Source organism: Macadamia integrifolia, chromosome 7, assembly GCF_013358625.1.
Source record: "Macadamia integrifolia cultivar HAES 741 chromosome 7, SCU_Mint_v3, whole genome shotgun sequence".
In the NCBI taxonomy this organism is placed as follows: domain Eukaryota; kingdom Viridiplantae; phylum Streptophyta; class Magnoliopsida; order Proteales; family Proteaceae; genus Macadamia; species Macadamia integrifolia.
Window position 1 is genome coordinate 11,116,374 of NC_056563.1, and position 144,179 is coordinate 11,260,552.

The 144,179-nt window shown below is 39.1% G+C and overlaps 5 protein-coding genes and 1 pseudogene across 7 annotated transcripts in view; 3 read left to right on the top strand and 3 right to left on the bottom strand.

Moving 5' to 3' along the window:
• Positions 1–2,045, top strand: part of LOC122083953 (pentatricopeptide repeat-containing protein At3g63370, chloroplastic-like) — a 2,974-nt gene extending 929 nt beyond the window's left edge. The window contains exon 1 of the mRNA XM_042651910.1: positions 1–2,045. This exon is cut by the window's left edge and continues 929 nt beyond it. Coding sequence (XP_042507844.1) covers positions 1–1,528 — 1,528 coding nt within the window. The 3' untranslated portion in view covers positions 1,529–2,045.
• A 3,515-nt stretch (positions 2,046–5,560) lies between these two features.
• On the bottom strand, positions 5,561–11,579 carry LOC122085232 (G-type lectin S-receptor-like serine/threonine-protein kinase At4g03230). Of its 2 annotated transcripts, XM_042653719.1 has the most exons (8): positions 11,272–11,577; positions 9,069–10,423; positions 7,783–7,881; positions 7,095–7,273; positions 6,771–6,981; positions 6,383–6,620; positions 6,074–6,224; positions 5,561–5,971 (listed from the first exon to the last, which is right to left on the bottom strand). In XM_042653719.1, exons 2-8 carry the CDS (start codon positions 10,309–10,311, stop codon positions 5,663–5,665), a joined length of 2,430 nt encoding a protein of 809 aa, XP_042509653.1. In that variant the 5' UTR covers positions 10,312–10,423; positions 11,272–11,577; the 3' UTR covers positions 5,561–5,662. The 2 variants fall into 2 exon arrangements, with proteins under 2 accessions (XP_042509653.1, XP_042509654.1); XM_042653720.1 differs by lacking the exon at positions 7,783–7,881 and having other exon boundaries at positions 11,272–11,579.
• A 13,166-nt stretch (positions 11,580–24,745) lies between these two features.
• On the bottom strand, positions 24,746–25,337 carry LOC122083622 (annotated as a pseudogene).
• An 830-nt stretch (positions 25,338–26,167) lies between these two features.
• On the top strand, positions 26,168–105,411 carry LOC122084194 (protein furry homolog-like). The gene is given in 19 exon segments (XM_042652277.1): positions 26,168–26,393; positions 27,304–27,438; positions 48,435–48,553; positions 49,559–49,604; positions 67,447–67,519; positions 67,601–67,658; positions 71,076–71,171; positions 71,375–71,492; positions 71,560–71,826; positions 73,761–73,862; positions 74,052–74,238; positions 74,241–74,408; positions 74,500–74,613; positions 83,338–83,972; positions 84,143–84,333; positions 98,520–98,742; positions 100,363–100,482; positions 101,123–101,896; positions 102,223–105,411. Coding segments are annotated over 18 exon segments (6,444 nt in total). The 5' UTR covers positions 26,168–26,393; positions 27,304–27,342; the 3' UTR covers positions 105,280–105,411.
• A 9,200-nt stretch (positions 105,412–114,611) lies between these two features.
• LOC122083582 (F-box/LRR-repeat protein At3g48880-like) lies at positions 114,612–115,921 on the top strand. The gene is made up of 2 exons (XM_042651445.1): positions 114,612–115,027; positions 115,244–115,921. The coding sequence occupies exons 1-2, from the start codon at positions 114,642–114,644 to the stop codon at positions 115,734–115,736; spliced, it is 879 nt and encodes a 292-aa protein (XP_042507379.1). The 5' UTR covers positions 114,612–114,641; the 3' UTR covers positions 115,737–115,921.
• Positions 115,922–126,622: 10,701 nt separating this feature from the next.
• Positions 126,623–128,674, bottom strand: LOC122083928 (F-box/LRR-repeat protein At3g48880-like). Of its 2 annotated transcripts, XR_006141759.1 has the most exons (3): positions 128,223–128,674; positions 126,834–127,393; positions 126,623–126,753 (listed from the first exon to the last, which is right to left on the bottom strand). XR_006141759.1 is itself a non-coding variant. In XM_042651870.1 (2 exons), exons 1-2 carry the CDS (start codon positions 128,573–128,575, stop codon positions 126,892–126,894), a joined length of 855 nt encoding a protein of 284 aa, XP_042507804.1. In that variant the 5' UTR covers positions 128,576–128,673; the 3' UTR covers positions 126,623–126,891. The 2 variants fall into 2 exon arrangements, 1 of the variants encoding a protein (XP_042507804.1); XM_042651870.1 differs by having other exon boundaries at positions 126,623–127,393; positions 128,223–128,673.
• Between the last annotated feature and the right edge of the window lie 15,505 nt (positions 128,675–144,179).

Sequence of the window (144,179 nt, forward strand, 5' to 3'; positions counted from 1 at the left end):
CATTGATATGTACTTTAAAACTGGTGGAGAGAACTCTGCTTTGAAACTTTTTGATAAGATGGGAGTGAAAGATATCATATCTTGGAATACTGTATTTACTGGCTTATTTCTAGATGAGAATGCTGGAGAAGTTGCAAGCTTGTTCGCTAGAATGCTATCATCTGGTTTGAAACCAAACCATGTTACTTTCTCAATTGTGTTTAGGCTATGCGGGGCTGTCTTTAATGTTGTGCTTGGACTTCAGTTCTATTGTGTTGCTTATCATCTTGGGTTCTATAACAAAGCCCTCGTTGTAAACTCCCTAATCAATATGTTCTTCACATGTGGGGAATTAGGAAGAGCACATTCTCTGTTTGAGAGCACCCACACCAAAGATATTACCACTTGTAATGAAATGATCAATGGGTATAACTCAAATTGCTGTACACAAGAAGCACTAGATATGTTCTGTAAGTTTTGGGAGCTGGGATATAAAGCAAATGAGTTTACCTTTTCCAGCATCTTAGGGGCTTTTTCTAGAACTGAACATCAAGAAATAGTCAGACAAATCCATAGTGCTATAATCAAGTCTGGTTATGGTTTTCATGAATTTGTGTGTTGCTCGTTAATTAATGCTTATTCAAGAATTCAACTGTTGGAGGATTCAGTTATGGCTTTTAATGGAATCAAGAGATTAGACTTGGCATCTTGGGGGACTATGATTTCTGCATTTGTGCTGAGAGGCCATAGCTATGAAGCTCTAGTACTTCTCAACTGCCTGAGAGAAACTGGGAAGAAACCTGATGAGTTTATTCTGGGTAGTGTTTTAAACAGTTGTTCCAGTATGGGTGCTTATCACCAAACCAAATGCATTCATGTGCTTGTAATAAAAACAGGGTTTGAGAAGCATGTGTATGTTGCAAGTGCAGTTATAGATGCTTTTGCAAAATGTGGAGATATTGAAAGCTCAATATTGGCTTTCAATCAGGCATCCAGATATGATGATTTGGTCCTCCTAAATACGATGATCATGGCTTATGCACATCATGGACTAGTAGCTGAAGCATTTGAAATCTTTGAGAATATGAAGTCAGCTAATCTAAAACCTACCCATCCAACTTTTGTGGCGGTTATTTCAGCTTGCAGTCATCTGGGTCTTGTTGAGGAAGGTTGTAGGTCATTTGATTCGATTAGTTCAGATCATGGGATGGACCCTTCTGCAGAGAATTTTTGCTGCCTAGTTGATTTGTTTTCACGAAATGGATTACTTGGAGAGGCTAAACGTGTCATTGAAGAAATGCCCTTTGCTCCTTGGCCTGCTATATGGAGATCCCTACTAAGTGGTTGTAGGATTCATGGAAACAGAGAATTGGGAGAGTGGGCTGCTCAGCAGTTGATTCAATTGGCTCCTGAAAATGATGCAGGTTATGTACTGCTGTCAAAGGTCTATTCTGAAGAGGGTACTTGGGGAGATGCCTCAAATGTAATGAGGAGAATGGAAGAAAGAGTATCTCGAAAACATCCAGGTTATAGTTGGATAGAAATATAAGAAATAGTTGTTGCATTCCTAACCCCTATCAAGAGAGGAACTAGTTTTCACCAAAATAAGATGCATCAGAGCAGTTTCAACCATTGAGGCTTCTAATTTTTCGGGTTTCTTTGCTGCACACCAATATCACCTACATAAAGTCAAGGCAACGATGTACATGTGACAGCTTTTTGTGCTCTAGTATTCTTTTATTCCTTTTGTAGTATAACCCCTTCCTGGTTTGGAACATGGAGTGTCATCAGAAGTGTAGTGATTCATTTTTGTCAAAGGTTATTTTGGAGGTAAACAAGAGATTCCTTGTGAGATTTATATTGTAAATATGTCATTACAATGAGGATAGCATGTATCATTTGTTCTCTAGTTGTGAAGTATCATGGATGAAAGGCAAAAATTATTTGATCAATTCTGCGGCTGAAATGATCAAAAATATACTTAAAAGACTGAATTTACTATTCGCATGACAATGATGCTTATGTTTACACGTGGGTTTTTATTTCAATGGCATAGATTTAATGATCACGTTGAAAAAGCAGCCGGATGGATTCTTTCTCCCACATAGGCCATAGGCATAGGAATATTTTCGCATTTTAATTATAGGTCATTGAAACTTCCATATCAGGTCAGACTCTAATTCTTATGATTTTTTTTTTTTTTTTGCTTTTTACCAAATATAAAAAAAATTGTCTTAACATGAACTGGTCGCATGACCTCCATGCCAGCACCTAGGTCAATGGGGAACATTTATGGCCTTATGGGTATTCACCCGGGGGTAGAGGCATCATCTTACAGCAACCTGTGAGAGGGCACAAGGATAGTGTTCTTTTCTCCTATTGAAAGATATTGTGGTCAGAGGCCTGAAAGAACCACTGAAAAAATGTCACCAAACCAGGATTCTTTGTAGTAGGGCAGCATCAATCCAAAAACAGTGTAACTGAAATGTTAAAGGTCATCAGGTTGATGAAAGCCAGACCATTTGCGCTAGAATAGCTACACTGACAAGATAAATGAATCCCACATGGTCCGGGAAAAGAATTGATAGATGTAGGGGGCAAGAGCTTGGGCAGTTTAATTAGCTGTAGAGAGGCGTTCAGCCACATAAGGTGGATAATATATATGATAATTAAGAAAAAACACAGAAACCCAAGGATTTACGCGATGGGATCGGTGGGTATTGGTCGGTTTTGCCCTTTTTTTTTTTTTTTTTTTTAATTACTAATATTTTACTATTTTACCCCTGAAACAATACGGATAACCGCTCCGGATTGGTCAGGAATCGGGTATCAATCTCAGCCGATACTGATCCGATACGGCCGATACAAGACCGATACTTGAAACCATGCAGAAACCTGTAGGACTGTCTTTTAACAATCTGAAAGTGCATACAATTGAAATACCAAACACCAGATCGAACAATCATCCAAGTTCCATTTGGATAAAAATGAAATTTTCATACTTAAAAAAAGAAATATTGTAATCATTCACCCCATTTGACTACATCATTAACTTCAAATCATTCAATATTTAGTTATTAAATTTCACTTTACTTCGCATCCAAAATTTTTTACTATAATAAGTAAAATAAAAATTATATGTAAAATGTGTCATTACTAAATATATTTAAAAAATGAGGCAATTTATACCATCACATGGGATCACATAGAGTAAAGGTTTCTTTTTTCCTAAAGTATCTCTTGCAACCAAAAATAACCTCAATAATTAAACTTCGATGACTAGAGGAATATTTTTTAAGTACCCCAGATGTGGTCATATTTTTTCCGTCATGCATTAGTCTTCTTCTATTTTTACCCCCTTACCTCCTTCCTTAGGCTCCATTTGGTTGTAAGGGAAATTAAAGGCTATGTATGATTGCAAGGAAAACTTAAAGGAAAGCTAAGAAGGGAAAGGAAGGGAAGGGAAATTTTCAAACTTAAAAATGAAGTTTTGTAATTATTACACCATGTGATTGCATAAACTACTTAGATTTCTTATCATATTTAGTAATGATACATTTTATATGTAGGTTTTATGTTACATTTTATAGCAAAGGGTTTTGGATGCAAAATAAAGTAAAATTTAATAATCAAATATAGCATGATTTGGAGTTAGTGATATAGTCATATGGGGTAATGATTATAATAATTCCTTTTTTTAAGTTTAAAATTTCACTTACCTTCCCTTTAATTCCTCCTCCAACCAATTGAAACCAAAGGGAAAGGAAATGAATTTGTCAAACCTAAAAGGGAAGTTTTATAATCACTACACGACATGGTTATATTACATAACCAACTCCAAATCAATCCATATTTGACTATAAATTTCACTTTACTCTGCATCCAAATCCTTTGGGTTTGAAAAGCAAAATAAAAAATTGGGAAAAAAAAAATGTTGCCAGTCCACCCTGCACCAAGACATAGGAACAAGCCAAATTATCCCCCCCCACCCGCTATAAAATAAAAACTTTTATCCATATTGATGCCCCTGCACACATCCTCATTGACCCCTATGCTAATGTAGGGATCACACAACTAGACAACAATCTCATACCCATGAAAATCACACCTAAAAAGCATCATTATTAAATATGATAAGAAACTCAAGTAGTTCTCACAATCATGTTAAGTAATGAATACAAAACTATCATTTTTTAGGTTTGAAAATTTTCACTTGCAACCTGTCCATGATTTTTATCATCCTTTAGGATTAACCTCACTTCAGCAGCTATATTCCCATGACCAGTTTAGCACATTTGATCACACTAGTCTGAAGCCCACTCAATTTTTCCATAAATGACTTTAGTAGCCTAATTCTTCTATTTTCATTTTGATATACATGTAGGCACTATTCGACTATGTTACACAAAATTCTTTCTAATTCAGACTTGATGAGAAATGATCCCTAAAAAACAGTCAGGAATGAAACTTAGATTACAATAACTAGCTTTCTATATTCAATTTGTCTTTGTGACGACCATACAAACACGAAATGGCAGGAACTCGGTATGGTATGAAAATGCATAATGAAATTTAATATCATTATAACTTGACCATATGTAGCAAACTATATACATTATACATGTAGGATGATATTCCAATGTGTGATCTGAACTTGTATATCATGTACAGCATTGATACCATGGATCACAAACCATAGTTTTTAAGGTGTCGCCTTACCAGCGCCTTGGCGCTGATGCGGCCTAGAGATAGTAAGGCAGTGCTCCGCCTTGCGTGAAGTGGCACCTTATGGGTTTTTTTTTTTTCTAACACATTTTAAAATTACTTGATGAAGATTTCAAATATAGATTTTTTATTGATAGGTGTATGATTTTGTTAACACTTGAGATGTATGGGATTAGCTTTACTCCACAAAAAATAACCAAAATAAACAAAACAAAAACACGATTCACAAACAGGGTTTGGATTTTATCAAGGGTTTTAAGACAGGGTTTTGAGAAGGAATCAAGGAACAAAGAAGAACCACTGATCTAGACGACCATTTTGTTCCGACAGCGGTGAGTTTGCTCTGATAGCTGTGAGCTTCATTCTTCTTTGACAGGAGTCGAAATATAATGGATGACCTTAGGGCTTAGGCACTCATTTTAGCATCATAGAGGTAAGTACAATAAATACTTATATTTTTTATGTTTTCTTTTCTTTATATTTATAATTTTGTTTCATAATTATGTATTTATATTATATGTTAATATGTTATGATGATTGATGATTGATGATTGAATATTGACGATTGATGATTGATGAAGATAAACTTAGTTTATTCACTTTATTGATTTGTTTTCTTGATGAATATCTTACATTGGTATGAATATGAACCTTTAATATTTATTTTAACATATGAGTAATAAGATTCAACTAGGATTTGAGTCAAATATATTGGTTTTATAAAAAAATTACACATGAACGTTTTAGTCAATAAGACGACGCTTTATGCCCGTCTTATCGCTAAGGCGCTTCGAAAGACCCTCAAACGCCTCCGTTGCCTTACCGCCTTAAAAATTATGTTACAAGCACCCCCAAGTATAAAATTCAATAGCTAGGTTGAACGGTTCTTGGTTCAGGAAACCCAAACAAAGTTCGATCTGCTCTTACAAAATCTCAAGCATTTGCATGAGGCACACCCTTATCGACCTTCTACTAAAGAAACCGTTACCTCATTCATGGAGCAACTTGTTGGTCCACAAGAAGATGATTCTATGCTGGAAAGACTTCTCCTAATGAAGCTGGCCGGTCGTTTCGGACTTGGAAGAGTTGCAATATCACTAGCTAGCATCAGAAGAACTGAAGCCACGGTGGGTCGATCTATGGCATCTTCCTGTACACATAAGAGGCCAACTTGGATGCATTTCAACACCTCAGAGGAATTGCATGCTTCTCTTGATGATGGATCCATTAAGTCCAGTCCACTGCCTTCTTTCCACAATCTCCATGCCTGGACACATTTGAATCTATGGTTACAAATGAAGACAATATGAAAAATCAAACTTTTTGGAAGGATGAGAATTTATTTATTATTAATTTTTTTTTTACTTACATGACCTGGAAGGCTCAAAAAGTGTTCAGAGTCATAAAAGCTACCATTCTTTTTCCCACTAATGATCTCAAGTACTATAATACCAAAGCTGTAGACATCAGATTTCACCGAGAAGAGTCCATCTAATGCATATTCTGGAGACATATAACCACTGCATGCCATTCTTAACAAAATTAGACCAAGTATTTCAAATATGTAGTTTCTGGAAAGTGTGCTCATTTATATATTGAAAATTTTGACTCTTACATTTAAGGGGATAGAGGCAGGTAGGCTTAATACACCATAGTTAGATTTAGATGAGAAACTTACTATGTACCAACTACCCTTCTTGTATTTGCTTGAGTCTGATCTCCGCCGAAAATCCTTGCCATACCAAAATCCGATATTTTGGGGTTCATCTCTTCATCCAGTAGAATGTTGCTAGTTTTCAAATCCCTGTGAATGATCCTCAATCTAGAGTCCTGGTGTAGATAGAGAAGCCCTCTGGCAATGCCCAAGATGACGTTAAAGCGCTTTTCCCAATTCAGTAAAGAGCTTCTAGTTTGATCTGTCATTGATAGCATGTGAGTGCTAAGAGTTAATCATCACTGCAATCAAGTACAGAAATTCTGATCTGGAATATTTGGATCTTGATAATTTATTATATGAATCATGAATTCTATGTTGGAGAGTAGAATCTCAGGTCATAGGAGCAAACCAAAGAGAAAGGAGTCCAAGCTCTTGTTAGGCATGTATTCATAGATTAGCATCTTGTCATCTCCATGAACACAGTAACCTAAAAGCTTAACAAGATTCCTGTGTTGTAACTTGGCAATTAGCATAACCTCATTCTTGAATTCTTCTAATCCTTGTTGAGAAGCCTTATCTAACCTCTTCACTGCTATTCCTTGCCCTCCAGGCAAATTACCCTGGAAAAGAGATCATTATCATCGTTACATTTTTTTTATCTTTTCAATTGTAGAATTAATATCCAACTACAAAATCAAGGGTTTTAGATTTTTCAAGTCAGGGAAAACCATACCTTGTATACAGGCCCATAGCCTCCTTGTCCCAGCTTATTTGATTCTGTGAAGTTACTAGTTGCAAATTCTAAGAATTCAAAACTCAAAAGTGGTATGTCAATGACTTCACTTTCATCTTCTTTAAAATTAGCTGCATCCAATATTAGTTTTGTAGCAGAGAAACTAGCCCCTAATGAACCTGAACAATGGAAAAGGATGGAAGCTTTAATATACATCCAACTAAAATGCAACATCATGAGCCAGAGTGCACAAAAAAGAGAGGGGTGGGGGGGAGGAATTCCGATGCACTATCTAAAAATGCGTCTATTGTACACTACAATGCATCTGGTTCCACATTTCTGCTTCATCTAGGAGATATCTTGGGCCAAAAATCAGCACCACGAGTTATTATAAACCGTTTGATCTAGTTTATCAAGAGATCTAGAGGCATTTTATTTTTAAGCCATCCAAAGGAATGTCATCAAAAAAGTTTACAAATAAATGGAAGCTGCTTGATTTCCAACCATATTGACTTCTTGACCTGTAGGATTCTTAGATGGAATCCATCAAGTGTTGGGCCCAAAACCTCCTAGCTGGTTTTGTGTCCTGTCTTGTGCTCATGGACAGTCGTCTAGGGATATATACTCAGGCTCAAAAAATTCCTTTTAGAAAATTGATTTATTTTTATTGACCAAAGATCTGTTTCACCTTTTCTCTCAATTATCCACATCCTTGAGATGCCCAAGACAAAAATTCCTGTGACAAAGACCACGATAGCTATGACAGGAAACCATCGCCTCTCATGCCCTGCACATGGAAACAGAAGGACACATTCAGGTATCATAATATTGAAGTTGGGTGGCAACAATTTTTTCTGCATTCCTAGGCACAACGAATTGATCCACTGTGCACCAAAATTTTGGATTTACCATACATTATACAAGTGATGCAGGGTTTAAAGGCCTACCACTGAACAGTCCTCCTTTGAGATTCCAAAGACCAGAAACCAACTCCAAATGAATGAATTTGGACAATGCTTGCTATTGGTTTACTGAAATGCAAGTATAAATGTTTCCATCTGGCACAAGTCAATTATTTTTGTCACTAGTTAACTTTCAGATGTAATAGATGTACTAGATGTTGATTTGCTTTCATTGACAGCCTCCCATATCAATTATATGCACTCTTTCTAAGAAAACTTTGGTTCCAATAACTAGAGACTCTAGGTTTATTTTATATAATTTTGATGTGTTTCTCAATTTACCACAAAGATTACATCTTTTGTATGTATCACCAACGCTTTTTGTATTCTCTTCACAAGTCCACTTCCCATAAGAGAAATAAAGAAAAAGGTATCTATTTAATCTAGAATTTAACTCACAAAAGTTTCCAACATGTATTACTTGGCAACAAATAAAGAATTATAATCAACTAAATTAAATATTGAAAAAAAAAAGTATGAATATTAAACTTAAAAGAGATGATTGTGAAAAGAAACCACCCAAAACATAAAAATAAAAAATAAAGCACAAGAGGTCTGGGTAGAGGGTTCAGCCAGGATTCCAGTGGATTAGCTACACAACTCTGTTAATTACAAAGTGTTAAATTTCAGCTTGTGAAGTAAGATTCTTAGCTGGATAACTTCTTATTGATCCCCAGCAACAAGAGGGAAAAAATGTAGTTCTCCTTAGAAGTTTTTGATTTTGTTTTTTTCTCAACATTACCTTTCAGATATAAATAAAAATATGACAACTAGCCCACAACTAACCTCAAGAACCTCCATTTTGGCCTTCTTTTCCCTCATTGTTTTGTAAGACCCGAAATGGAATTTGATCCAAAGGAATGTATAAATAGTTAATTGGCTAGGAAGGTAGTATACTTCATTTATACTTCTATTGCTCGCGTTGGTTCAGGAGGTGATCCAATATGGTCTGATAACATTTGAATTAGAGGAACAACAATAATATCAGTTCTGGAAGAAAAAAATAACTTACGGGATTTAGATACTGCGACACGTACATACAGATCTTCATTCATGCTGTTGTCATCTCGAATATTAAGCAAATCACCAGACCAAAGGAAACAAGAGAAGTTACCAGCACCCACATCAACGTAGGCATAAGCACTACAATGGCAACTATTTAGGCATTCAGCTTTACAGTCCTCTGCACTTGCAGATCCTAACCACAATGTAGATCTTGTCACGTTTACATTTGGCACAGACTGGAAGCTATCCTGTGATCCACATTGCAAGGCCGTTATTCTCTGGCATCCTGTTGAACGATCACCCAAATCCCAGTCCTGGATTGATGTGGGCAAGAACCCTGGTAAGCACTTACAGTCTGGCATTTTGTAGAAGTTGCATATACTGTAAGCCCCACATGCAGCATAAACATTGCACAGTTGATTTGGTTGGGACCAAATTTTGATCCACTGCTGACTTGTATTCAACCACGTGAACAACTGCAGTTGGCCTGATGTGCCCATCACAAGCCTTGACATTGTCTGAAAAGAAGAAAATTCCAAGTAAACTGCTTCCTCTGTTTTGACCATGTACGGATAAGAGTTCTTATCATCAGGGATATTGACCAACATAAGTGGGTGGCCAGTGGTTTTAGGCCATATGAATAGCTGATTCATTGCTTTTGTGTCAACTCCAAATGTGAAATGTCCGAAGGCTGGGTCTTCCATATTTTTCCAAGAACTGAGAAGCCAACTATCTCCTGTGCTTAGATTCACTCCAATCTTCATGCCAGGCAAAAAAGTATTGGATGGATGATCAAAACTCTGCCACAGTGGATTGTTAGGGTCTCCTTCTGTTACGATAAAGTTACCAGAATCAAGAAGCCTTGCAGTTAAATTTCGCGACACCATGGACGAGTTTGTTGACCAGAGAGTGGTCTGTCTTTGGTCTGAAATCACAAGACTGCCATCATTTCTAAGAGTAAAAACTCCAGTCGAGTCTGCAAGTGGGTTTTGCCTATTGGCAACCCATATGACCGTTTGCTGTGGAAGGAGATTGTACCAGATTCCGACGTAGCGATTCTTGGAAGTACCTAGACTGAAGAATCCAAGAACAAACTTCTCTCCTGAGGAAGTAAGTTTATCTCCATCTCTGATTGATTGGTTTGGAATCATGGTGTCTGAGGCTGAGTGACACAGCTTCCAAAAGCAGAAGAAGAATGGAAGAAGCATAAAATAGGACAAAGAGCCCATTCCTTGATGTTTCTTGTTCATCCCAAAGCTTCAACTACAACATCTGTAGTTCATCTCCATATACAAATAGCCTTTTTGATCATCAAATATGTGAAATAATAAGTAAGCTTCTACAAGCCTCTTTGTAAGCCCACTGGATTGACAACAGATTACCAAGAAATCAAATAAATCATTTAGAACTAGGAAAATCTAAGGATCACAAGTCAAAAGTGACTGAACAGTGAGGAATGCAACCACATATATCACGCATCAAACTGTGAAGGCCCCACCATTTAAGTTCTTACATAATAAATATCTGAGTGGAAGAAAAAGTTATGAGTGAAAGAAAAATCACACCTTTTTATTATGGTATTATGGTAGGTAAGATGGGATTTTGAATTTGGTCTGCAACCATGAGTGTACATTCCAGAAAGAACAGAAAAATTACCAAGATTTCAAAGTGGGAATCAATAATGAAAGATATGCCTTTGAACTTCGGGGAAATACTCCCTTTGATGGTTAGAAACCTTTGTATTTCCAAAACAGAGTATTTGTTTTCTGTAATATTAAAATCAGCTCTGGTAGTATTATATCATCAACTTTCCAGTGATCAAGGGCCTAACCATTTCCCACTAATTTAAATACTATATCCAAATCTAATGATATTAATCTCAGTTGATAATGACGCAATTGATGATGTAACTGAGTTAATAGTTATTCCTTCCTTTTTCCAGGCTCAAATTGACAGGAAACTAACAAAATTCAAGATATCCAGCTAACAGTTTTGGTTTTCCACCATCAAAAGAGATTCTAAATTAGGTAAAACCTTCAAATGCAACAGAGTGTGACGAACAGTTTGAGAAAGAAGTGTATCAATTTTTATTGGTATTGAAACTCCTACAATTTGACTCAATTAAACTATATCAGAGCATAAATAAAAGAACCAAAAAAAATGCCACAGTCCAGGGCTATTAGTAGCAGAGACGAGAAGGAGAGGCTTACCAAAGGGCCAAAGGGCTAGTCGATTCATTGGGCACAGTATCAGCTTGGGCACTGAGGAAATAGCTCTTCTTTGCCGAGCTCACTCGTATAAATCAACCCTCCATTCTCAAGGGTCTTCTGTAATGTCACAAGCATGAGAGAGAGAGAGAGAGAGAGAGATAAAAACAGGAAATTACCAAGAAGAGTAATGAAGCAGTGTATTAATTACAGATTGTAGTAAATAGTGCTTCTTTGCCTGGCTCAAACTCAAAGGGGCATCTGTGGTGTCTAGGCATTCTTAGAATAGAGGCAGAACTTTACCAAGAGGTGGAGTAATGGACCAGTGTGTTTATTACAGAATATGAATCTGTGGTAGTCAGGCAATTAAGGGCAGACATTAAACTCCTAGGCCAATGGGAGCGCTAGTGGGTAGGGCAATCTTTCATGCGGACATGTGTTTCGGCTTAGGGGTGTGATGGGTGGCAATTTTTGTCCCACTTAATTAGGAGAGACAGCCTGGTCAGCACCAATATGTGGTCCGGTAGGAGCACTAGCTCTACCAAAAAAATATATATATTTCATAATGGGTAGGGTGAATTTTCTTTTACTGAAAAGGTTGGGCAATCATTTCACACACCCCCCTCAAAAATTGTCTTAGGTACATGCCAACGCAATGCAGCTTTTTGGGCTTCCTTTTTTTCTTAATTAATATCACTTATAAAAAGAGGATCTTTCTATTTGTGTCAATGTGCCTGTGTGAAATATAATGTTTCAATATTTATCATATGCCAATACATGGTTTAGCCCACATGATAAAGGTGCTCACATGCATTTCAATGATTAATTTTAATCCAAAGTAAAAAATAAATAAACAAGGAATGTTATTTGAACTATGATTTAAAATTTTAGTAATATTACCAAAATACCATATCAAAAGAAGATAAATTCATAGAGAGAAAGAACCCTACAACCTAGTGTAAGGAACACCAAGGTGCAAATTCTGCAATCGTGGCTTCCCTAAGATTTCTTATAATTTGGATATGCTATTTTAAGCTGAATCTATTAAGAATAGGGTTACATTATTTATGGTTCATTCACATTAACATCTAGTTTGAAAAAAGGATATGAAGAATCCAATACATAGGAAGAATGTATATAATGAAATTTTATCTACATTTTTTAGAAACATTTGAATCAAGTAGCTATTCAAAGGGTATTCAAAAATGTTAATGGTATCCAATTACATTTTCAATTCACTTTGTTTTTTACTTCAAAAAGGATTTTTTTTTTTCATTCTGCAATGTTAAATGTCAGTATTTTATATTTTTATTTTCTGTGTTAATGAGAAGGCACAATGGGAGTATTTTCAATAAACGAGGCAGATGGTAATGTGGTCTTTTTACAGCTACTTAGCTACTTGTGTCTAGGTGTAGGTGTAGATTACACAAGAGATTCCTCAGTTTATACTAAAATTGTATCAATTTGATGCTTGCCTAATCCTTCGTCACATGAACTAGCCTATAAGACAAATGATGAAACGATATACTCCATTAAAGAGAGCGACGAAAACGAATAAGCTTCTTCGTATATGTCATCTTCCTTGTCGAACAAAAAATTCTCAATCAAATCTCTCTCATTGTAGTTGGTAGGTAAGGTCGTGTGATAGTTTTTGTGGTCAACAGTCATTGAATAATGTTTGAACTTTAAAATGAGATTCTAAGACAAAACGTCCAAATCATGGTTGGCCACGTCATTCTTCCATATGGCTCAATTTTGAAAAATCAAACATCAATCATCTTTCGAACTGTATTGTTACTTTGCAGAGCGAATGAGAAATGGGAATGTGAAAATGGTGGATTTTTTTTTTTTTTATTTAGAAAACGTGTTTTTAAGTATGTGGCTAAGGGTTCACCAACACATCCTCTCTCTTTCTCTCTCTTTCCTTTTTAAGTGGCAGCGAGTGTGCGCCGACACATTCTCTTTGTCTTTCTTCCTTGCCTCACTGTACTTAAGTAGGCTCCCCATCCCCACCATTTTTTTTTTTAGGTAGTCCGTAAACTTTCTTCATCATTAGGCATTTTTTTTTGTCGAATTTTGTAGAAACTCAACCCTAAAATAATGTAGAAGACAATGAAAAAATAAAAACAAACACCACACATAAGTTTATGAGGTTTGATAAGATTACTTACGTCCTCGGTGAGATAAGATCTTATTTCACTATCAATGGAGAATAGGGTTACAGCGCTCGTTTTCACACCTCTCAATATTTCTTGCATTACAAAAAAAAAAACTCTCGCTACAAATATATAGTGAAAAAACCCTAATCTAAAAAGTATGTAACTACCCTCAAATAAAAAATTCGAGTAGGGGTTGCGCCCCCTACACCCCCGCTATGCAAGGGGGCCTCCTGCCCCCTTGCAACCCCCACAGCCCGCAAACCGGCTAGTGTGATCGTCTTCCTGCCTGTCGAGGCACTGCACCAGTACTCATGGATTAAATTGTGACAAAATACAAGATATCGTACACCAGCAGATTCATCATTACGCATTAAGGAGGAGGAGTAAGTCTTATAAATCTTGAAAAGATATTTAGTTTATATTAAGCTTCTACAGCTTACGCTTAATGGGTGGCTTATGAGACAAAGACCACAAGAGACGGTGATTAATCCAAACTTATGCTTCTAGTTGTTAGAAGTTGTGATATAATATTTGATGATTCTTTGTAATATTTTTCATTTGTTATAAAGTTGTTTGTTGTTTACTTCCTTACAAGATATTATAGAAATGTGGGGATGAAAGTCATAGTTGTTTGCCCGGTCGGATAAACTGGAGTTAGGAGTGGAGAGAACTCAGTCTAGTCTGCTCAGCCATTTCAACAGCTAGCCTTCCTTTCTAAGTAGCAAGCTAAGTAAGCTACTGCGTACCTTTGGTAACAAGCAAGTAAACTCTCGCTCGCTAACACTTCGCAAGTAAACTACCTTACTTAACCCTAAAACGATGCAGAAGATAATGGAAAAACAAGAACAAACAATGCACACCGATTTACGAGGTTCGACAAGGTTTCCTACGTCCTTGGTGAGATAAGATCCTGCTTCACTATCAATAGAGAATAGGGTTACAACACTCATCCCTCACTCCTCTAAGTATTTCTTGCATTCAGAGAAAGAAACCCTCGCTATGAATATATAGCAAAAAACCCTAATCTGGAAAGTACAAAACTACCCTCAAATAAAAAATTCAAGCGGGGGACTGCACCCACCTACACCCCCACTATACAGGGGGGCCTCCTGCCCCCTTGCAAACCCCACAGCCCGCTAATTGGCTAGCGGGACCATCATCCTGCCTGTCGAGGTTCTGCACCAGTACTCCCTGTATTCAACTATGACGGAATACAAGACATCGTACACTAACAATCTCCACCTTAGCTTGAATTCTATCGAGCCTCCTGTAAAGATAACCTGTAGGCGTCTTCATCCCCGTACCTCATTAGAGGTACAAACCCACACTTATTTGGTGCGTCCCTCATCTTCAACAATGAATAATATTAATCAAGTCCAAATAGGACTCGAACTTCTCTATAGTAACTGGCTAAACATATCTGCAGGATTAATATTTATATGAATTTTTCCCAAGTGAATACTGCCTTTTGACACGAGCTCCTTAATCTTGTGGAATCTCACATTAATATGTTTTGTCCTTGCATGAAACACCTGATTCTTTACAAGATGTTTGGCACTATGACTGTCACAATGTAACATTGTACCTCTTTGCTCCAACCCCAACTCACGAACCAATCCAGCCAACCAGACTCCTTCCTTGGCAGCCTCAACTGTCGTCATGTACTCTGCCTCTGTAGTGAACAATGCAACTGTAGACTAAAGTATCGCCCTCCATAATATAGGTCCATCAGCCAAAGTAAATACATACCCTATAGTAGACATTCTCTTGTCTAATCATCGACATAGTCACAATCAACATAACCCGCCAATTCTGTGGAACTTCTCTTACCACTGAACATAACATTTATATCTTTAGTCTTGCTCAAATATTTAAAAATCCACTTAATTACATTTCAATGCTCCTTCCCTGGATTACTCATGTATCTGCTAATAACACTGACTGCATGAGAAAAATCCGCCCTGCTACAAACCATAGCATGCATGAGACTCCCAACTACGCTAGTATAGGGGACCCGAGACATCTACTCCACCTCCTCATGTGTTGTAGGGCATTCTCTTTCAGATAACTTGAAATGGCTAGCTAACGGAGTACTAACCGGCTTAGTTTTTTCCATGTTGAAATGCTCTAACACATTTTCAATATACCTCTTCTGAGTTACCCAAAGTTTACCTGCCTTTCTATCTCTAAGGATTTCTATGCCAAGGACCTTCTTAGCAGCACCAAGATCCTTCATTTCAAATTCAACACTCAACAAAGACTTCAAAAATATTATATTATGTTTATTTTTTTATAATAATAAGCATATCATCAACATAAAGCATCAACAAAATAATGAAATTATCACTTGACACTTTATAATAAACACAACTATCATACTTACTTCTTGTGTAGCCAATCTTCATCATATGGTAATCAAAACACTTATACCACTGCCTAGGAGATTGCTTAAGACTATAAAGCGACCTCTTAAGTAAATAAACGTGATCTTTCTTTCCCTGCACCTTGAAACCTTTAAGCTGCTCCATGTAAATCTGTTCCTCCAAGTCACCATGAAGAAATGCAGTCTTCACATCAAGTTGTTCAAGCTCCAAGTCATACATAGCCACCAAAACAAGTAATACCCAGATTGAAGTGTGTTTCATTATTGGAGAGAATATTTCATTGTAGTCTATTCCCTCTTTCTGTGCATAGCCCTTGGCTACAAGTTTGACCTCATACATTTCACGCTCCTTCTCAGTTGCTGCCTCTTTCTTATGAAAGACCCATTTACACCCAATGATTTTTCTTCCCTTGGGTTTTTCCATAATCTCTCAAGTCTTGTTCTTCTGCAAAGACTCCATTTTCTCCATCATAGCTGCCATCCATTTATCATGCTATGCATCACTCAAAGTATCATAGTTGGAAGATGGATCACATGTACCTATAGTGAGGGCATAGGCAACCATGTCCTCAAACCCATATCTCACAGGTGCTTTGTGAGTACACTTCCCTTTATCCTTTGTCACAGTATAGAGAACTTCAACTGTTTCTTGTTATCCTAGTAAGTCTCTGGATGACTCATTCTCTCTTACTGTTTCTGACTCACCTAACTCCACCTGCACAGTAGAACATTCTTTATTTTCATCAACTGCTTGTGAACTGCAATTTAACTTCACCATATGGGACTCATCAAACACAATGTCCTTGCTAACCATAACTTTTTGTGAACTTGGATCCCATAACTTGAATCCCTTTACGCCTTTCTTAAAACCAAGAAAGATACAATGCTTAGACTTTGAGTCTAACTTGGAACGCTGCTGACTCTCTACATGCGCATAGGTTGGACAACCAAATATTTTTAGAATTGAATAATCTATTAGTTTTCCTGTTCATACCTCTTCAAAAATTTTACAATCAATTACCTTTGATGGAGACCTGTTGATGAGGAAACATGTCTTTTTCACTGCTTCTGCCCAAAATCTCTTGGTCGACCCTGCATTCAGCCTCATACTTTGAGCTCTTTATAGAAGTGTCATGTACATTCTTTCAGTTACACCATTTTACTATGATATCTTCGGAACCGCGAAGTGACAAATAATCCCTTCAGCTTTGTACAATCTAGAAACAGCTTGTACGTGTACTCCCCTCCATTATCTATTCTAAAGTACTTAATTTTCTTTCCTATCTTCCTTTCTACCTCAACCTTTCATTCCTTAAATTTAGTGAACACCTCACTTTTATGCTTCATGAAGTAGATCCAGACTTTCCTTGAATAATCATTAACAAAGGTCACGAAGTATTCTGCCTCACCTTAGATTTTGTTATTGAAAGACCTCATACATCGCTGTGTACATAATCAAGCACCCCTTTACTCTTATGTTTTTTAGTTTTGAAACTAACCTTGCACTGTTTTCCGAACACATAATACTTGCAGAAGTTCAGTTTACAGGTTTTCACTCCCTTCAGTAGTTTCCTTTTATGAAGCTCCATAAATCCCCTTTCTCCCATATCTTCTATCCATATATACCACAGATAAGTATCATTTGTATCAGATCCTGCATTTATAGTCACAAATGCTCCACATGTAACTGTGCTCCCTATGAGTCTGTATAGGTTACCCGTTAGCTATCCCTCCATGACAACCATAACACCCTTAATAACTTTGAGAATTGTACCTTCTGCTATGTACTTGCAGCCATTTGAGTTAAGTTCCCAGATACTAAGTTTTTCTTTAATTTTAGTACATGTCTCACATCTGCTAAAGTTCTTACTATCCCATTAAACATCTCCCAATGGTCTTGCACACAACATCATTCCCTATTAGGACAGACCCACCATTATATGGTTGTTATGTATCAAACCAATCCTTATGTAGACACATGTGATATAAACATACAAAATCTAAAATCCAAGAATCAGAAGGTTGATTATTACCTGATGATATAGAGAGTATATCTCCATCATCTCCATCTGAACTGTCAGCCACGTTAGCTTCCTCAGATGCTTTATCTATACCTTTATTCTTCAGGTCCACCTTCCTCTTTAAGTACTCTCTCTTCAGATGACCTTCCTTCTTACAATAGTAACAAGAGACCTTTGTCTTTACCCCTTTAATTTCGATCGACTATTCCCAGATCCCTTTTGATTTGATCTTCCTTTTTTCTGCTCAATATTACCTTCGAAAAGACCTTCTCCTTGAGATTTTGTACTACTGGCCTTCTTTCTTGTATCATTGGACATGAGGTCAGCCGTGACCTCATCTATCTCAAGATTATCCTTCCCGTAAAAGAGAGTCGTTACTAGGTGATCATACAATTCTGGGAGCGACGATAGCAATAGTAGTGTTTTATCTTCATCCTCGATCTTAACCTCCAGGATTATAAGTTTACTTACAATCTAATTGAATGTATTAAGATGTTCTAATAGATCTGAACCTTCCTCCATTTGTAGAGAATATAATTGTTTCTTTACGAATAACTTGTTCGTTAAGGACTTCGTCATGTAGATACTTTCAAGTTTCACCCATAATTGCGATGCAGATTCGATACCAATAATATATTATAGGGCATCATCATAAAGATTTAATTGAATAGCTTACCATCTTTTTCTCCTTCTCTTCCTAATCTTCATCAGTAATTTTTACAGGTTTCTTTGATTTTCCTAATAACGTTTTCGCTAAACCCTGTTGTATCAGAAGATCCTTTATCCTTTGATGCCAAAGAGTAAAATTATTCTTCCCATTGAACTACTCGATATCATACTTGACATTCGATCACTTCCCTACCATCGTGATAGTAAACCCTATGAAATGAAAACTTAGAGCTCTGATACTAATTTGTAGAAATGCAACCCTAAAATGATGCAGAAGATAATGAAAAAGTAAGAACAAGCAATGCACACAGATTTACGAAGTTCGACAGGGTTGCCTACATCCTTTGTGATATGAGGCTACGCTTCACTATCAATGGAGAATAGAGTTACAATGCTTGTCCCTCACACCTCTCAGTATTGCTTGCATTCAAAGAAAGAAACCCTTGCTATAAATATATAGCGAAAAACCCTAATCTAGAAAGTACAAAACTGCCCTCAAATAAAAAAATTCGAGCGGGGGTTACGCCCCCTACACACCCACTATGTAGGGGGCCTCCTGCCCCCTTGCAACGCCCATGGCCTGCTAACCGATTAGTCAGACTGTCATCCTACCTGTCGAGGCACTGCACCAGTACTCTTTGGATTAAACTATAACGGAATACAAAACATCGTACACCAACAATCAGAGCCATAAACTGCCATAATATCTTTGTGTATAGAGAATCCAAACCACCTCTACTCCACTCCCACATTAACCCAACTATATTCTTTCACTGTGACACTCAAAAACCCACCCTCCTATAACATCAGCACCACCACATCCACCATAGTTGCCGCCACCATCAACACTAAGACCAGCACCTACACTAACTCCTCTGATAAAGCAACCTCCAACTTCAAGTCCACCTCCAACACCAGCCCCTGGCCCCTGGCCCCATCTATAACCCAATCCTACTGCAACTCATCTACAACCAAGCCTTGTAGCTTGTTGCACCCCAACCCGTGACCCCATCTGTAAGCCCATCCCGCTGCACCCCAACCCCCTCTCCACTACACTAACTAGCTCCCTTGACCCCAGCCTCTCTCCCTACTCTCCCTTGCCTCACCACTCGACAACATCTCTCCCTCACCCTCATCTCTACCATCCTTGTTCTCCATACCTCAGTCAACCTCCATGATTACCCTTCTCTTCTCTACTATACCCTACCCCCATTTTTTCCCTTCTTTGCTACTTACCCTTTAAACTCACCCCATCCATGTTGTCCCTCACATACCCCACTTCTTTGAAATAGCCCATGTGCCCTCCTTGCAAACCAACACTAAAACATGGTAATTTTGTCCGCTGGAACCCCTCTCTCCTCATATCCTTCCCGCCTCGCAAGAATATGTAACTCCTTTTCCTGTAATCCCTACTCCACATCCCGCACATATCAAACCCCCCCATATGCATGAATCCCCCGTTTGAAATCCAACACTTTTCTTTGTTGTAGCCCTCAAACCCGCACTCGCCTACAATCTCACCTGTAATCAGTAATTTTCTTGCAATCTCTTGTTATTTCCCAATTTGTTTTCCTACTTCTCGACCCTTCTTGTTCCTCTTGGTTCGATCTGTTAATGATTATTCAAGGTTTGCATGGTTATATTTATTGTGCTCTCGTTCTGAATGCTTATCTATTTATGAAAAAAAAAATCACCATGGTTAAGACTCAGTTTTCAAGAACAATAAAAGTCTTTCGTTTTGACTCAAGGTGGAATACATTTCAAATGCCTTTCAGAATTTACTTCAAAATCATGGCACTTTACCTCAACTTTCATGTCCTAATGCCCCTCAGTAAATTGGTGTTGTCGAGTGCAAACATAGACAAATTATTGAAATCACTTGGGCATTACTATTAATCTTTGTTGTTCCTAAACAATTTTGGGGAGATGTTGCTCTCACATCTATTTACATTATTAACAGAACTCCCTCTTCTATCTCTAAAGGTCTATGTCCTTTTGAACGATTATTTGGAGTTAGTCCTGATTACTCTGTCCTGGTTACTCAGACCTTCGTATCTTTGGCTGCACTTGTTTTGTCCTCCTTCCAAAAATGAATGCGATAAACCTTCTCCTCGTTCTACTTCTTATGTTTTTCAAGGTGACAGTATTAAACAAAAATGATATGGATGTTGGATCCAATTGCCTGCATGTTGAGAATTTCTCGTAATCTTGTTTTTGGGGAAGGCAACCCATTCTATACTCTTCCCTCACATCGCTCAGATGACTCACTATCCTTTGATCAACTACTTGATTTCTTTCCCGATCAATGCCCCTCCTTCTGATCCAACTCTTAATGCCACTACACACAAGTCTTTTAAAGTTCAGTCCAATATTCAACAAGAGCCCGCCTCCACTGAAATTCTCTCAATAATGGATCACAACATAAGATAATTCTGCACCTACATCTACTAAAGTCTCCTCCCGTTGTTATCCTATATGGACAAGAGAACAGTTAGTTCAGCTTTATTCCTTTTATTCCTTTTATTCCTATTTCCCTGCTCTCTTTGCACTCCATAAACCTAGATCTTTTTGGGAAGCATTTTCTAATCCTTTGTGGTAGCGAACTATGTCTGAAGAACTAGATGCCTTGCAAAAACAACATACATAGGACTAGCCTCCTAGTAAAATTGCCATTGACAGCAAGTGGGTGTATAAGATCAAAACCAAATGGAACCGTTGAACAGTACAAGGCTAGATTAGTTGTGAAAGACTACCATTAAGCATATGGCATTAATTATGAAGAAACATTTGCTCTTGTTGCCCGTATGACCATTGTCCATCTACTAGTTGTAGCCACCTCTGTCCATAATCAATTGCTTTATCAAATGGATACGAAGAATTCCTTTCACAATAGAGATCTTAAAGAAGTGGTGTACATAAAACCTCCTCCTAGTTATTCTCCTTCACCACAAACAGTATGTCACCTTCACCGTGCTAAACAAGTACCTTGAGCATGGTTTGAAAAGTTCAACTTCATCATTCTCAATCTTGGGTTTTTCTTGAGTTCTAATGATTTTGCGCTTTTCACTCGAAATATGAGTCATGTCATTGTACTATTACTTATATATGTTGATGACATGATTATCATTGATGATACTAAGGGCATTTAGATACCAAGAGATTTTCTTCATCAATAATTTGAGATGAACGGTCTTGGTCATTTGAGATACTTCTTGGGTATTGAGGTCACATCGACATCTATAGGTTATGTTCTCTCTGAAGCTAAATATGCTTCTGATGTCCTTTCAAAAGTTTTTATTTCTAATAACAAGACATTTCAGTCTCTATTGGAACTCAATGTCAAGCTTCGCTCAAGTAATGGAGAGCCTCTTATTGATCATGAATGTTATCGCCAGTTGGTAGCGAGTCTTATCTATCTCATAGTCACTTGGCCTAATATCACTTATGTTGTTCATATAGTTAGCCAATTCATACATTCTGTTGCTATGCACTGCATCCTTTAATATATAAAAGCACATTATTTCAATGGCCACTTTTTCTCGCTTCATCATGTGAACTTCAATTTTATTCTTATGTTGACTGGTAGAAGATGTTATTGATTGTTGTTCTATTACAGGATTTTGTATATTTTTAGGTGGTTCTTTTATCTCTTGGCACAACAAAATCCAATTTGTTGTTTCTTGTTCTAGTACTAAAAAGTATTGTGCCTTTACCAATACTACATCTGAGATAATGGTGGCTCCTGTAATCTATGGGTGGTTTTGTATCGTCACCTACTCCACTTTCTTGTGATAACATAAGTTCCATTCAAATCAGCCATAACAAAGTGTTTCATGAAAGAATAAAACATATAGAGATTGATTACCATTTTGTTTGCCACCATTTTTTTAAGGGATACTTCTTTTGCCAAAGTTTCTTCTGAATATCAGTTGATAATTCTTCTTACAAAGGCTCACACATCTGTACGTCTATGGTTTCTCATATCCCAACTTCAAATGATTTGTCATCGACCATCTTGAGTTTGAGGGGTGTGTGAACTGTAGTCATTATCCTCTCAACTCAGCCATGTGACAATTAAGTTAGCCATGTGGCAATTGAGTCAGCCATATGAATTGTAGTCATTATCCTATTGACTTAGCCTTCCTTGTATATGTTTTTGTATAGTCAGGCTTCCATGTCTAGAGTATTCCCTTCCCTTATATAGGGTATTCCTTCTTGTATATATATATATATCGCTCTACATAGTGAATAAAATTACATAGGATCACAGAAAATCCAATTTACTTTCAAATCCAACCTTTGAAATCTTGCTCTAAGTCCAACCATTTGGATTATGATCATTTTAATTTGTAGCTCTCTAAATGATGATTAATTTCTCCTAAGGAATCTGGTAAATTTTTTTTCATTTGCTGATGTTACACTTTGGGGCATTTGATTCCAGTAGACTATTTAGGAGAAAACTACAACGTGTGGTGCATAGCTAGGGATTGGGATTGGGATTGGAATGTCCATATCAAATGAGACAGATCTTAGTTGACTCATTGACGCATCTTCGAAACTTGGTTGAAACAAGTATAGGGACAGCTGGTTTTTCATAAATTTAGACCGATTTGTTTGGTAAATCGGCAAAGTTAACCTAGGTTTGTGTGGGGATCGACATTGGTGTTTTGATACTTGAGTTTGAGCCCCTTGTATGGAGAAGCTATAACGACATTGGTTATTTGATTCACAACCCTAGAAAAACTTGGATTTGGATCCTCCCCATAAGTATGCTGTGGGAGGGTTGGCACTAAGGGTGTCAATCGGTCTGGAACCAGGTATTCGGTCCGGTTTTGGTTTCGATTCCAAGGACTATTAGTGTGATCCATAATCGGACCAAGTCCTGTCTTGGTTCTAAAAATTGATACTCATACCCTTTCTGTCCGGTTATGGTTCCTATTTGGGAACAAACAATAAACAAGGGCAAAGGTCCCTAGCTCAATGGCCCATTGAGATTTGTCTCAAATGTCCAATTATCTGCAATGTGGCAAATTGGATGAGTCCCAACATTATATCTATCCATAGATAAACAACAATAATTTCCAAGTTCAATTTCAAGAAAAACACACATATACATCAAAGATAAAAAAGCTCATGCAAAAAGCTGCAACGCTATTGGAGATTGAAAATCAAACAAGTACAACATTGTAGAAGATGGAAGCCCACCTGCAATAATGTTGTTGAGAGGAATCGACCGATTGGCCTTTGAAAAATTGTGAGAAAAAGGAAGAAGGGACGCTTTCAGTCACCGTAACTTTGTCAAAGACAAAGAGTCGTTGCTATGCTAATCGTGAGAAGAGGAAGAACATAATACTTCAAACGTGAAGAGTTACAGTTAAGTAGATTATTTAACTCATGGCTCATGGTCCCAAGGCAACCAAAAAAAAAAAGAATTTTACAATTAGACTATAATTGTAACTCTATAAGACAATTTATCATTTAGGTGATAATTATGTTGGGTTTCCATATAAGTTGCGTCAAGTTTTTAGTTAAAGAGGAAAAAGTGACATTAAGTTATTCGGTCCGATTTCGGTTAGATCCGCCAGTTCTTGGCATAAATCCAAATCCGGATATAACCAAATTATAAATACTTATTTCAGATCCAGGATTTAACCATATTATAATGGATTGGAGTCGGTTCAGGGTATTTGGTCCGAAACTGGATTCGGTTTTCGTTTTCGATTATAGTTCCAATTTGACACCCTTAGTTGGCATCCCGTTCAGGGTCTATGCCTGAATTTCAAGCCTGGGCCTAGTGTGTGGGTCAGCCATTAATTGGCATAATGTAGTGAGAGGGAAATCCCTACGGCGCATACACTGGGATACAGATCCTTTGTAGCGCACCCCTGTGCTACACGATCTATAGCACGGGTTGTAATGGCGACACGTGGATGATTTCAAACCAACAATAAAGATCTCTGGGGAGGAGCAGGGTTTTTGTACATGCGTTGCATTAGGTGGATTTGAAAAAACAGCTCACTAAGTACAAGAGAGGAGAATCACCAGCTATTTGCGATTCTCTGGCCTATTTTCTTTCTGCAATTCCACATTTCTTAGACGATCTCTTGGTGGGTGTTCATTTGGTCCTTTGATAAACCTAATTGGATTGGGAAATGAGAGGTTTATGAGCTGGAATCCTGCATAAAATTATTGATTTCTTTTAGCTTCAATGGCTGAACAATAATTTGTAAGTCATTCTCAAAAAATTAGACTACATGTGTCAGCAATGGCTTCTTCAGAAAGTGAGTTTTCAAGTTTGCAATCACAAGGTCGGCCTTGTCTTTATTAGTTTCCCAAGTATTACTCCCAACATCACCACATTCTCAAGCTTAAACAATTCTTTGGGCACCTCACACTCCTTCTCGAACACATCCAGCCCAGCCCCTCCCAATCTCCCTTCAACCAAAGCAGCCACAAGCTCTGCTTCATCGATTTGCGGCCCTCGCCCAATGTTCATTATATACCTCTTTGAACCCACTGCGTCAATCACTTCCTTCTTCACAATGTATCGCATCTCACTCGTCAAAGCACACACATTGCAATTAACAGCCATATCCACAACACTTAAACAGTGCTAGTAATTTATCGCATCCGAGATCGATTTCTCAGATCGCAGGACCCAAAGGCTTCTGCTTTCCTCGCAATCACAGAACCGATCCTTCCCAGCCCCAAAACCCCGACTCTTTTGCCACTGAACTTGGTGTTTAGCTTCATATCTTCTTTGGTTGCCCACTATCCACTCCTCACGTAACAATCATGCTCGTAGATCATCCTAAATATCGCTAGGATCAAAGCCATGGCCGACGACGCAGTCGGTGTGCACGTCAGGGTGTTAGTAACCCACTCCCCTGCAACGCATGTATAAAAACCTAGGGGTGTCAACCGATCGGGCCGGTTCGGTTTCGGTTGGGCTTAATCGGGCTTGAAGACTTTCAAAGGCTACACCGTGTCCGCCCATTTAACTAATCGGGCTCAGTTATTGAGGGCATGATATGCTTTATATTCGGTCGGTCGGCCTCGGGCTATAATCGGGCCACCTTAATCGGGTTTTAGTCGGGCCTTAACCGGGCTACGGACATATTTAATGTTAAACGGGATTTGACCGATTTTTAAACGGACCCTCTTTAAAATGTCCTCTTATATTCCGGCCCACTCATGCAAGCCCAAAAAAATGATAATTAATCAATAAATGATACAAAATATAACCATTATTTAAAATGTGAACATGTTTTTACTTTTTAATTTGGGGGGTAAAATAGGTATTCTACAATCATTAAAGGGTCGGGCTAGGCCAGTGCATAATAGGTCGGTCTCGGTCGGGTGTTAAAAGGTCGGTCTTGATCGGGCGCCCGACGGTCCAAGTAGCAAAACCAAGACCGACCGTTTATAAACGGGCCGGGCTCAAGCCCGACACGTTTAATAAACGGTCTGGGCCAAGCCGGTCAATAAACGATCGATCCTGATCGATTTAGTCTGTTCGGGCCACGAATTGACACCCCTATAAAAACCCCTCTTCCCATCAAAGATCGTCATGTGTTGATTTGAAATCATCCACGTGTCGCCACTACAACCCGAGCTATAGATCGTGTAGCACATGGGTGCGCTATAGAGTTGCCTGGGTTGGTTTTCCAGTTTCATTTGCTTGTGTATCCCTGTTTCCAGGTATTGCAATCTTGCATACGAGGAGTAAACAGATGCTTTATTTCAGAATCGCAACTCTTCTTCGATATAATGAGGCGACAAAATCATCTTCTCTCAGTTCATTTTTGCGCAATTACAAGGACTCCTAAGGATTTCCTTGCTCTCATTTCTTCAGTTCGTTAACAAAGTGGCCATGGCTTTGCCAAATTGCAGGTATTCCTTAAGATCTTCCAATTCTTTTGCAATCTGGGAGATTCATTCATGAAAATTGGACTTCAAAAAATTTCCCAATCATATTTACTTCGAAGTTTCAAGAAATGTGCATCGAAAACTTATTTCACGACCCAAAACCATTGAAATTTGAGGATCTTTCCGTTAGGAAACGAGGTTTTTCTTTTTATTTTTCCCTGGTTCCGCTGTTTATGGTTGTTTCAATACTAGTTTTGTGTTTGTGTATGTACTTCACATTCAGATTTTGTTTCTGTTTAATTCTGACACTTAAAGCTTGGAGAGGTGTTGTTGCAAGCTGGTTCTGGGGAAGTAGAATCCTTCCACCTGCCCCCTTCTCTCTTCAATTCTTGAAGTGAGCCTTTTAGTTTGTTCTTCTTGATCTATGCTTTTGTTTTCAAGTTTGGAATTTAGACTGAATACTGAATAGAGAGCTCGATGAGTATCGCCACTTGCAGTGTTGGTGTGTTTGTTTTCTTATATTCCATGGGTTATTGTTGAGTGATAATTTTAATGTCTGATTGCATTTCTATCATGTGGATGAATAAGGATTCTTGTTACTATCACATCTATCGCCACTTGCAGTGTTGGTATTGGGCTTTTGCACTTCTTTTTTACATTTTAATCTGTGAAAATAGTGGTTTTTCTCATTCTTGTGGACTGTTGTGGATTGCCGAGACCTTATGGATCACTAGATTGGCACACAGAAAGCCTTTGGGTTTCACCACATTCATGGGACTGCTATGAATGTGGTAACAGTAATTAATGTAAAGCATTGAAAGTTGTTTGTTCAGGAAATCTTGGAGTTTTTCTAGTGCTAGGTTGCTGCATTGGAGTTAACAGTAATGGAATTACCTCATGTTATTTAACTTGGATATTGGTCATGCCTTTGTAGGTTTAGTTGATCTGAAGATATCATATTTAATTTGAAGAGATGAGAGCAGGAGGTGCAGCAAAGCTGATCGTTGATGCACTGCTCCAGCGGTTTCTTCCTCTTGCCAGGCGTCGCATTGAAACCGCCCAAGCACAGGTTGGATGTGAATTTGTGTAATGTGGTTCTGATTTGTAGAAGCAGCACCAACCAAAAAGGATAAAAAACAGAGACCAAATTCCCATATTTAAGAGAAATTGCAAAAAAACAAAATTAACAAGTTAGATGGCCAGATAATGCAGGTTGAGTTCTCTTCTAATGGCCTAGAATATCTGCTGAAAGTTTCAGCCTGATCCAAGGTTGGATTTGTTGGAATGATTAATTCTAGTCAACTAATATTTTTCATGATCATGCTTCAGATTTAATAGACCCAATAATAGATCAATCTATGCTGTTGATATGAGACACAATAGATTTCAGTTCCTGGTACATCCGATATCAGTTCTTGAATACAACAACAATTATCCCAACTAAATGAGGTCGGCTACATGAATCCGAGCAAAGACAAAATATTAAAAGTAATACTAAAAAAAGAGATGAACATGCAACAACAAGAAGTTAGTAATATCACACTTAAATGAGATCACTCCTCTGTGATGGTGCTTCCAAAGGCCTCCATTGAACATGGCCATGCCACCTCAAATGACTTCCTTAGAGCTTTTTATGTATCAGGGCAACTCCTAAATCAATTCTGATATAGTAATTCCGTACTTTTTCCTTTCTAATTTTTCCACACATTCATCTTAACATCCTCATTTCTGATACTTCTTAACTGCCCAACATTCCATCCATACATCATAGCCTGTCGTACAATCGTGTGTTTAATTTTCTTCAAGCTTTAAAGGAATACATTAATCACAGAACACTCCAAATGCACCTCTCCATTTCATCCATCCCACTTTAATTCTATATGAAATATCATCCTCTAAATCACCTTCTTTTTTTTTGTGTATAAAAAAGTATATTAAATGAACAAAAAGATAGCCAAAAGGCAGGATACAAGCCAAATTAGTGAGAAACTAAGAGGCACCACCCCAACCTTAGATAAGGCAAAGAAAAAGAAAATACATGGGCCATAAGGTCCAACCACAAATTAAGTTTTCCATTCATTAGAGCAAAGGTAGTATGGGGAAAATCTTATGTGGCGAGTCTGTCCAGTGAGACGAAACGGCCATTTGAATCTTCATTTTGAGCTTCCTTAATATCATCAACATGTTGGACTTCCTCCTCAGAATCCTTCAACTCCGTCTCTTCCACTTGAGAGAGATAAATTGAAGAAGCTGTATGACAATCCAAAATATGAAGGAATGCTATTCCCTTCTCTGAATCCGTCTTATTGTCAGGATTCGTAAAATTTCATAGACTCTAAAACCTCCTCCGAAGAAGCAACTAATGAACTATCAATCTCAGGATTTAAGTTGCACTCTGGGACCCTAGAGATTGACTCCTTCTTCTTCTTCTTCTTCTTTTCCTTTCATCCTTATGGAAGAAGATTGGACAAGGGAGGTAGGATATTTTCCTTCCTTAATATTCGGCCTAATAAGACCCATATCATTGGTAATATTATCCTCCTCAAAATCTGCCCCTACCATATTTTCCACCAGGTTCTCAATATCTTCTTTTAGGAGATCACCCAACAACTCTTCATCCTTATCCCTCTCCTTCTCACCTCCTTCAATTAAGCACACCAAATTAGTAGGACCCAATAACTTATCCTCCTTAATCTTATCCTTATGCTCTACAACTCCTTCAATTGAGCCCCCTAGAACTTCATTCATTCCCTCCAAACCTGCTATAACTCCTTCAAAATTTAAATTGAATGGCCCTTGCCAAGTTTGTCCATGTGGGAAGAGGGAACCTCCATCAAACTAGCTGAAGTATCTCAACAATATCCTGAGAAAAATTTTCTCCCGTTGATCCCTCATTCCCTATCGCCTGAATGGGAATAATCTTCCCCAAATCCTGCTTCATATATTCCAGCAAATCAAAATTATTGGAATCAACAACTTCCTTTTCACTCTCTCTGCCAAATGAACCAACAAAAATAACAACAAACTCAGCCTTATCCCAACTTACTGTGGTTGGCTACATGGATCTATGCCGTCCAATAGGTTCTATCCAAGGTTATACTTCAGACAATACTAAAAATATGCATGTCATTCCTCACCAATTCTTCTATTGTAATTTTATGCTTGCCCCTAGCTCTTTTGGCTTTTTCAATTTGAACCCGATCACTCCTTATTGGGGCGTCCTTAGGTCTCCTTTAAACATGACCATACCACCTTAAACAATTTCTCGGAGCTTGTCGTTGATCAAGGTAACTCCCAACACAACTATAATATGCTTATTCCTTAATTTTTTCCTTCCTATCCATCTTAACATTCTCATCTCAGCCAAATATTGTTTCTTTATATGACTCTTCTTGACTGCCCAACATCTTGCCCTATACATCATAGATGGAAGCACAATAGTCCTATAGAATTTTCCCTTGAGCTATAGAGGGATACGCTGGTCACATAAGACTCTGGATGCACCTCTCCGCTTCATCCATCCCACTTTAATTCTCTGTGAGATATCATACTCTATGTCATCCTTATTTATGGTAGACCCCAGATATCTAAAACAATCACTTTGAGGAATCTCTATCTCCTCAATTTTTAGGATTTCATTCCATCATTGATTGGCTAAAGTGTATTAATCTTAAAACCTCACACTTCACATATTCCGTCTTCGATTTACTAATCTTAAAACCTCCTGTTTCCAAATTTGATCTCCGTAGCTCTAACTTAGTATTAATCCCTACTTAAGTTTCATCCACTAAAACGATGTCATCTGTGAAGAGCATACACTAGGGGACCTCGTCTAGAATGCTCTTGGTTAACTCATCTATGAGACTATGACATGCGCAGACAAAGAGGGCTTAAGGTAGAACCTTGATGTAACCCAATTGTAATTGAGAGTTCTTTACCTTTTCCTCTCACATATCTCACCTTAGTAACCACACCCTCATTAATGTCATTAATTATATCCACATAAGTACTTGACACCTCTCTCTTTACCAGGACATACTGGATTAAATCTTTAGGAACTCTGTTATATGCTTTTTTTAGGTCAATAAAGATCATGTGGAGATCTTTCTTGTGGGCTCTATAACTTTCCGTGATCCTCCTCACTAGGTCGAAAGCCTCTATCGTAGATCTACCTGGCATAAATCCAAATTAGTTCTCTGCCAGCTGAACCATATTTGAAATTTGAATTACGAGAAATAAGCAGATCGGCTCCACCACTTGTTGCCACCGTACAAGTTGAGCTCCACCACCAGACCCCTGATTAACACCACCACTTGCTCCCACCGTAGCAGGTTGCACAACACCTGAGTTTCCCTCACCACCACCTTGAATGTCATCAACTTGACGTCTTCCATTGGTTGGGACTTTCCTCACCCACTTCTTTCGAGTAGTTTGATGTCTGAACAGTAGCACCACAATGTTAGGCCGAGGAATGACAATTTTCTGCAATGAACATAAACAAAGGGTTTCTAATCGTCAACAATCGCCTAATCAAATACGGCTCCATCATCATCATGAATGGTCACTGAACTAGGAAGCTCCCTTCCAGCATGAATTTCAATCCATAGACGGGCATAAGACAACATCTCCATAGTTTTAGTTTTTTTATTTGTTGTAATGGGGTTCCCAACAACACTTCCGATTATAATTAAAGCATCAACAGACCAATAATGAAAGGGTAGTTTGGTAGCGAAATCCACATTGGTATTGAACACAAATCTACCTTCCCTGACAAAGAAGATGAATTATATGGCCACACTATCATTGGTTGCTTATGGACAAACCAAAGTCCCCCTTCAAGGACCTTAATTCTATCATCTTCCTGATTAAAACAAAATGTGAAGAGACCACTATCTCCAAACCATTGAAATCAACATGTTCAGTGACATGCCATTGTTTCAGTAAAACATCTTTGAAAAAGTGAAGGGAGGCCTTCTACCAATAAATTGACCAATTAAAGAATTTTTCCATCACTTCACTTGTCCATGAACAATACTTGAATGGGCAACAAGCAACTGCAGTCTACTTAACAAGAGCCGGATCCACAAACTTCAATTTTAAACCTTCATCATTCAACTTTGTGGATGCTAAGAAATATGAAGCCCAAGGCACATTTTACCTTTTCCTTTACCGTTTGTATCTCCAGCATAAGTCTCCCTATTAACTTCTAACGAATCTCCATTAGACTCCTACAACTTGACACCCATACATACCTCCTTGCTACCTCCATTCAAAATCTGCAAAGACCCACCCGAACCTGCCTTTAAATCACCTCTGCTAGCATTCTTACCACTATTGTGCCAACCTTGACCTCTAATATCCAAAGAAGATGGAGAGCCAATAGCCGAAGCAGCTATTGGCCTGCCGGTCATGAGAAAGAAGCTTGATATTAGAACTTCTATCACCTTCTTTATTTATGGTTGACCCTAGATATCTAAAATAATGACTTTGCGGCATCTCTCTCCTCAATATTCACCATTCCGTTATCCATCTTATTGTAACTAAAGTTACACACCATATACTTGGTCTTCATTTTACTTATCTTAAAACCTTTTGATTCTAGGGTTAATCTCCATAACTTCAACTTAACATTAATCCCTACTTTTGTCTTATCCTCCAAAACAATATCATCAGCAAAAAGCATACACCATGGAATCTCATCTTGAATGTTCCTGGTTAATCATCCATGATAAGCGCAAATAAGTGCTTAAGTCTGATCCTTGATGTAACCCAATTGTGATTGGGAACTCACTACCTTGACCTCCCACGGCTCTCACACTAGTCACCACGCTCTTATACATATCTTTAGTTATTACCACATACTTACTTGGAACCTTTCTCTTCTCTAGCACATGCCATATTGACTTGCTAGGGACTCTGTCAAAGGCTTTTTCTAGGTCTATAAAGACCTTTGGAGATCTGTTTTGCAAGTTCTAAATCTTTCTAAGAGCCCCCCTGAGTAAGTAAATAGCTTCTGTTGTGGATCTACCTGACATAAAAGCAAATTGGTTTCTCCAAGATAATAGTTTCTCTTCTCAGGTGGGCTTCATTTACCTTCTCCTATAATTTTATTGTATGACTCATTTGCTTTATGCCTCTATAGTTACTGCTGAATTGAATGTCATCTTATGTTTGTAGATTTTTAAATCGGAACTATAGTGCTTTTCCTCCATTCATGTGGCATTTTCCTTGTGCTCATCTTGTTAAACAGTTTGTTTAGCCAAGATAGACCATATAAATCTAAGTTCTTCCACACTTTTATTGGGACCTCATTTCGGCATTGTTTCTTGACTCTTGCCTACTTTCATCTTTTTTAATTCTTCTTTAACATCAGACACCCTAACCTTTTGTATATATCTATAGAATGTGGTGTCTTTATAAGTAATGTAGTCTTTCAAGCCACTCTTACTCGAAAGCTTTCTATTTTATAGGATTGGAAATTACTCATCCCATCTCTTCATAGTGTCCTCATTCCTTATTAGCACTCTACCATCATCACCTTTAATACATATAACATGCCTGAAATCCTTGCTCTTCCTTTGCCTCATTTTAGCTATCTTATGTATAGCTTTTTTCTCCTTCCTTTGTGCTCATATGGTTGTAGAGATCTTCATACTTATTTTCCCTTTTTTTCTTCATAGTCTTCTTAGCTTCATTTTTGGTAGACTTATACCTTTAGAGCTTCTGCGTCTTTAATCATTTGCCAAATCTTAAAGCTAGCATTCTTAGTCTTAATGGCTGCTTGAGCCTCATCACCCCACCACCAAGTCTCCCTAGTGGGGTGCCATTTCCTGTCAATTCTCGTAGGACATCTTAGCAACCTTAATAATACAACTCGTTATTTCATTCCACATTGTGTTATTGTCCCTTTCAAAGTCTCACTTTCCTTGTTTGACCCTGTACCAGTGAAGACTTCAAGGTAATCCCCTTTAAGCACCACCACCTTATCCTAGGGCAAATAGGCTCCCCTTCCTTTCAATTATGTGGAGTGAGGCATATATCTATGGCCACTAATCTATGTTGATTGGATAGACTCTCCCCTGGTATCACTTTACAGTCTTTACATAATAATCTATCGGATCTTCTAGTAAGGAAGAAATCTATTTAGTTACTATAGTGCTCACTTTTATAGGTAACTATATGCTTCTCCCTATTTTCAAAATAAGTGTTTATAATGGATAAATCATAAGCAACTACAAAATCTAAAACTGAGATCCCCTCTTTATTCCTCTCGCCAAAACCATAGCCTCCATGTACACCCTCATAATCTCTATGGTCTTTCCCAACATGTCAATTTAGATCACCCCCTATTATAATATTTTATCCTCGGCCAAAACCTTGCGGTAGACCGTCCATGTGCTCTTAGAAATGTAACTTACTATATTCATCTAATCCTATTGGGGGGGGGGGGCAGGGAGGGCATGTGCGCTAGTTCTATTCACAACCTCTTTCTCTAGCACAAGCTTGATGGATATAATCCTATCTCTAAGTCTTTGAACATACTCTATTTTTATTACTTTTATCCATGTGTACCAAAGTTTAAAGTCATTCAACTCCTTAGTTTTGTTATCCTTCCATCTAGTCTCTTGAATACAAGCTACATGAATCCTTTTTTTTTTTAATGGCATCTATTGATTCTAGACTCTTACCGATTAATGATCCATTGTTTCAAGATGCTAATCTAATCCCACATTTTCTTTTAGACTAGCTTCTTTGCCCACACTTGCCCGCCGTTAAAGATATAAGTTCTTGAATATCCTCCCAAAATAACAAGTGTTGAATCCAACTTAGGGTAGGAATATAGCATTCAACCAGCAAAATCAAAACTTGATTGTAGGAGAAGGTTAAGAACCCTGACTGAAGAAGATATGTGGAATCAGAATGTAGATCAGAACTGTTAGACTATGTACTTAAGTGCTGCAAGGGGCACATTGGTCTTTTCCCCTTCCATGGACCCTATTTAAGGAGGGTCGGTTGAAGGGGAGCATACTTGTAATTTTGACTCTTCTTATTATAAATAAAGGGGCTTGTGTAGTCACTTAGATCATTCAAGCATTTTACCCTATTCATGCTGTTAACATGGTATCAAAGCTAATTTTCTGATCTAGGGTTTTTTTAGCCTTCTCTTCTTCTCTTCTTCCAAAAGCCTCCATCCTCTCCTTCCTTTGTCTCCCTAATTCCCCATATGAAAGCGTTAATGAGGTGATTCATATGAATCTAGTTGATGTCCTACATATTACCTTAATATTTTAAACCCAAAAAAACCTGCAAGAATTGATTAGGGTTCTTCCCTCTCAGCAATTTTTGATTGTTCTCTTCTTAGAGTTTGTTTCTTCCTACTTTTAAGAGCAAATCTCATCCTATTGAAGATCAAGTATAAAAAATTGGAAGGACTCATCACTACTTGTAAGATTGAAGCCCATCTTCACTTACGATTTGCCAAAAGTTAGGGTTTTTTCCCAACATTGATTCCATCGATTTTGGGTTCCCTCCTTCAAAATCAGTTGATATTTGGAGGAGACCCTTGTCATCTCTATGGAGGAGATCGACCATCCATGTGGACCTATCTGCCAAGGTTCTGTGTGTGACCCTCATCTTCTTCCAAAATTCTGGTTTTCGACTAAAATCTTAATTTGGCTAGCTTATTAGTTCTTCGTCAGAATCATATATTTTGGTGGAGTGCTTCATTACCCTTACAGGGCAATTCAATCCAAGTTTAGGCTTTTCCTGATGGCTGGTTTTGAATATTTGGTATTTCTACCACTCGTTGGCGATTTCTCTTTGGTGCCATCATGTCTGAAGTAACTGCAACAACCTCAGGATCTGATGGGAAAGGTCGCAATGAATACATTCCTTTTGATGCTAGCTCTTGAAATTGAAGGAACTAGTTACTTCATCAGGTCAAGATCTACCTACCTTATTATTGCTGGCAGAGGTCTCATTGGACATATCACAAGAAAATCAAAGAAACCCTCTGAAGAGGGTTGCTTAGGAAAAATAGATCACTAATGACTCTCTGGTAATGTTTTTCTTAATTAATTCTATTCATTAATCTATTTTTAGACGGTTCTTGTTGACATAAATTGCTTCTCAGATCTGGGTTGCTGCCAAGGAAACTTATAGACAAATACGGAATGATGCTCAGGTATTTGATCTTCGCAAGCAAGTTCGTACCACTACCCAGTAGGACCTCTCTGTTTCCAAGTACTATGCTGAATTGCGTAGTCTGTGATATGTGCTTGACCACTTTGTAGACTAACAACCTGCCAATGTTGAAGACATTATTGCCTATACTGAGCATGTGGATAAAATCAGGGTGTATGATTTCTTGGTTGGTTTGAATGTTGAGTATGATCAAATTTTTATCCAGGTATTTAGCAGATCTCCCTTCCCTTCACTGGAACAATCCTTGGCCTTGGTTCATACAGAAGTGTGCAATCGTAACTCCATGCTTCATCCTCCCACTACTGAAAAATCAGCCCCACAGACTGGTTCCACTACTTCTGAAGAAGCAACCTGTACTAGTGACACCACCAAGGTGGTGGTGAAATGTGACACTGGAACAATCCTTGGCCCTGGTTCATACGGAAGTGTGTAACTCCATGCTTTATCCTCCCACTACTGAAATATCAGTCCTACAGACTGGTTCCACTACTTCTGAAGAAGCAGCCTGTACTAGTGACACCACCAAGGTGGTGGTGAAATGTGAAAATTGCAAGAAGCCATACCATACCCTTACCAAGGCAAAATGTTTGAAGCTTTATAGAAAACCAGCTGATTTTGACGCTAAACCTGCTCGTGGTAGATCCGAAAACAAGGCTAATCAGGCTGAAACTGTTGGCACACCATCTACAATTGATATTGGTCTCTTCCAGGAGGAACTCCAGGCTTTCAGGCGCATGCTTAAGGCTTTTAATTCATCAGCTCCTACCAATTCAACACCTTTAGGTTCTAACTTTTCTCATTTAGGTATTTTGTTTGGTGGTTACTGTGCATTGGTAGTCTCCAGTCCTTGGGTCATTGACTCCGGTGCCATTGATCATATGACCAGTTCTTCTAGCCTCTTTCACCAGTATTCACCCACCTTAGGCAGAGAGAAAGTTGGGGTTGCAGATGGCACTTTATCCTCTGTCTCTGGAAAAGGGTTCTATTCAATGTTCTTCATCTATCACATTAAATTCAGTTTTACATATCCCTAATTTTTCTACTAATCTGCTATCCATTAGTAGTCTTACTAGGGACTTAAACTGTAAAAGTAACATTTTTTCCTTCCCACCGCATTTTTCAGGATCTGGCAACAGGGAAGGTGATTGGATGTGGTAAGGTGCAGAGTGGTCTCTCTTTGCTTGATGATGGTTGTCCCCCTACAGCTGTGGTTTTTACTGCTCTCATCAGCTACACTCTGTCTCCTTTGATTTAGAATAAAGACACTGTCGTTTAGGACATTATCTCTTTTCTTTCCACAATTAGTTAAGCAATGTAATAGGGATGAATTTTTTATGAAGCTTGTACTCCGGCTAAACAACCTCATTCTAGTTATTTTCCATTTAATAAAAGTTCTTCAATTTTCCATTTGGTTCATTTTGATGTATGGGGTCCATCTCGTTGGACATCTATTTTTGGAAAACTCGGTGGTTTATGTCTTTCATTGATAATTAGTCACGCATAACGTGGGTTTATATGATGCAACACAAAAGTGAGGTGTTAAGTTGTTTTTAGCGCTTCCATAAGATGATTTAGACACAGTTCAATGCTACTTTGAAGATTCTTCGTAGTGATAATAGAACAGAGTATATGGAGGGCCAGTTTCAGAAGTACCTTGCTGATCATGGGATTCTATATCGAACTAGCTGCGTTGGTACTCCAGCTAAGAATGGAGTGGCCGAACGCAAGAATCAACACTTATTGGACATTTCTCGAGCAATGATTTTTGCCAAGTCCCATCTCAGTACGGAAGTGATGCTGTCCTCCCTATTGCCTACTTGATCAACCACATGCCTACTCAAGTCCTTGATATCCGAACTATGTTTATCCTTTCTAGTTCCTTTGAAGACTTTTGGTGTGCTTGCTATGCTAGAGATCGTTACTCACCAGGGAAATTGGAACCTCATAGTATTAAGTATCTTTTTGGGTTATTCTCCTGGATAGAAAGGACAAAAATGTTACCATGATACCATCCTTTTACTAGGCATACTATAGTCACTATAGATGTGTTCCATAAATCCGTTGACTACTGCTCGCCACCTCTTCAGGGGGAGTCTGGTATTAATAGTGAAGAGGTGACTCTGGATCTGTCGAATTTGCTTGCTTCACCAGTGTATCCACCATCCTTCTTTGAAGATCCTGATGTTTTGAAAGAGAGTGAAGGGACAGAGATTGATGTTCCAGCTCAGGGGGAGACAGAGACCACTGTTCTAGCTCAGGGGGAGATGACTCTTGTTCAGCGTACTATTGGAGAACTTCAGTAGCTGATTGATCATTCAAGTCTTTAGGTGTATCGTAGGTTCACACTAGAAACAAGCAACTTTAGACCAACACCACTAGTACAACACCTTTGCACATCCCCTCGCCAGCTTTAGATCTAGAGCCTACTGAGCCTAAGACATCATTCGATACAATTGCTTCTTCTGACCAACCTATTGCTTTTAGGGAAGGTATCAGGACTTGTACTCAACACCTTATATCCCAGGTTGTCTCTTATGATTCCCTTTCTCCCTCCTATCGTGCGTTTTTGTACATTTTTCTTTTGTTTGTGTTCCTAGAAGTGGCAGGAAGCATTTGTAGATGAAAAATGGCAGGCAACAATGGTGGTAGAAATGGGAGCTGTAAAAAGAATGATACATGAGAACTTGTGACTTTTCCTCTTGGCAAGAGACCAGTTGGGTGTAAGTGGGTGTTCGTGGTAAAGCAAAAGATAGATTGCTCAAGGATAGGGTACAAAGCTAGGCTTGTGGCTAAAGGGTGCACTCGGACATATGGAATCGACTACCAGGAAACATTTGCACCAGTGGCCAAATTGACTTCTGTGCGAGTTTTGCCCTGATGTGTTGTAAATCTGAGATGGGATATCCAACAACTTGATGTAAAGAATGCTTTCCTCCATGGAGAGTTCGATGAGGAAGTGTACATGGATATTTCACCAGGATTCTCCGTGAGGGAACTCAGGGCAAGGTATGTAAATTGAAGCGTGCTCTTTATGGGTTGAAGCAGTCACCTCGGGCATGGTTTAGAAGATTTACAAGGCAATGACCTCTTTGGGTATAAGTAGAGTAATACTGACCACATATTGTTTATAAAAAGGTCTTGTGATAGAATTACTGTGCTCATTGTCTATGTGGATGACATCATGGTAACAGGAAATGACAGTGCTGAGATTGGTCATCTCAAGGGCTTTCTTGGCCAAGAGTTTGAGATAAAAGAACTTGGGATGCTAATGTACTTTTTTGGGAGTTGGGATTGAAGTTGCTCAGTCTTATAAAGGCATCTTTCTTTCTCAGAGGAAGTACATCCTTGTTCTGTTATCTAAGACTAGATTGTTTGATTGTCATCCTTTTGATACTCCTATGGAAGCTAGTACCTAGCTCAAGGGAAAGGAGAGTGAACCGGTGGACAAAGGCCATTACCAACTGTTAGTAGAAAAACTGATCTATCCCTCCTAGACACGGCCTGATATTGCTGCGACTGTTAACTTGGTAAGTCAGTTTATGCATGATCCCTATTCCTCCCACATGGTGGCAGTTATACTTATCTTGAGATACTTGAAGTCAGCTCCAAGAAAAGGGATCATTTTGTCTCCTCATGATCATTTCAGAGAAGCTTATATAGATGTTGATTGGGTTGGTTCACCTGACAGAAAATCCATCTTTGGTTATTGCACCTTTATGGGTGGGAATCTTGTCACTTGGCTTAACGAGAAGCACAATGTGGTGGCTAGGTCCAATGTTGAAGTAAAGTTTCGTGCTACGACACAGGAGATTTGTGACTTCTTGTGGTTATGCACACTATTGGATGATATTGGTGTACTTGTTCATCTTCTAGTGATGCTTTACTATGATAATAAAGCTGCTATCAGTATGCATGACCGTACCAAACATGTGGAGATTGTCAAACACTTCATCAAAGAGAATTTGGATGCTGGTTTGATTTGTGTTCCATTTGTGAAGTCTGGTTATCAGTTAGTTGATGTGTTCACTAAGGGTTTATTCGGGAAGGTGTTTCGTCCTTTTTTAGGCAAGTTGGGCATGTGTGATATCTATGGCACCAACTAGAGTGCCGCAGGGGCACATTGGTCTTTTCCTCCTTCCACCAACCCTATTTAATGAGGGTCGGTTAAAGGGGGCATACTTGTAATTTTGACTCTTCTTTGCTTATTATAAATAAAAGGGCTTATGAGGTCACTCAGGTCATTCAAACACTCTACCCCATTCATGCTGTTGACAAGAACTGTAGATGACTTATCATTAGAATCTCATCAAGAGTTGGAAAGTTATATCGTGGTACTGCTGGTACTGCTACAAGATTTGGTAGTACCACTGTTGTACCTTGAATGAGTTGAGAAGAAGAGTATAAGAGAATGGAAGAGCTGCGACCTAAGTTCCCACCTCAACGTTTGATTGGTTTCACCATGATGTAGATTCATCACCGAAATATTCTTGTTTTATTACGAATAAGCCTATGGTTGGGTTCCATACATGTTGGGCCTTTGATCCCATGTGTTTTGAGTGTAATAAGCCACTTTTATGGGCCGAAACTAAGAGTATTATGGTTGCATACGTGATTAACTAGTTTATTTTCCTTTTCATTTATTTTCAATTTTAGTTCGTCTTTGTTATTTATTAGGGGTTAAGTTATTAGTCATTAGTTTCCTTTTTCAGTTTATATTTTCAGTTTTTAGAAACTTATGTAATAGGCAACCAATTAGAAGTTTCTCTTGAGACTTTCTAAATTGGAGGACTTGCCCCCCCTTTTGTTTTAACTATAAATACAAGCATGGATGCTCCCAGAGCTCTTTGACAAACTTAATTAATGGCTGCTGCTGTTGTCTTCTCTGTTGAGAACTGGTCTTGTTTCTGATCAAGATTGTGGAGCTGGTGTTTGATGTGGCTGACTCTTTGCGGTATGAAGCCCAAGAGGTCCTCTTCTTCAAGCTCCCTTTTTCTTCTTTGCATTACTTAAAGATCTACTGCTGCTGCAACCAACGACAGTATTTTCTATTTTGGTTGGTAGTTCCCCGAAGCAGTTTCAGCTATCAGAATTGGCTGAAACTTGGGTCAATTCCCCCTCATAAGGACTTCCACTTGACCAGAAGATCTGGTCATTCTGATCAGCCATCTGAGAGAGATTGAAAATCTCCCAGATTCTGTTTTATTGCTTTTCTCAGCCTACACCTGGAATCGATAGAAGTTTCTCTTTGTATTCTGAACCCTCTGCTTTCCTATGATATCGTTCATGATTGTGGGACTGTAAGTGACTTATCAGTCCCTGTTAAACTCTACTTGGCTATCTACTGATCTGATCTGAGAAGCTCCAACTCTTGATGTCAATAGCTTGCTGTAATCTCATATTCGAGTCTGATTTCTTGTGCAACTGTTGGACTGGTCTATGGCTGCTTTTTGATTTAAAAATCCTGCATCTTGGAACTTGGTTTGACTTGTCAACCTCGCTTTACATGAAGTGGTATCAGAGCATGGCAGAGAACAACTTTGAAAGACTATCAGAGCTGTACATGACCGACAGTGAATTTAGGCCTGAGACTGTTGGTTATATTTTTAAGATGTTGATACAACTGAATCAGAAAATGGTGTGAACGGATGAACTATTAGCTAGAATTACCACCAATCATCAACTTGAATTACCACAAGGAGCTAACTGCTTCTCTACAGGCAAGAGAACAGAATTCTGTGGAGTAAAAATTGTGGGCTGCAGTTGCTGCTGTCTTTTATTTGTAACATCAACTAAATACAGTTTTACGTAGACTAGGATACCCCTTAACTAGTGAACCACCGGTTCAACCAGACCTTGAAGACTTACAAAGAAAATAAAACTAAACCAAAGTGGACCCAGGTCCCATTAACTTTGCTTAGATTAGAGCTGGGCCACTAGTCTTTAGTTCTGCATCGGCTCTCCCCAGCTTGAAATCATTTCTCCCAGATGAATTGGGAAAGAAATATAATGCTCATATAAATTCAGGTTGAGTCGTTAGAAATCATTTGCGTGGATCCAAGTACATTCATGTCTTGGACGACCTTCCATTTGACAAGGAAAGAGTGATAGTTGCCTCCACATCGAGTTGGAAAGAGTGATAGTTGCCTCCACATTGAGTTATTGTATGTGTCATCTAAAAGATCTCCTCAATCTCATCATCAACAGGTGGTTTTCATTGGGGCAGCCTTAGCATATGTTCAATGTTGCTCAGATGCCCCACATATAAATAGAGATCTACCACGTTTAGATATTGCTGATGGCGATATCATGAGGCCACTCAAGCACATAAGCATGTGGTCCCACCCTTTGCAGCACCTTGCAGGGATCTATCTTTGTTGTGTTAATACTTTGTTGAAATCTCTCAGGATTAACAAGGACCATCACCATGTCACCCAGCTTGAACTCCACATGTCGTTGATAATGATCAGATGTAGCCCTTGTCGAACATCTACATGCACTTTTGTAATATGGCTTAAAAATTTGTTAGCTTCAAGGCTGATTCGATCTGGAATTCCAAAAAGTGTTTCAAATGGAGTACGTCCTGTTGTTTTGTTCACTAAGCTTTTTATAAGCAAATTCAACGAGGATGGCTGACCAAGTCTTCTCATAGCCTCAAACGAGATACCTTAACAAATTCTCCAAACTCCTGTTTATGATCTTCTGTTTCTCTGTCAATCTATTGGTGAAAGGCGGTCGAAAACTGTAATTTAGTATTAGTCTTCATCCCTAAAGTTTTCCAGAAGTAACTCACAAACTTGACATTATGGTAGGAGACAATAGTTTCCGGCAACTCGTGTACTCACACTTCTTTGAAGAATATTTTAGCAATATGATAGGCATCAAAAGTTTCGCGACGAGGAAGAAAATGGGCCACCTTTGAGAAACGGTCAACTACCACCAATAGAAGTATATCTCTCCCAAGTAAGAGGTTGTTCGAGCACAAATCCATGCTTATATGTGACCTGGGTGCGTGGGGAACAAGTAAAGGTGAGTGCAAACCTGTATTCTGTTTAGAATCTTTAGTAAGCTGGCATATGTGACATCTTTTTTTTTTTCTAACACATCAACGTCCTTAGACATGTGTGGCCAATAGTAGCAATCTATGACTTGAATAAGAGTCTGTGTTCTTCCCGAGGTGACCTCCCAAACCATCCCCAAAACCCAGTCCACAAGAATGAGTGCACATCATGTTTGTCGTACTTTGGGTGCTGTCCTCCCTGCTGTAACATTTGATGAATATGGGAAAAACATCAGCTGCATATCCAACCCCCACACCACCCCCCCAAAAAAAAAAAAAAAAAAAAGACCATTTGATCAATACTATGTATGTGCTGAGAATGTGTTAAAGAGTTAATACTTTGTGACTCACTGCATTGTGAACAGTATTTTCTTTGCTAGCCTTGTAGTCCAATGCAAAAGTGAATTCCTGTAAGTAAGCCACCCACTTGGCATTTTTGCTGCTAACCAAATCTTGAGAGTGAAGGTGCTTAAGATGACAACCTAATGTATTATTTGTGATCAATATATAAGATGATCTCTTTACCGATAAGATACTACCTCCAGTGTTGTAACACTTTTAACTACGGCATAGATTTCTATATTACAAGTTTGAGTAGCATCGCTTAGCTTCATTAAGTTTCTCGCTATATAAAGCGGTAGGATGGCCACTTTGCATAAATACTCCTAGACTAGTGAGTGAAGCATCTGTAGCAACTTCAAACATTTGTTCAATTGGAGGACAGGTGCCTCTGCCATCTTCTTCTTGATACTGTTGTCCATTCAAATTTGCATTTGATCTGCTTCAGGTGTTCAGTGATTTGTGCCATGACTGAGCTGAAATTGCGAGTAGATCTCCGATAGAAAGATGCCAAGCCATTGAAACTTTGAACCTCAGTAATGGTCTTTGGTGCTAGCTGGTCTAGAATGCTTCTGATTTTGTCAGGATCAGCTTCCAGTGCTTTTAAAGAGTATAAATTCAAGGAACACCACCTTGGGTAGCATAAAGGAACAGTTGAGATTAATGTCGAGCTTTTCATTATGTAGTACTCTCAAGACGTAATCAAAATGTTTATCTGGATGCTTCTTGTAAATTAAAATATCGTCAAAGTAAACAACAAAAAATTGACCAATAAAGGGACGAAGTACCTAAGTCATCGCCTTATGAAATTGCTAGTCCATTTGTCAGATCAAAAGGCGGTCTTCTATTTGTCTCCTTGATGAATACAATTTGATGATAACCTACTGTAATACTGGTTTAGAGATCTGAAACAAAACAAAACAGGACCAAAAACACAGAGAACAGATGGACCTGATATTCAGGTTGTGATCTCCTATTAATGAATTAAACTGTTGCTGAAAGTTTCAGTGAGATCCACTGGTTGGATCAGAATAGACGAAGGAATCCTCGTGAAAATGGGATAATATGGATGAGACATCAGAATTATAATACCCAAGCCAAACCGATGTTAGGGTATAAATTTGGGACAAATCAGATAAGGAAAAACAATGTACTGAATTCAGCATTCAATTCCACCCTTGAACAATTCCACCCATGAAATCCTAATCCAAGTAGGACTCTATCAAGTAATTATCAGAATCTGAAATTAACACAGATTATGATAGAGAAAACTTTCAATTGATTTACAGAATTGAAATCAACCTCACAAAGCTGTGATTTGGATTACTATAAACAGCCACTAGATTCGCAAACATAAAGTAACAATGATTAAGTTGAGGTATTGACCAGAACATTAATGGACAGAAATTCCAGAACTGTAATGGTTCAGTAGCTTAAGAAGAGGAGAGACTATAGATTACAGAACCTGAGCTTCTCTGCCCTAGTTCAAAACTTCACCGAGATTTGCGAAATTTTGCTAGTTTTGACATACCCAAGACGAAACGGTTGGCGAAACTGGAAGTAACATAATTTTGGTCATAAAAATGAATTGTTCTGATGAAATTTAGATCATTTCATCCATATTCCCCCTGAAATGGCCAAGCAAAACTCATGGAAACAATTCATTGTTTTGGTCGAATTTTCACTAATTTCAGTCATTTGGGTCTGACTGAAACCAGACTGAAATACGAGCTTTTGAACCTTGCTCACTGCAAGGTGTTCAATTGTATCAGGAAATAATCTGAACATTGATCACACTCAAGGGCCTTCACACAAGAAGAGGGAGAGCATCAGCTTTCTTTGTTTTTGAAAGCCAAATCGTGAGTGCAAGATAATGAAATGGTGAAAATTGAAGAGACCGATTCCACAAAGCGACTATTTTAGATATTTGTGGTTAATCATAAGTAAAGAAGGTGGCAGAGGATATTGTTTCCTAGAGAATTAAAGTGGGATGGATGAAGTGGAGAGGTGCTTCTAGAGTGTTGTGTGACTGTCTTATTCCTTTAAAGTTTAAGGGAAAATTCTATAGGACTGTTGTGCGACTAGTTATGATATATGGGGCGGAATGTTGGGTAGTTAAGAAGTATCATATAGAAAAGCTATATGTAGCTGAGATGAGGATGTTAAGATGGATGTGCGGCAAAACTATGAAGGATTAAATAAGGAATGAACATATTAGTGCTGATTTGGGAATCTCCCTGATTAATGACAAGCTTTGTGAACGTCGTTTGAGGTAGTATGGCTTAAGGACACCCCAGTAAGGAGGAGTGACCTGATACAGATGGAATGAGACAAAAGAGCTAGGGCAGGCCTAAAATGACCATAGGCGAAATGGTGAAGAATGACATGCGTAGTCTTGGTCTTGTCCTAAGTATGACTTTGGATAGAGCCTATTGAAGAGCAAGGATCCAAGTAACCGACCCCATTTAGCTGAGATTCTCCTGACTTGTTGGGGTGTTACCTCTTTCCTCTTACTCTCATATTTCTTATCCCATCTCTTCCTTTTTTATTTTTTATTTATGAATCCATGTAGCCGACACCATTAAGTTGGGATAAGGCTGAGTTTGTTGTTGTTTTAAATCATGATTGCAAGAATGACTCCCATGCTTCCTTTTATTAAAACTATAAAGATAGAGTTTGAGTTGGTTTAGGAAAACCCCTAGCCGACTCCAATTACAAGAGAGAATCTTCTTAAAGTCTACTAGCCTAAATCGACTTTGAAGGACCCAATTAAAAAAAAAAAAAAAAAAAAAAAATGAACAATAAAGGAAGAAACAACAATTTAACTTACCATAGTTGTTAAGGTGGTGAGCCGACCGAGGTGTTTGAGGGTCTTTTGGATTGCTTTGGCGAGAGGGCGGGCATAAGACGTCGCCTTATCGAGTAAAGCATTCTAGTGTTTTTTATTTTATTATTTATTTTTTTAATGTAACCATTCTATTTGGCTTAAATGACTTATAAAAAATTTGATAATACTACTCATATGCTAAATAAAGATTAAAGATGCATACTTCATTCCAATGCAAGATTTAAAAAAAAAAAAAAAAAAATCGATAAAGTGAATAAACTAAGTTCATCTTCATCAATCATCATATAATTCATAGCATATAATATAAATATATATTATTCATCCAATAACATATATTTATATATATATATATATATATAAATATATATAATTATGAAACAAAATTCAAAATTATAAATATAAAGAAAGGGCCATCAGAATAGGCCAAGTCCGTGATCGAGTCTGGCTCTCATGTGGTGGTTCTGTCCTCCAAAAATGGGCTGAACCTGATGGCATGACAGGGAGATCGACCACCCTTGCCAAAGTACATAGAAATGTACCTAAGTCCTAAACTATACTTTATTTTGTAGTGTATAATCTGTATTCCATTCCATCCTAGGCAGTAGGCACAAGTAGGACTTCCAAGAGAAGTTTCAGAGACCAATACCAGCTTCAATGGTGGTTCGATGGGTCTCAGATAGAAGAAAGAAGATGAAAAATGAAAAACAGGAGATAGAAGAAGAAAAACCAGAAGAGAAAGAAGAAGAAAAAAGATGAAAAATGAAAAATAGAAGAGAAAAGAAAAAACAGAAGAGAAAGAAGAAGAAAGAAAATGAAAAAAATGCAAAAAACGTACCTAGCTGCCTTGGTCTGAGGAAGGCTCGCCGGAGGAGTGTCACCACCGCCGGAGCAACATCTGAAGGAGGAAGGTGCAGTTGGCGCCTGGTTCTCTCAAAAGGGCCAAAACCCTTTGTGCACGATTTGCGATTTGTTTTTATTTTTTATTTTTTTTGTTTGAGGTTTTTTTCATTTATACACCCTTGATCCCATGCTTCTCATGTCATCATGTGTAAACTTTCCCATAGATATGCCAATCAATAAAACCCATTCGGAATCAGTGGTAAAAAAAAAAAAAAAAGAGTAAAAAATGCACTTAAGGCTTCCGCCTTGTCTATAGAGCGCTACAAGTCGTCGCCTTAGACACCTTATAGCGCCTCATCCCTTAAGGTGGTCGCTTTTAAGTGCAACCAGTAATGCGCAGTACTGCCTTATGTTCCCAATACCACCTCAGTGCCTAAGGCGATGCCTTAATAACTATGCAACTTACATTGACCCTCTGGTTCAATTGGAAACGAACCATAAACACTTAGAAGGGAAACTAACTTAAAAACAGTCATAAAAATGAAATAAACAAAATAGGCTATGCTAGGCCTGGCCTCTCTTGGTTCTCCTGTGTTAGGTCTTCAGATCTGCTTCATAAGTCATAACCCTCCTAAGGTCCAATTTTGAGAAGACCTTAGCTCTTGATATCATATCTAACATATCATCAAGCTGTGGAATAGGAAATTTGTAATTGATAGTAATTTTGTTTATAGCTCTGCTGCCCACACACATACGCCTAGAGCCGTCCTTCTTAGGCATAATCATGGCTGGTACAGCGCATGGGCTTAGGCTTTCCTGAATGAAACACTTTTGCCACAACTCGTCTACCTACTTTCTTGACTCCTCATGCTCTGTAGGGTTAAGACAGTAAGCCATTATATTTGGTGACGCTGAACCAGCTACCAAGTTGATAGCATGCTATATGTCATGCATGGGTGGCAATTCATATGGCAGCTTTTCAAGAACTTAGGATGAAGTATACTCGTATAAGTATGAGAATAAAGTTCATCATTGGTTACTTCCCCCGTTATATATATATCTATATATTTTTCCAGATAATACTGTCACTATACTTTTTCAGAATAACGTCAATTCATATTTTATGTAAGATATTTATTGTGAATATTGAAGGAAAGCTGAATATCAAGAATGAGTGTGGGGGCTTTTCCTCTTCAGCAATATGGTTTTAGGGATTAGTTATATCTGTTTTAGCCCCCTCAAAAATATGATATGGTGCTTTGTGCAATAAGGCACACCATAAGTGCATAAAACCATACACGAGTTTGAAAAAAGGCAACCAAGGTGATTCTGAGGCAAGGCCTTGGCAACCAACGCAATGGCCACTCTGTAAAAAAACTTGGTGAATTCAGGCTTTTCCATTTAAAAGGTCTTGGTGATTAGGCATCACCTAGGTGAGGTCTTTATGACCATAGATCTACCATTCAATGCCTCCTAGATAGGGGACCTATTAGGCGGAGTCCTTCAATGGTGAATCCCAAGGTATGCGTTATCAGGAGAGATAAGCTCATATTTAGTACTCTTTTTTGATTATTACTTTATAACTTAATTTAAACTAGGAATAAAAAGAGAAACCCAGTGCACGAGGCTTCTGCTACTGCAGGGTCTGGGAGGGGCAAATGTACGCAGCCTTATCCCCTGCTTTTCAGGAGAGGCTGTTTCCAAGTTTCAGACCTGTGAATATTTGTCTAAATTTGTGAATAATTTGTTTTACTTCTCTTTCATGGCCCCTTGACAGGATGGACAGTATCTTCGACCCTCTGATCCAGCTTATGAGCAAGTGCTAGATTCATTGGCTATGGTGGCTCTACATACACCTGTACCCCTTCTGGAAGCTCTTCTTAGGTGGAGAGAGAGGTGCTGACAATTCCTCTTTTTTTTCTTTTTTTCAACTGTGTTTATTCATGATGCTTTATAGACTCATTTTGAAGATACAGGACAGGTCACCCAGGTGTGACCCCAGTTGTGGAGGGTAAGAAGTTCTTAAATTGAAAAGTAGGGTCCTTAATCAGGTTTTCCTTTTGAGTCACTCAGAAGAATTTGTTAATGAGTTGGGAGTTAAATGGATATCATACAGAAGCCCACGCTTCTACTATATGATCAAACTTCAAAGAGAAGTTGTTTATTCTTAGCCATTTACTATATAAATCATTGAATTTATTAAGAAAAGGACATTTGAGAGAACTCTGTGCTCATGGTTGTCACGGTGACAAGGCAATTCAAGGTGCCTTAGGCGACGCCTTGGCAACTATGTTTGTGCCCATTATCGCTAGTTTCTTTAATTTATGTAATTAGAATCAATGAAGAACCTTCTTTTTTCTGTTCAAGAGCCTTTGTTTGCCATTGAGTTTCCTATATGCTGTTGGGAGTTTTGATTTCAACTATCTATTTTTCCTTAGTTGATCTTTTAGAATCCTCCCATCATGTGCCAAAAGAGTTCTAGAGAAGCCAAAACCTTTGTCTTAATGGAATATTATTGAAGTGAATTGTTAATAGTATTAAGAATATTTACACAGAATGCTATCTTAAGAATATTCACACAAAATTCTCTCTTGTGATACTAATATTGCAGTATGCTTAGGATATTTTTATCATGAATTTTGGTTGTTACCATTTTCTAGCTGGAAGGAACTGACATTCATCACTTTTATTCAAATAAATTATGACTATTGCTTGCTTTCTTTTCTTCGCTCCCCCGGGGGGGGGGGAGTTCTGCTTTGAATCCTTTCATACTAGCAGCAAAAAAAAAAAAAAAAAAAAAAAAAAAAAAAAAAGAAAAGAAAAGAAGAAGAAGATTAATTAAGAAATATATACAGATTCATAAGTGATTTTCCTCCCTAATTTATTATTGAATGTGTGCAGTGAATCTCCAAAGGGTGCTAATGATGCCTCTACTTTTCAGCGAAAGGTTTGTACTGGGACACTACTTGTGTGTGTGATGGCTTTATCTTTCCTGTTTTTTTCCTTCTTCTTCTACTTCATCTTTGTGAGCAATCCTAAAGCTGAAAACCATCGAGAGAGGAAGAGAGAGCAAGATAAGATGGAAGAGAATGAGATGGTGTAAAGTGTTGTAAGACAGAAGTTGTTCTCCCCCTAATCAAACCAGGACTCAAAATCCTGTCAACAACAGGAAACCAAAGATAAAGATAAGAAAGGACTCTAATTAATCCCAACTCCTACTTATCAACTTATTCTAAGGAGAACAAGGCAAACCCTATGGTATGGAGGTCTATGGGGGGTCTATAGACCTCCGACCGAGACGACTCTTAACACTCCCCCTCAAGCTGGTGCAGAGACATCACCCATGCCCAGCTTGGAACACCCTTGTAAAAAAACATTCCGAAACAAGCCTTTAGTAAATAAATCCCAAAGTTGATTATGAGAGTTGACAAAGGGAGTGGGGATCAACTTCTTCATTATTGCATCCTGAAAAAATGACAATCTACTTTAATATGTTTTGTCCTCTCATGAAAAACCGGATTGTTGGTGATATAAATGGCCGCTTGGTTATCACAAAACATCTTCATTGGCTTGTCGATTAAATAACCAAGCTCCTGAACAAAGGACCGAATCCACATCCACTCGGCCATAGTATGAGCCATCGCTCGATACTCAGCTTCAACACTTGAATATGTCACAATAATTTTCTTTCTTGCTCCTCTATGTAACGAGATTACCTCCTTAGAAGGTATAATAACCTAGGGTAGACCTTTTGTCTCCATCAACACCAACCCAATCAGCATTAGAATAACCAACAATACTTGTGTGTAATGTAGTACTATATTTGAAAGAATCAAGATAATAGCCAGTTGACAAGGATCTATACTCAAAGGATGGCCCAAATGCAAATAATGAAGTCTAGGAGTGAAATAAGACAACAACTATGGAGGGAAAGTGAATTATTTGCATCAGTGTGACCATGACGGCCATAAATAAGGCCTTTCCCTAGAGCACCCTTAAGATATCTCAATATATGACAAACCGCCTCCCGATGAACTTGCTTAGTTGTTTGCATGAACTGACTAATCACACCAACAACAAATAAGATATGTCCGATCAAGTAACAGTAAGATATATGTTGGGAAACATGTCCACACTCCTTGCTATGTTTTGGTGTTAACAAACAAACATACGTCTTTAACTTGGTTTGATAAAATGTGATTAGCTTGAAGAAAGTGTAATTAGTTTGAAGAAACACTTAGAAGGTCGAATCAAGACATCAAGGTTTGAACTCATGCAACCTTGAAGCTTAAAGACATTCAAGACCCAAGATAATAAAGACATTCAAGACCGAAGATGAAGACATCAAGACCCATAATGATGAATTTATCAAGACCCAAGATGAAGACCATAGGATAGAGAATATATTTTTTAATTTGTACACACATTGTATACGCACGCACCTCATGCATCATACTAGAATGACCTTAGTGGTAGAGTGTAATATGCTCTAGTAAAACTGTGAAAACGGATTAATCTGACTTAAGGGCATTTTGGGCAATCTTAAAGTCGGTATCAGGAGAGGAAACCTTCATAGAAATTGTAGGAAATTGAGTCACGATTCCAGCGCAACTGATCTCAGGTCAATCCAAGGTCGGACAAAAAAGTTATGGTCAAAACACTGACGATTGGTTAGTATGACAGCATTCTGTCAAAACAGTTTGTCTTGTTGGCGGTCAACCGGCTAGAAGCCCCGGTCGACCGGAACTGTCCGAGACCATAGCCGGTTGACCGGTGCCTCCTTGGAAAAGCTCCAACGGCTAGTTTTTGACCTCAATGGCTCTTTCCGATCGACCAGCTACCGATGGCGGTCGACCGGTGGTCCTAGAATACGACCGTTAGAGCCTGATTTCCTGCCTAAAATGCTTCACTAAGCTCACCTATAAATACCCAAACCATTCTTAATTAAATATGAATTAAGAAAGAGCATTAAGAGCATTATTGGCAGCATTCAAGAGTCATTATGATTATTCTATCCTACTTGAGTTGCTCGATTACTCTAATCCCAACAAAAGGCTCAAGTCTCAATCAAGTCCTTCACTCTCTCCTGTGCAAGTCAAAACCATAAGAGAGGACATTACAAAAGGTGCATCATTCATCTCTCATTCTTGTCATTTGCACCACACTTGAGGTATTCTTCTTATTCCACTACTTATTTATTTCTGTTTTTACAATTCTAAACTGTTGTAAGATTCTCTTATCCTAAAAAGAGGAAGGTGTTTCTCTACCTCCAAAAGAGATTGTAAAGGCGCCTCTCTGCCTGTAAAAGAGATTTGTTAGGATACTCTTATCTGTGAAAAAGATTGTAAAGGTTTTCTTCCTTACCGTACTGAAAGGGAGAACTAGTAGAATACCTTACAAGAGGATTCTTGTAGGGAGTGGACTAGACTCGGATTGAGCCGAACCACTATAAATCTTGTGTTGTGTGATTGTGCCTATTTTATTTATTCAACATCGTTTTTAACTTGCAATCACACTTAGGACCTATACATCGAAAAGAGTTAATTTCCACTAGTATAACCTATTCACCCCCCCTCTAGGTTATTTCAATTAGTATCAGAGTGCAAATTTATTTAAGACTATATCGTCTTAAAAGTGAGTCAAAGACCATGGCCACATTCCAAGGACCACCAGAATGCATGAACGCCTCGAGACCCCCTTACTTTAATGGAGAAAACTTTTCCTTCTGGAAGTGCAGATTCAAAAACTGTGTGTGGTCACAACATTCTTGTATGGAGAGCCATAGAGAATGGACCATACACCATCACCAAAATAGTTGATGGAAAGACAGTACCGAAAGATGAAGAGGAATGGACAGCTGAAGACATCACTCTCATCCAGTATAACTTCCGTGCAGTCACGTTCCTTCAGTGTGCCCTCAACAAACAAGAGTTCAACCGAGTCATAGCATGTGACATAGCTAAAGAGATTTGGGATATGCTTCTTGTCACACATGAAGGTACAGCAGAGGTAAAGGAAAAAAAGGTAGACCAACTCGTTTCTGATTACGAATCCTTTATGAAAGAAAATGAGTCAATGACTTCAATGTTTACAAGATTTATTGATATTGTGAACAGTCTCAAAAGTTTAGGCAAAACTTATACTAACGCAGAAAAAGTTAGGAAAATCTTAAGAGCCTTGCCTGTAGCTTGGAGACCCAAAAAAACAACAATAGAAGAAGCCAAAGACTTGACGAAAATCTCTGTGGACTACTTGTTTGGATCTCTACAAACTCATGAAGTAGAGTTGAACGCCGACAAACCAAATCCTGAGAACAAAAAGAGAACCATAGCTCTAAAGTCAACTCAAACTATCGAAGAAGTAAGCGATGATGAAGAAGATGAAGAATTCGATATGGAAAAAGAAATTTCACTCATCACGAGGAAGTTCAACAAGTTCCTAAAAAAGAAAGGAAGATTTCAACACAAGAACAAATCCTATAGAGACAAATCCTATGGGGAAAAAGGTAAATCTAAAATTAAACCCAAGGAAATCTCTTCTAAAGATATAGTCTGTTTTGAGTGCAAAAGGCCTGGACACTTCAGAACCGATGCCCACATAAACCAAGAAGAAGGCTTATGCAGCCACATGGGACTCAAGTGATGAAGAAGAGAAAAGTGAATTTGGAGAAGAAGTCACCAACCTCGCCTTGATGGCCATTGGAGATGAAGAACAAGAGGTATGTCGAACTCAACCTAAATCCTTAATAAGGGACTCTAATGAGGAGCTTCAAGAAGCCTTCGAGGCTTTGTATGAAGCAAGTATCAAATTAGAGTCTGATAAGAATGAACTTGAAAAAGAGGTTGACACACTAAATAAGAGAGTGGATGCACTAACCTCAAAGGTGAGTGAACTGGAGGAAGAAAACTTCAAGTTGAACTCCACCCTCTGCACTTTCACCCAAGGGCAAAGGAACCTTGACAATCTTCTTGGATCTCAAAGGAAAGGTCCAAATGAAAGAGAAGGACTGGGTTACAATGGACAAAATCCATCTAGAAGTGAGAATCCAAGAAGGGGTGACCAAAGAAACCAACCATCCACCTCTTACATTAAATGTAGTTTTTGCAAAAAGACAGGACATTCCATAAACCAGTGTCACTCCAAGAAAAAGAAGAAACCCAATTCTCAAACTGAGAGACCAAGAGTTAGCCATGCCTACTATTACACGCCCCTAAGAAGGCAATATAGGTCTCAAGAAGACTCTAGGTCTATGCCTTGGTATAGAAAAACCCAACCTCAAAGAGAATACTCTATTGAGAGGCCCCAAAGACAATACCAAGGGTATGAGAACTACCCTCGGGAGACTTATAGATCACAAGGGAAATACCAAGATCAAGGATCCTATAGATTTCAAAGATACTATACTCCTTAAAGGTCAAATGGACCTTATGAACATCAAAGGACCCAAAGAAACCCAAAGTCATCCCAAAGGCAGAAACAAAGACCTAAAATGTACAAAACCATTTGGGTTCCAGTAGGAAAGTTTGACACTAACAATAATGGACTTATGAGATTATGGGGACCAATGTACGATTAAATTTCTGTTATAAGTTTGCTTGAAGAATAAGGTGGAAGCTGAATGGGTCATCGATAGTGGATGCTCTAAACACATGACATCCAACAAGAACCTATTCTCAAGCTTACGGAACTACGACGGAGGATGGGTCTCCTTTGGAGATGACCGCAAAGGAAAAATTGCTGGTATTGGAAAAATAAGACTTGGAGGTATATCAATCTCAAATGTTTACTTTGTGAAAAATCTGAATTATAATCTCCTAAGTGTGAGTCAGTTATGTAGCATTGGATACAAAGTAGAATTTAATGTCTCCCATTGTTGCATTAAAGATGCAAATGATAATTCAATACTAAAAGGGTCTAGGAAAAACAATATCTATGTTTGTATGCTTGACGAATCAAGTTCCTTGAATGCATGCTTGGTTTCTAGCCATAGTGAGTCTTCATTATGGCATAGAAGACTTGGACATGTAAATGTCAAGTTGATTCAAACCATTGCATCCAAGGATCTTGTGAGGAACCTCTCTAAAATCAAGTATGAAATAGACAATTTTTGTGATGCTTGTCAAAAAGGCAAGCAAACCAAGGTCTCCCACAAGTCGAAGAATATTGTCTCTTCCTCTAGACCATTGGAACTACTTTATTTAGACTTATTTGGACCTATCAATATATCTAGTATGAGTGGTAAAAATTATACCTTTGTAATCGTTGATGACTACTCTAGATACACTTGGACTGTTTTTCTGAAAAACAAAAATGATGCCTTCGATGAATTTGCAACTCTATGTAATAGACTGCAAAATCAGAAAGGGTATACTATAACCTCTGTGAGGAGTGACCATGGAGGAGAATTTGACAATATAAGTCAATTTGACTTATATTGCAACAAGCATGGTATTGACCATAACTTCTCCGCTCCTAGAACGCCTCAATCTAATGGGGTAGTTGAAAGGAAAAACAGGTCATTACAAGAGACAGCTCGGACTATGCTTAATGAGTATTCATTGCCTAAGTATTTTTGGGCTGAAGCTGTAAATATAGCTTGTTATGTGCTAAATAGGATAATTCTTAGACCTTTACTTTCTGAGACCCCTTATGAACTGTACTTTGGTAAAATGCCAAAAGTAGACTACTTTAGAGTTTTTGGGTGTAAGTGCTTCATCTTAAACACAAAAAACTATCTTGGAAAATTTGATGCGAAATCTGATGAAGGAATATTCTTAGGATATTCACTCAACAGTAGGGCATATAGAGTTTTTAATAAAAAGTCATTAATGGTTGAAGAATCTATAAATGTACGATTTGATGAATCATTACCTAATGACTTAAACAAATCTCCAATTGATGATGATGATATCATGATTGATGAGCTTAAGAACAAAGTTAATGATATTTCTCTTGAGGATTCAAATGATGTCACCATCGAAAAAATAGAAACACTTCCTAAGGAAGTCATTCCGCATAGGAATCATCCCTTAGAAAACATCATAGGGGATTTAGATGGAGAAATCCAAACTAGATTTAAAACCCGAGAGGTATGCAATCATACTGCATTTATCTCAAGGATCGAACCCAAGAACATAGAAGAAGCACTAAAAGACAGTGATTGGATTATTGCTATGCAAGAGGAGCTTCACCAGTTTAAAAGAAGCAAGGTATGGGAACTTGTCCCAAGACCTGACCACCACACCATCATTGGTGCTAAGTGGGTCTTTCGTAATGAACTGGATGAAGATGGGAACATAGTAAGAAACAAAGCGAGACTAGTTGCCAAAGGGTATAATCAGCAAGAGGGAATAGACTATGATGAAACCTATGCACCAGTAGCAAGGTTAGAGTCCATTAGAATGCTACTAGCTTTTGCATGCCATAAGGACTTTAAACTATATCAAATGGATGTCAAAAGTGCCTTCTTGAATGGATACATTCAAGAAGAGGTATATGTAGCTCAACCCCCTGGTTTTGAAGACCCTAAGTTTCCAAACCATGTCTATAAACTTGAGAAAGCCCTGTATGGCCTCAAGCAAGCCCCTAGAGCTTGGTATGAGAGATTAAGTACTTTCTTGATAGAAAGTGGCTTCTCAAGGGGGAGGATTGATACAACCCTATTCGTGAAGAACTTAAAGAATGACATACTCATTGTTCAAATCTATGTAGATGATATCATCTTTGGCTCAACCAACGAGAAAATGTGTACCGATTTCAGTAGCAAGATGAGCAATGAATTTGAAATGAGTATGATGGGAGAGTTAAATTCTTCCTTGGACTTCAAATAAAACAAACTGATAATGGAATTTTCATAAACCAAAGCAAGTACACGAAGGAGCTGCTAAAGAAATTTGACATTAACAGTAAAATATCTTCAGACACTCTGATGAGCTCATCCTTGAAACTAACCAAGGATGAGGATGGCACTTCTGAGGACTAGATATAGAGGCATGATTGGGAGCCTTCTATATCTAACGGCAAGTAGACCTGACATCATGTACAGTGTATGTGCATGTGCTCGGTTTCAAGCTGATCCTAAGAAATCTCACCTTACAGCTGTAAAAAGAATTTTTAAATATTTGAAAAGCACATGTGATGTTAGGTTATGGTACCCCAAAAACCAACCCCTTGACTTGGTCAGCTTTTCAGATGCTGACTTTGTAGGCTGCCATATCGATAGAAAAAGTACCAGTGGTACCTGTCACTTTCTCGGCCCTTGCCTTGTATCTTGGTTTAGCAAGAAACAAAACTCCGTTGCTCTATCTACCACCGAAGCCGAATATGTTGCAACTGGTAGATGTTGTGCCCAAATCCTTTGGATGAAGCAAACTCTCAAAGATCTTGGGGTGAGTTTCGAATCTTGCCCAATCATGTGCGATAACACCAGTGCCATAAACTTGAGTAAAAATCCCATTTTACACTCAAGGGCAAAGCACATTGATATTCGACACCACTTTCTACGAGACACCATTCAAAATGGCGATGTTTCTCTAGAATACATTGAAACCGAGAAACAACTCGCAGATATATTCACTAAACCACTAGGTGAAGAGCGTTTTAGCTTCCTAAAGAAGGAGCTTGGCATTTGTAACCCATTTGGTTGAGTGAATAAACGTTCCTTCATGCATATTTTTTTCCAAAACCCAGACTTGAAAAACCCTTTCAAAATTCATAATTTTCTAGGTTTTCAGGCAATATTGGAGTCTTCTGGTCGACCGCCTCAAATCTTCCAATCGATCACCTCTGATCTAAAGGATTACCGGTCGACCTCCACAAATCTTCCGGTTGACCACCTCTGACCGAAAGGATTACCGGTTGACCGGCGCCGCTGAAAAATTGATTCCGAACTCCTTTAAAATTGATTTTTTGAACCACTGTGTCTCATTTTAAAACCCCTTTTGGCCTAAAACCCTATTTCGACTATTCCTCTCCCAAAACCCTAGCTTAGAACCCATTTCTAACCTAGATCTCTCAAGATCCTCTCCCTTCCCTCTAAAAAAAAAACCCTTGCATCCCTTCTCTTCTTACGCCCTTCATCATCATGGACTCTCACCGCCCCCACAGAGGCAAGAAGACGGTAGCTCAGAAGGGAAAAAGGAAGGCCTCTGACAAAGATATCTGGTTCTCCTCCTTCATTGCTCAAGAATCATGGGATCTCTACATCTCTCGACACATAGAGCAAGGTAGAATTATCAATTCCGACTCTTTGACCAGGTATGACATCAAAGACCTATTTGACGCTTTGGGATGGGGCAACATTCTCAAACTAGAGTTCAACTGTTATCCCCACCTTGTCAAAATGTTCTTTTGCAACCTTACTTTCTCTGGTGAAGGTGACAACCTTCTAGTATATTCCTATGTTAAGGGAGTTATAGACATTCTGATATTAGGAGAAATCCTAGACATCTCTGTGGCAGGGGAACTCACATACTACCAACCCAAGACCTATATAGAACAATTCATGGATGTTGACTGTGTGTACTCTAGCATCATGAAGGAATATGTTAATACTCACAAGATTAAGGCTAAGGAACTCACCGATATAGGAGGATTGTAAATCTTATCATTTCCTACAACATTCTACCAAAGAGTGGTCATAGAGATGAAGTCTCCCCATTACATGCTTATCTCACCTACTGTGTTTGCAAGACTGTGAGCATCAACCTTCCTTACATTCTGCTCAAAACTATGATTATCCATGGTGATAGACTTCAAAAGGGAAATCTTCCCTATGGAAGGATGATTTTCCAAATCCTGGACCACTTTCATGTGGATTTTTCTGGTGAATCATTTGAACCTTTTCCTCAAGAGATCAATCTTTCCACTATTCGCAAGATGCACCTTCTTCCCAAGCAGACCACTGGCTCCAAAAAGACTGATGCTGGACCCAGCCAGCCACAGCAACAAGGAAGTGATGATACGTCAGCCTATGTGACCGTTGCCGATCTTCAAAAGGTTGGGAATTTCATCCTTGCCCGATGGCGAAGATGGAAAGAAAGCAGAATGAGATTCTCAAGCTCCTACGCAAAGACGAGGAAGATGAAGATGACGGAGAAGAAGACGAAGAGGACACGGAGGATGAGGATGCAGAGGATTAGGAGTCCTTACTCCTTTTATATATTCTTACTAAACTCTTACTCTGTTTTTATCTTGTGGAACTTAGTCTTTGTTTTAGTCTTTTATGTTATTTTTTGCTGAAATACTCTGAGATACAAAGTTGAACCTATGGTAATTTTTTGTGTTATGTTAGTTTAATTTTTCTTTGGCACATACTCAGGGGGAGCATTTTGATAACTTGTGTCGTTTTGATTCCCTTTTTGCTGTTGACAAAAGGGGGAGAAACATCTATAAACATCTATCTTTATAGTATCTATCTTTGTTGAAATGACAAGTATCTATCACTGAATTAAAATATCTTATTGAACTTTGCACTGTGCTACTGTCATTTCTTGTATTTGGTTATATTGCCTGTGTTTGTTTGTCATCACCAAAAAGGGAGAGATTGTTGGGAAATATGTCCACACTCCTTACTATGTTTTGGTGTTAACAAACAAACATACGTCTTTAACTTGGTTTGATAAAATGTGATTAGCTTGAAGAAAGTGTAATTAGCTTGAAGAAACACTTAGAAGGTTGAATCAAGACATCAAGGTTTGAACTCATGCAAACATGACCTTGAAGCTTAAAGACATTCAAGACCCAAGATAATAAAGACATTCAAGACCGAAGATGAAGACATCAAGACCCATAATGATGAAGATATCAAGACCCAAGATGAAGACCATAGGTTAGAGAATATATTTTGTAATTTGTACACACATTGCATACGCACGCACCTCATGCATCATACTAGAATGACCTTAGGTGGTAGAGTGTAATATGCTCTAGTAAAACTGTGAAAACGGATTAATTTGACTCAAGGGCATTTTGGGCAATCTTAAAGTCAGTATCAGGAGCTGAAACCTTCATAGAAGTTGTAGGAAATTGAGTCACGATTCCAACGCAACTGATCTCAGGTCAATCCAAGGTCGGACAAAAAAGTTATGGTCAAAACACTGACGACTGGTCAGTATGACAGCATTCTGTCAAAACAGTCTGTCTTGTTGGCGGTCAATTGGCTGGAAGCCCCGGTCAACAGGAACTGTCCGAGACCATAGCCGGTCGACCGGTAGAAAGTCCCGGTCGACTGGTGCCTCCCTGGAAAAGCTCCAACGGCTAGTTTTTGACCTCAACGGCTCTTTTCGGTCGACTGGGTACAGATGGCGATCGACCGGTGGTCCTAGAATACCACCATTAGAGCCTGATTTCCTGCCTAAAATGCTTCACTAAGCTCACCTATAAATACCCAAACCACTCTTAATTAAATATGAATTAAGAAAGAGCATTAAGAGCATTATTGTAAGCATTCAAGAGTCATTAAGATTATTCTATCCTATTTGAATTGTTCGATTACTCTAATCTCAGCAAAAGGCTTAAGTCTCAATCAAGTCCTTCACTCTCTCTTGTGCAAGTCAAAGCCATAAGAGAGGACATTACATAAGGTGCATCATTCATCTCTCATTCTTATCATTTGCACCACACTTGAGGTATTCTTCTTATTCCACTATTTCCTATTTACTTCTGTTTTTACAATTCTAGACTGTACTTAGTATTGTAAGGATTCTCTTATCCTAAAAAGAGGAAGGTGTTTCTCTACCTCCAAAAGAGACTGTAAAGGTGCCTCTCTGCCTGTAAAAGAGATTTGTAAGGATACTCTTATCCGTGAAAAAGATTATAAAGGTTTTCTTCCTTACCTACTATACTGAAAGGCAGAACTAGTGGAATACCTTACAAGAGGATTCTTGTAGGGAGTGGACTAGACTCGGATTGAGTCGAACCACTATAAATCTTATGTTGTGTGATTGTGCCTATTTTATTTATTCAGCATCGTTTTTAACTTGCAATCACACTTAGGACCTATACATCGAAAAGAGTTAATTTCCACTAGTATAACCTATTCACCCCCCTCTAGGTTATTTCAATATATATGTTTTCCAATAAGTCTCACATACTAATGTTTATCTTCAAACTCCTTACAGATGTTCCAAGCTTAATATGAGGATCTATAGAGGTATCAAAAGGCTTATAGCCTAACATTCTTGTCTCACTTAGAAGATCAAAACATACTTCTGTTGAGACAGATTGAGACCTTTCGAACTTCGAACGACCTCAATACCAATACCAAGAAAATAGTGGAGAACTCCCAAATCTTTTATCTGCAAGTGTTGTTGTAAGTCTTAACTTTTGCAATTCTAGATGGATTAGTACTAGAGACCATGTCATCAACATAATCGATCAGTAAAATGATTTGAGTCCTGACGCCTAAGGAATAAAGTATCGGTACCGGTCGCCGTATCGGTTGGTTAAATTTAAGATATGTATCGGAGGGTATCGTATCGTATCGGAGATACGTTAAGATATGTTAAAGATCAACAACTGACGCCTAAGGAATAAAGTATCGGTACCGGTCGCCGTATCGGTTGGCTAAATTTAAGATATGTATCGGAGGGTATCGTATCGTATCGTATCGGAGATACGTTAAGATATGTTAAAGATCAACAATTAATGTATCGGTATCGGGATATGTTAAAGATCAACAATTAATGTATCGGTATCGGTTGGTTAAATTTAAAATATGTATCGGAGGGGTATCGTACCATGTTGATGCCAGACAAAGACTGAGTGATCTATTTAGCATTGACATAAAGCATAAGCAAAACTTTGTTGAATCAATCAAATCATACACGAGAGGACTGCTTCAGCCTATAAATGGGTTTATGCAGCCTGCAAACATTAGCAATGTCCTCCCCCTGAGCAGCATACTTAGGATGTTGCTCCGTATAATTCTCTTCTTGCAAGTCACCATACAGAAAAGCATTATTGATGTCTAACTGGTTAAGGCCAAACAAGATTAACAACTAAGGATATCGGGATGCACATAGAATTTAATCGAGAAACAGGGAAAAATGTCTTAAAGTAGTCGACTCCATAGGTCTGTGTGCAGCCCTTAGCAACCAATTGACCCTTTTTTTTTAGGTCAATAATAACGCATTAAAAGAAGGGGAGGGTAAATATAATCCCAAGAGGGAGATTACAAACCTAATAAGGGTAACAAAAGCCTAGAAAGGACTACATCCAAGGCCCACATGGGCTTGAAGACTCAAAAACATTTCACAAATAGGTCCATTACATCTCAAAAGCCCACATGGGCTTAAAGACGAAACAAGGAAAAGCCCATTACAAGCAACGGAAACCAAGCCATTCCAGGTAGGATTTGTGGAACCCTAACAAACTATCTCTTCTCTTCATCTTTCGAGCTGCCAAAAGAGTAATGCTAGCAAGAGGGTAGCCTTGACAGAGGGGCGCTGGCCTTACGGAGGGCCACGGTAGGAGGGCAGCTGGCCCAGCGGGGGTGCCAACCATGACGGAGGGGTGCTAACCTTGCAGAGGGCAATGGTGAAGTGGCTGCTTTTAGACCATACCTGGCAGCCTTATAGGGTTTTGGCTATGTAGCTGGCTGCAAATCGGCAGCAGCCAAGTGATTCAGGCTGATCCAGTGGCTGACCTAGCGGGACTGGCGATGAATGGCTATAGACCATACGGGCGGGCTGGCTGGCGACCAAGCGGTGGCAGAGCAAGCTGGGTAGAGCTTGATGGCGACTGGTGAGAGAACAAGCAAACTGGACTAGAGGCGATGAGGTTGCTGGCTGAGTGGGAAACCAAATGAGCTTAGAGATGGCCTAGCGGGGATGGTGACCTATAGGGTGGTGTCCAAGTCGCGACGCCAATCGAGACGATGCTCCAGTAGGGGATGAAGACGTGGAGAAAGGGAGGAGAGGAGGAAGAAGAGAGAGGGAGAGGGATTGAATAAAGAAGAAAAGAGAGTGGGTGCGAGGGAGAGGATAAGAGAAGGAGAAGAGAGGGTGAGAGGCGGGAGAGCAGCTTGGCCTCATTGCCTAGTTGCTCCAAAGCGGCGGCCGATAGAGTGTGCTCTCCTTCGCTTAGGGTTTTCAAGGGTTCTTGGGGTGGAAGTTTTATATCATCATTTGAACTAAGCCTTTAACTGCTTTACTGAACCATCAAGGTTATACTTAATAATACATACCCAAAAACAACGTACAAGGTCCTTACCAGGAGGTCGACCGACCAATGATCAAGTCCTCCGATAGACTAGAGCATCCATTTCCGCATCCATGGCATTTAATAGGAATAGAGTGTGATGTAATGGAAAAAGGAAATTGACGAAGAGAGATAGGAAGGTGAGAAATAGAAACATAATATGCAATTGGATAGGTAACCAAAGATGTCTAGGTACAGGAGTGAGTACCTCTCCGAAGTGCAATAGGGAGATCAGTGGAATCTTTAGGCAAAGACTTAGATGAAGGAGTCAGAGGAATGGCAGTGACAATCAACAGTTGCATAGTATGACACTTATAGACCTATAAGGTCACCCTTGTAGGTGTAGGATCTAAAATCTCAAAAGGAATCAATTGAGGAAGAGATGGGAGAGGAGGAGAGGCAGCACCCATATCAGAACCAGAGGCACCAAAATAACAAGAATTTAAAAAAAACCGTAACATCTGCAGTAACCAAGGTTCGAAATCTCGTTTCATTTTGGTGTATCGGTGGGTTCAGAAACTGAAATTTTGTTTCGTTTCGGCGAAATTTCGGCTGAAATGGTGTATTTTTTTGTCTATTTCGGTTGACTTTTTCGGTGGTCAAACGGCCATATTTTGACTTGAAACTTGGTTGGTAACTTATTTTAAGGTTAATAAACATGTTTGGAACATAAAAGTGCAAAAATATTAGGATATGACATTGTTTTAGAGTTGCACCTTTGTTTGGCAGCAACCGTCGAACTATTCTGAAAATTTTACTTGGTTTTGGAGAAATAACTGTACCTTTCCTAAGCTTTGAATGTGTAGATCTTGTAGGAGTCCAATGAAAGTCAAAATGTGTGATGATGTGGCTAATTAGAGGCTTGTTGGAGACTTGGAGTGTTTTTCCTTCAAAATATGCAAATGGAACCGAAACCACCAAGACAGGCGAGACAAAGTTGACAAAGTTGAAATTTCGACTGAGATATGGTATTTATAACACATGGAATGTACTAAGACAGGTGAGATACTGAAATTTCGGCCGAAATACCGAAATTTTGACCAAAATGTTGTATAAATGTTATTTCAGGCCTTATTTAGTTTCGGCAAAAAAAAAAAAAATCCGAAATTTTGAAATTTTGCCGAAACTTCGACGAGATTTCGAATCATGGCAGTAACATATTGTTGACGATTAAGGGGATGAAGCACCAATAGCCCTTTTGGTAGTAATCAAGAAAAGCACTCTTGATGGCCCGAGGAGAGTTTATCATGGCCAAGGCGAAGATTATGAACAAAACACTGATAGCCAAAATCACGAGGGAAGCTAAACAATGAACTGTTAGGAAAAATAATAGAAAAGGGAGTTTTATTTTGAGGAATAGAAGATGGTGTGTGGATAATTAGAAAACAGGCGGTCAATATATCATCACCCAATAAATCTTTAGGACATTCATATGGATCATTAAGGATCTAGCAATGTTTAACAAATGTCAGTTTTTCCACTCTACCACACCATTTTGTTGAGGTGTGTAAGAGCAATTGGTTTGGTGAATCAAGCTATTATCAGAACAAAACGATGAAATATCACGTTGAATAATCTCTAAAGAATTATCAATACACTCAATAAGCAAAACAACTGTAAATAGAAGAGAGAGAGAGAGAGAGTCTTACGATTTGTGCAAGGGAGTCCCAATTGTGTGTTTGGGGCTGCCCACTTCTATTCTTTATATAGAGCTCAAATCATCTATTACAAGTCCTATTACAAGTAAGATATAAGTCCTACTAGGAATAGGAATCCAAAACATAATAGAAAACTACATAGGCTTACTAGCTTCTTAGACACCAATCCTAGTTGAACTAGGACATTTCTAGTTGTACTAGGAAAACACTAAGGGAGGGGCCAGTGGCCTGCGTAGGACTCCTCCCCTTTTCACGATAGTCCTCTAACACTCCCCCTTAAGTTGGAGCATAGATGTTAATCATGCCCAGCTTGTTACACATATAGTCCATTCTACCACTCCCTAAAGATTTAATGAAAACATCGGTAAGTTGTTCTCCTGTGCGAACATGACTTGTAGAAATAACTCCTTGTTGTAGCTTCTGTGGAACAAAGTGACAGTCAAACTCAATATGTTTTGTCCTCTCATGGAACACTGGATTAGATGCAATATGGATTGTAACTTGGTTATCACACCACAACTACATAGATGAAGTGCATTCAAACCCAAGTTCTTCCAGTAGCTGCTTTATCCATGTTAACTCACAGGTGACATGAGCCATGGCACGATACTCAGACTCTGCGGTAGACCTAGCCACAACAGTCTGCTCTTCGAAGACACAAGATTACCTCCAACAAATGTGCAGTACCCAGTAGTTGATCTCCTATAAACAGGAGATCCAGGCATCCAGCCCAATCAGCATCACAGAAACCCTCGACAAGACCATGTCCATGATCAGATTAAAGCAAACCACGATCTGGAGCCTTCTTGAGATATCATAGAATACGAAAAACAACATCCCAATGAGATGTTCGTGGAGATGAAAGAAACTGACTCGCAACACTGACAGGAAAGGCAATATCAGGCTTAGTCACTATCAAATAATTAAGCTTTCCCACCAATCTTCGATGGTTCTCAGGATCATCTAACAAGTAACAAGTTACCACTTTTAACTGTAAGCTTCACATTTGGATCCATAGGAGTATCCAAAGGCTTGGACCCTAACATTCCAGTCTCTGTCAGCAAATCTAGAACATGTTTTCTCTGAGAGGGAAATTCCTTTTCTTGATTGAGCAACCTCAATACCTAAGAAATACTTCAACTGTCCTAGATCCTTGGTCTGAAACTTCTGCTGTGGATGTGTTTTCAGACTTTGGATCCCTTCAATATTGTCTCCAGTGATGACAATATCATCAACATAAACAAGAAATATCCTTCCTGTGCCTGACTTTCGATAGAATACTGAATGATCACCGCCACACCTTGACATATCAAACTCATGAACTACATCAGTGAACCTGCCAAACCATGCTCGAGGAGAATGCTTCAAACCATACAATGATTTCTTTTGTTTGTACACCATACTGGACTCCCCCTAAGCAACAAACCCTGGTGGTTGCTATAAACCTCTTTATGTAAATCACCATGAAGAAAAGCATTCTTCACATCGAGTTGATATAACGGCCAATGAGAAGATGCAGTAAGAGATATCAGAATGCAAACAGAAGCCAACTTGGCCACAGGGGGAAAAGTATCCAGATAATCAACCCCATACACTTGTACATAGCCCTTGGCCACTAACCGAGCCTTCAATCGAGCAAGAGAACCATCAGGGTTTACTGTAGTGTCAAATTAACAGTCTTTATGTGCTGCTGTTTGTAATCAGAGACTATAAATGTTATACTCATAAAGAGGGAAGTGCTCTGTCTAATTAAATTGGCATGTTCCCAATATATCTTTTGAACATTCTTAGCAGTGATCTTGGTAATAAGATATATTAATAACTTCTTTTTATTTTTTGGTAAATAGATATATTAATGACTAAAAGTTAATAGAAAAACACAATCATTTTGCACACACTTTTGTCTAATATGTTGGGCTCTGTTGTGGGATATGTGGTGAGGGTGGGTATTGTTTAGTCTGGGGATGGTGCTTTCTTTTTTGTATATGGGTATTTTATCCTTCTCCTTGTTCTAGTCTCTCCCTTCTTAATAAATTTCTCTCCTTGCCAATTAAAAAAGCAAAAAAAATGTTTACTACCAGCTTGGATGGTCTTCCCGGGAAGGAAGGTGGAAGAAATTTCTATAAAACCAGAGAGGAAAGAGGTACAATTGGTGAAATAAGGAAATGGGCTGCTGAAATACATTACCATACACAGAGGCATCTTTACGCAGTGGACCTCGGTCCACTATATAACTTCACCCTTAGCTTACTTGGTTGTAGAGAAATTTTAAGGCCCCGTCTGGTTGCAAGTGAGTGATATTTCAACATAAACAAAATGGAACTTTGGGTCATTACCAGCAATTATTTCATTACTAACCTATTTTTTTTTTCTCAAAACTGGTAGTTGAACTTTACTTGAATTGGAAAATAAAGATTCCAATTGAAAAGTTTAGTTACCATATTTGGGAATATATGAAATTAGTTATGCAGTCGTGAATAAATAAGTTTCCATTTTTCTTTTTCTATATTAATTTCACTTCCCTTCATTTCCTTTGCTTGCAACCAGATGGAGCCTAAGTGAAGGCCTTGTAGAGGAATCGATATTCATAGATGAAGCAGAGGTCTAGCTCCCTTATAAGACAAGACAGCCTCAATGTTTCTGCATTCTCAGAAGCTTGATAGTTTGAGAATGAATCTCCTTCCACCTCCAACTGCTGGAAATCCAAGGTGGATTAAAAGTTAAGGCCTGAGTTAGATCTCTAAGATTAGCCCAAGTTAGAATTGGTCATACCAAATGGATTGGAGTTGGATTGTTTCATTAACTTTTGGACCCATCTGTATCATAAACACTTAGTCCTCTCCTTTTGCATATCATCCTTTCGTTTTCTTGTCTAGAAAATCTGTCCATTTATTTTCCCCAATTCTAATGATGGTCCTGTATGAAGCTTAGCTTGCAGTGGAGTGTATATTTTGCTCAGCATGTATTCGCTTTGTGGAGTGCTGCCTGCAGGAGGGACTGACAGGTTTTTGTTATTTATATGTTTGCTTCTTGAGTCAGATTTTTTTCTTGCTATTCAAATGACATGATCTAGTCACTCTTTCAGAGAAACTATGGTCAGGGCTTGAAAATTTTGTGTTTGATTGGCTAATCAATGCCGACAGGTGAGGCTTTATGTAAACTTGTATTTTTATTATTGTCATCAACTGTATGTTTGTTATGCAAAATTTCAGCATCCTTCTAGGCTTCATTTTCTTTTTCATTAAGTTGCACTATTGCAACATGTTGGTCATAGGTTTGAAACTTGGAAACAACCTCTCTTGCAAAGCAGGGGGTAAGGCTGTGTATATTTACCCCTCACAGACCATGCAGTAGCGGGAGCCTTGTGCACTTTTTTTTTTGGTCAAGATGACTAATGCCGAAGAATTTTCATTAACAAGTAATTGAAATATTTTGACCCATACAGATGCAACAGAACATGAAGAGACAACAACAAACAACAAACAACAAACAACAAACTCAGCCTTATCCCAACTTAATCAGGGCCACTTCCAAATCGGCTCTAATATGATCATTCCTTACTTTATCCCTCCTAGTTTTTCTGCACATCCATCTCAACATCCTCATCTCTGCTACACATAATATCTCAATATGACACTTTTTAACTGCCCAACATTCATGGTTTAAAATACCTCCAATACCGATACGTATCTTAAATTTAGCTAACCGATACGGTGACCGATACCGATACTTTAATCCTTGATCTTTAGTATAGTGTATCTCCGATACGATATTCCAACATTCATGGTTTAAAATACCTCCGATACATTCATGGTTTAAAATACCTCCAATACCGATACGTATCTTAAATTTAGCTAACCGATACGGTGACCGATACCGATACTTTAATCCTTGATCTTTAGTATAGTGTATCTCCGATACGATATGATACCCACATTCTGCCCCATACATCAGAGCCAGTCGTACAATAGTCCTATTGAACTTTCCTTTAAGCTTTAAAGGAATACGGTAGTCATACAGTACTCTATACGCACCTCTCCACTTCATCCACCCCAATTCAATTCTCTGTGAAACATCATCTTCTATGTCCTCTTTCTTATTTATGACTGACCCCAAGTATCTAAAATGGTAGGTTGATCTCCATAGCTCTAATTTAGTGTTAATCCCTGCTTTCATCTTATCCACCAAAATGATATCATCGCATAGAACATTATTTCCTCCTTTAAGTAACAAGAGAACATGCCACCACGCTAGTGTACTATAGTTATTAAGGTGGAAAGGCCACAACGACGTTTGAGGGTCTTTCGAAGCGCTTTAGCGATAGGGCGGGCATAAGGCGTTGCCTTATTGAATAAAGCGTTCTAGTGTCGTTTTTTATGTAACCATTTTATTTGGCACAATTAGCATATTAAAAATTATATAATTCTACTTATATGCTAAATAAAGATTGACGATTCATACCAATGCAAGATATTCATCAGAAAAAAAAAAAATCAATAAAGTGAACAAAATGAGTTCATCTTCATCATAGCATATAATATAATTATTAAAAAAACTATAATTATAAAGAAAAAAAGGCTTCTCAAATATGTATGTACGAAAGGATACGTGCTATTCCTCTTGTGATGAATTATATAGGTAATATAAAGAAAAAATGGCTCTTCAAATATGTATGTACGAAAGGATGCATGCTATTTTTCTTGTGATGAATATATAGGTAGTGCATCTTTCACATACCTCTAAGCACATACCAATTGCTGCAATTATATATAGTCCACAAGATCATACTATACATTTCAGGCAGGAGGTTCCAGATTCTGAAATCACTTAAACCTTGATAGAAATTTCAAATGCATAACAGATGCCCCAAATGTCTACAGAGGTCAACCACAGGCTGATCATACAAATCCCAGACTTGAATAATATACAATGCTGAGCTTTCAATTCGTCCATTAATGGAAAATAAGGTGACTTGTAGACTAGTGTAGTCAACAACTACAAGTAGGGAACTCAGAAGGATCAGAAAGTCTTGATCCCAGCAACGAAACACATTTTTTTCTTTTTCTACGGAAAATAGAAGGGAAAAAAAGAGAACAACATTTTCTAGCCAAATTTCTATATGCATGAAAAACAACCACCTGAAGTACATGTGAATAGAGAAGAGAAATGCAAATTTGAATAATAAAAAAGAGACATACAGGTTTAGATCTCATTGAAGAAACATCACCACTGCTGCTAACTTCCCTACCACCATCTCTACCTTCACCAAAAGAGTTGTAGATAATAATAAACTAAACAGAAGAGAAAGAGACATGCCTCTGTTCGGTAACAAAGAACTGAAAAAATAAAAAATAGAAGAAGAAAAAACAGAAGAGAAAGAAAACAGCCAAAAGGATTTTGATTTGTGATTTGTTGTTATAAAAACGGAAAGTCCTTGGTAGTCTTCCAAATCTTGGCTGCAGTGTCAAGCAAGAGATAGCCCCCGACTATGGTAGGGTCCATGGAGTTAATAATATAAGACATGACGAGGAAGTTGTTTATATCCCATTTCTTCCGAGTAGAATCAGCAACAGTAGGCTTCAAGATTTGCCCTGTAAGGTAGCCAGAGTAGCCACAGGAACCAATTGCAAGGAAGCACGTATGAGACCACATTAAGTAATCGCTTCCATTTAATCTGATGCAGCGGATAGGGAATGAAGGAAAGTCACGATGACTAACTCCTTCCTGTCCAGCAGATGTGACCGTAACTTTAGACATATTTACTGATCAAAACTGAGTCTCAAACGTACCAGATTCTGGAGATAAGACATCAAGAACCAGAACAACTTGAGAAGAGATTTAGATCATCTCAGAGAGTAACATGCCCTCGATGGGATAATTACACCACCAAGGGAAAGGTGGTGATGGCGGCTGTCCGTTGGAGAAGACGAGAGAGAGAGGCTACGGTTCAGGCATTAGGCTTAGGATCTCGATGTTGATTCTAGCTCTGAGACCATGCTGATTTGGTGAATTAGGCTTGTGCCAAATAGACGGCAGACCCTCTTTATTTAAAATAAGGGAGAGAACATTCTAGAATAGGTACAAGGACCAAAATACCCTCTATGACTAAAATACCCCTTGAACCCATATTACCACGGTACTGACTACCAAACAGGAAAATAATAATGCAAGAGAGTGATGAGGGACTTTTTTTTGGGGGTACTAGTAATGTAGCACACTGCAAGTGATATGTAAAGAACAATGAGAAAAGGGTACTTGGATATTGTAAACTATATCCCGTGCCACTTTGAGAAATTAAAATTTTTAATTACCAGCTTTTGTATGACATTTAATAGAGGACCTGTTGGTTTTTGTAATATTTTTTTTCATTGAAACATTCATTTTCTTAAGCATGACCGAGTCAATGGTCTGGACCATGTGTGAAGATCCACTGAGTTATGAATTCTTTTATCTTGTTTTTTGGCCAGGAGAGCCATGTTGATTGTAGTACTTGATGCTTAGGATTACCTCATTTTCTCATTATTCTTCCTAGGCATTAACTGAATGGTCACTAAATGCAGGGTTGTCAGCCAGATTGAATACCCCTCATTGGTTGATCTGCGAGGGCTACTTCTAGACCTAGTCGCCCAACTCCTTGGTGCTTTATCAAGAATCAGGTAGCAATCTTCCACATGCCATTTCATTGGGAATGATTGATTTTCATTTAGTGATATTTACTGCGGTTATTAATTCAGAGTGGATTGTGATTTTTCTCGTGCAAGTATTATTAGATCTTTGCATACAGAGTTAGTTTTGTTCCCTTTTTATTTTTTTCAATCACTCTTGGATCTGACTATTCTTTCAATATCTTCTGATGTAGGTTTAGTTCTGTCACTGAGCGCTTTTTCATGGAACTCAATACTCGTCGCATCGACACTAGTGTTGCTCGCAGTGAAACACTTAGTATCATAAATGGGATGCGCTATCTTAAGCTGGGGGTATGTGTACCAGAAGCTATTTTTAATGTGCATAAAACTGAGAATGTAACTACCAGTTAATCGCTAGGTTAAGACTGAGGGCGGACTGAATGCATCGGCTTCCTTTGTGGCAAAGGCGAACCCACTTAATCGTGCTCCACATAAGAGGAAAAGTGAACTCCACCATGCGCTATGTAATATGCTTTCAAGCATTCTAGCACCGCTTGCAGATGGTGGAAAAGGCCAGTGGCCACCATCTGGTGTGGATCCTGCCCTTACTCTGTGGTATGAAGCTGTTGCTCGGATTAGAGTGCAGCTTATACATTGGATGGAGAAACAGAGCAAACATATAGCTGTAAGTGGGTCTTGAGAATCTCTTGTCTTTTGAAATTGGTAAATCTTGGCCATCTTGTGATCTACAAGAAAAGCTACCCTATCTACATTGTTTCCTGTACCCTTTGAAAACATATTATATTTTCTTGCATAGTTTTTGGATGCAGTTACTTCTTGATGATTATAACATCAAAATTCATATGGTTGTAGAATTGAAAAATATATAATGTCTCTCTGCTTTATGTCACTCCCCACCCTTCTGCTTTTGCTAATTGTATATTTGCATGATTGCATCCTTCCCAAACTTTCCTTATTGAATTGTGTGCAAAATCATGCAGTAACACCATAGTTGTGAAGGCGTTGCCTAGCCTAGGCGTCTAGCTACCTTGGTTGCCTAGGCGGACCTATTGGTCACCTTGTTGGTGTCGCCTCGCATCCAGGCCCCCTTATAACGCATTGGTTCTTGCGTAGACGCCGTGACAATTATGCAGAACACAAGCCATGCAATGCCCAATGAAAAAGCACAAAAAACGTTACGTATATCCTTTCTCAATCTGCTACTCAAATATTCTTGTGTTTTTCCTTCCATAGCGCCAAAACATATTGCGCAAATTGATCACAAAATCTTCCTTATCCCTTCCTCCAAATGGGATCTCTTCCCTTCTCCTCAACTACTTAAAAGCAAGAGGCACCATTAGTATAGAAAATGTACCATTCAAACAAAATTAGGATATGGAAAATCTCTTGACTGCCCGAAGTCCTAAGAAAAAATGGACCAGCGCTTGGATTATTTGAAATGAAATGAACCTTCATGATCCTTCCATACATTTTCTAATTGCTAAGATTTGCAGCTATGCACTGGTTTGTACTGTTGATCATTCATATTGTTATTGGAGTATTACACCTTCATGGGTCATATACAAACCAGTGATCTTTCAAAATTTGATGTGGTCTTTGTCTCACTTCCTTACATTTTGAATTCAGTGAATTTCCTTGAAGAGCCCAGAAGCTTTGAAAATTGAAAATCCCCTTATGAAGATAAGCTTTGCAGCCTCCCTGAATTGCAGCTTTCCCAATTAAGTGGCTTTGGAGCTATTTCTTCCTTACATTTTGAATTCAGTGAATTTCCTTGAAGAGCCCAGAAGCTTTGAAAATTGAAAATCCCCTTATGAAGATAAGCTTTGTAGCCTCCCTGAATTGCAGCTTTCCCAATTAAGTGGCTTTGGAGCTATTTTAGCTTTCCCAATTAAGTGGCTTTGGAGCTATTTTTAATCACTTTCTCTAGATACACTCCTCTTCTTGAAGACATTCTTATTTCTATGAATTTATTTAGGATATTGATTTTTTTAAACCACATAATTAGACCTTTTCCTATACATGATAGTTGTGTTTTAGGAAAAGCATACTTTGTTGAATCACTTTCTCTAGATACACTCCTCTTCTTGAAGACATTCTTATTTCTATGAATTCATTTAGGATATTGATTTTTTTAAACCACATAATTAGACCTTTTCCTATACATGATAGTTGTGTTTTAGGAAAAGCATACTTTGTTGCCTAAGTAACTATTCATAACGTCATATCTGGTCTTATGATAGTTTCACTTTGTGCTATCATGTTCTTTATTTTTTCGTGTACCTTCATATCCCCCAAAACGCTGAACTTATCCTGTGTCAAACCCGGAGAAGTCAAGTGTCATATTCATTGTTATTACTAAACCTGGGGTAGTGAAACCTGCCCTGGCATGTTTATATTTTAAATAGATGGGCTGCTGAAACTTGATTCATCTTGGGCTCTCTCGAGCCATACTATTTTGATTCAGTCTGATCACTGACGTAGAAACTTTAATTAAATATAGGGCCACTTCTGCTACTAGTTCTTTGTACTTGGTTATTTCCTGTTGACATTTATTACAATTAATTTCTCTGCCTGAGAAAATATATTTATTTTTTCTAGGTTGGCTACCCTTTAGTGACCCTGCTTCTCTGTCTTGGTGATCCTCAAACGTTCAACAGTAACTTTGGTCCTCACATGGAATATCTGTACAAGCATCTTAGGGTAAGCTTAATGAGTGTCTTTTGTGACAACACGGTGGGACAAGCAGAGGTGGCTGACGTGATCCTATAAATTTCTTAACTAGTTCTAATTTCACTATGCTGCTATGTCGGTTTGCATGGATCAAAGCAACTTCTTTTATCTTCATCCTTCCTGTTATGCACCATATAATCTAATTGTTATCTTATGCAGGACAAGAACCATCGCTTCATGGCCTTGGATTGCCTACATCGAGTTGTAAGATTCTATTTGAACGTTTATGCTGATTACCAAGCCAGAGATCGTGTATGGGACTACCTAGACAGTGTGACCTCACAACTGCTGACGCTTCTGAGGAAAGGAATGCTAACTCAGGACGTGCAGCATGATAAACTTGTTGAGTTTGTGTTACTATAGCAGAAAGTAATGTAGACTTTGCCATGAACCATATGATACTGGAATTATTGAAGCTGGATAGTCTGAGTGAAGCCAAAGTCATTGGCCTACGTGCTTTGCTTGCAATTGTCATGTCTCCTTCAAGTCAGCATACTGGTCTAGAAGTTTTCCAAGGTAATGGGGGACTAAAAGTGTTTGTTAATTCTAATTTTTATATCGTTTCTCTAAAGGTCCTGATTCGTCTTATGGATTCTTTCATTGGAAGGTCATCAAATTGGACATTACATTCCAAAGGTGAAGTCTCAAATTGAATCAACCTTAAGGTCTTGCCACAGAACCTATAGTCAGGCTCTTCTTACTTCTTCAAGGACTGCCATAGGTAATAATGCTCTTGCTTCACTGTTATCTAGTTTGTCAGCCATGGAAAGGTGATGACATAATTTTTAAGATCTTCTATGGACTGCAAATTATTAATTAAATGACTAAAAAATTCTAGCTTTGTTAAATGAAGCTGTAGGATGATTATTTTTCTCACCAATATCTTTATTGAAGCAACTCATTAACTATATATAGATAAGGACATCTTAGAAAAGTGTCTACTCTCTGGTGACGGGTTTCTAGAAGCCTAAGGGATTACGTTCAGAGACTTGGTTGAAAACCAGAATCGCAGTGACAGGTTTAGAAACCAGATTTAAAGAAATTTAATGACAGAAAATCAAGATTCATATATGGTCCAAAAGCTAGTCAAATATTTTCATTCAGATTAAAAAAAGGGCATATCTAGTGCACAAGGCTCCCGCCACTGCAGGTATGGGAAGGGTCATAACCGACTCGAACCCACGACCACTAAGTCGCAATGGAGCAACCTTACCATTGCGTGAAGGTCCGCCCTCTTTCAAATACTCTATTTAGATTAAAGAATAGAATATCAAAAGCTGAAGTCAATCCAATGATCTGATTCAATACAGAAGAATCCTATTTGAGATAGGACTCTCCAAAACTAAGAACTGATAGCTGTAATTGGGGTGACTTCAGGGAAGCAAGTAGATGTAATTTATTTAAGCCACAACAGTATGAAAACTCAGAATTAATATTTGAATGATAATCTGAGTTAGGTTTCCGGTTTCGATCCTGCTCGGAATCAAAATATGGATCGAAACGAGGTTTTTTTTTTTGTTTCTTTTGGGCTTACTCAAAACCTTGGTTTGGAGGCTCAAAAACTGTTTGGAGACCTTTTAAATCTAATCCATGAACTATTTCACAAAACAAACACCCAAAATGGTACTTATGTTGACCCAAGTTAGCTAATGTATGCGGAATGATGGTGTACACTGGCCTTGCTAATTTGTTGTAGATACTAAGTCACATATAACTTGCAAACTGGAAATGTAAATAAGCTATTAAAACAATCAAAACATGCTTGATGAATTGAGAAACAAGCAATCATGTAAGATGATAGGGATACAACAGTCACCACTCAATTCCAAGTGGAGTTTCCGGGGAGGGAGAGACTGTCCAGAGCGAATCTCTTCTGAGGGGATCAGAGTAGACCCAGGAGATCTATATTCTATTGTGCTTAGGGACGATTTTCCTGATCAGCTTGAGGATTCCCACCTTGGCAACATCGGTGATTTTCCTAAGACCAAGACCATCTTTGGATTTAGGAGTGCAGACCTTGGACCAGCTTATGGGATGGAGAAATCTAGGGGACTCAGCACCTTTCCAGAGGAAGGAGCATAAGATGGAACGAATAACTTTAGAGGTGCTAGAGGGGAGAATAAAGGTACCTGACCAATACAGCTACATGGATTACAAGACTGATTTGATGATAACCAGCCTACCAGCATGGGAGAGAAGCTTGCCTTTCCAGAGCTGAAGCTTTCTTTTGAGGAGATCAAGCAGGGTGGAGCAATGGAGAGAAGTAAGTCTGGTGGAGATGAGGGGGAGACCAAGATACTTGATAGGGAGGAAGCCGATGGAGAACACGGTGAGAGCAAGGAGGAGATCTCTATGGTCATCAGAGACTCCCGAGAGAAAGGTTAGATTTGAGAAGGTTAATTCGAGGACCTGAGAGGTTTTCGAAAAGGTGGAGGGAGGACATGATGTTGAGATAGAGGAGGGGTTGGATTTGGAGAAAATCATGAGGTTATCAGCAAAGGACAAATGGGTGACCAAGAGGCCTTTGCACTTGGAAATGGGGGAGATAAGATGGTGGTTTGTGAAAGATTGGATGGATCTTGAGAGAACTTCGAGGGTAAGCGAGAAGAGGAAGGGGGAAAGGGGTAATCTTGTCTAATACCCACGGAAGTTGGGAATTAGCCAATGGGGGCTGCCATTGACAAGGACTGAGAAGCGGGGAGAGGAAATACAGGAATGGATCCAATGGACAAAGGAAGGGGGAAAAGACATATGAAGCAAGACAGTGGAGGTGAAATCCAATGGATGGAGTCAAAGGCCTTGTGGATGCCAATTTCGAGGAAAGCAATGGATGAGTGGGATTTTTGATCAAAACCTCTGACAATCTCATGGCATAGAATGATATTGTTAGTGATGCTTCTACCAGCTATGAGAGCTGATTGATTGGTGCTAATAAGAGATTCGATAACCGATTTGATGCGATTGGCAATGATTTTTACAATGAATTTGTACCAAAGGTTGCAAAGAGAGATGGGACAGAAATCAGATATGGCTTGAGCACCATCCTTCCTGGGGATGAGACAAAGGAAGGCGTGATTAATTCCATTGATTTTAGAGGGATTGAGGAAGAAGCATCTAATGGCTCGAATGAGGTCATCCCGGATAATGTGCCAGTAGGTCGAAAGAATCCCATGCTAAAACCATCCGGACCTAGGGATTTATTGGTTTTGTGGGAGAGGATGGCAACAGTGATCTCATAATTGGAGGGGATGGACTGGAGGGAGTGACAGAGGTGATTGGGAACCAATTTGTTAAGGTGGTTGGCATGCAGGAGGGTAGGGGGTGGAGGGGGGTTAAAGAGATTTGAAAAATAGTAATCGGCTTCAGATTTGATGTGAGCACGGAAGGTCAGTTCGATGCCAGAGGTTGAGAGGGGCTTGGGGATAGAGTTAGCATTGGTTCTTGCCTTGATAGATTGGTGAAGATAAATAGAGTTACTATCTCCAAGCTCTAGCCATTTAATTCTAGATTTCTGGCGTAAAAGACTTTCTTCCTGGGCGAGAAGATCAGAGAGCTCACAAGCAACAAGCTTTTCTCATCAGCCAGAAAGCTGTTGTGAAGATCAGATAAGAGTTTGGATTGGATGTGGTCAAGCTTGCTCTAACAAGAGAGGAACATGGTCAGAGATGTTCCCAAAGACATTGGAGTTCCAAGTCTTGCGAGCAACTTTGGTATTCTTGAGCTCCTTGGCAAAGGCAATGACGGGGGAGGGGGAGTGAACAGGGATGTTCCAAGCGTCAAGGACAAGCGGAAGAAATCTAGATGATGGGTCCACATGTCAAAGAATTTTAAAGGCTTCATGCCAAAGGAGGGGATGGGGAAGTGGTAAGAAATAGGAAGGTGGAAGCAAACATTGGAGGAAGGGAAGGAATCTAGATTTTCTCCAACTTGCAGGCAACCCTGTCATTGCCCCTAATACTGTTTTGCCAAGTGAACTTGGATCCTGACTATCTGAGGTCATTCATGCCAAGATCATCAATGCAGTTGTTGAAGTCATTTTACATGAGTGGGATCAATAGGGAGGCCTCCTTGCTTTTTGTGAGAGGCACAGACAACATTGAAGTCACCTCCAATGCCCCTGGGGAGGCTACTGATCGAGGGGGTAAAGGACTTGAGATCGGGCTAGAGAGGGAGCTTGCCAGGGGCATGGTTAAGGCCATAGATGACAAAGAAGAAGCAGGTCGACAGATTTGGAGGGAAGGAGAGGGAAAGGTGAATTATTTAGGAGGTGGTGGCAATGGGACTGATGTGGATAAAGTTGGGATCCCATATAATCTAAATGTGACTGATGGGGGGAGTGGTCATAATTGGAGATGAGGGACCAGGAGGGGGCAATTGAAGCGGCGATGCGGGGGGCATTGGACTTAGAACTCTGGTCTCAAGGAGGAAGAAAATCATAGCTTTAATGGACTTAATAAGAGAGCGGATAGCGGATTGCTTGGCAGAGGGGTTGAGACATCTGACATTCTAGATGATCCAAGGAATCATTTGGAATGGGCGGAGTTGGCCATCAAGAGCTTCGAGGAGCTAGGGGAGGGGAGGGGGAGATTGTTTAGGCCTTCGGTGGTACTCCTTGAGGGGGGAGGACAGGGGGAACCTTGTGGTTGTGGGCTTCTCAGCTCCTTTGGGGCGAGAATTGGATCTGAGGGATCTTTCCTCATAGGGTCAGATACAGGGGCGGCCAGAATTGGAGATCGCTTGGATGAGCCGATTGGGGCAGGAGGGGCCTGCCTAGGTCGGAGATAAGTCGGGGAGGATGTAGCAGGCACAGACAGTTAATGGGAAAAAGTAGCAGCTCCTGGTGGAAGACCATCGGAGATGGGAGCATTTGTCCCTGGCAGAAGGCCAGGGAGTTGACTAGCAGCATTAGGATCGTGAAAGTGATCCTTGGTGGCGGAAGTGGAAGTTGACTAGTAGTAGCATTAACATTTGTCCCTTGCAGAAGGCCACGGAGTTGACGAGCAACAACATCAGGTTTGTGGTTGGTGGTAAAGGAGATGGTCTCTAAATGGACATCAGTGGGTTGGCCCACAGTTTGCCCTTGAGGTAAGGAGAGGAGAGGCAACGACTGTTCTGACATCGACGGTTGGAGAGGATGAATGGATGTCGATCATGACGGGCCAGAGCGAGCTAGGGCTCCAGAAGAAGTGGTAGAGATCATTGAGGTTGGGCAAAGCTTGACTGAGGCGACCTGGCCAGAAGTGGTGACAACAGAGGGGCTAGAGGAGCTGATAGCAAGAGAAGTGTTGGAACATGATGCAGAGTTGGTGATGACGCCTTTGAAGGCGTGAGGATGACCAGTGGTGAGGGCGGCGCTTGGCGCAAGGCCAGGAGTGGTAGAGGCCGGGGCGGAGATACCTTCCTAGGCAAGAGGAGGGGCAGAGATGAGAGCAGCACTTGGGTGAAGGCCACGGCATGAATTGGCAATGACAATGATGCCTTCTGAGGTGTTGGAGTGGGAGACAGAGTGGCCTGTCGAGGCACAAGGAGCATCTGCAGGAGGCGGCATACAGAGGAGGAAACTAGAAACGGAGGAGCCAGGGATGCCGGGTGAAGAAGAAGGACCCATCGAGAGGTGATGGGTCATGACCAAAAGGAGTGTTGACTAGTTAAGCAGAGTGGAGGTTTGAGGGTCAGTTGGGTCGGGAGGATTCGAAGGGATGTGGTTGGAGGGGAGGTTCAAAATATGAGGTTCTGAAGAAGGCCGGCTATGATAGGAGTGGGTCCAATTTGGTAGGTGATCAAAGAAGGAAGAGGGAGAAGATGGGGAAGAGTGTCGGTGGGGGTATAAGGGTCTCAAGAGGAGGAGAAAGGGTTAGACGATGGTAGAAATGGTCGGGGAGGGTTTGAGGATGAAGCGACAGTCTGTGAATGGAGGCCAACAGACTATAGGGCAGAGGAAGGAGGACGAGAGCTAGGGACAGTTGCATCAGTGCTGTGGAAGGAAGAGACCGAGAGGGAAAAAGAGGAGTCAATGTCAAAGCTAGAGCAAGAGGGATTTGATAGGAGATGGAAGAGTTTGGACTGGTGGTTAAAAGCTAAGAATCAAAGGTCCTACAGAGGCAGGCCTGTAACGAGGGGAGCCAAGGTTTACTAAAGGGCAAGGATCTGCCATGCGGCTGTGGTTCCCGCGAATTGTCCGGCGGTGCTTTCGTCGTCTAGTGGAGTCCTTGGGCGGCACAGGAGCAAAAGGCTTAGTAGCTAGCTTCAATTGTAATAGGGATAACCTCAGTAGGGATGGCTTTTGGAGCACAACTTTCAGTCCTAAGCCCAAAGGTTTTGCAAATAGAGCATATAGGGGGTAACCAGTCGTAATGAACCGCATGAGAGAAGAAAAAGCCATCAGTATTGTGGATGTTTACAGTGGTTTGCGGATGAACCTTTGCAGAGACTTTAACATAGATGTGAGCGAAGGCCAGGCGGTATTGAGTCCTTGTACGAAGGTCGGAGTAAAGAGTCTTTCCGATAATCAACCCAATGATGCTGAGGCCTTTCGCACACCAGTGATGAAGAGGCAGATTTGGTAGGGATATCCACGTAGGGATAGTCTTAAAGTTCACTTTGTTGAAACTTGAATGAAAGGAACTGATCCCATTGCCTTAGGAAAATGGGATTTATGCCAACCATCCAAGGACCTCCGTCCAGGGCAGATTTTTTCTTCACATCATTTGGGAAGTGGGAGATGAATAATCTGTTGTCAAGGAGTGACATCGAGAGTGTGCCGGAGGTCTTCCATTGCCGAGAGAGGGAGGATTTCACGATGGGAAATGGCGGCCTTCTACCAAGGAAATGGCCTATAAGGCAGTTTTGCCATTTAGCAATCTCAGAGTCCAGCAGCCCTGCTGGGAAGAATCCAAACAAAGCATCCTTAAGTTGTGTGGGAGGGATAAAGGACAGGGGAAAGCTGACATGGGAGGGGTGAGGGCTGAGAGAAGCAACCAAGGCCCAGAATTTCAGAGGGGGAGGCGAAGGAGAGGAAGGCTTGGGAGAAGGGGGAGAGGGAGAGGAGGGAGATGAGGGATTGCCGATTGGAGAGGGACGCTTCGGGGAAGGAGGCGAGTGAGAGGAGGGAGAAGAGGGGCTGTCGATAGGAGGGGAGTCAGGGAGGAGACGGGAACTCCCGACAGTGGAGACTGCTGGAGGGAGGGTCATGGAGGAGGGAGGGTCCAATCGAAGAATGAAGTTAATCACACCCCGGGAAAGAGATTATGTTCTATATGACTAAACTTCTATCTTAAATAGTTTAAATAGATAGGTGTTGCACATAATTAAAATTCTATCTGAAGTAAGAGTTCTCTTCATGCGAGATTCTATCCTATACTTCATAACCAAAGAATTAACAATCATTTAATGAATTAATATATCTTAAACTAACTTAATAAAGTAAATCCTGTAATCCTACCGCCTACACATAATTTAGGACCATTTTGTGTTTTATCTGCATCACTTGGTGCCAGAGTTGTGGTGTCCAAAATTGTTTTTAGAAAGGCAATGTAACATGGTTGGTTGGGACAAACTCGATTGTGTGTACGAAAGGAAAGGGATTGTGAATAGATGGAGCACGGTGGTCAAAGGATGCCAAAAATTGATGTAATCTCCAATGTGGGTATATGAAATAACAACCAAAGATTAAAAACCCAGAATCGGGATCCGAATTGTTCCTGGCCAATTTTGATCTGGATTAGATTGGAATTGGTCTGGACTCAGGATCCGTGAAGAATTGGTCAGAATCGGTCTAAACTAACCCTAAAAGCCAATTTCTGTACAAGGATTGGCCAATTCCAATTATTAAATCACTGTTAAGAACCCTACCTATGCTACCCTTTGAAGACCCAATACCCACTTTTAACAAATTCTCTCTCATTTTAGATCACCTTTCTCCTTTAGGAGGTAGAAAGTTTCCCAATTGATTGGAGGGCCTTTTGTAGCATTTTTCGTACCCAGAGAAAGTTCCTTTGGATCTCCTTTATCTGATTAAAAGATGCTCGGCAATGGACATCTAATGTGTTGAAATGTTTGCAAATGTGGCTTTAATCAAGGCTATTCGATCCCAATGAGACTTGTAATTTCTATTCCAAGTGGTTAATTTCTTAGGGAACTTCTCAGCCATTGGATCGCAATAACCCCCTAAGATTGCCTCCCTATGAGAGGTGCTGAATACTGGTGAGGCCAGGTCTAAAAAAAGAGCAACCTAGTGTACGAGTCACCTGCTATTGCCGGGTTGGGACAGGCAAATGTACACAGCCTTACCCCCTGCTTTGCAGGACATGCTGTTTCCACAGTTTGAACCTGTGACCAACATGTTGCAATAGTGCAACTTAACCATTGCGCCACATGCCCACAATGCCTCATTTTCTCATAAGATGACCACTCTCCTCTCTTGCATTGGTGAGGCTAGGTCATAACCCAAAAATAGAAGCAAAACAGATTCTCTTTAGAACTGAGGTTGCACTAACTTCTGCAGTTATACTGCTCTCTACAATGTTGACTTTGAGCTCAATATACGTTTCAAAAACTTTAGAATGCCCAGAAGAGGGAAAATGGATTATTGTTGAGCTTTATTGAAGAACAAAGTATTTTCTGCAAAGTCCAAATGGAAGACCATCAAAATCCTCCCTATCACCCTAAAACCTCTGAACACATTACAGGACAGTCTTCTCTTTTTACCTACTCAAAACATATTGCAGTATTGTGAATTATCTCGGGATGAGTGGATCTTCATGTCTAATGCCTCGTTTTCTTATAAGATGACCACTAGATCTGCTGAAGATACGTTGTTAGAGTTGACCCATCATTACTAACATACTACCTCTGTCCCACAAAGAAAGTTCTCATTCTCTTTTTTAGCTGTCTGAAATCACTATTAAGTAATGTTATTAGGAATTTGCCACATTAACCCTTGCATCTTTTACCATTTTACATCTATTATCCAATTTGAAAGGCATTTCACTGGGCAGCTTTTAATGTTTTAACCATCATTCCTTGAACTTTGTGTTCTTCAAAGGGGACAGCCATTGCGGGACAGAGGGAGTTAACGACACACTTTATTCACAGGTTAATATATGAGAAATTAAAAAACATAAAAATTATAAAGGTTAATCTTGTTAGAAGATAATAAAGGTAATTTTTTAAATACTCTCCTTAAACTCAGCATGTATAAGAACCATGTCGACTTTGTTAAGGATATTATGTAATTTTTTCTTGTAGTATTGTTTGTTATTATTATTATTGTTGTTTTTGTTTTTGTTTTTATTTTTATAATTATTATAATTGTTATAATTATTTGTTGTTCATTTATTTGTTTATTTTTCTTGCACTGTCCTTTGAATGTGTTTGGCTATTTGAAATTCATGACATTGCCTCTTGGAATGATGATTTTTCACAAAACAAAATATGTGCTTCCCAGATGCCATCACAAAGGAAAAATCACAAGGATATCTGTTCCGGTCGGTGTTGAAGTGCATACCATACCTAATTGAAGAAGTAGGTCGAAGTGACAAAATAACAGAAATAATTCCTCAACATGGCATAAGTATAGACCCTGGTGTCCGAGAAGAAGCAGTACAAGTGCTGAATAGGATTGTTAGAGACCTTCCCCATCGTCGCTTTGCAGTGATGAGAGGGATGGCCAATTTCATCCTACGGCTTCCTGATGAATTTCCTCTTCTCATTCAGACATCTTTGGGACGCCTTGTGGAGTTAATGCGTTTCTGGAGGGCTTGTTTGTCTGATGAGATGCTACAAAGTGATGCTCAAGACTCAAAGCGAGTGGGCAATGAAAATGAGGAAGTCCACAAGTTATCAACTTCCCATCATTCCATGGAAGCAATTGAGTTTCACGCTTCTGAGATAGATGCAGTTGGTCTAATTTTTCTTAGTTCCGTGGATGTTCAGATCAGACATACAGCTTTGGAGTTACTGCGCTGTGTTCGGGCTCTAAGAAATGATATAAGAGATGTCCCTCTGAATGGTTTATCTGATCATAAATTGAAAATTGATGCAGAACCAATATTTATAATTGATGTTCTTGAAGAAAATGGGGTGCGTTAATATCCTTATGATACTCTTCCCCTGACCCCCACCCACCCCCCCCCAAAAAAAAATGAATAAAGAAAAAAAAAAGTATCCTTCTTTCTCTGTACAGGTGTATCACATTAGCAGTGTGGATTCCCTAGGTGTGAACCTCAAACTTGTTCCTCTGAATTTTACAGGATGACATTGTGCAGAGCTGCTATTGGGATTCTGGCCGCCCTTATGATTTGAGAAGAGAATCTGATGCAGTTCCACCTGATGTGACTCTTCAATCCATTCTAGACACTGATAAGAACAGATGGGCTCGCTGTCTTAGTGAGCTCATCAAATATGCTGGTGAACTTTGCCCAAGTTCAGTGCAGGAAGCAAAGTATGGAAACTTTCACAGATATAGTATATATGAATTCATTTTTTGAAATGTCATTGCCGTCTTGACAAAATTTATTGTTCAGTGTTATTTATTTATTTTTAACTGAGAACATCAGTTATATTTATCAGTGTAATTCAAATTGGGATAGGAACTACAAGTCTACAAAAACTTATATCAGCTATACATTGAAAACAGATGTGGAAATAAAAATTACATCAATCAAAAAGCAAGGTAATTCACCTGGAAGATGAACAGTTTCTGTCTTAACATATTCTTTGGAAGCCAAAGCACACTCAATTGTAGCTGCCAATATCAGCAAAACTTCTGGGGAGAATTCTCATATTGTTTGAATATTTCTCTCCTTCCTAAGTCACAAACCACAGCATATGACAGTAAATTCCACCACACAATTCCTTGTTTAGCTTAGGCACACAAAGACCATGAAGAAAATTTTTGTAACATCTCTGTGCCATATGTGGACCGAACAGGCCTGAGAAATGTGACCATACTTTAAATGTGTGATAGAATAATATGATCTACTGATTCCTCATGGCTTAAACAGGATTAAGCTAAATGCATTGCACGTACATTTGCTCTGCGTAGATAGTGTCAATGGGCTAGGAAATAATTTGCCATAATTTCCTTGTCTTTTTTTTTAAGATATTTCATAATAATTTATAATGAGATTTATAAATCATTATTGTGAAAACATTCTTGAAAAGAGAGAAGCACCTTGTTACCTACAAAAGCGGACTTCATAACAACCAAATTGATTTCTTCTTAACGAGAAGGCCTAATAGATTGTTGTGTAAAGATTGTAAGGTTATACCTAAAGAGTCTAACCTCTCAACATAGACTGGTAGTCTTGGATATGTAGCTTTGTTCACAGGCTCATAAGAGGAAGAATCCTGTTTGCCCGAAGATTAGATGGTGGAGACTAAAAGATGACGTCCATGATGCTTTTATTGATAAAGTGGTCAAACAAGGAGTGGGACAATGAGGGGGACTCTAATGAGATGCGGAACGAGATGTCGGCCTGTATTAAGAAGGTCGCTAACGAGGTCCTAGGGGAATGAAGGGGCACTTGTCGAGCCCTTGAGGAGACTTGGTGGTGGGATGAGGAGGTTCAGGTTGCTATCAAGTATAAGAAAGATTGTTTTAAGACTTGGCAAAGGACTAAAGAAGTGGATGATAAAAAAAAAAAGAAATATTATGTTGTCAGAAATGAAGCTAGAAAATTTATGGGGAAAGCGAAGGCAAAGAAATATGATGAATGTTGCAACCACCTGAATACCAAGGCTAAGGAAAAAAGCTAGATAAAAGTTAGCTAAAATGAGAGATATGAAGAGTAGAGATTTTGAGTATGTCAGGTGTATTAAAGATGAAGATGGTAGAGTTCTAGTTAAGGATGAAGACATTATGATGAAATGGGGTGTTTTTTTTGCAAGTTATTAAATGGAGACACCTCGAGTGGATCTAACCCGGTTGAGTGCTTTTCTCACCAAAACACCATGTGCCATAGATTGTAAGAAGGATTGGAGTAGTTGAGGTTAAAGAAGCTTACTAAAGATGAAGTTAAGAAAGACGTCAGACCCAGATGATGTCTCAATAGAAGTTTGGAAGAGCTTCAGACTTTGTGGGATATCTTGGCTAACCAACCTTTTTAATAAATATGTATGATGACATGGTAATTAGTGTGATAACTAAGGGCGGTTAAGGTAGCGAGTTTCCTATTTCTATTGGGCTACACCAAGGGTCACCTTTATGTCCCTATCTGCTTGCGTTAGTTATGTATGAGATGACTAAAAACATTTAAGGTAAGGTTCCATGGTGTATGCTTTTTGCAGATGATATTGTTTTATTGGATGACACCAAAATTGGGCTCAATACTAAACTGGAGTGATAGAGATCAACCTTAGAATCAAGAGGCTTTAAGATAAGTTGATCCAAAATGGAGTATGTGAAAGTTGGCCCCCTATCTGTTTCCGCTTGTTATGGATGAGATGATAAAAACATTTAAGGTGAGGTCCCATGGTGTATGCGTTTTATGGACGATATTGTCTTATTGGATGACACTTAATTTGGGCCTCAATGCTAAACTGGAGCGATAGAGATCAACCTTAGAATCAAGAGGCTTTAAGATAAGAAGATCCAGAATGGAGTATGTCTTGAGGCTTGTGTGACCGATGTGCCCCTTTAAAGCTTAAAGAGAAGTTTTATCGGATAGTCATGTGACCAGCTATGATGTACGGGGCAGAATGTTCGATAGTTAAGAAGAGACATTGATAAGTGAAGAATTGGGGAAATTGGACTTGTGCCTTAATGAGCACAATCCTCCTCTATTTATAGAAAAATAAATTGTCCTTATAGGAGTCTAAGTAATCCTTAAGAGCGAATATAACCCCTAAAATCTATTATTACAATAATACATTATTCAATACTCCCCTCAAGTTGGTATATCGATATCACACATACCCAACTTGGACAAAATAAAATAAATAGTTTTACTACTAAGTCCCTTTGTGAGAACACCTGCTAACTGATCTTCACCCCGCACAAAAAGAATACGGATAAGTCCTTGTTTTAACTTCTCTTTGATGAAATTCCTGTCGCTCTCGAAATGCTTAGTATGATCATGTTGAACAAGATTGTGTGCAAAGCTGATGGATGACTTATTATCAAAATATAGCAACATTGGCATTTGGACTGACACACCCAGGTCATGAAGAAGACTCTGCAACCAAAGTAGCTTGCAAATCCCATGCGCCATAGCTCAAAATTATGCCACTATACTCGATCAAGCCACAACTCATTGTTTTTTTATTGCACCACGTAACCAATTTACCACTAACAAATGTACAGTAGCTGGTAGTAGAGCGACGATCATCTGGGGAACCTGCCCAATCAGCATTAGTGTATGCCTCAATCCTCATATGATTTGTAGGAGAGAATAAAATACCGTTTCTTGGCACGGGCTTCAAGTACCTAAGGATCTGGTTCACAACATCCATATGTTAGGAATAGGGATCATGCATGTACTAACTTACCAAACTTATTGTATGAGCTATGTATGGTCTTATGTGGGATAGATATACGAGTCTTCCAACCAGCCTTTGATACCGACCTTTATTAACCATTTCACCTTCCTTACTTTTGAGATGAGAGTTAGCCTCAATAGGGGTATCCAGGGGTTTACACCTTAACATACCAGTCTCTGACAGGAGGTCCAAGGTGTACTTTCTCTGAGAGAGAACAATACCCCTTGGTTGAATGTGCCACGCCAATACCACGATAGTATTTCAACATTCCTAGGTCCTTGATCTCAAACTCCTTACCAAAATAGGCTTCAAGTTTAGAGATTTTGTATGTATCATTGCCAATAACAACAATATCATTCACATATACTATCAGCACCGTGATCTGATCACCCCCTTTTAAATAGTGTGATTAGCATTACTCTGAGTAAATCTAACTACTATCATGGCCTTGTGAAAGCGACCAAACAATGCCCTGGGAGATTACTTTAATTCATACAGAGCTCTGTTCAGTCTACACATCTTGCCTTGTCTTTCTGGACTAGAGTATGTTGGTGGAATGTCTATATACACTTCTTTAATCAGCTCTCCATTAATGAAGACATTTTTGAAATCTAGTTATTGTAACTCCCATCCTCGGTTCACTGCACATGAGGTGATAATTCAAACAGTATTCATTTTTGCCATAGGGGCAAAAGTCTCTTGGTAATCATTTCCATAAGTCTAAGTTAAGCCCTTTGCCACCTGTCTTGCCGTGTATCTATCCACAGTCCCATCAACATTATGCTTGACCGTGAACATCCATTTGCGTCCAACTGGTCACTTTTACAAGGAATGAAGAACCAAATCCCATGTGCTATTATTGTGAAAAGCTCTCATATCCTCATTTGTTGCCTCCTTCCACTTAGTTTCTGCTTTTGCCTTCTGCCAGGTTTTAGGAATAGAAACAAAAGGACATGGAAGATACAAATGCACGATATGATGGGGAAAGAGCATTGTATGACACCACATTGGAAATAGGATGCTAGGTACAAGTCCTATTACTTTTTCTATAAGCAATGATCAAAAGTAAGAGGAAAGGTTATACTTAGGAGAGAGGACTCAGGACTAGGAAGTGATGTAGCAATGGTAGTATGAGTAGTAGTGTTAGTTCTCCTTTTTTGCTAGAGAATGCCTATATCACTGGACCATCCTATGTTTTCTGCTGAATTTGTTGCTCCCCTGAACGGGAACCGTTGGATCAATGGATGATGTAGGGGGTTCCTAGGTGACTACGTTTCCTACAAGATTAACTAACTAGGTAGGGTAAACTCAAGGGGCTTGGGTTGGACAGGGTAAGGAAAGCTCAGCAAACAAGATTGAACATGCAAAATAAAGTGAGACTAATGAACAAAGTAACAGAGAGCAATAATAGTTTAGGAAGAAAAACACATAAACTCACTCAAGTGTCAAGGGGGGAACATGGGGTAGGGAACATAGCAGCAAGCAAAATTAGGTTATGACACTAGTCGATTAAGCACCAAAGATAGATAAAAATACCATGTTATATGCTCCAAAATCAATCATACTTGTAATTAAGAAAATCAGCAGTATTTAAGGTAAAACAGTGATGCAAATAATGGTCAAACAATGGGCTAAAAGGGGAGGGTTTTAATGGAAGATGATGGAGTAAATAATTAGGGGACAATGGGGGAATGGGGAAGGTTCAGTCTCTATTTACCTGCTGCCCAGATTTGAGAATAAAGGAAAACAACCCAGATTTTTGAAAAGAATGTTCAACAGCAGTCCGATTATTAAAAAGGAGGTCAGCAGCAGTCCAGGTGATGATCTATCCATGTAGCATGACCTTCAGTTGTTGCAAACAGTGGCTGCAATAGTGCAGCGGCAGCAACAGGGAGTAAACAACAGCCGCAGAGAGTAATCAGCAGCAGTCCAGGTGATGATCTATCCATGTAGCATGACCTTCAGTTGTTGCAAACAGTGGCTGCAATAGTGCAGCGGCAGCAACAGGGAGTAAACATACAGCCGCAGAGAGTAAACAGCAGCAGCAACAGAGTAAACAGTAGCAGCAGCAGCAGAGAAAAGAATGGAGGAGAGAGGAGGCGAGACAAGAGCGAAAGCCGAGAGAGAGAGGAGGTCAAAAGGAGGGGGGGAAAGAATTAGAGGCGAGAGAGAGAGGAGTTGTGAGAGAGGAGCAACATCTTTGGTGCTTTTTTCAATAATATCTTTCATAAAACAATGACCAATGGCCTTACACTTTAAATAGAATAAAACTTCTAAAAATTAAAAAAAGATACTTAGAAACTCAGTTATTTGAAATAATAAACTACCTAATAGAAAGAAGTCCTAGTTTCCTAATTATTTAAAACAATCAAACAATATCAGAATTAAAGCAAAGTAAAGTAAGATTTGGTGGGGTCCGCAAGATTTTCTGAATGGGAGAAACAAGGGGGGTCAAACTTAGCGCTGGGAAGGCTGGTTTGACTCCTCTCTTTCCTCCTTTCTTCTTCTTTCTTCTTCTTTCTTCTGGTTTCTTCTAATCCTCCAACCACAGAGATGGGACTGGTTGGGTATTCTTCTTCTTTAGACTATACACTTTGATGTCCCCATCAACTCTCCCCGGCTTTGAAAAATTCACCTCCGATGAATTATGGCTCAGGTAGTACTCAAGCAGGCTTGGGTTGAGTCGTTGGATTTCTTACAATGTGATCCAGGTGTTGTCAATCTCCGGTCGCCCACGCCACTTGACCAAGACCTCTCTAGAACCTCTTGTGTGTGGACACAATCTTCTCATCCAGGATTTCCTCAACTTCTTCAGTCCTTCTCGTGACCTTAGGCACAGGAGGTAATGAGGTGGGAGAAGTGGTTGGTTTGGTTCAGTAGTCTCATCAATGGTGAAGGGGAAGTCCTCAAAGTCATCAAGATAGAAAGGGGTAATGGTCTTCAACATTGAAAATATTATTGATCTCTAAACTAGCTGGCAAATCAAGAACATACGCATTGGCACCTATCCTCTTGAGTACTTTGAACGGACCTATGCTACGAGCATGCAGCTTGCTCGCTTTTCCCCTAACAAAGCATTACGGCTTAATTCTAACCATCACCATATCGCCCTCTTGAAACTCTTGTAACCTTCTGTGCACATCTGCCTTCGACTTATATTGCTTGTGGCTCAGTGCTATCTGTCTTCTTATACCTGCATGCAAATCATGTATATGCTGAGCAAAAGACTCGGCTAACAGGGATGTCCTAGAACTGGACACAACTGGGACAAGGTCTATGGGTGCTCGGGGTTGGTATCCTGAACAAATCTCAAAGGGAGACAGACCAGTGGTACGGTTCTTGGAACTATTATATGCAAACTCAGCCTAGTTAAGGACTCGATCCCAACTGGTAATGTGTTCTACTATGAGGCAACGTAACAAGTTTCCTAAACTCCTACTGACAACCTCAGTTTGGCCATCAGTCTGAGGGTGAAAAGCTGAAGAGAAACGGAGCTTAGTGCCCATCATCCGCCAAAGGGTCCTCTAAAAATGACGGGTGAACTTAACATCCCTATCGGACACTATGGTGAGGGGTAACCTATGGTGCTTGACAATCTCGTTAAAGAAAAGTTTGGCTACTATGGATGCATCAGTGGTTTTAGAGCATGGGATGAAATGGGCCATCTTCGAGAAGCGATCTACAGCCACATAAACAGAATCATAACCTCTCGAAGTTTTTGGCAGACCAAACATGAAGTCCATGCTAAGGTCTTGCCAAGGGGAATGGGGAACGGGTAGGGGAGTGTACAAACCCGTGTTCTGCTTTTGTTGTTTGGCAGTCTGGCATATCCTACATTGACTTACAACTTTAGCAACATCCCTCTTCATTCCTGGCCAAAATAATCTGTCCTCAACAAGGGTGATGGTCTTATCTCGACCGAAATGGGCAGTGACTCCCCCAGCATGCAATTCCTAGATCAGGAAATCTCGGAGTGAAGTCCTGGGAATGCACAACTTGCTTCCTTTAAAAAGGAAGCCCTTTCTAGTTAGGTAGTCCGAGCGGTTGACCGGGTTGCCTTCACTCAAGGAAGTGAACGGCTCATTAAAATCAGGATAGGTGGGGTATTGGTCCTTGACTCGCTCGAACCCTACAACCTCTACACTCATTGCTTGGAGTAACACTAGCCTGACTCCTAGCATTGGTGCGACTGAGGAACATGTTCACACGGCTCAGTGCATCTACAACAGTATTCTCGACACCAGGTCTGTGCTTGAGTACAAAAGTGTACTCTTGGAGAAACTCAACCCACTTGGCATGTCTTTGGTTAAGTTTCTTTTGGGCACTCAGGTATCTCAGAGCCTGGTGGTCAGAGAATAGCACGAATTTTTGCGGTAAAAGGTAATGTTGCCAATAACGCAATGATTGGGCAATCACATAGAATTCCTTGTCGTATGTGGAATATCATTGCCCAGCTTCATTAAGTTTCTTAGTAAAATAGGCAACAGGGTGGCCCTCTTGTCCTAGGACACCACCTATTCCAATACCAGATGCATCACAATTCACTTCGAAGACCTTAGAGAAATCTGGGAGGCGCAGGACTGAAGCTTCAGTCATAAGCTTTTTAATCTCATTAAAGGCCTTCGTAGCACTCTTAGTCCATTGAAACTCTTTTATCATGCAATCGGTGATAGAAGACATAATGGAACTAAACCGGTAAGTGAATCTCCTGTAGAAAGTGGCTAAGCCATGAAAGCTTCGTACTTTATGGACATTAGTTGGCTTAGACCACCCTACGATCGCTCTCACTTTCTCAGGGTCAGCAGATACTCCCTGAGTTGACATAACAAATCCTAGGAAGATGACTTAATCACTCATGAAGGTGCACTTCTTGAGGTTGACATAGAGTTCTCTTGTAAGAGCACATGAAAACCTTTTGTCAGTGATCCAAGTGGGAAGACGGGGTTTTACTATAGATGAGGATGTCATCTAAGTAAACCACTATGAACTTGTCAATGAATGGTTGAAGCACTTGATTCATTATCCTCATGAAGGTGCTAGGTGCATTTTCCAAGCCAAAAGGCATGACTAACCATTCAAAAAGGCCATCTTTCTTTTTGAAGGCTGTCTTCCACTCATCTCCAGGCCTAACCCTAATTTGGTGGTACCCGCTTTTGAGATCAATCTTCGAAAATGTTGAAGAGTTGGTTATCATATCCAACATGTCATCAAGTCTAGGGATAAGGAACCTATACTTGATGGTGATCTTATTAATGGCCCTACTATCAACACACATACGCCAGGTGCCATCTTTCTTTGGCATGAGCAAGGCAGGTACAACACACGGGCTAAGGCTTTCTCTAATGAATCTCTTCTGTAATAGTTCGTCCACTTTCCGTTTAAGTTTGGCATGTTCTTTGGGATTCATTTGGTCGTGGGGTAAGTTCGGGAGAGAGGATCCTGGAACTAAGTCAATAGCATACTGGATGTCACGCATAGGCGGTAACTCATCAGGTAGTTCCTCTGGGAATGATCTCTCGAATTTCCTCAACAAGGGTTGTACTTCTCTAGGAGCCTCAGTGAATAAGCGTGACCTATCGGTATTACTCTGTATGGCAACTAGAGCATTAATCACCCCTGATTCTTGACACTCTCCCTCAAATTGTTGTTGATTTAAAATGTTGAGTGTCTTGGTGGGGTTTTGTTTGGTGGTACTTCCCTTGTGTTCTGGAACCCTAACTTCCCTAGGGGCACTGGGGGTCAGTCTGATTTTCTTCCCTTTGAACTCAAAGACATAAGGTGTTAGACTTCCTATAATTGGTGACATCCTGGTCATATAACCGGGGTCTACCCAGGATGATGTGGGCAACATCCATCTCTAGGACATCACACCACACTCGATCCTCATATCCTTCAAAGTGTAGGGGAACTAGACACCTCAGATTAACGGGGATGGTAGACTGATCTACCCAGGCAACCTTGTAAGGCTTGGGGTGGGGTTCAGGTTTAAGGCCCATTCGGGCAACAACACTCTTGGCGACCACATTCATGCAACTCCCGCTGTTTATGGTGACACGACAGTTCTTGCCCTGATGACATGTGTAAGTGATGAAAATATTAGTTCACCGCCAATCATCGCTACTCCTAGGTTGAGACCATGCATCGCACAATACCAAGCTTGAGGTCATCGGCCTCTTCGGCATCCTCATCAGATATGGTCTCATCTAGCCTATGGTCCTTACACTCATAGTCCTAAAAACCCTCTTGGTCACCTTCTTCAAGAGTCTGCTCTCCCACATAAAGATTTCTATCGAGACACTCTCTAGAGAAGTGACCAAACCCGCGACACTTGAAGCACTGTTGTTGCCCACTACTCTTGGGTGCTTCTCCTAAAATTCTTTTACCCCTATTGTCAAATTGACACTGTGGTGCAGCAGGGGGGTTTTGAGAATCCAGTTGAGCCTTGGGGTGGTTTTCAAAATTGGGACTCCCCAGCTTGGAAGCTCTTCCTCTGAGAATAAGTTCTCATAGTGGATTCCACCTCAAGGGCTATGCTGAAGGCTTGTGGAATGTCTCACACCAGGTGGGGTGTTATACAAGGTTGAATTTCGGAGTTGAGCCCGGTAAGGAATCTAGATAGTGTCTGCTCAACATCCTCCCAAATACGGCTTCTAATTTTTAATTCATTGAACTTGTTCATGTATTCGGTCACAGTCAACTTTCCTTGCTTCAGGGTATTCATTTCATTCAACAACTGGAGCCTATGAGTGATAGGAAAAAATTCCCTCTTGAGTCTCTCTTGCATTTCTACCTAGGTGGTGATCGGCTCAAGTCCTAGGTGGTCCTTTTGGTACTCTAGGTCTGTCCAGAAGTCCTCGGCAACTCCAATAAGCTTGAACTTAGCAAATCGGTAGCGGACTTCCTCTGGCATATCGTAGAAATCGAAGTACCTATCTATCTGCTTAATCCAATCCAGAAGGATCCTAGCATCAATCTGACCATCATAGGTAGGGGCATCTACCTTAATCATCCGTCTGACATCAAAGCCCCAATCATAATGCTCGTAACCCTCATCATCTCCATATTGGGTTTGATGTCTTGGTGGTGGGCCTCGCCCCCTACCCCAACCCCTACCACGCCTTAGGCCTTGGAAGTTATCCCCTATCTGGTCATAACCATCAGTGTGGTTATTCTCGTTCACTTCCTCAGGGTTATGGCCTCTGTCCCTAAGTTCAATGCCAGTTGTGTTACGGCCTTGCCGTCCATCAGAGTTTTGGGCACTTGTCTCGAGGGCAGCCAACTTATCGGTAAGGGTTTGGAGATGGGTAGCTTGTGCTTCCTGTATAGCTTGGCTAGCTTGGAGGGTAGCTTGGATGGCTTTCATGAATTTGGCCAATTGCTCAGGTTGGGTGGGGGTGTCAGGAATGTCAGACATATTTTGGTATACTCTACCACTACGAGTGGACAGTTGCCACCAAAGACTCAAGGTCTACTCAGAATCTCCAATTGAGACAGGTAGATAGCCCTCTCAATCTTGAGGTCAGAAATCTCCCTCTCAAGTATGTGCTTTTTGAGGGAATAGCGTCCAATGCTATTTGGTCCCGCCAATCTAAGGAAGAAAAGGGTGTCATCTAACATATGGGAATGCTCTCTTAACTCAGACTTGACTGTGGATAGATTGTGACGGAGACTGGACCTCAAAAGGTAAGACATGTAAACAATAGACAGCAGTACCTAATTACCATAAACCTAGACAAAACCCTGCTCTGATACCAAGATGATGTAGGGGGTTCCTAGTTGACTGGGTTTCCTACAAGATTAACTAACTAGATAGGGTAAACTCAAGGAACTTGGGTTGGATAGGATAAAGGAAGCTCAGCAAACAAGATTAACATGCAAAATAAAGTGAGACTAATGAACAAAGTAACAGAGGCCAATAATAGTCTAGGAAGAAAAACACATGAACTCACTCAAGTGTCAAGGGGGGAACATGGGGTAGGGAACATAGCAGCAAGCAAAATTAGGTTATGACACTAGTCTATTAAACGCCAAAGATAGATAAAAATACCATGTTATATGCTCCAAAATCAGTCATACTTGTAATAAGAAAATCAGCAGTATTTAAGGTAAAACAGTGATGCAAATAATGGTCAAACAATGGGCTAAAAGGGGAGGGTTTTAATGGAAAATGATGGAGTAAATAATGAGGGGACAATGGGGGATTGGGGAAGGTTCAGTCTCTACTTACCTGCTGCCCAGATTTGAGAATATAGGAAAACAACCCAGATTTTTGAAAAGAATGTTCAACAGCAGTCCGATTATTAAAAAGGTCAGCAGCAGTCCAGGTGATGATCTATCCACGTAGCATGACCTTCGGTTGTTGCAAACAGTGGCTGCAATAGTGCAGCAGAAGCAACAAAGAGTAAACAACAGTAGCAGAAAGTAATCAGCAGCCGCAGAGAGTAAACAGTAGCAGCAGAGAGTAAACAGTAGCAGCAGAGAGTAGCCGGCAGCAGCAGAGAGTAAACAGCAGCAGCAACAGAGAGCAAACAGCAGGAACAGAGAAAAGAATGGAAGAGAGAGGGAGGTGAGACAAGAGAGAAAGCCGAGAGAGAGAGGAGGTCAAAAGGGGGGGGAAGAACTAGAGGTGAGAGGGAGAGGAGTCGTGAGAAAGGAGCGACATCTTTTGTGCTTTTTTTCAATAATATCATTCATTAAAACAATGGCCAATGGCCTTACCCTTTAAATAGAATAAAACTTCTAAAAATAAAAAAATGATACTTAGAAACTCAGTTATTTGAAATAATAAACTACCTAATAGAAAGAAGTCCTAGTTTCCTAATTATTTAAAACAATCAAATAATATCAGAATTAAAGCAAAGTAATGTAAGATTTGTGGGGTCCACAAGATTTGCTGAATGGGAGAAACAAGGGGGGTGGAACCCAGCGCTGGGAAGGCTGGTTCGACTCCTCTCTTTCCTCCTTTCTTCTTCTTTCTTCTTCTTTCTTCTGGTTTCTTCTAATCCTCCAACCACAGAGATGGGACTGGTTGGGTATTCTTCTTCTTTAGACTGTACACTTTGATGTCCCCATCAATGGGAGTCTCTGAACCAATTTTCCTGTCTTCAGTATTCCTCTGAGTAGCACCATCATCTATGGTATGGAAAGGATAATCAAAAGTAGGAATCTGAATCACCTCTTCACTACCAGATCACTCCCCCTGAAGAGGTGGAAAGTATGCCTCAGTCTCACTAAAGACCACATTCGTAGACAGAAAGAGCTGTCGAGAAGGTGGATGATAGTATCGATATCCCTTTTGAGTGGGAGAATAGCCCACAAAATACACCGGAGTCCACGATGATCAAGCTTGCCCGGAACCTGATGATTACGAACAAAACAAGCACAACTGAATACCTTGGGAGGAACAACAAAGTTACGCGATGCAGATAACAACTCAATGAGACTCTTAAAACCAAGTATATGTGAAGGTATCCCATTGCTGATATAGGCAGCAATGATGACAGCCTCACTCCAATAGGCAGCATGGACCTGCATCTCAACATCAAGGAGCGAGCAACCTCAAGTAGATGACGATTCTTGCATACAACCACACCATTATGCTCGGGAGTGACCACACAACAAGTCTGATGGATGATCCATGATCAACCAAGTAAGACTGGAAGGAACCATCCATATATACCCTCCCACCATCAGTTCACAGTATCTTGATTTTAGTGTCAAATTGTGTCTGAACCATGCAATGAAATTCCTGAAAGCACTAAAAAACCCCACTCTTGTGATGCAATAAATAAATCCATGTAGAACGAGTATTGCAATCAATAAAAGTGACAACCATCTATAGCCAGAAACAGAGACACGACGGGTAGGGCCCTAAACATCAGAATAAACTAAGAAAAAAGAACAATGCTTCTATTATCAGAAAGAGGATAAAAATTTCTAGTAGTAATTCTTGTGTAGGGAAGTGGCGCATGTTGCAGCGATGGTTTTAGGCGTAGGTTGCAGGATTCAAAAGGGTCGTGATGATCACAAGTTTCAACGACGATTGTAGATTGCAGGACTGGAGGAGAAGGCGTACGATGATCATAGTGCAGGTTCTTGGCTACGGGTTGCGCTCTAGGTTTTTGCTTCTAGTTTGGAGAAGTCGTAGGTTCTGGCGCAGGGGTTTGGGTTTGCCTAGGTTGCAAGAGGAAGGCATAGGTTCTGGGGTGCAGGGGTTCTAGTGTGGTTTGGGTTTGCGCAGGTGAAGATCGATGGAGTTTCTTGCGCAAGGAGTTGAAGTCTAGGGGAAGAAGAAGATGGTTTGTGATCAGACGTGCTCTGATACCATGAAGAATTAGGGATTGGACTTGTGCCTTAATGAGCACAATCCTCCTCTATTTATGGAAAAATAAGTAGTACTTATAGGAGTCTAAGTAGTCCCTAAGAGCTTAAGGGTCCATTTGAATATAAACCCTAAAACCCATTATTGCAATAATGCATTATTCAACAATAAGTTATGTGTAGTGGAAATGAGAATGTTAAGATGGATGTGTGGGAAAACTAGGAAGGATAAGGTAGGAGTGAACGTATTGTACTGGATTTGGGAGTTACCCCGATTCATGATAAGCTTCGTGAAAGTCATTTGAGATGGTATAGCCATGTTCAACGGAGACCATTGGATGCACTAGTAAGGAGGAGTGACCTCATCCAGATAGAAGGATCCAAAAGAGCTAGAAGCAGACCGAAAATGACCATATGAGAGGTTGTGAGGAAAGACAAGTAAAGGTTAGGCCTTGTCCCGAGTATGGCCTCGAATAGAGCAGAGAGAAGTGCTAAGATCCAGGTGGCGGACCCCCTATAGCTGTGTTCTACTTTGTTAATGTTCTTAGTGATTTGTTTCCTTTGACTTTGACTTTTCTTTTTCCTTGACTTTGCTTGGATCCATGTGTCTGATCCCATTAAGTTGGGATAATGATTTGTTGTTGGTTGTTGTTAATTTATACAAATCATGAAAATGTGGGGTGTTTTTTCATTTTGGAGAGTGAAAAAGAGGGGTGGGGGACATTGATATTTCAAATTGACAATGCTATTTGTTATTATATTACTCCAACTATGTCCTGTTATAATTTAATTTGCAATCATGGATCTAGCTTGTTTTCAAATTCTCAGGTCAGAGGTTATGCATCGATTATCTCATATCACACCTATAGAGTTGGGTGGGAAGGCTTATCAATCACAGGAGGCTGAAAATAAGTTGGATCAGTGGCTCATGTATGCAATATTTTCATGTTCTTGTCCTCCTGATAGTAGAGATGTTGGCAGCTTAACAGCAACTAAAGATCTCTATCATCTTATTTTCCCGTCACTAAAATCTGGATCTGAAGCACACGTGGTAAGGTGTTCTAATATGGCTGTTTTGTTTCAGGAATCTTTTATGTATCCTTCATTTCAAGTAGAACAGTAATGACCCCTGCATTTTTATGTTAAGGCTTTGAATATCATGGCTTGGCCTTAACTATAGAATGCTTTCTGTATATGGCACATGTGCACCTGATACTGAGGGAAGGCGGAATTCATTCTGCTCTCTCTCTCTCTCTCTCTCTCTCAGAGCAGGCTGAATATCGATTCTGGTTACAGCAAAAGAAGGTTGTGCGGAGAATGATCACAATCATCTGGATTGGTTTTTGGGCTATTTTAACCATCAAGTGGTTGGCAATTTAAGTCATTGGTGCCATATATACTGCCATGCTGGTGTATAGTTCTTAGGAAACCCCTGGTTTGACAGCTTCCCTTTTTTCAGAAGTTTTTTGATAATTCCACCCAATACCCCCTTTAATTTCATCCCAAGACATGGTGAACCAGCTACTGTCCTTACCTGCTGCACTAACTGGGACCTTCAAAATTGCAAAATAAGTACATCACAAATGCTATATATCCTTTTGGGCTCCTAGCTGATGTTCTTTGTGGGAGTATTGATGTCTAGAGGTTTGTGGATAATGGGTGCATTCAGTGGCTTAGAAACTATTCTTGTTGATCAGCATCTTAACATTTATTATACGTGCTTTACTTTGTGCTGAATTGGACAAAGAGGATGCAATTCAGATTCCAAAATCTCTTGTACTCCTGTTCAATTGTGCTCAATTGTTTCTTTTATTGATGAGAAATTGAAGATTCCCATGGCATGAAGTCAAAGCATTGCCTTTGCAACAATTCTTAGTTCCTCAATGTAGGACTTGCCAAGAGAGCTTATCAACCACGCAGCCAAAGGTGGGGAGGGGACTTGTTGAATGTTGATAATTGATTACTCTTGTGCTTTTCTGGATTTTGCATAGAAGATTAGATACCTTCTATGCGCTTCCTTGATAACCTTTGGAGGCAAACCATCTACATTTTATCTAGCTGCAATTGAATATGATTTATCTATGGTATAATAATGAAAACGTACATTGTTGGGAGTGAGATCTTCTTCTTTTTTTTGTGGGGGGGGTGGTTGTTGGGGATGGGGAGGTACTCAAATCATTATTAGTTGAACTTCTTATTCTTTGTGTAGATTATATAAAATAAATATCTAAGGAAACAAAATCATGAGTAGTTTGAGGAAAGGTTCAAAACTCATTTCATTTCTCCGTTTCAGTCAAACCAAAACTACTGAGATACCGAAATTTTGCTGAAACAGTTTACTTTTTCCATGAATTTTTCTTGGCCAGTTAGTTGGGGGGGTCAATGGCCTATATGATCGAAATGAAATAGCCGAAATTTCAACAAAATAGTGCATTTTTTTGGATTGAGATGAGCAAAAGTTTTGGCAAAATGAACAAAATATTTCCTGTCAAGTTAGTTTTAAAAAAAAAAAAAAAAGAACCGAAATGAGAAATTCAGGAGTTTTTGAACCCTGGTTTGAGGAGGCTACGTTTCTGAATAACCGGAAATATTTAAACTAATTGAGTAATTTTACAAATTTTCTTTCTCTAAGATATGTAGATGATTGTTCCTTTTCCCCTTCTTGTTGTAGCATGCAGCCACAATGGCTCTTGGACACTCACATCTGGGAGTTTGTGAATTCATGTTTGGTGAGCTCGCATCTTTTGTTGAAGAGGTTTCATTGGAGTCGGAAGGAAAACCAAAGTGGAAGGTATAATAATAGTTAAATGCCCAAATGGCTTTAATTTTTTTTCCTGAAAGGGAGATGTAATTTAGGTTCTCAGCTGCCTATATAAAACAGTAACTGGTGTCCAAGTGCTGTTTGTAGTCTCTTCCTTCCACCCATGGCTTCAGTAGCCTTGTAAATATTTTCCCTTAATTAGGGAATACAACAACAACTTTTTCATAATGTATTCTAAATAAGTGAAACTTTTATCGTCAGTTTTCTTCTGTTTAGTGTACTGATCAAAAGTGTGCACAGTTGTTAGTTAATTCCCTTTTTATCTGCATATAAATTATAAAACATATTGTTTGCATTATTTTAAACACTTGACCCAAGTAAAACACATACCTTTGGCTTTTAAAATGTATTATACATAAAATTTTCTGTATTATATTATGTCAGTCTACGACTACATTCTAAAATTTTTGTGTTTGCTGAGGTGAATCTCTGAGCTTACTTTTTCTTTCCAAAATTGAGTTATGCATGAACTTTGCCCATACTTTTTTTTTTAGCTGTGTGGAATTGCCAACTATGGTGTGCACCTAGGGGGTGTTTGTGTGTGTGTGTGTCATGATTTTTATGTTTAGGCACACAACTTTAATGACATTTGATATTAATATGGAAGCAGAGTCAGAAAACCCGCCGGGAGGAACTCCGTGTTCATATTGCAAATATATATCGTACTGTTGCTGAGAGTATTTGGCCAGGAACGCTGATCCGAAAACCGGTTTTCCGTCTTCACTATTTGAAGTTTATTGAAGAAACAACTAAGCAGATTGTAACTGCACCTCTTGAGAGCTTTCAAGAAATGCAACCTCTCCGCTTTGCATTAGCATCTGTTCTAAGATCACTGGGCCCTGAGTTTGTAGACTCAAAATCAGAGAAATTTGATATCAGAGCTCGAAAGCGACTATTTGATCTTCTTCTCTCTTGGTGTGATGACACTGGAAGTATGTGGGGTCAGGATGGTCTCAGTGAGTACCGTCGTGAAATTGAGCGTTACAAGTCAGCTCAGCACATCCGCTCAAAGGATTCTGTTGACAAAATTTCATTTGATAAAGAAATGAATGAGCAAGTTGAGGCAATTCAGTGGGCCTCCATGAATGCCATGGCTTCACTGTTATATGGACCTTGTTTTGATGATAATGCAAGAAAGATGAGCGGCCGGGTAATCTCTTGGATTAACAGTCTCTTCATTGAGCCAGCACCCAGGGCACCTTTTGGCTATTCACCTGCTGATCCAAGGACTCCATCTTATTCAAAACATACGGGAGAAGGAGGGCGTACAACTGGTGGACGTGATCGGCTTAAGAGTGCTCACCTACGTGTTTCCCTAGCTAAAACAGCACTGAAGAATCTTCTCCAGACAAATCTGGACTTGTTTCCTGCTTGTATTGATCAGGTAATTTCCTTCTCTTCAGTTGTAGTGGTGCCTCACATCTCAGCTGGTAATATCCAGGTGTTTACACTTTGCATTATGGGCTGTCCTCTTGATAGACTATATGTCTTGGCGAGTATTTGATTAGCCTGATTAGTTGCAATAAGATGTGAGGCATCAGTTGCATCACCATTTCTTATTCTTCTTCTTCTTACCATTTTTGGGTTTCTCATTTCTTCCTTGCCTTACTCTTCATCATTGTTCAGTATCTTCTTCTTCTTTTTATTTATTTATTTTAATAATTAGTGTGATATCTAGGAAGAACTAATTATTTGCAATTTCATCTCCAGTGCTACTATTCAGATGCTGCAATAGCTGATGGTTACTTCAGTGTGCTTGCTGAAGTATACATGCGCCAAGAAATCCCAAAATGTGAAATCCAGAGACTTTTGAGCTTGATACTCTACAAGGTGGTTGATCCAGCAAGACAAATACGTGATGATGCTCTTCAAATGCTTGAGACACTTTCTGTCCGTGAATGGGCTGAGGAGGGCACTGAGGGTTCAGGACGCTATCGAGCTGCTGTTGTTGGCAACCTCCCTGACTCCTACCAACAGTTTCAATACAAACTTTCATGTAAACTTGCCAAAGATCATCCTGAACTGAGCCAGCTTCTGTGTGAGGAGATAATGCAGCGGCAACTTGATGCGGTGGACATAATTGCTCAGCATCAAGTCCTGACATGCATGGCTCCATGGATTGAGAACCTCAACTTCTGGAAGCTTAAGGATTCAGGGTGGAGTGAAAGATTATTAAAAAGTCTGTATTATGTGACATGGAGGCATGGGGACCAGTTCCCTGATGAAATTGAGAAGCTTTGGAGCACAATTGCTAACAAGCCCAAGAACATTAGCCCGGTCCTTGATTTCTTGATCACCAAAGGGATTGAAGATTGTGATTCGAATGCTTCTGCTGAAATAAGTGGAGCATTTGCAACCTACTTCTCAGTTGCCAAACGTGTGAGTTTATACCTAGCACGGATATGCCCACAGCGCACAATCGATCACTTGGTTTACCAGTTGGCTCAGCGGATGCTGGAGGACAATGTGGAGCCATTTAGACCGAAGGCTGATGCCGGTGGAAATTTCATATTGGAGTTTTCTCAGGGGCCTACACCAACTCAAATTACATCTGTTGTGGACAGCCAACCACACATGTCTCCATTGCTTGTACGGGGTTCTCTTGACGGCCCTCTTAGGAACACAAGTGGGAGCCTGAGCTGGCGGACCATAGGTTTAACAGGCCGAAGTGTTTCAGGGCCTTTGAGTCCAATGCCTCCAGAAGTGAACATAGTTCCTGTCTCTACTGGGAGGTCTGGGCAGCTCCTTCCGGCAATAGTAAACATGTCAGGGCCTTTAATGGGGGTTCGGAGCTCAACAGGGAGCTTGTGCAGCCGACATTTGTCTCGGGACAGTGGTGACTACCTCATCGACACACCAAACTCTGGTGAAGATGCATTGCATTCTGGCAATGCGGTGCATGGGGTCAATGCTGGAGAGCTTCAATCAGCATTGCAGGGGCACCAACAGCACTCTTTAACCCATGCTGATATTGCTTTGATTCTACTTGCAGAGATTGCTTACGAGAACGATGAGGATTTCCGTGAGCACCTTCCTCTGCTCTTTCACGTCACATTTGTGTCAATGGATAGCTCAGAAGACATTGTGCTAGAGCATTGCCAGCAATTGCTTGTTAATTTGCTGTACTCACTTGCGGGCAGGCACTTGGAGTTGTATGAGGTTGAGAGCAGTGATGGAGAGAACAAACAGCAGGTTGTAAGCCTGATCAAGTATGTGCAGTCAAAGCGTGGGAGTATGATGTGGGAGAATGAGGACCCTACGGTTGTTCGAACTGAACTCCCAAGTGCAGCCCTCCTGTCGGCCCTTGTGCAGAGCATGGTTGATGCTATTTTCTTCCAAGGAGATCTCCGTGAGACCTGGGGGGCAGAGGCTCTCAAGTGGGCTATGGAATGCACATCCAGGCACCTTGCATGCCGTTCACATCAGATCTATCGCGCACTTCGACCCAGTGTAACGAGTGATAATTGTGTGTCCCTACTCAGGTGCCTTCACAGGTGCCTTGGGAACCCTGTGCCATCAGTTCTGGGCTTCATTATGGAGATTCTGTTAACTCTGCAAGTGATGGTGGAAAATATGGAACCAGAGAAAGTAATTCTTTATCCTCAGCTCTTCTGGGGGTGTGTAGCTATGATGCACACTGATTTTGTGCATGTATACTGCCAAATACTAGAACTCTTTGCCCGTGTGATTGACCGGTTATCATTCCGGGACAGCACAACAGAAAATGTGCTTCTCTCAAGCATGCCCCGGGATGAGCTTGATACAATTGGCTGTGAGTCATCCGATCATCAGCGAGTAGAATCACGGATAGGCAGTGAGCTATCACAAGCAAATAGTAAAGTTCCAGCCTTTGAAGGGGTGCAACCTCTTGTCCTCAAGGGGCTTATGTCAACTGTGAGCCATGGGTTTTCAATCGAGGTGCTGTCTCGGATCACAGTGCACTCGTGTGACTCCATATTTGGGGATGCTGAGACACGGTTACTAATGCACATCACAGGTTTGCTTCCCTGGATTTGTTTGCAGCTCACCAAGGACACACCTACTTCACCACTACAACAGCAGTACCAGAAGGCTTGCTCTGTTGCTGCCAATTTAGCAGTTTGGTGTCGAGCGAAATCATTGGATGAGCTTGCAACTGTATTCATGGCTTATGCTGAAGGCAAGATCACAACCACTGATAACCTGCTTTCTTGTGTGTCACCACTCTTGTGTACTGAGTGGTTCCCAAAGCACTCAGCTCTGGCCTTTGGACACCTGTTAAGGCTCCTGGAGAAGGGGCCAGTAGAATATCAGCGTGTGATACTGCTAATACTGAAGGCATTGCTCCAGCACACAACCATGGATGCTACCCAGAGCCCTCATGTATATGCGATCGTATCACAACTGGTGGAGAGCACTCTGTGTTGGGAAGCGCTGAGCGTGTTGGAAGCACTCTTGCATAGCTGTAGTTCCTTGACGGGGTCCCATCCTCATGAGGCTGGCTTTTCTGAGAATGGGTTTGGTGGTACTGAGGAGAAAGCGCTGGCTCCTCAAAACTCATTTAAGGCCAGAAGCGGACCACTCCAGTACACCATGGGATCAGGGTTTGGAGCAGGCCCGACACTAGCATCACAGGGTAGTACAGTACATTCAGGTCCATCACTACGAGAGTTAGCTTTGCGGAATACACGTTTGATTCTTGGGCGGGTGCTCGACTCATGTGCTCTTGGACGGAGGAGGGACTACAGAAGGCTTGTTCCATTTGTGACCAGCATGGGAAACCCATAATCTGATTTTGATTGCTCTCATCTTAAGACTTCATGCCTGTACGTATCATGCCTTCTTTTTTGTTGGGCTGGAGTTGGTTCTGTAAATATGACAAGTTCCATGTATTTAATAGCAGTTGGTTCTTTTCCCCAACTTGTATTTATAACTTTTCATTTCTTAATTTAGGCATTAAACAAGCTATAAATCTATATCTATAATGAAGTTAGGTATGCTGCCAACTTTCTTCGAGCTAATGGCTCAAGCCATGGCAGTAGGGCTGGGATGGAGGGTCATAGGGGACTTTTCCAAGGGGAGGCAGAGAGAGAGAGAGAGAGAGAGATGCAGATCTGGGTATACCCAACCTTTTCCCATATATATGTATATTAAAATGAATAAACGATTTTTCAACCATAAGACTAATTAGTTTTATTTTACCCAAAAAAAAAAAAAAGACTAATTAATTTTAGGGTAAATTGCACCTGAGTTTGCAGAAAGGACATTTGGGGTGCCCTAAGTTTAGGGTGCCTCATGAGTCAATAGTACTCCAAAATGAATAAATTTTTAAAATTTCCCCTCAACACGCTTTCACCCTTGACTTCACTTTCATCTCCAATTACACTTCCAACCTTGTCGCCACTCACCACCACGGCCTCTTTCCCTGCAACCCACGGCCCTCACCTGAAACCAGACTCATGCTCCTTTAAATTTGATGAAGATTAATCTCACCATCATCCCATCCTTGCCCCAAATGAAATTTTGCACAAAATGGTGGGAAAATGGGACGTGAAGGTGGGTTCGATGAAGGTTGTAGCCTTGTAGGCGACAATGGGTCAGTGGTACTGTTGCAGTTGTAGGTGGTTTCAGGCAACGGGAACAAAGGTGTGATGCCAATTGCAGATGGGTTGCAGGAGAGGGACGATCACTGTGGGTGGGTGATTGGGGTATCCAATCAGTGGCTTACATGGGTAAAATTGAAAATAAATCTAGTTTAGAGCAAAATCTGATTAAGAGGAATCCTAAAAGACCCTTTTCTCTATGCCTACTGGCTAGTAGATGATTCACAAACAATTATGGTACATGAGGAGGCGCAGTCCACTCCAGCCTTGGCTTATTAATTGATGAGGCGGTTCCACTTTCCACCCAACTCCTTGGCCTTTTCAGTTCCCGAGCATTCTCCCGTATAAATGGTCATTCTAACTTGGAGATTGGAGATAAGATGAAGGGAAGGAACTGGAAGGTGTTGAATCCAGATTGTTTGATTAAGGTGTTGGAGAGGGTGGGATTGGAATCTCTGATATTTTATGTGACCTTTGTCTGCAAGTCTTGGTACAGAGCTTCTCTCAATCCTCAATGTTGGAAAACACTTCTTTTCCCTACTAGACTCCGGCCTCAAGTCAGGTCAAGGATGTCGGGGTTAGATGTATTTACGTATAGATTCATGGTCCTATAACAACTCAAGAAATTTTCTGTCACAGATCTTGTTAAACTACTTGTGACCCGAACTCATAGATCTACTGTCAAAGTGTCAATATATTGCTTCCCTGTGAACTTACCTATAAGGGTTTGTTGTTAATAGCAAACAAGTAAGTTGTTTCAATATATGATACATTCTTGAATTATTTTTATTTTTATTAATTATTATTATTATTATTATTATTATTTTTTTTTTATTTCTTTGAAATTAAGACTACTTTTTGAACAAGTCTTAGAAAATGTTTTGTAAAGAAGAAAAGGATTTGCAAAAAAGGTCATTCCTTGAAAAAATCCATGATATTCTTAATCTTCCTTGAAGTGGTTTACTAGAGTGCATTGCTCATGGTTTGGGCAATATTATAGCTGAATCAGATTGCTTGGAACTTATTTCATTCTCTACTTCAACAGCTAAACATAGTTGCACCTTTATCAACACAACCGATTATTGCAGATATCCAATCATCTTGTCCCTTATTTTATTCAGTGTCACTTCTCCTCTATTCCTAGAGAAGCCAAATATGTGGCAGATACTTTAGTCAGGAAAGCTCTGTCTATTGCATGTGTGACAGGTTGGCCATGTTCCACTCCATGGTTGATGGAACCCTGTAATCCTTCTACCTCATGTTCCTCACGTGCTTCTGAGTGAAATGATATTTACCAAAAAGAAAAACATTTAATTGTAACAAAAAGTTTTGGTATGCCTTCGATATACCATAAGCTAACATACACTGTGTCTATCTCTCTCTTCCCTTTTCTGAAATAACCCCTTATCCTTCCTATATGATACTTCATAATGTTCCCCCATTAGTGTTGTTCTTTCATTTGATCCTCTAATAATAATATTAGTGTCTTTAATTAGCAGGTGTCCTGCATTGAAAGCCTTAGCCTTGCCATTCCATCTGGTGCATGATGATCACGATCTTTTCTTAAGACTTGTAAGTAAATGGAAGGATTTGGAGCAGTTGCAATTGGGAAGCACTCTATTTTATTTCAAGCAAATTCTTACAAAAATAAGTCTCAAATGCAAGAACTTTAGTGGGCTATCTGTAAATGGTTATGTTGGCAATGAAGAAGCATCAACTATTGTAACTTTACTTCCTAAGATTAAGTATTTGCGTTTGAGGATGAGGAATTCAGTGCCGCTTGAGAGTCTGCAGATAATAATGGAGGGCTGTAAAGAGTTGGTGATACTGGATGCAATGGAATATTGCACTGGTTTTGGAGCAGATGTTGTGGAAATATTTAAGATGGCTTCTCAAATAGAGACCCATGACTATGAGGAGGAAAAGAATTTTTTTGTTCATGGGTCTCTCACTGATTATGCCTCAGATGGTGGCTTTGATGGTGCCTCTGATAGTTCTTATGAAGGCTATGATAGTCCCTCTGATACTGAAATAGGATCTACACAAAGAAAACACTTGCTTCTCCGTTATTAGGGGCATCCTAAAAAATGTACGAGTCAAAATATGATTTTAAATTAAATTCCGAGTTGATGGATGCTGCCAAGGGAGTGGCCATGCCATATATAAAAAGAAAGACTTCTATTTTTTTTGATAATGAACTAGACTCATGTAGAATTGCATCATTTCTGTTTATGAATCTGACTAGGGGTGAAAGTTTGGTCCCGATAACTTGAACTTGTAGAAACGCAACCCTAAAACGATGCAGAAGGTAATGGAAAAATTAAACAAACAATGCACACAGATTTACAAGGTTCGGCAAGGTTGTCTACGTCTCCGGTGAGATGAGATCCTGTTTCACTATCAATGAAGAATAGGGTTACAACGCTCGTCCCTCACACCTCTCAATATTGCTTGCATTACAGAGAAAGAAACCATCGCTACAAATATATAGCGAAAAACCTTAATCTGGAAAGTACACAATTGCCCTCAAATAAAAAATTCGAGCCGGGGGCTGCACCCCCTACACCCCTTGCTATGCAGGGGGGCCTCCTGCCCCCCTTGCAACCCCCATGGCCCGCTAACCGGCTAGTAGGACCACCGTCCTACCTGTCGAGGCGCTGCACTAGTACTCCCTGGGTTAAACTGTGACAGAATACAAGACATCATACACCAACAAAACTCGCCCCGAGTTCAAACAGGGCTTGGATTAAGTTTTTTGACCTCGAGAACAGGTTAGGTTGAAAAACCCTAATTTTGGGTCAGGGTTGGGTAGAGCTTGGGTTGAGTCTTCAACTCGGCCCAAAATTTAAAGCTGAATTTTTATAATAGAATTTAGAGCTTCTATTGGCCTTTCATTTTTCTATAATTTTGCAATGTATAAGATATGAATGGCAAAAACAGGTCAATCAAGGTTAATCCAACCATTTCAGAAGCCAAGATCAACATATCAACCCAGCTCAGCCCGACCCAATCCGACCCAATCAAGCCTTGACAATTAGGGTTGGGTTGGCCGGGTTGGTATGAACCTGTAGGTTTGGGCTTGAACAAGAACCAGATAGGATTGGGTTAGGCCTGGGTTGAATTTTGGGTTCCTAAGGTTGGATTAAGGTTTTAAGAAACCCAGCCCAACCCAACCCTATTTCACCCCTAAATCGGACAAGTTTATTTAAACATTAGATTCGTGTCAATTCTATTCGGCAGTGCTCTATTCTCTTCATCCAAACACACCCTTTTAGCAATTTGACGGTGAAGGATTACCACTTTCCATTTTCCCATGCCACTCCAAACTCCTGGGGTTGCTCTTTCAGTTCCCATCACGAACTTATTTAAATTCCATTAATTAATAAGCTATTGGACCATCCTTTTGGTCTCCCAACCATTCCCTTATAGATCCAATTGCCAAATTCTCACTATGGTCAATTCTTACAAGGAGATAAGGAAGAAGGAAAGGAAGTGGGAGGAGTTGAACACGGATTGTAAATCTTGGTACAGAGCCTCTCTCAATACTGAATGTTCGAAACACTTCCTTTCACTCATTGACTCAAGTGACGAGCCATAGTAGTGGTGGGTCCTTGAATTTATGTCAAGATTCATGGAGGGGTATAGACAAAAAAATTGTTCAAAACTAATACCTCATTAACACCGTCATTCTTCAAGGGTGTGGATGTAATTGTTTGCTCAAAACACAGGGAAGAGGGTTGTAATAAAAACACAGGGGGTGTAAATTTCTCTAATCCTTCTCTGCCATCCTACTTCATGTCACAATTAAGGCATAACATAAGGACAAAAGAACACTCCTTCTTTGTGTAACCCCTGCACCTAGACACAGGGAGTGAACACAAGGGGTGAAATGGTGCCCCCACCATTGTTAATGCCCATGTGTGTGGGCGTAGAGGCCTTGCAACAAAGGAGCATTCTTTTCCGTCACAACATATTTAAAAGAGAGAAATAATTATTAATTATTTTATTTTATTAAAATTTTATTGAGAAAAAGAATGCTACCTAGTTGTGTGGTCTTTACACGAGTGTGGGGGCTAATGAAGGGGTACACATGGGCATCAACAACGGATGGATTTTTTAGTATTTCACAAGCATGGGGCCATCACTTTGCTCCCATTGATGTCGGTCGTAGGCGACTAGGTAGTATTCATATTTTCATAAAACTGTATATTTTTGTCAATTTGATATTTCTTATTATAAATGAGATTGTTTCAAATCCTTCTTTCCACAACTAAAATCCTACTTGACAAACCTATTTGGGCTTGAAAAACAACATGGCCTTTGTGCCAGCACGAAGCCAATGGGAGCACGTGCAGAAGCATGAACAACTGCAAGATCTGCCTTTTATGAAGGGTGGGGCAGTCAGTTCATCCTCCTCTGTTTTTGGGCACAAGGGCCATTACTTCTTAGGCATTTTTTTCCAAAATTTTATTAGTAATTTTTATGCTTTATTAATCTTTTTAAATAATTTAAGCATTCAAGTTAAACAAGGTATAAGCTATAACCCCAAGGGGGTTGCTCAACCACATTAGTAAATACCAACTCCTCATAATAAAGAGGGAAAAAGTTAAACTCTTCTTGGGGTCTACCTAAAAAAAAAGGTAGTTTAAAAAAATATATTTATTTAAAAAAAAATCAATGAACGATTTTTTCAAGATAAGACTAGTTTTAGTTTCATAGAGAAATAAGCCCTTTATCAGATTTGAACTGATGACTAATGCCGTTTGAAAGCTACGTGACTCTACCGCTGAGTTAAAAGAAATTTTACAAAGTAGAAGTAGTGAGCAAAGACTCCTCATGGTTTTAATGTTCAACAGAGGGGTGTCAAAACTTAGCCCGAATCGAATGAAACCAAGTTGAACTGAAATTGATATAATAGTTTTTTTATTAGAGAAATAAGCCCTTTATGAGATTTAAACTGATGACTGATGCAATATGAAAGCTACGTGACTCTACCACTAAGTTAAAAGAAATTTTGCAATGCAATAGAAATAGGGAGCAAAGGACTTCTCATGGTAATTTTAACGTTCAACATAGGGGTGTCTAAACTTAGCCCGAATCTAAAGAAACCAAGTCAAACTGAAATCGATTTAAGCTTTTTAATTTTTATTTTTTTTTATATATAAAATAAATATTGATTTATTGAAATGAAGCCAAAAGAGGAGGGGGGTGGGGGAAAGAATATAGATAATTGTAGCTCAATGAGGCTAGCTCTCGAGGACAAACCCTTACAGCCAAAGCAGCCAGAAAACCATGGAACAAACTAAAAGGCCCAAATGTACATGCGCCAACGACACACAGGATATAAACAACCTTCCAGAAATGGAAGACTCTGAGGGAACTTAAGAAAGGCAGAACCACTCAATATGGAGATCACAAGAGATAACAAGAAAAGAATTTTTAGCCAAATCCTTTCCTTTGAAAATCACATTTTTTACATTTGTTGATGTCAAGATTGATATGCACCATTAGAGGTTTAGTCCTAGTTCTGTTCCTGAATTTTCAAAAGTGTTTTTCAGACCAAATGTGACAGGTGGTAGTGCAAATGGCCAGCTTTCCAATGTCATCAATAAATTCTTTATTAAAGTATTAGCATTCCATTCTTCTTCTATTATGATGTTATCCAAAGGTCTTCAATTTGGGCAGCAATAACTCACAATATCCATCCATATCTGCTTGGTGAAGGAGCATTGAAAGAATATGTGATCTCCACATGGAAGCAATTCTTCAAACTTTTCATCGTCCACAACGAATCATATTTGAAATTAATAAGCCTATAGTTAACCTATTTAACCCATAAGCTATCTTTTTTTTTTAAGTAATCCACCAGATCTGCTTTATAATCCTTGCTAATTTATCTCTTAATCCTCTTGATGCTTAAGTCACCTTTCTCCTTAGGTTTGCAGACCTTCTCCTAAGTAATGAGATGCATTTTTTGCTCAAATATGTCTCCGACCAAAGGAATCTTGGAAAAATAGATTCAAGCTCCTTAATACCAAGCTTAGAAAGCTAAAAATACCTATCCGGTAGATGTATGCTCCTTGAAGCACATAATTAATTTGTTGTAGATACCTTGCATAATAGAGAAATCTGTTCTTCCAACCTTCCAACTTCCTTCCAACCTGGATTTGTAATAATCTTTTATATGAATTTATAAATCACATTGCATAATACAATAGGGAGAAAAATTTTCAAATCAAAGAATCACGTACTTGGGAATAAGGCAAATAAAAATAGAGTTTACCGACTTTGGCATGGAGGAGCTATTGAAGAACCATCTGACCGGTTCAAAAACGTCCTTTCTAATAATATCCCAGGAATTTTTAAGAAAAGAGCATTAAATCCATCAAGCCTCGGGGCTTTTAATAAATTTCGGTTCTGTCTTGGCATACTTGTGGAAGGAGTTATTGCCACACTGAGTTATTGCCACCTCTGCCTTGGCATAATGGGTCTATAGGCCTCAAGCTTTAAAACATATTTGTACCATGTTAAGGAGGCTAAAAGTTATCAACTAGCCAACAATCTCCCCTAAGGCGATATAGAAATAAATTTTATACACCCTCACTAATCTTCTAAACCCCTTAATTGGTACTAAGTCGTCTCTTATTAGGGACTCCTCAACAATCTCCTAGGCGGGTCCAGTACACTTGTTGTAACTTGGGTGTCACATTCTCCTCCCCTATGGGCACAACATCTCATCTATGGCCCCACACACTGTCAAAGATGCTGACATGGTATTCCTCAAAGTAGCCCCGAGAAAGGAGTAATGAGATTTATAAAAAATGGCAAGTTGAGCCCTAGATACGTGGGACCATTCAAGATTCTAGACATAGTTGGGCAAGTTTCTTATCGAGTTGCATTTCCACTAACTTTATTTTCCGTGCACAACGTGTTCCTTATATCTATGCTCAAGAAGTATGTGGCGGATCCTTTTTATGTGCTAAGCTATGAACCATTACAGTTGAAGGAGGACTTGTCTTATGAAGAGGTGCCTACTCAAATATTAGACCATAAGGAACATATTCTTTGGAATTGTACGATTTCATAGATGAAAGTAGTTTAGAACAATCACTCCGTTTAGGACATGGGAATGCAAGGAAGACATGCGAGCTAGATATCCTTAGCTATTTTACCATCTAATGTATGTACAAATTTTAAGGACAAATTTTTTATAAAGATGACGTAATACCTCAAAATTTGTATACCCTAATGACAATGGTAAGGTATAAACAATTATTATATAACATGGTAGGGTAACTACATCATAGTATATTTGTTGTGTTATATATATATATATGCTTGTGTATGGTATGTCCTAAAGGTAGGTAAGGGTGGCTGCCAACCATAGCATAAGCCTTCTCTTCTCATTATGCCTACTTATTGATGAAGATTTCCCAAATTATCTTCTTCTTATAATATCCAATAAGTAGGTGAGTATTTCCTTTGTACCCAATTAGTGGCTTACAAGGATAAAATGGAAATAAATCTACTTTAGAACAAAATCTGAAGTAATTTAAATCTACCCTTTAGTTTTCAAACCTAGGGAACCTGAAACGTCCTTTTTGTAAATTTGAGTCACTTAAGATGTAATTTACCCTTAATTTTACAATGCAATAGAGGCAGGGGACTCCTAGTGTTTTTAATATTCAACATGAGGCAGTTCAACCAAGAAAAAAAAAAAGAGCTAAGGGCTCAAGGTTGTTAAGTTCGTCTCGAATTCTTGACCCGATCCGACATATTTTGGCGGCGATCCGAATGGGAAGCAGAGGGGATGGGCCAATAGGCCCAAGCCCGGAGCCCATCACTGATCTCGTATGGGGGTGCGGGGGCTAGATCGGATCGACCGTGACCCGATGGGTCAACCCGCAATTTTGGAGTATATATAATGTACTATTGCTTGTTGAGAAAGTCATTGTATTCCAGGGTTTTCACGCAGCTAGGGTTTCAGGGCGAGTTTTTCTTCGCCGCTGCTAGGGTATAATTTCTCTTCTGCATAGTGAATCATCTTCTTTTTCGCCCGAGGACGTAGCACACCACCCTGGTGTGTGAACCTCGTTAAATCTCTGTGTCGTACGAGTCTATTGTTTCTTTATTATTCGTGTTTCTTGGTGTTTGATATTACAAAGGTTTAATGGTTTTTAATTTTTTTAAATAAACCATGGTTTAAGGTTGTATCACAAGGTTTACGTTGCAGATTTTAATGAATACTAGAAAGGTTTAAAAAAGGTTTCATGACAATTTCCAAGGACAATTTCCCTTTTTCTATGCCTAGCTAGCTAGCAGAATATGACTCACAAACAATTATGGTACATGTAGAAGGCGCAGTCCACTCCAGTCATGGCTTATTGATTAATGAGGCGTCTCCACTTTCCACAACTCCACCCAACTCCAGCCAACTCCTTGGCCTTTTCAGTTCCCATCCTTCCATTAATAAATAAGCTACTGAACGATCCATCCTTTTAAGTCTCCAGAGCATTCCCTCACAAACCCAACTACCAAAACTCCCCAATGTTAACTCGACGGAGGAAGGAGGATGAGAGAAGAAACTGGAAGGAGTTGAACACAGACTGTCTGGTGATGGTGCTGGAGAGGGTGGGAATGGAGTCTCTGATATTGGATGTTCCCTTTGTCTGCAAGTCTTGGTACAGAGCTTCTCTCAATCCTCAATGTTGGAAAACACTTCTTTTCCCTGTTAGACTCTACGACTTCCACTTATATCCAAGGATGACTTGGCCCCATAAATTTATAGGAAGGTTCATGAACGTATATCAACTCCAGAAATTTTCTGTTGAAGGCTTTGTTAAACTAATTGTGACCCGAAGTCGTAGATCTTGTGTCAATATATTGCTTCCTAGTGAATGTACCTCAGAGCTTTTGGAGTTCATATCAAACGAGTAAGTTTATATATTTATTATTTTTTTTTTTTCTTGTGTGTTAGTGAGCCCAGCAATAAGGTAAGAGTAGTCGAACTCAGAGTCACATGCTTTGTGGGGCGAAGGTTACTTACCAAATTGACAACCCTTTGGGTTATGAAACGAGTAAATTGTATCAACATATGGTAAATTCTTGAATTGTGGTATTGTTTCTTCATTAATTTGGTCCTCTAATAGGTGTCCTGCATTGAAAGCCTTAGTCTTGCCTTTTGATCTGATGATTGATGAGGGCAAGGTTATCTCAAAACTGGTAAGTAAATGGAAGGATTTGGAGCAGTTGCACTTGGGAAGCACTCTATTTTCTTTCGAGGAAATTCTCACAGAAGTAAGTCTCAACTGCAAGAACTTTAATGGGCTATCTGTAAACGGTTTTGTTTGGAATGAAGAAGCATCAACTATTGCAACTTTACTTCCAAAGATTAAGTATTTGCGTCTGAGGATGAGGGCTTCAGTGCCATGTGAGAGTCTGAAGATAATAAGGGAGGGTTGTAAAGAGTTGGTGCTACTGGATGCAATGGAATATTGCATTGGTTTTCAAGGTAAAAATGAAGAGATATTTAAGATGGCTTCTCACATCGAGACCATTGACTATGATGCTGAAGAGGATTTTTACATTGAGCATATCACGGATTATGCCTCTGATGGTTCCTTTGATGGTGCCTCTGATTGATTGAAGTTGTAGGTTTATTGATCTTGTATTTACCCTGTTCCTCCTCTATTTTGTGTTAGCTAGTTTCTAGCCTTCTTGGTTTTCTGAATGTTGTTGATGACCTGAACTTTAAGAGACTCTATTGAAGTGGACACCATTGTTTGTTTTGTTTGGAGTGGAGAGACTCTACACAGGCAGTTTTTCGTTTTCCCCTTATTTAATTTAGTTTTAATTTTAAAGTAATTTATTTTGTATTTTATATCTTCTTACAATTAACTTTGAACTTTTAAATTAGTTTTTTTTTCCTCCCCTCCCCTTTCTTTTAGGGTACCATTTTCTTCTTGGTATGTGATTTGCCCCCACTCCTAGTTTTCTTGTATTCCCCTTAATGGTTGTTTTGTCCCCTCCCCTTGGTTCTTCATTTGTTTGGCCTTGGCCTTTGGATAGACATTGGCTTGGCTTTGTATTTTTTTTTTTTTTCTTTCTTTAATATATTTTCACTCACCGAAAAAAAAAATTGAACTTTTATGTTGACATTAAAATTTCTAACCAGCTTTAGATGTTGAAGGATCAGAGGTGAGGGATTAAAGGGGCCAAATTAGTTTCCCAATCAACCTATCATGTATTATAAATTATAGGGAAAATTACCTAGATCCATTAGATAAGATAATTTATTACAAGATAAGAAGGTCTAAAGTTTATTTTACATCCATTGGTTTCAAGTTTAAAATTATTTATTTAATCCCCGAAGTTAGTTATTATTCATGGGACTATGAAAAAATAAAAACAAACTCCCTAAAATAGCCCCAACTTTACTTAACGTGCATAACTGTTGAGGTGGACTCACATTAGTTGTGTCTCAAAAATCAGCATGATCATGTAGAATCACATTGTACCTTCTCGTCCCTCTAGTTTCAAAGATAACCCACGACAAAAGAAAGAACTAGAGACTCAGATCCCTCCCATGCCTGCTTGAAAAAGATCCTCAAATATTGAAATCGAAGCGAAAAAACATAATTGACTATGCATTAAGCAACACTAACTGGGGAAAAAAAACTCCAATGAACTCCCAAATTCTTCTCCGCATAATTTGGAAATATTTCAATCCAAATCAAGAAATTATTCTGAAGAATATCTTCCTCCAATTAGCTGATTGATGTGGCAGAATTGGCTGGCATAGGCTACTCGATATGGGTTTGAACAAACCAAAAGATTGGGGTAGATACAGCCCTGCCTTGGCCCAATCGAGAGTCCTTGCTACATCATAAAGTTTTACTGGAACTTTCTATACTGGTAAGCTTTTGGACTGCGAATCTGCAGAGAGGATCATCTAGGGGTGAGGATTGTTCTCCCAAAATATGAGAAGGAACGGAGAAGGTTTAAAGGAGCCACGTGAGTGGCTATCAATAACACATCTTAGTCTTATCCCAACCAAATAGGGTTGGTTACATGGATCCGAGTGATTAAAAAAAAAAAAAAAAAGTTTCGAACATCCCACTCAAGAATAGTTAAATATGAAACATACACGGAGTAATTGTACAAAGAAAGAAGATTAAAAGAAGGAAAAGAAGAATAGAGGAGCGAATAGACTGAGAAGAGTAGTAGACCAAACCTGGTAGGAAAGGTCTGAACTGAATCGATAGAGATGAGGAGAAGGTCAAAACTGATGAGATGTCAAAAAAATCTATGATGAAGAAGAAGAGGGGAAAACCCACGCCCAATCCTTGGCTCTAACATCAACTCGAATTAGTTAATATTTAACCAAATTCTCAAACATTGGGGTTGCATGATCACGTTTGGTTTTCGAGACGCAACTAATGCGATTCCACCTCAGTAGTTATGTACGTTAAGTAAAGTTGGAACTATTTTAGGAAGTTTGCTTTTATTTTTTCTTCGGCCCCATGAGTAATAATTAACTTCGGAGAATAAGTAAATATTTTTAAACTTGAAACTAATGAATGTAAAATAAACTTTAGACCTTCTTATCTTGTAATGAATTAACTTATCTTGTGGATCTAGGTAGTTATTTCCCCTAAATTACACCTATATTTTGATTTATAATTTTGAAACGTGCCTAGCTTCTTCTTCTTCTTCTCTTTTTTTTTTTTCCTAGGGTTGTTGCTTGGTGGTCTCCCAGTCTATTTCCTGTCTGTGGATCTCTCCAGCGACTGAAGAGGATCCTTGACCCCTGGTAGAGAATCTAGAAGTTGGTTCTTTAAATATATCAAGCTTCTTGTATTTAATATTTTTATAAGAAAATAACCCCATGTATCACCAATATTTGGGGAACAGAGGAAGCACATAAACCGTAAGAAATGAATTTTAACTAATTTTTGGTATTTGGCTAAGAAAACAGGTATTGCAAAATCAACCAGAGGGAGAAATCCCAGCCTTCAGCAGCTCAACAACAATGCCTTAAACCTTGACAGAAAAAAATTGGAAGCCCTCGTAGCAGTCAGGGAAATAGAATCCCTCAATCAGGGGTGGAAAATACCCTCGTAAGATGGAATTTTCCAATCTACCCTCTAGATTCTATTTCCCTGGCTGCTACGTGGTTAGTAGGAACTTGACAGCTATTGGGTTTCATTCTAAAGAGATTGGCCGGTATTACTCACAGTTAACAAAAGCACGGTTAAAACTCCATTTTAAATGTGTTTCTATTTTTTATTGTTTAAAACATGTTTTCCCGTATGTTTCCCAAAGATATGGGTAAAAACAACAAAAGGAAAATATTCCCGTTCTAAAAGAGTTTAAACACTTTCCCCTTTTTTGGCCTTTTATAAGACTTGACTTGTTGACTAATTAATATCTACTTAATTGATCATATCCTTTCTCCCAAATTCCGATTGACCTGATTCTTTTGCCAATTTGTAGTTAACTCAATGATCTATATTTCTCATGATATCACCTTCGACTTAAATTTAATGCATAGACCCCAAAATTGAGCTACAAACTAATGATTTGTTGAAAAAGTGTTTCTAAAGTGATGACTCCCAAATCCAATTGAACATACATCACTCTGAGAGTGTTTAATTATTTGAGAATGAAAATTATATATGCAAGCCACATTGCTCAGTAAGACTTAGGACATGTATGTGTATGAATTTAGAGTTGTGTTGGATGATATTCAATGATATGTCTAAGAGCTTATAATGAGACATGAGATATATATGCATTAATATTGGATATTGTAGTTGTTTTGAACATTAGATATAAATATTCATGTCAAAACTCCTTTATTTATATGATTATAAAAATATAAAAAATATAAATAAAAAAAAGCTTCTGCACGGTCCCTTTTGCAATGGTCATGCTATCTTATGATATGACAGGCTGGTGACTTTCTTCGGAAGCCCTTTTTTCCTTTCATTGTGATGTTGTTCCCTCTATTCTAAATCACCTTATAGTCGTTGATCTCATCTGTTCTTTCGGTACTCGAGATCGGGATAGTTACAATTCAAGATGTGATTCTGGTCTGGATTATCCTATTTAAAGCATTACTTTCACAACTAATAACCTCCCTCATAAGCCTAATTGGGCCTTCCCAAATCTGGTTCTTTTACCATCAAACCTATTTATTTATCACCAACAAACATTTTCAGAACCCAATCAGATCATTCTGAAAAAATTATAGCATTTATATTTTTACTTAATACAATCCAAAATTTACTAGATGATGCCTTAACAAACATCTTTCCGCTAACCCTAAGGGATGGTCAAGTTGGCAAGGGACCTTCGCATCAAGAAGCGTGTGGTTCTGAATTCGACTCCTCTTATCTCCTTGGGGCCACCCATATGGGGGTCGTTTAGGAATCTTCAATGTTTTCAGTGAAAGTTGATTAGTTTTCATTCAACTTCAGTATGATATGATCCATGACATTGTTGTTTCTCATATTTTTTTGTGTTGATATGGTTCTATAACTTGTATTTATTCTCTAACGATGGGGTTAGCCTCCCAACTTTCATTTCTTAAGCTCTATTGTGGAAAGAGAGTTAAAGCCATTTATGCTACAGCTCGTCATGTTGCAACTCCTATCTTTGGAATCCCTGTGTGGTACATTTGAAGAGACCAAAGGAGACCTGCATTGGAATGTAATAGCTCATTCCACAATGAACCACACACAGAAGCTGCAAAATGAAAAAAAAAAAAAAAAAAAAATGTTCATTTCAATTCCCCAGCAGTCTAGGTTCAACTCAATGCCCATGACCTAAAAGATACACTATTTACAGATTCTAACTAGAGAGATGGAAGTTTCTAAAACGCGTTTAAAACGGTGTTCCCATTTTTTACTGTTTTAAATGCATGCGTTTTGTCATTTGTTTCCTAGAGAACCGGAAAAAAATGACAAGCCTGTTTGTTTGCATTTTTTAATAATTGACTTGTTTAATATAATGTCTTACTTAATTGACTATTTCTCTATCCCCTGAACTCTGATCAACCTGATTCTTTAATCAAAATTGCTGAGTGATTGGCAATGGATGCAACAGGTAGGCCATATTTCAGATTTCCTTAATGGGTTGCTTGAGCCCTTGCTGATAGCAATGCCAAAGATAGGGTTTCTGGTGTCGTTTTCCTTTTTAGTTTTGATGTAATTTTTTTTACTCTTTTTTAATATAATTATCTTTACCGAAAAAAAAAAAAAACTGTCACATGCTTTAATTGTTAAACTACTTGTCACTCGAAGTAAGTCATAGATCTGATGTCAGTATTCCACTTAATGATAGAATTTAAGCCCAAAAATTCCCTCTAAAATTCTATCTCATGGGTTAGAAATTAAAATTCAATAGAACTATATAACACGGGTTGATTAGGAAAAAAATATAGCACCTTTTCTCCCTAGTTAGAAATTTTAATGTCAATAAAAAAAAAGTCCAAAGTTAATTCTTCAAAATAAAAACTAGATAAAATAAGAGGAAAATGAAAACTTTTAGGTTAAAGACTCTCCACTCCAAACAAAGCATTGGTCCACTTCCTTCAAAAGATTTATCTCGAGGTTCAGGTACATCAACATGCAGAAACCTAAGAAGGCAGCTAGCTAATAAAAAATAAAAGATCAAGCTAAAGGCACCCAAGATGAATAAACCTATGTAGTACAATGACCCGAAAACTAGACTTTAATCAATTAGATGCATAATCAGAAAATCAGCCATAACTGTAAAGCATCTCGTCCGCATAGTCATAGCTGTCAATGTCATAAGCCATCTTAAATATCTCATCATTTTCCGCTTCAGAACGAATGCTATGATCCCTTGTATCCCTTGCATCCAGTAGCACCAATTCTGTACAGGCCTCCAATATTATCTGTAGAATCACACGCGGCACTAAAACCCTCATCTTCAGACGCAAGTACTTGAGCTTTGGAAGTAAACTCGCAATAGTTGATGCTTCTTCATTCTCAACATAGCTGCTTAAGGATAACTCCTTAAAGTTCTTACAGTTGACACTTATTTCTGTAAGAATATCCTTCAAATAATATAGAGTGCCTCCCAAGTGCAACTGCTGCAAATTCTTCCATTTACTTATAAGTTTTGGGATAAGCTCACCATGATTTTCCATCAGACAGAGAGGCAAGCCTAAGGTTCTCAATGTAGGACACCTACTAAAAATACTTGTATTAATATTAGAGGACCAAATGAAGAAACAACAATGCAATTAAATATGGATGTGACCATATATAGATAAGAACATAATCAATATTTTCCAAAACATTTTTGAAGATATGTTTCAAAAATACTCTTATATATATTATTTATTTATTTATTTATTTTTAACCAAGTTGTCCGGGCTAGATTACACTTGCAAATGCGCAAATGGAGATTAGAACCTAAGACCATGCGCCTATCCACACAATCCCCAATTCTCCCTATTCATATGGACAACCCACGGATGGCTACCCTAACTATTCCAAAAGTAGTATTATTTTCAAAAGAAATTTCAAAATAAAATAAAATGAAAAAATAAATTTTTTTGAGGAATATATCATATGTCTGATAAAACTTACTCCTTTGATAAGAAGTCCAAAGCCTTCGGGGTACAATTACAAGGAAGCAATATAGTGACAGAAGAAGTAGTTTAAGTAAGCCTTTGATAGAAAATTTCTCAAGTCGGTATACGTCCATGAATCTTCTCGTAAATTCATCACAATAGCGATGTTCAGATAATCTGGAACGTTTTACCGGAAAGAAGATAATCCGGACCGTTAATGCCTTAGGCGTGGCAGTTGAGAAAGGACTAAAACTTTTATCAGAATTGTTTTTTATTTTTTGTAAGGGAGGAAGTTAGGTATGCCGCCGGCTTTCTTAGAACTAGCGGCTTAACCAATGGGAGAGCTGGAAAAGGAGGGGCACAAATGGGACTTTTCAATTGAAAAAAAAAACCAATTATTTTTGGTAAATACTTGGTTTGCAGTCAAGATCATTCTAAGAGAGCTCTTCTACAACAAGATTAAAGTGCCATCTATCAACCTCTTAAAAAATTCTACGAGAGCTCTCTAGGTTCGTCCTGACAGTTCAATGCAAGAACAACAAGAATAAATTCAAAAGATGGCTTTTGCTAAAATTTCTTGAAAGGGGCCTTATTTAGCAGAAATATTGTTAGAATCCTGGTACCAGTTGTTGCAACGGAAATGACTAGGATCGATATTTGTGGTTTCAGGGAGCAAGACAAAATGATAGTAATGTTGTGCCTTGCCGACTGTGAGCGATCTCCAATGAATATACCTGCCATTATCAAAACACAAAAGAAAAGAGAGAGAACAACAAAGTAGAGTGACGAGGTGGTCTGGGCTCCTCAGGTGATCTCTTCATTATTCCAAAGTCTATCTTACATAGACTTATAATGTTACCGTTGGAGAGTAACAGTAACGCAGAAGATCAGGAATCATCCTCACCATATTTCTCTCCACATTCCTTGTTTTACGGAATAATAATGTTAGTGGATTAGGTCAACGTGGCCACATCAGCAACATCTCCCACATGGCCATGTTGGCCAAATTCACATTTTCCATTACCATTTCCGGGAAATTTACTACATGTTGCTATACTCTCCTAATCAATGTAGGGAAGTTAAATTTTTCTTTCCTAGGACGGGGCCAAAACAAAATTTTCATCTCAATTATCTGACCTCTTGTGCCTTAGGATGAGATTAAACACACGTTTAGGGTTACCTCTTTGTACCATAGGTATAGCAACTACAAAGAAAAAAAAAATTAATATTAGGGACATAGGACAAAATCAGATCCACAAGTCTTATAGATGTATCTAACGATTCTCTTCACAAATCAATGAAATCAGATCCACAATACCATAGCTAATAAAACTGAACATTTTTTGGATCACAAATTAAACAGATTTTTATATGGCTTAAAAATCAATAGAATTTAAGACTTGTAGAGAAGTGATCATAGGATAACAATTGCTTACTCGTTTGATAGGAACTCCAAATTCACTTGAGGAGATAGAGTAAGCAGGAAGGAAAACATTGACAGCAGATCCACGACTTCGGGTCACAACTAGTTTAATAAAGCCTGTGACAGGAAAATTTCTCGAGTCAGTATACTTTCATGAATCTATCCGTAAATTGATCGATCCCCCACATCCATGACGCATAGTAGAGCCAAAGCAGAATTCTCAGAAATGTTGACTAATCCACCATTAGAAAGGATCCAAGAACAGAGCAGAAAAAATGACAGAACAAAATAAAAAGAACAAAAAGCAACAATTATGGTCGTATCAGGTATGGACCGAAAGAAATATGAATTGACAACGTATATCGCTACTCAATTATGGTGGTAAAGGATAATTTGAATGAATCCCTTTCATCAATTGAGGAGCTGCTGATTTCTAAGAGGATGTAGAAACGATTATGAGATATAGTCCAAGAAGAATAGTTGAGGTTATTTGGAGCTGTCCGCCACCAGATTACCCTAAAATTGAATATTGATGGATGTTCCTTTTGAAATCTAGGCCTATTAGGAGCTGATGGTGTTTTTAGGAACAACAATGGTTCCCCTTGACGATGTTTTGCTTCATATGAAGGTGTGGGCTCTAATTTTATGGTAGAGTTTGCACTATTCTTTGTAGGACTACATCATGCTTCTTCTATGAATGTGACTAGCTGTGGGTTGAATGTGATTCATGATTTGTTCTGAATTGTATCTAGAATATAAAAATAAATAAATAAATAAATTCTATCGTGCTTTTAGCAAAAATGGTGGTTCTGTAAGTGCTTCTTGGATATTGTTCCATAGAAAATAAGCCACTGTTTCTGTGAAGCAAATTCTATAGTGAATAGGCTAGCAAAGCATGCCGCAACAATGACTACTTCTATTTGGGATTGTGCTTTGTTATTCGTTCTTCATAATATAAACTGGGATTCTCAGCTGAGACAAAGATATAGATTTGTTTAAAATCAATTTTTCATTATATTGGATTACTTCTCTTCTGATGGCTATGCCGAAGGTAGAGATGTAATTCAATGGTTATGTTCTCATTCTATGCTCTATAATTCCTTTCATCTGTAATAAAATCCTTACTTTGTTGATTCTTAGCAAAAGAAAAATTGTTAAGTTGAGATGGTGGTGATTGTTCCAGTTTCGTTCCCCCCCCCCCCCCCCCTAAAAAAAAAAGCATTTTTACACAAAAACTGAATTTTCTGTTTTTGACACGAAACGTCGTTTCGAGAACAGAAACGCTACCCAATGCAGCCTAACACTGGACTAAAGACGACGAATATCCCCCAAACTTGATTTGCGAATCTGCATTGGAAGAAGAGGTGCCTGACTCCCTCTTCATCTTTTTTTTTTTTATGAAATCTCATCGAAGACATTAAGCAAAATCGAAGATAGAAGGTGAAGCTGACACGAATGGTTGTGATGAAGATGGTTTAGTCTCAAACATCCCATTGCAGCAAGAGCAGTGCAGAAATTCAAAATCAGTCATTAATAAGTCCAACAAGATTTCTTGGATGCTCAGGATGAACAATCTGATGACAACCTAATGAAGCTATTGAAATTGACCCACGGTGGTGAGGAGGGGCATTGGGGCAGTGGGGAATCTGGGGACTAGGATGGAAGGGAGAGGTGAGGGGATTGCAGTGGCGGGGCAAGGTGAGCTGCATTCTGCTACAGAGGAGTAAAATTTGGGCCCAACCCTTTAACTAAGGGTAATTTGGGTATTTTAAAGTATGAGGGAAGAAGGAGAGGTAGAGTTTACTTTTTGGGGGGAATCAGATGCGAAAGTTTGAATATATTAGTTTGAATAAATGTAGGGTAAGCACACTTGAATGACAAAAAATTCCCAAATAAAAATTAATAAATAAATAATTTTAATTATAATGAAATAGATAATATGTAGAATTTATATTTTTATAATTGAAATTAAATAAACATTTGAAAATAAAATAAAAATTTAAATAAGATGAAATGGGAGAGAGAATGCTACTTGGTTGCAAGGGCCATTGGGAGTACAGGTGTCAATTCCAGGCCCGCACCGGTAGGCTCGACTGAGCCCAACACGTTTATAGCCCGACCTAGACTGACCCCATTAATCAAGCCCAACATGTTTATAAACAGGTAGTACATGGGGCAATACATCTAGCCCGACGGGCACCTGACCGGCCTGAGACATTTACGAGCTCGACTTGAACTGACTCCTTTAAGCCAAACCTAGCCCGACCCCTTTAATACTTCTTGTATTTTGTTTAAATACTATTTGTGTTTAGTGCTAACAGTATGTTATGTACAGTTGAGATGGTGGTGATTGTTATTTGAACATTCAACTTTTTTAGGCACAGTTTAATTGATTTGAACTTGCTAAACTTGGGTTGTTTATGCATAATTTAATTGATTTGAGTTACGTGGGTTAAAGAATGAATACCTTTTGTAACTTAATTGTTTTGCCCATCTTTAGCTTAATCCATTTTAACTATGGGATCTTTCTTTGCTATGACCATCTTTGCCTCATTTTATCTGTATTCCTCTTCGAACACATTTTAAAGATCAATTTTAAAGAGGGCCCGTTTAAAGCCCATTTAAAGTAAAATAGGTTTATAGCCCAGTTAAGGCCCGTTTATGACAGCCCGATTAAAGTCTGAGACCGATTGGTCCGATTATCAACCGTAGCATGCCTACCCTAGCTAAGCCGGCATTCACGGTGCAGCCTAGAAATTGGCTGAGCCCAACTAGGCCCGACCAAGACCAGCTCAGTCCGACCAAGACCAGCTCAGTCCGACCGCTTGACACCCCTAATTGGGAGCTCATGTCCAGACATCCAACAAGGTGTGGATTGGTCATTTTATCACCCTTGTGTCTAGACGTGGTAGTGCAGGACCGGATGGCATTCTTTCTCAAAATAAAATTTTTAATTTTAATTTATAATAAATAATTAAGTGATAAAAGGCCGATAACTCTCTCGCTCTCTCTTTCTCCAATTGAATTCACGGGCTGATCATTCTTCGCTCTAAAGCTATTGACAATTTGGGGACAAAACACACCAAAACGCATTACACGCATTACTGTAGAGGAAGCTGGTCCTGGCCTCAGCCTAGCCCAAAACCCTATCTAGAAAATTTTAAGGAAAACTAAACTTCATTAAGACTTTTTGAACTCTGTCCTTGTGATAATATCCCTCTCCCTTAAAATTTTGCTGTTACCTGAGTTCAAGAACTTAATTTCCTTCTATCCGGGCCTCGTAGTAAAAACAACAAATTGGTCCTTGCATTTCCTTTTGAATTCACAAATATTTTCCCAAGTTTCAGTATTTTTCAACTCTTCAAGTTTCTATTTCTTTACTTGCAAGCTCGGTAGTAGGAAAGTTCCTTGTAACCCGAGTAGTAACAAAATTTAAGCAAAACCAGTATGGATGTGGACATGAAACCATACATGCAAGATTATACCTAACTTGACGTATACATAAATTTTACGTACATGCATGTATTATTTTAAATATATTAAAGTGATAATGTCATTATAAAATCTCAAACCACACCAAACAAGTCAAGGATCCACTTTAGCAGAGGCTCTTGAGGTTCATCAACAACCTGCAGAAACCCATCAAAGAAGTCTGTTAACACCATATAGAGGATATATTTGCATATGCCAAGAATTCCTTCTCCCATACCTGACCAAAACCCTAATGCATCATCAACAAACCTAATAAGTCCCATGCAAGACTTTAGTTAATCAGAGCCACAATCACTATCAATACACGCATCCTTGTAAGAGATGGGTTCATAATAATCATCCTCGTCTTCTAGACATGAACCCTCAACCATGAAGGTCTTGATGTGAGAAGCCATCTTTAATATCTCTTCATCTTCCGCTTGAAAACCAAAGCAATTCCTTGCATCCAGTAGCACCAGATCTTTACAGCCCTCCAATATCATCTGCAGACTCTCACGTGGCACTGTAGTATTCCTCCTCAGCCACAAATACTTGATTTTTGGAAGTAAATTTGTAATAGCTGATGCTTCTTCATTGCCAACATAACCACTTACAGATAGCCCATTAAAGTTCTCACAGTTGGAACTTATTTCTGTAAGAATTTCCTTGAAACAAACTCGAGTGCTTCCCAAGTGCAACTGCTGCAAATCCTTCCATTTACTTACAAGTGTTGGGATAAGCTCGCCATGAGCTTGCACCAGATCGAAAGGCATGCCTAAGAATTTCAATGCAGGACACCTACCAAAGACACTTCTATTAGAGGACCGAATAAAGAGACAATTTTTAACCCCCTCTAAATAGTGTGTTTAAATCTCCTAAGGTGCATAAGGATAGATTATTGAAATGAATTTTTTCTTTTTTGGGGGGGTGGGGGGCACCCAACATGACTAGCATATTAACTCCCCTCAATTAATTAGGAGAGTATAGAAATATAGAGTAAATTCACGAATTATATAGAATCATAGAGTAAATTCGCGAATTATTCGAGTATTGTTGCAAAATGTTTTTGAAAATAAGAAAAAGATTTGGAACAGGTCCTTATGTTCTGTAATTATATCATCCTTTTTTTTTATACAAAAAAAAAAAATGAGGTACTCTCACATTTGCACTTCGGAATCGGCATTCTCATAAACACACAATGTGCAACCATATGATGAACAATGTCTAAATCTATTTGTAGCTACAAACAATCTAAGGTTTAACATTAAGACAAACAATCGCACCCAAAAAAAAAATTAATATTATTTACAGAGTTTAAATTGATTTTGACAAAGACAAAAATCCAACAAAAAATTGATCATTTTTGGAGAAAAATAAAGAGATTTACATAGCTAAAACCAATAAAGTTTTGGAATTCTAGAGAGTTAATCATAGGATAACAATTTCTTACTCCTTTGATACGAAAATATTTTTCCTTAATATTATTTAAATACTTTAAATTGATTTGATAGAACACATAAATCCAACAAATTGAACATTTTTGGTGGAAATTAAACAGATTTACAAGGCTAAAAGCAATAGAGTTTTGGAGTTCTAGAGAGTTGATCATAAGATAATAATTGCTTACTCGTTTGATACTAATTCCAAAGCCTCTGAAGTACAGTGAGCAGGAAGCAAAATAGTGACAGCAGATCTACGACTTCGGGTCAGAAGTAGTTTAACAAAGCCTGTCACAGAAAATTTCTCGAGTTGGTACTCGTCCATGAATCGATCAGTAAATTGATCGAACACCCACATCCATGGTTCGTCACGGATTCCAACAGGGAAACGAAGTGTTTTCCAACACTCAGGATTGAGAGAAGCTCTGTACCAAGACTTGCAGACAAAGGGAACGTCCAATATCAGAGACTCCATTCCTACCCTCTCCAACACCTTCACCAAACAATCCGTGTTCAACTCCTCCCAGTTCCTTCCCTCCATCCTCTCTCTCTCTCTCTCTCTCTCTCTGTGTGTGAAAGGAAAGTGATAGACGATGATTTATGGAGAAAAACTCTCTCTCTCTCTCTCTTAAAGGGAGAGTGAAAAGAAGGAGAAGCTAGAGAAAGTATATTCTCTCTCTCTCTTAAAGGGAGAGTGAAAAGAAGGAGAAGCTAGAGAAAGTATATTCAACGCAGGTCAACACAAAAATTGCTAATGGAACCCCAAATCTCCTCCATCTTTCCTTCTTGTGGTGGTGGTGGTGTGGCCGGGGTTGCGGGGTCCCTTCTCTTTTCTCTATCTGCTTTTCTTATTTTTATTTTTATTTTTATTTTTTTCGGGGGGTAAACTTTTCTCTTTTGGCATGTGTTGGACAGTTGGGTTGTAGTAATTGAAAGGAGCTAGCTTCATCGAAGATGTAATGTTTTAAATATGTGGCTGGAGCCTATTGGGACAGTTGTCCAAAGTTGTGGGACCCACATAAATACACCAATATTTTACACACGCACAAAAGATCGGATCCATGAATGAAAGTTGCTTAATCTTGAAGATATAATGAGGTCATTGCCATTGAAATTGAGCACATGTACTTTTATGAGATAAAATCTAATTAATATTCTATACCAACATATACAGAGTATGTCTACATATGGATAACCATAGGTATACGAATATGGGTGGAGTGAAAATAGGGAATAAAAGAGAAAATAAGGGTGGACAGAAAATAGGGAGACGTCTTTGTTGAGGAAGCTTATCTCATCTTTCTCATTTCATAATAAAAAAGTTATTTAAATAATATAACCATGTTAAGATAACTTCTAATAACTAAACTGTTTTTTTTTTTTTTGGTAAACAAAGAACTATTCATTAAAATGAGAGGAGCTCATAGCTGTCAAATTACAAGATTCCATCAACCATGGAGTGAAATTTTGTCAAACCATCCTACTCGTAAAGGATAAGGTATTTCTAGCTAAGGAGCCTGCTAACAATTTGCATTCCCTAGGCACAGACTGGAAATTTCATTCTAACGAATTGCATTTCCTCAGCACAAATGAAATATAAAACAATATGTGATATGTCCTTAAACCACTGGTTGGAGGAGAAGAGGAATAGATGTGCTACTCCTAGAGATATATGCACATAGCTCTTTACAGCCCTTTTTTTTTTTTTTTTGCTTAAGATCATCAAAGAATATATAGAAAATTAAAAAAGAATGAATGAAATACAAACTACCCAATAGGGTAAACAGTCTCAATTCCTACTCCACCTTCGGCATGGCCATCAGCAGAGAGGAATTAAGCCCCACTAAATTGTCCAAAAAAAAAAAAAAAAAAAAACCAGAGTTTCAAAGAAAACGGAACCTTGGTCTCCCTACAGCATCCCACTCAATATCAAAAGCTATAAATCTAGGAGTAACATCCCAATCCACAGATGATTTAGTCACTGCCGCGTGCTTAGCTAACCCATCCGCCACATCGTTGACTTCCCGAAACACATGACAAATACTCCATTTGATCATCTTCAAATACTCCCAATAGAAAAGCCAAAATTGCTTAAAGTTCCATGGAATTTGACTCTTCTCAACACACCAAACCACTGCTCTTGAGTCACTGACCACTTCAATCCACCTTAAATCCATCATCTCAGCAATTCGGATGGCTTCAAAGAAAGCAGGAAATTCTGCTCCAAAGTTAGATGAAATTCCATAAAAAACAGAGAAGCAAAAAATATTAACTCTCATATGGTTTCTAACAATTCCCCCTGCACCTGCATAGCCTGGATTGCCTAAGGAGCAACCATCTGTATTAATTTTATAGCAACCCACTGGAGGGGGATTCCAATACAGCTCCATAATTTTGCTTGATCTAGATGACGCCCTCACCAGATGAAAAGATGTTGATAGTTGCAAATCTTTAAGAGTTTTGACAACCACGGGAAAAACCAAAGAGACCTCATACAGATCATTTACAACTGCTTTCACCACCAAATTTGGGTGCCTACTACGATTATCATACCATCTTCGATTCCTTTCCTGCCAAATCTGAAGAAGACAATAGACAAGAGACGCTATCCAGATTTGCTTGATGGGAGACGCAGGAGTCCTCCTTTTCCACCACGAGAAAAGTTCCAGAATCGAAGGAAAGCCAAGCCAATTCATTTCAAAAAAATGAGAGATCTCTTTCCAAACCATAACCGAATAAGCACAATTTAGGAACATATGGTTAAGAGATTCAGATTCAGCATAGCATAGCTCGCATCTAGAGACCAATGGGATAGAACATGCTCTAACCTTATCATCTGTAGGGATTCTGCCCAGAGCTATCCTCCAACCAAGCACAGAAGCTCGAGGAGAGATGCCTTTCGTCCAAATCATACTATGTCAAGGAACGCAAGAGGATCTAGGCCGAAGCCCTTCCCAAGCCGAGGTAACTGAGAAAGAACCAGATTGAGTCAGTGACCATATTCGCTTGTCATTCTGACAGACCGTTGGAAGGGGGAACTTGCGAACTTGATCACAAATATTTTGCAACGTAGGAGAAGACACCTACGGAATATCCCACTTTCCATTAGAAATAAAATCCGCCACTTTTTCTTCCAAAGACTGATCACCAACCAGCCCTACTGAATCTCGAATCGAAGTTTCTGAAAACCATCGATCAGACCAGACAAATCCTTAGCAGCGTCTTTTCTCAGAGGTCATTTTTTAATGGCATCGGGTTCTGAGAAAGTCGAAAGATTCTGAGATAGCCTTGAGCATACCACCTCGCATATATAGCCAGTATCTCACCCATAAGAGGGTTTGGAAAATAAAAGGCTCAAAGGTTGCCACATAGACATGACATCGATGATCTCTAATAAGATAACCAATACCTCCTTTACCAACATCTTTTTTGCTACAAGATCAATATTATTAGAAAGGAAAAACTAGCAAGCAAAACAAAAAAACACCAAAAATAACAAGCAAAAAACAAGTTAATCTCTTCCCACCTTCGGCATTGCCATCAGTTGGAAGAGAAGAACCTGAGACTAACTGAATCTAAATCTTGGACGGTCCATTGCATCGTTAGCAATTTCCACGTTCACATGAGAAGGAAACCTCATCATATCCCTAAAACTAGAGTCCTTGTAGCTTGCTTTGCCAATAGTCTACCACAAGGTTAGCCTCCCTGAAGCAGTGAGTTATCTTCCATGGAATCGATACTAGATATGGCTGCAGGTATAACCACTTTTGGAGCACAAACCACAAAATGGTTTTAGATTGAATGGAAGATACCACAGTAGTAGAATCCAACTCTATCCAAAGAGCAGTTGCTTGTATTTCCTTTGCTCTATCAACACCTTCAACCAAAGGCACAAACTCTGCTTCAAAAATCGGTTTAACACTAAGGTAAATATAAAAATGAACTCACCATTTGACCCATATGATTTCTCAAAACTGCATCAGCTCCTGCCCTTCCTGGATTACCTGGAGAGCTCCCATCAACATTTAGTTTAAGCCAGTTCCATGTTGCATCTGAATTGAGCTTATGAAAATTAGTTGGTGGGGGTGCCCATTCTCTTCGAACCTCCAATGGTGGTTCAAGTGTACCCGGATGATTGTTACTATGGTACATACCATGACTTGTAGAAATTCCTCATGGGCTTTTTAAGCTACAAGGATTACCTTAGTTGGAGTCCAACGGCTCTGAGAAAAAAAGTAAATTATTACTTGCCGTCCATAAGTATCATGGAAGAAAACCGCAAAGCCCAATACATTCTATACTTTGTTTTTTTCCCAACCTGGTGAAATAATCCCAACCTTGGATCCAAGACTGAATACTTAGAATCCTGTCAATGGGTATCCTATGTGATAAGGGACTACCAAACCAAACAGTCTTTGCAAATGGACAATTAAGAAGGATATCTATCACTAGTTCTTATTCATTCTGACAGTGTTGGCATAAAGGATCAATAGCCACATGTCGCTACAAGAAGCCAACTGCTGTAGGCATACCATCTGCACAAGCTCGCCAAAGGAAATTCCTGAATTTGGGCAAAGTAGGGCATTTCCATATTTTCCTCCATACTTTAGTTGGAGTACTCCGCCATGCACTAACCTAATATGATTCCACAGTTGTATTCTTGATCCCTTGCTGAAGTTGGTTACATTGAAGATGATTTGCTGATTTTACTAAGAAGCGTCCATCTTTCAATGCACCCGAAACCATACTATCCTCTTGAGGGAAAAGTGCAAGTCAAGTTTTTAAAATTTCCTCTGTTCAGTTGGGTGAAATAACTCTTGGACTAAGTCTATCTTCCACTGACAGTTTTGATCATCTATAAGATCAGAAACCATAAGCATAGAGTCATTTGGTCTCATAGATAGATGGATATGAAACACAAGCAAAGAGGGAATCCAATTATCTTTCCATACATTTATCTGGTTCCCTTTTCCCACTTTCCATATAAGACTTGCTTTAAGAACATTCCTCCCTTCGAAGATACTGCGCCATGCCCAAATTGATGAGGTCCCATTGTAGCCTTAAAAAGTCTTCGTTAAGGAAATAAACAAACTTCATGAAAGATGGCCATGCCGAATTAGGCTTCTGAAACAAATGTAATGCCACCATGGCAAGCATAGCATAGTTATGCAAGCATGGGTCAAGAAATCCGAGCCCACCAATGCCCTTGGAATTATAGAGTAATTGTCCAAGACACCCAGTGAATCTTGGTTGGATTATCCTTATCTCTCCAGAAAAAAATAGGTTGCTCTCTACTCACTCGATTATGGAAGGATGCTGGAAATTTGAAAAGGGCATATGCATAATTATCCATAAATAAAGTAATAGACTTCAGTAAAACTTCCTTACCTGCCTAAAAGAGATATTTTTTGTGTCCACCCTTGGAGCTGGTTTGAGGTTCTATCACTGATGTCCTAAAAGAGATCCTTCTTTGTAACACCAAAGTTTGTAGGAAGACCCAAGTACGTTTGAGGCTCTTTAGTAAAGGAACTTTAAGAACTCTAGAAAACCAACGCTTAATCCGAGAAGACGTATTAGGGCTAAAATACATGATGGACTTCTTTAGATTAATTTCCTGCCTAGTTGCTTTACAGTAGATGTCAAGACAATCTTTCAAGTAGCAAATCTCTTCAAGGCGAGCTTCAGAGAATAACAGGTAGTTATTTGCAAATAAAAGATGGGTAGTAGATGGGCCCTATTCTTCACCTTAATTCCACGGATCAAGTTCTCAGTATTTGCTTGAGCTAACAGACTACTGAGACCTTGGGAGACAATAAAAAATAACATTGGAGATAACGGATCACCTTGCCAAATACCCCTAGAAGGGGAGACAGTTCCTCTTTTAGCTCCATTGATCACAAAAACTATATTGAACTGATAAAACACAAGCTACGATTAAATTTGTGAACCTTAAGCTAAAACCTAACTTCAACAAAACCTGCTCCAAAAAGCCCCATTCCACTCTATTGTATGCCCATTTCACATCCAGCTTAAGCCCTTGGTACTTCTTTTTGCCCTTTTTTGCTTCTTGATGTAGTGAAAAACTTCATGTGCTATGAAAACATTATCAGAAATAAGTCTCTCTGGGATGAAAGCAAACTGAGCCAGAGATATCACGTGAGGGAGGACAGTCTTTAAATGAGTTGCTATAGTTTTTCAGACCACCTTCACTGCAACTCCACAATAGCTGATAGGACGGTATTGTTCAACCGACTCTGGTTTTCCCACTTTAGGAATTAAACACACTAGAGAATTATTTTCGCCAGTGGATAAATGACCTATGGAAAAATGTTAGTAACAAAAATGTAGAGATCTGGGTGACTTAAGTCCCAAAACTTTTAAAAAAATAAAGGAGGAAAACCATCAGGGCTAGGGGCCTTTTCAATGGTTTCATTTCCTCTAAGGCCGGTCTTTAATAGAGCATTAGATTATCCTCCTCCACAACACGAGAATCAATAGAACCAAGCACCGTTTGGAGAGTATCATCATCAATTCCTTTAGACTTGAATAGAGAACGATAGTATGCTAGGATTTCTGAATACACCTCCTGCTCTAACGAAGTCCAAGACCCATTTGAAAGTTTCAACTTCATAATTTTATTGTACTGTCTTCGCTGAATGGAGGAAGCATGAAAAAATTACAGTCTCCACTTTGGAGCCAAGAAATTTGAGATTTCTGGTACCAAAAGATCTCTTCTCCCATTATCGCATTACTTTCCATAATAGACCTAAGTTTGGATCATCTAAATGTACATTTGAGGGCTTATATTGGGCATACCAAACTTGTTCTATCATAGGGGTTCGGCACTTGGACTTGGGCCATGGAAGCCCCCCCCATTTAACCTGCCTTTTATTACCATCCCAATGTATGGCATCTATGGACCTTTATAATTAAATACAAGGAGAGGGGTTCCTAGAAGGTTCTGCATCATCGTAGGGATTAATGGGAGCACATGTGAAAGTATCAAGAATGACAAGATTTAGACCTTTCATGTGGGTAGGGTGGATATTTCTCCTTCCCATTTGTCCTGGTGTGGGTCCACGCTGCCTTTTACAGTACTTTTACGTTAAATACAGCTAGATAGATAGCCATATATTGATATATTGAATCTCTGGCCTACCCTAAGTGCACAATGCAATGCAGGAGCGATAGAGTGGGTGAAGTATGAGAATGATAAAGTGAAATAATTCCTAGGAGTCGAGCAATTGTGAAGTGTTTCTATTATCATCATGGTTCTAAAAATCAGTATCCCCTGGGTCTACAAGGGCGTGTTTGATTCCTTGATTCTTTGGAGACAGTATTTCTTAAGAATGTCACTCTATAGAATATAGTTCCCTGAAGTTGTATTCTTGAAAAAATAACTGTTTGGTTAATTACTATGGATTTTGTATGCTGATTCTCTCAGAATAATTGTTTGTTTACCATGACTCTGTCTGTGGAAAACACTTAGAATCACCCTGAATAACTGTTTGACTGCCGTTAAAATGTAATTTTTTTCCTATTTTTATCCACAACTATGCAATGCTATTTTTTTGTCCATACACTAGTTTCTAATACTTTCTATAGTAGTATGGTATTTATTAATTTTGCGAACCCTTGGAGGAAAAAATCCTTATTTTTTTTATTATTAAATGAAAATGAAAATACCACAAAGCTAAATTATCCAGCACCGTCTTTTTAATAAATATGGGGTTAAAAGAAAAAATTTCATAATACTTAGTCTTTACACATACATATATGTATCTTAAAGTACAAAAAATCCATAATACTTAATTAAAAAACCCAGCTTAAACTATGTCTCCCAATATACTACATTCCTAGACAATTTCATTTATGAATACGAAGATTTTTTATTGCATCAAGTACGTCTTCCAATGTCCTCGTAATTACCCTACTTTGTTCTTCAGATGCCTCAATTCTCCCTCTTAAATATCCTTGTAGATAATCTGTGGATGTAGGAGGTGTCATTGTAGGTTGACACATGTCTGTAGTCCCTCCTGAATGATTTGATGAAGAAGATTCTTCATCCTCAATCAACTCAAACTTTCCACATCCTTGATTTTTAATATAGATAGGTAGAGAGAAACATTTAAGAGTTGCAGAGAGAGGTGAGTGAGAGTACCTCGTTTCAGGGAGAGAAACAGCAAAGAGCGATAAAGGAGCTACAAGTTTTCAGCGAGAGAAGCTGTGAGAAATTTCTTCGCGCAAGGTAATAGTGAGTTGTCGATGGGAGTTAGGGCACCAATAAATGTGATTATGAGGTGAACAGGTGGCTTTTATATGAGGAGAAGAATCAATTGATTCTTATCTGATATGTCCTCTTGAGGTATTCTCACAAAAGAATCACTCCATGTGCAAAAAGACATGTCAAAAGAATCACTTGATTTTTCTAAGAACTACATTCATTACCTACCAAACATGACTAAAATTTTTGAATCACGAATCTACAAAAACACTTTCCAAAGAATCAAGGAATCAAACATGCCCTAATAATTCTTGGCTGATCATGGGCCGTGAATCAGGATTGGTACATGAATCAATTATCGATCCAATCCGTATCACTTTACCTTAAAACCCAATTTTTTAAGGAAAACAAAGTCTTCTGTTTTTACATGAATTGAAGATCTTTTTCATATGTTATATTTTCATTAGGAAGTAGGGGTCTATTGAAATATTTGATTACAATAAGCTCTGATAACTATTAGTGAAAAGAATGTAGAGAGACTGTTTCAATTGCTTGACCGCTTGGTCTCAATATTTGTACATTAATTAACGAGAAAATATTTTGGCTAAAGCTCTTAAAACTCATTACCAATTAGAGAACTAGAGCAGCATTATAGAAAATAGACAATATTTTTCACCCTCTCGGTCGGCTCTTAGTTATGAGAATGACATTCCTTCTTGCCCACCTAACAAAACCCTAATAAGAAATACAAAAAACCTAGTGAGTACCATTGGCTACTTCAGTTAAACATTAAAAAATGATCGTCATCACTGCTCCAAAAACCCTTGTAACAAAAGGAACAACAAAAGGCACCATAATGTTCAGGATCATCTTCTAAATGAGAACCCTCGACCATAAAGATCTTGATCTGAGAAGCCATCTTTAGTATCTCTTCATCTTCTTCTTCAAAACTGATGCAATACCTTGTGTCCAATAGAACTAGATCTTTACACCCCTCCAATATTATCTGCAGACTCTCACGAAACCCAAATTCATCCATAGGTCCCTTCGCAAAATCTTGAAGCTACCAGCATGAATGAAGGAGACACATTTGAAACAAGGAGAGATATGGAGATGCAATGCGAGACTGCTCTGACTGATAGGATCCTTGAGTCCGGTTATGACCCTGGGGGAGGAAGGTTACTGGATTGAGGAAGGCAACTCCTCATGACGGATTTTTGGAAGACCTAGGAGAAGGTTCTCTCGAATCCAGAGATGAACGATGAGGGTCTTTTGAAGAAGGAAAGGAATAATGTTTTGGGAGATGGTGATGGAACATCAACTCTCAAGAATAGGACAATCGAGACAACGAAGAAATCAATCGCAACAGTGGTGGGAAGAGCACTCCCAGATGTGGACAATCTTCCCAACCCTATTCATGCTGGATCCTTTACCAAGATAGACCTTCCCCAGGATGCATATGAGGAGAGGTTAGGCAGATTCAAGTTCGCTTTGATAGGGAGGGAAAACTTCCAATTCATGTCCATGAATGATATACGTAAGGCAACAGTAGACGGATGGAACTTGAAGGAAAAGGCAGCATTTGCTCCAATGGGAAAGGGATTCATTTTATGCCAGTTCGAGTTAGAAGAGGACATGGCAACAATATGGAGAAGAAACAGCATCAAGGTTCGTGGTCATTTCATTCGATTTCAACGATGGAAACCCGACTTTGATGTTCATGCAGAGAACAACCCCACAAAACTTGTGTGGATCAGGTTTCTAGACCTTCCACTTGGATACTGGCACAAGAAAATTCTTCTCTCTGTGGCCAAGGTGGCGGGTAGGCTAGTAGCTCTGGATAGATGCACCAGGTCGGCTACAATGGGCAACTTCGCGAGAGTCCAAATGGAGGTGGTGATAGGAGCCAAAAGAGTGGATGAAATACAGGTGGAGTGGCAGCAACCAAGCTTTTGGTTTAAACAACTAATCACATATGAAGATGGAATTGCTAGGGTGGTTTTTGTAAAAAAACTGGCCATTCTTTACCTGAATGTAGGGAAAAGAAGGTTGTTGATGCTAAAGGCAAGGAAAGCCACAGGGAAGGAGTCTTTGGAGTTCCATACTCAGATGAAGATGGTGGAACAGGGCGGCAGGTGAGTGCAGGTGGTGGTGCCACGGCTATACCTCCAGTCCCCAATTCGGGAAAGATTCCTTCAAATTCGAATGAAGATATAGTTGCCTTATCAGTTCCTAATTCTAGGGAGAATATTCCATCGCATAAGGCAAGAGTCCAAGAGATGGGAAACATCACAATTGACATTCCTTTAGAGCAAGATTATCCGATAGAGGCAAATAAGGAAACTTTGGATGAATTAAACTGACTGGATGAGACAGAAATGGTCTACCAAAGTGGGTCTGAAGTGAGGTCAGACTATGGGTCGGACCAAACCACCTACCCAGCCCATCTTGGGTAAGGGGAGCTCAGGAAAGAAGCTAATCCCATGGAGGAAATCTGGACGAAGGTGGAGGAAGGCCATGGTACTTGGCACGAGAAAAACCCTCCAAGGGGTCGTGGCAATGACCAAGGTAACGATAAGGGCGCAAGTCACGCAGAATCTGAGCACGCCCTCACTAGGTCCTATCAACTCTACTCTGAGGGTGATGGTTGTGTATCATGAAGATGTTGAGGAGGTGGACAGGGTTGTGGTGGCGCTTGAGAATGATATGGAAGATAGAAGGCAGAAGAAGGGGAAGAATATCACTTATCCAGAGCAAGCTTCTCGCAAGTCTGATAGGTTAGCCCTATTAAAAAAGTCACTATGAAGGTTATTTACTGAAACATTAGAGATTTTAAGAAGAAGGCTGCTTGGATGGCCTTAGGGAAGATTTTACGGGCGAACGATCCTGATTTCGTTTGCATTACAAAGCCAATAATGGAGGCGCAGAATTTTCCTAAGATGTTCTTTAATAAATTCGGCTTTGATGCTGATTTTATTCACAATGTCAGACCTGACAAAGTTCCAAACCTCTGGGTAGTGTGGAAACTGGGCCTAGCCAAGCCAATGGTGACCTCTATATCAGACCAACACATCTCGTTGAGTGCGTGGTGGAACCAAAAGCAGTTCGTCTTTTCGGTAGTCCATGCTAAGTGTTTCAAGGCAGAACAAAGGGTCCTATGTGCTAATCTCGCTGCTTCCTTCCCATGGCAGAATATGCATTGGATGGTTATAGGAGACTTCAACGCGACTCTTCAATCCCATAAAAAGCGTGGTCCTGGATCATTCAACATGGGATCGGCAGCTGAGTTCGGTCCGATGGTGGATGGATGCTCTCTGATTCAAATTCTGTCTCAGGGCTATTGATACACTTGGTCTAACAATAGGAGAAGAGGTAATGTGATAGCAGTTCTGGATAGAGGCTTCTGCTCTGATTCGTGGCTGACGGTATTCCAAGACTGTCACCAAAAGGTGCGGACTAGCGGAGCGTCAGATCACTCTCTATTGCTGGTGGAGTCGGAAGCCTCAATTAGACCAACAAATTGCCCTTTTCTGTTCCAAAGATTTTGGACTAATCACGAGGCCTTTCTGGATATTGTGCGAGATTCTTGGGGACAATGGATTGGAGGATCAGCCATGTATGTTTTTAGCTAAAAGCTTAAAAGGTTGAAAGGCCCAATCAGGACTTGGGCCAGAGAGGCTTATCCAAATGTTAATTTGGAAATGGATAACGCTATGAAGGGTCTGGAGGAGGTACAGTAGCAGCTGGATTTGTATGGAATGGACGATCATCTTTTTGGTCGCGAAGCTGATGCGAAAACCCACTATTTAAAAGAAATGGAGAATTATGAAAAGTTATGAGCTGAGAAGTCGAGATCACGTTAGAGGCTTCAGGGTGATAGATGCTCAAAAATTTTCCACATATCTGCTAGAGTGAGAAAAATTAAAAATACTATCCATAGCCTCATTGATGGTAATGGTCAGACCATTTCAGAGAAAAAGCATCTAGATGATTATGTGATTAGCTATTATGAATACTTTCATAAGCGAGCTAATACCATAGATCACTTGGATATGCTAGACCTCATTCCTTTAGTGCTAGATGATCATGATAGATGGAGGGATGTAATGCCATCAAATGTTGAGATCAAAGGAGCAGTCTAGGAGCTAGACCCTGAGAGTGCCCCAGGCCCGGACGGATTCCCAGGTACGTTTTATCGAGTCTGTTGGGATATTACTTCAATAGATGTTTGCAATGCCGTCAGGGGTTTCTTTAGTAGCGGATTAATGTCGAATGGTATGAACAACAATTTTATTATTTTAACTAACAAGGTAGAAGGGGCCAGGTCTTTAGATAAATATAGACCTCTATGCTTGGGGAATTTTTTATGTAAAATTGTCATGAAAATTATGGCTTTGAGACTTTCAACATTGTTGCAACGCCTCATCTCTGAAGAGCATGGGGCTTTCCAAAAATGGAAAATCATCCATTCCAACATCTCTCTGGCGTCAAAACTCTCTAATATGATGTTCTCCAATGTGCTTTGCTGTAGACGTCTTAGGCTTCCCATTCAGGCTGCAGCTCATGGGAATATCCTAGAAGTTTTCTAGTGCAAGCCTCCTATAAATTGGGTTAAACTTAATTTCGATGGCAGTTCTCAGGGGAACCTTGGTCATGCAGGCGCGGGAGGCATTTTTCGGAATCACTTGGGTGATGTTATGGGATACTATAAAAAATTCATGGGGATTAATGGTGTCTTTGAAGCTGAAGTGGAGGGATTGATGCGAGCAAAAGACTTAAACATTCAGCAACTGTGGCAGGAATCTGATTCTAGTGCAATAGTCACTCTGTTTCAACAACGAAAAATTCCGTGGTTTGCTCTTCAGAGATGGTTGGTGCTTCAGTCTTACCTGGAAAATATTTGTTGGAAAATCTCTCATAATTATAGAGAAGGAAACTACCTGGCGGACTATCTGGCAAGAGATGCAGCAAAATCTGGGAGATTAGAAGTTAATGTGCCTTTCCCATCTCATAACTTGGATCTCCGTGCAAGGGAGTCAGATGGGAGACCTCATTATTGTTTTATTTAGTGCTTCTCCTTCCTCCTACTGATGGCAATGCCGAAGGTGGTAGGATAGGTTTAGCTGTTGGGTCTATATTTTCGTTTTTCTTCTTATTTTATTTTAATGAAAAAATCTTTTAGCAAAAACAAAAAATCTGCAGACTCTCACGCTGCACTAATGATTTCTCCCTTGGCCACAAATTCTTGATGCTCGGAAGTAAAGTTGTAATAGCTGATGCTTCTTCTTTGCCAACTTCACCTCTTACAGATAGCCCATTAAAGTTCTTGCAGTTGAGGTTTACTTGTATATGAATTTCCTTAAAAGAGAATTCAGTGCTTCCCAAGTATAAACGCTGCAAATCTTTCCATTTTCCTACAAGTTCTGCTATAAGTTTACCATGAACCCGCAACAAAATAAAAGTCATGCCCAAGGCTTTTAATGGACACCTGCAAATTAAAATAATAATAATAATAAATAAATAAATTATATTAGATACCCATTCTAAAATTAAAAAACCTTTATTAGAGGACACACTAAGAGAATGGATCTCCTGCATCTACCATCACCTGGTCATATCGGTGAACATCCAACACCTGTCTCTTTTATTTTCAAATATATCTCTCTTCCTTCATGTAATGGCAGGAAGTTGGATAGGTGCTGGATGCTCACCCGTAAGACCAGATGATCGTACAAGCAGCGGATCCAATCCCACACAATAAGATTGCTTCTGTCACTATAGGGTTTGTGGATGATCATAATGTACAGCCTTATTACCCATTTATTCCTGCTTTGCAAAGAGACTGTGTTCTTTCTCAAACCTATGACCACTTCAAAAATAAAAAATAATAAAAATAATAAAAAATAATAAAAGTAATAATAGTATCAAAGACTAAAATTAATTTCATGATTTTAAAAATTCAGAACTATATTGAAATATATGGAGAAAACTAAACAGATTTACATGGCTAAATCGAATAGTGTTTTGGGCTTTATTTAGGGAGTAAATGGGATAACACAAATCTTACTCGTTTGATACAAACTCCAAAATCTCTGAAGTAGAGTCAATAGGAAGCCAAATACTGACAGCATATCTACGACTTTGGCTTACAACTTTTTTAACAAATTCTGTGGCAAAATAGTGCCAAAGTTGAAATTTGTCAATGGATCTATGAATAAATTGATGGGGAATTTACTATCACTCACCTACACTTGGCCTATATTTACTAAAATTTTCCTTCATTTTACTTTTTTACTGATACTCTCTTGTTTTTTTTTTTATTTTTTTAATTTTTTTTTTTTACATCTCTTTCTCTCCTGTTCTTTTGAAATACCCATATTACCCTTCCTTTTCACTTGTAACCTATTACACTTTTTCAAATTGATTGGTTTAAAATATAGTTTGGACCAAACTACTTACAAGTTTTGTCTCATCCAATCATCAAGGATACTGACATAGCTGATGTGTTCTTAAAAATATTATTTATTTATTTATTATTATTATAATTATTTTTATTTCATCTCATCCAATCATCAGAGATGTTGTTTATTTATTATTATTTTTATTTTATCTCATCCGTCATCACAGATTTAACAATCTATTTTTTATGGGTATTAGATTGGTATCGGTCTCAGCCAATCTAAGGATTAAAAAAAATAAAAAACATGTGGTACCCGATTAGAACATATGATATCGATATAGACATTGATCGGATACAAAATTATTCTTTTTTGAATTTACAATATCGTTGATGATTGGATGAGACAAAACATGTTAGTGGTTTGGTAAACCATGTTTTGAACCAATCAATTTGAAAAAAAGTGTAATAGGAAGAAGTGAAAAGGAACAGTAATCTTGGTATTTAAAAAGAGAAGAGGAGAAAGAGATATAAAAATTAAAAAGCAGGGGAGACTTGTAGACACAAGGTACATCAAATGACAAAGATTCCAATCCAACCCTCTCGATCGAGAGAAGATCTGTACGCGCAAAGACTTGCAGACACAAGGTACATCAAATAACAAAGATTCCAATCCAACCCTCTCGAACACCTTAACCAAACAATCCTTATCCAATTCCTCCCAGTTTCTTCCCTCCTCTTCCTCCTCCATCTCCTTCTGTTGCAATGACCTTATTCAGAGTTTTGGTTCTTATGTTTATAAAGGATCGAAGGAAAAGCTTATTAATGGAATTTAAAGTAATATGATGGGGAAATGAAAAGGTCCAGGAGTGACATAGGGAGAATGGAAAGTGGAAAAGCTGCAATTAATCCAACAAGACTGTATTGCGCCTTCTCATTTACCAGCCTCGAGAACCCACATTAGCTGATTTTATAAATGGCGATTTCAAATAATCTAGACCGACCGTTCATTCCTTCGGGCTTGGCTGTTGGAACTTGGAATTTTCTTATTGCAACTGTTTGTGTAAAAGGGACTAAGTCTGTAAGTTGTGACTTCAATTCCAGTTTCCCTATGTAGGCTTCATCGCGCAGTGCTTGCAGCCCATAGGCATTGGTTCCTACTTCCTATTGGGTATCTTTAGACTTTTTTTTTTTTTGGGTAAACGTATCTCTAGACGTACATGACTAGAAAAACTACTCCCCTTACATATATGGTAATATATTAAGTATTTATGGAGAAGATCTATTTGGGTGTAAATTAACTTAAAGATATAGTATACTTTTTTTTTTTTTTTTTTTTTTTGCTAAAAAGATATAGTATACTCAAATGGCACAAACTTTTAATTTTTAAGTATGGGATTTTTTTATTTTTTATTTCCTTAAGGTGTCAAATGAATTGTAACCTTATTTTTTGATATTTTAGTATAATACATCTTTTATATGGTAAAATCCTTTAACTTCACATGCATAGTTGTATAACACACT

Coding starts and splice junctions, on each gene's coding strand:
- LOC122085232 (XM_042653719.1), bottom strand. CDS start 10,311: ATGAACAAGAAACATCAAGGAATGGGCTCTTTGTCCTATTTTATGCTT. Junction 6,982..7,094: donor GCTATGGGCCTGTATACAAG/GTATGGTTTTCC, acceptor TCTCTTTTCCAG/GGTAATTTGCCTGGAGGGCA. Junction 6,225..6,382: donor AGAAGGGTAGTTGGTACATA/GTAAGTTTCTCA, acceptor AATGGCATGCAG/TGGTTATATGTCTCCAGAAT.
- LOC122083582 (XM_042651445.1), top strand. CDS start 114,642: ATGTTAACTCGACGGAGGAAGGAGGATGAGAGAAGAAACTGGAAGGAG. Junction 115,028..115,243: donor TTGGAGTTCATATCAAACGA/GTAAGTTTATAT, acceptor GTCCTCTAATAG/GTGTCCTGCATTGAAAGCCT.
- LOC122083928 (XM_042651870.1), bottom strand. CDS start 128,575: ATGGAGGGAAGGAACTGGGAGGAGTTGAACACGGATTGTTTGGTGAAG. Junction 127,394..128,222: donor TTGGAATTAGTATCAAACGA/GTAAGCAATTAT, acceptor TGTCTTTGGTAG/GTGTCCTGCATTGAAATTCT.